General features: G+C 43.4%; 5 protein-coding genes across 10 annotated transcripts in view; 3 read left to right on the top strand and 2 right to left on the bottom strand.

Annotated features, from left to right (window-relative positions):
• c18h6orf136 (chromosome 18 C6orf136 homolog) overlaps nucleotides 1-22,579 on the bottom strand; it is a 51,333-nt gene extending 28,754 nt beyond the window's left edge. Inside the window, exons 1-2 of one of the 2 annotated variants that reach the window (XM_075450502.1) lie at nucleotides 22,475-22,579; nucleotides 20,156-20,375 (exon numbers count right to left, since the gene is read on the bottom strand). In XM_075450502.1, coding sequence (XP_075306617.1) covers nucleotides 20,156-20,248 — 93 coding nt within the window. In that variant the 5' untranslated portion in view covers nucleotides 20,249-20,375; nucleotides 22,475-22,579. Of the gene's footprint in view, nucleotides 1-20,155; nucleotides 20,376-22,097; nucleotides 22,454-22,474 lie in introns of those variants that run through there. The other variant, XM_075450503.1, reaches the window with a different exon arrangement.
• A 6,530-nt stretch (nucleotides 22,580-29,109) lies between these two features.
• On the top strand, nucleotides 29,110-85,554 carry abcf1 (ATP-binding cassette, sub-family F (GCN20), member 1). 2 transcript variants are annotated; one of them, XM_075450467.1, is made up of 25 exons: nucleotides 29,110-29,342; nucleotides 31,329-31,375; nucleotides 31,481-31,558; nucleotides 37,350-37,476; nucleotides 37,572-37,603; nucleotides 37,675-37,785; nucleotides 46,262-46,312; nucleotides 46,746-46,826; nucleotides 46,913-47,008; nucleotides 52,245-52,367; nucleotides 52,952-53,052; nucleotides 54,429-54,514; nucleotides 54,606-54,745; nucleotides 72,191-72,339; nucleotides 72,416-72,499; nucleotides 73,937-74,061; nucleotides 74,581-74,693; nucleotides 76,983-77,157; nucleotides 79,073-79,147; nucleotides 79,341-79,411; nucleotides 79,490-79,522; nucleotides 80,496-80,664; nucleotides 80,743-80,807; nucleotides 83,654-83,726; nucleotides 85,295-85,554. In XM_075450467.1, the coding sequence occupies exons 1-25, from the start codon at nucleotides 29,282-29,284 to the stop codon at nucleotides 85,459-85,461; spliced, it is 2,433 nt and encodes an 810-aa protein (XP_075306582.1). In that variant the 5' UTR covers nucleotides 29,110-29,281; the 3' UTR covers nucleotides 85,462-85,554. The 2 variants fall into 2 exon arrangements, with proteins under 2 accessions (XP_075306582.1, XP_075306583.1); XM_075450468.1 differs by lacking the exon at nucleotides 37,675-37,785.
• mrps18b (mitochondrial ribosomal protein S18B) lies at nucleotides 85,537-102,905 on the bottom strand. 2 transcript variants are annotated; one of them, XM_075450473.1, is made up of 8 exons: nucleotides 102,843-102,905; nucleotides 102,380-102,467; nucleotides 101,976-102,144; nucleotides 101,798-101,895; nucleotides 101,640-101,708; nucleotides 92,515-92,581; nucleotides 92,047-92,106; nucleotides 85,537-85,809 (listed from the first exon to the last, which is right to left on the bottom strand). In XM_075450473.1, exons 1-8 carry the CDS (start codon nucleotides 102,866-102,868, stop codon nucleotides 85,613-85,615), a joined length of 774 nt encoding a protein of 257 aa, XP_075306588.1. In that variant the 5' UTR covers nucleotides 102,869-102,905; the 3' UTR covers nucleotides 85,537-85,612. The 2 variants fall into 2 exon arrangements, with proteins under 2 accessions (XP_075306588.1, XP_075306587.1); XM_075450472.1 differs by lacking the exon at nucleotides 102,843-102,905 and having other exon boundaries at nucleotides 102,380-102,752.
• A 98-nt stretch (nucleotides 102,906-103,003) lies between these two features.
• Nucleotides 103,004-113,817, top strand: ppp1r10 (protein phosphatase 1, regulatory subunit 10). 3 transcript variants are annotated; one of them, XM_075449204.1, is made up of 18 exons: nucleotides 103,004-103,269; nucleotides 106,233-106,341; nucleotides 106,433-106,519; nucleotides 106,842-106,977; nucleotides 107,061-107,112; nucleotides 107,196-107,285; nucleotides 107,373-107,501; nucleotides 107,602-107,707; nucleotides 107,818-107,921; nucleotides 108,161-108,288; nucleotides 109,699-109,858; nucleotides 110,150-110,293; nucleotides 110,379-110,625; nucleotides 110,715-110,790; nucleotides 110,883-111,101; nucleotides 111,238-111,361; nucleotides 111,520-111,879; nucleotides 112,063-113,817. In XM_075449204.1, exons 1-18 carry the CDS (start codon nucleotides 103,170-103,172, stop codon nucleotides 112,218-112,220), a joined length of 2,529 nt encoding a protein of 842 aa, XP_075305319.1. In that variant the 5' UTR covers nucleotides 103,004-103,169; the 3' UTR covers nucleotides 112,221-113,817. The 3 variants fall into 3 exon arrangements, with proteins under 3 accessions (XP_075305319.1, XP_075305321.1, XP_075305320.1); XM_075449206.1 differs by having other exon boundaries at nucleotides 103,004-103,479; XM_075449205.1 differs by having other exon boundaries at nucleotides 103,004-103,479; nucleotides 106,221-106,341.
• Nucleotides 113,818-125,535: 11,718 nt separating this feature from the next.
• On the top strand, nucleotides 125,536-128,779 carry agr2 (anterior gradient 2). The gene is made up of 8 exons (XM_075449224.1): nucleotides 125,536-125,626; nucleotides 126,148-126,291; nucleotides 126,394-126,457; nucleotides 126,543-126,595; nucleotides 126,770-126,846; nucleotides 127,594-127,657; nucleotides 128,396-128,479; nucleotides 128,572-128,779. The coding sequence occupies exons 2-8, from the start codon at nucleotides 126,183-126,185 to the stop codon at nucleotides 128,619-128,621; spliced, it is 501 nt and encodes a 166-aa protein (XP_075305339.1). The 5' UTR covers nucleotides 125,536-125,626; nucleotides 126,148-126,182; the 3' UTR covers nucleotides 128,622-128,779.
• The last annotated feature ends 14,731 nt before the right edge of the window (nucleotides 128,780-143,510 follow it).

The following is a 143,510-nucleotide window of genomic DNA, read 5'->3' as shown; positions in this document are numbered from 1 at the left end:
AAACTGAAATTCTACACTGTCGTAAAAATGCCCACCTGTACACACCCACTAACTAAACATCGTGGCGAATGCTGCCGTTGTGTTATTTAGTCAGTGCAGTTAGGTCATCTGATTCAAAAGTGTAGACTGCCCACGTAAGATACTATAATCAGTGATTTTCTGAAGAGAGAACTCAAGATAATATGCTATAATCCTGTTGCTGGAGGAAGTGGCCGGGGACAGCTCGTCTGGGTTTCTCTGCTCAGGCTGCTGTCCCCGCGACCCGATCCCCGGACAAGCGGCAGATAATGGATGTATGGATGGATGGATGGACTGTTGCTGATCTTGAATGGGATTCTTCCCTCATCATGGTGTATTCGTGGAGTGATTCCTTTGTATTAGCAGACACTTACAAAAGTTACATCTTAGACAGATGCGCGCAGGCACTACCAACACACGCCGCAATAAACGCAGACTAGCTCTACACTATTCCGATTACAATCATAATCCGAACAAATGAATCCATTTTCATGTGTAGATAACAATTCTTGTTCGGATCAAAATGCTATTCTTATTCTAATCAGGTCAGTACGTGTATTTCTGAAGCTAGGCTACGTCTCGAACTCAGGAGGAATTAGAGCACCATCATCACCTGTCTCTTTGCGATCTAAAACGCAGATCACTATGGAAGATGAACAAGATCACGCTTGGAGAAATTTCACAAAGATGGGAAGTGCCAACATCGAACGTTTCATATTCAGTCTGTGAAAGGCAGAATATGAAACGCTTGGTGTTGGCTCTTCAACGCAAGCGAACATATAGCTACAACTACAGCTAGCATACAGTACCTAGCTAAGTGCCGTAAACACAAACGACTCTTCTCACGCATCACGACACTTCAGAAGCGGGTCGCTCCTGCCGAAGTTACATATGGGATTTTCAGCATACAGACCCCTGTTGGGAGCGAGACAGGCTTCATTCGCTTACCATTGACTTGTTTAACCTTTGTTAAACTCCTGAAGGCTATAATTTTAGGTGAAAATGCTACCTAGTGCCCCTTTAACAAATCACGGGAAACCTCCACCTTGACACCTTAAATCCGCTGGCATCTCAAACATCATTTTAACGGGCATCAAAACCCTGCATCTCAGTGCTGCCGATGTTTTGGACTATGCGCGAGCTGCCTGCGAACATGCGAAACGCCCGCTGGTGGAACAGTCCATTGAAGGGGTGTTCCAAAACGCATTTTATTTGGTTATTCATAGTACACATTGAAAAATACTAAGTAACAAGACATTTTCAACACCTGATTTTAATAATAGATCATTTTTTTCAGTACCCCCCAAAAGTGTAATTTAGTCCCATTTGGGAGGTATCAAGTCTCAATCGGGGGGGTCAGACCCCCACGGTACCCCCCGTAATTCGAACACTGGGTGTTGTCAGTCTGAGTAGATCTATCAAAAACTGGGTCGAGAGTACAGTTAAAGTCTCCTCCTATAATGTATAGGCCTTCCAGAGCAGACATCATTAGGAATAGTTTTTCAAAGAAGGATGGACTTTCATCATTGGGGCCATATATATTAATAAGGTTTATTTTTTGTGACAGGATACTTACTTGCACAATAATGTACCTCCCTTGCGGGTCTTTTATGACTTATTGTTTGAAAGGGTATCGATTTGTGTATAAGAATAGCAACACCTCTAGCTTGACTATTGAGGGAAGCATGAAATACCTGGCCAGGCCATCTTTTGGTTAGCCTCTGAATATCTGTTGTGGTCAGATGTGATTCCTGTATGAAAATAATCTTAGATCTTAGATCTTTTATCCTATTTAATACTTGTGTTAATTTAGTCGGTGTCCTCATTCCCCTGACATTCCAGCTCGAAATATTAGCAATCAGACTATTGTCCTGTTTGGTCCTCTCCATACACAATTATTGCACTATTTAAATGCATCTGGGATAGTAATAATGACAAGTTAAGGAAAGAATGTAAATAAAAAGGAGAAACATTATTATAGAGTTGCAAGTTGGCACATACTTTCAAGCACTCACACACACTCAACATAGAACCTGCTATGAACAATCCCTTACTAAACATTGGCATTTCCTTCATAAATGCCTACCCCTCCCTTTGAATCCAAGTGGATTTGGAGGACGCTGATCCACAATATTGGGGAGCAACTAGTCAGTGTGAACTCAACAGATAGCTCTCTGAACTAACAGTATCCATGAACCGTGTTATTAAGTTTGCATAACAATATTTTTAACCCTTATCAAAAGTATCATAACTTACTTTTAGGTCTTAAAGGACAATTTCAGTCGTTTACAACATCCAGCTGTATTGCCCAATCTACCCATGATTTAGCCATAGCAAAGACGCAAAAAAATGTCATCCGACCCTGACAGTGTTGCTTGCACGGAGATTTCAACTGACAACATAGTCATGGGGGCATCAATTTATATTGTGTTTTAAATGCTATTTTTATACTTCTTCTACAGCTCCAAACAACATAACACTTATGTGGTAGTGAGTAGAGGGTCCCTAAAGCCAAACCGAAGTGTCCCGAGGTCTTCATGTGGTCGGATATAGAGTCCAGAATGAATTTAATCAAGCCAGCACCTGCTCTCAATCAGAGCTCTTCCGTCAACAGGAGGCTACCTCACACGTGACATCACGTCACATGAGTCCGTAGTTGATTGCCGAGTGTGGAGTAACTCACTCTGGAAAGTCACAATTTCGTTGCCGTTCTTTTTACAAACACAGTCCAGTATTTCTTTCGAAAGTGAAATGAAGTTGTATGCAACATCAAAGCCTAGCTTACTAATGTGGGAGAAGAATGTCATGACATGGCCTAATTACATCGTGTGCTTTGTTGTTCGGCTCATATGAATATGGGTAAAGGGTAGAATGAGCGTGTTTATGATTACGGCGAAAGCTCGGCGCCGCCGAGGGAGATTGGGGCCGGATGACGCATGCATGTTATGATTTAAATCAGTATAAAGTCGGGTCGCAAAATGAACCCGGTGGACATTTTGTGAACATTCTGTATTTGCTGTGACGGTTTGTTCAATAAACTCCCCAATGGACGGCTGACCGACGCGTATTCGACTCCTTTTCTCCACAACATAATGGTGACCTCGCGTGATATTTTGCATCTGGATCCCGGCGGAGCGTGTCCTCTGTGCCCCGACAACCGACATCAGCTGTAAAAGCCGGCTGGTCGGATCTTTTTCCTACCAGCGGATTTCTGTTGGTGGAGCACAGCTGACAGGCTTTTTCCGGCTTCCCCAAATCAAAAGAACACAAGAGAAGGACGGATCTGCATCGGTAAGCATTTCATTGTTTACCTCTGCGCAGGGGGGCTGTTGAAATTGTTTTGGAAATTTTGGGCCAAGAGGTGCCGAATGTTTGAATTGAGATAAAATTGGGTAAACAGCAGCTTATGTGAGTTGTAAAGCAGACAGCTGTGAGCAGTTGGTCTGGCTATTGTGTTGTTGTATTTTTGTGGTAATATTGGAAGGGCTAGTCGCTGCGCTCCGGCAGGTAATGAATCGGGTGAATTCAAACTGGATTAATGAATAAGCTTTAAAGAAGCGGGCAGGTTGTTGAGCAATCGCCAATGGTGTCTCTTGCGTCTATCAGCCATCCTTCAATGCATTGGGGGGAGGAATACTGACGGGAGTACGGGGCACATTATACTCATTAAATATATGTGGAAATCATTTTCACTAGTCAAGGAGTAGACGAATACTGATAATTGATTGACTTGCGAACATAAAAGTTTGACGGTTGGATCAATAAGACTTTCAAGAAAACTCTGAAATGAAAAAATCCAGTTCTATACGGGCACATTTTAAATATATGTTTATATCATTTTATATCTGCTTAGAACTCTTTGGAGTTATCCGAGACCTCAGTATTAAGACATTTTTGAGAAGAAAATTCTAATTCATTCATGAATTGGCCACAGGAGATTATTATAAGAGGTCATAGGGAAGCTGATAAGTACACGTCAGCATCTGTTGCTTTGGTCAGAGACCATATCACTAGGCTTGTAGAGAAAACACATTTTGTATTTCATATATTGCCGACACCAACATCTCCTGAAAAATTAAAAGTCTAAATGAAAGAAATTGATCATTTAAAACTGTGAAGATTTGAACGGTGACTGACACAAAACTTTGATCGACTGACTTGGTGTGAGTGTGACCGGTCTTTGTCTGTCAATGTGTGTGAAATCCTGCTGTTTTATGTGAATCTAAGAAAAGAAGAAAAGAAAAAAGTTATTTTGTGTGATAAATCAAGGTTCTAACTCATCTCATCCCTTGACTTTTGAGTATTTTAGTCATTTTGAGTTAACACATAGAGTTAACACAACGTCTTACTTATAATCTTAGGCTAAATAAAAAATTAAGTGAGTGCAGAGACACTCAGATTTGCTTCATTGTTATGATTTGCTTCATTGTTATAGTTGCCGCATTGATAGTTTGTTGAAATAAGGGGTTGTTACAGTGATGAGTTGTGATTTTTAAACGCTGTGTGCTGATTTCTTTCATATCATGCATTGCAAGGTGTTTGGGTGTCAGGGAGGAGAGCATGGTACTGCTTGTGTGGAGGCGCGCCGCTCGTCCTTGACATTCTTATGCTGTCACAAATGTTCGTGCGTAATCACATTTTCTTTCCTTGTGTCTTCCAGGGGCACTTTATGGTTGAACTGTAATAATTATTAGTTTCTTTAGGTAATGTGCTAATAGCAGAGTTGTTATCAGTCGAGTAAATGAGGGTTTCGCAATCCTAGGAAAGAGGTTCTGTCCCTAGGCCATTGATTCATCACGTCATTTGACGTGAATGTTGACATTCCTGATAAAGAAAGTTTTTTGCTTATACATCGTTTCTGTATCTTTTGGTCTGTACTTCTCCCTGTCCACAGCGTGTTAAATTGTATTTCTCTCTCTTTCTTAACAAACGCCATTTTTGAGGTGAAGAATAGTGCAATTGTTATTTCTGTATTGTTTGGTTTGTATTTCTCCCTGTCCACAGCTGGACAGATTGTATTTCTTCCTCTTTCTTAACTTGTTACAATGTGTGACAAACGCCATTTTGAGTTGGGGTGTGGTTCAATTGTTATGTTTGGGAGGAGTTAATAACAGCCTGGGAAGCAGGCTTAGTGGTGTGTTCATATTTGATTGGTTAGAATTCACGTGGTTCATTGGGGGTAGATTAAGAGGTGTGTTCATATTTTATTGGTTAGAAGTTACGTGTCCCAGACGTGTTTCATTGGAGGTAGATTTAGAGGTGTGTTCGGATTTCATTGGTCAAAAAAAAAAAAAAAAAAAAAAAATATATATATATATATATATATATATATATATATATTTTCATGTCATTGGTCAGAATTGACGTAGCTGTGACATGCATTGTATCATCTGGGTTGGTGGAGAGACATTGTGTATGGATTGGATCGGAAGCATCCGGATGTGAGCAAAAGGGGGGGCAACGCCTTTAGTCTGAGTCACTTCAAACAGAGTAAGCATTAACTGAGCTTTCGATTAGCAATAAATTAACATTGGGTAGCATTAGTAATACAGCAAGTATTGATTAGCAATAATTAGTATTGATTAGCAACAACTAGCATTGATTAGCACTGGTTAGCAATCATTAGCATTGATTAGGATAATTAGCATTGAATAGCATAATTAGCATTCGATTAGCATTGTCAACAAGGAAGCTAGTATTGATTAGCAATAAGTAGCATTGATTAGCAATAGTTAGCATTGGTTAGCATTTGTTAGCATTTCGTTAGCCATAATTAGCATTGATCAGAAATACAATTAGCATTGATTAGCAAGAGCAATAAGGCAAGTATTGGTTTAAATCTTAATTAGCAATAGGTTAGCATTTATTAGCAACGGCTAGGAAGCTAACATCAATTGGATTGGTTAGCAAACCTTAACATTAGCAATAATAGTAACCTAACTCCAAACTAGAAATCAAAATAGCAACAAGCTAAATTAGCCTAACATTGAATTAACTTTGGTTTAATTTTAAAAACCAACCTAGAGCATAAGCTTTCAAAGCTAACATAGGCTAACCTTAACATTAGCATTGACAATATCCAATCCAATAATTAGCAGCATCTAAGCTAAATTCAGCCGAGCATTAAATTAGCATTGATTAGAGTTAGTTTGATTTAAATTGACTTTCAAGAGTTGTTTAAAAAAAAAAAAAAAAAAAAAAAAAGGGGAATAATAATAATAAATAAGGGAAAATTAGGGAAAATAAATAAGTAAATAAAAATCGAAAGTCAATAGAAGGGAACTAACTAGGTGAAACAATGGATGTAACACCAACAATAACCATCAGCGCCAAGTATCCTGAACATTCCAAAGATATTAAAAAGATATCTCAAAAATGGGAAAAACGAACAAAAAATAATTTCTCACCCTGGCCAAAAGGTGGCACTTTCAATGAAGCTACCTGCAAGATTATGGAACAAAGAATTAAAGCTTACAAACCAAAGGACAAAAGCAAAAAGAGACAGGAAAAAAGAGAGCTTGAATTAAAAGTTTTACATTTCTTTGAAAATGCAGAGCTATATCCAACACTGCCAGGAGCAGTAAACATACAAGGAGATTCTGAAATAAAAGATCACAAAATATCTCATGAACGTCCAGAACCACAAATAGCTACATCAAGCAGTCATGGAGCTCCTGAGCCAGACACCGTCTGTAATTCAGATCAGGCAAGGGGACAGCTCCCACAATACCAAAAATCACCAGAACTGGCACCTCCAGTTCAAAAGGCATCTTCTGAAGAACATAAGAGTCCAACAGCGTCAGCAGCGAGTTTGGTAGAAATGACGCAGGGACAGTATGTGTCGTGGCAGACGCTCGACCTAGCGGGGCTGGTTGCTCGATTGCCGGATGTTCACCTAGGTGCAAGCAAATGGATAAGAGCTTTTGAACAAGAGACTGTGCATAAACTGTTGTCTGTGGGACACATTAACCCTCTAACCGCCAAAGTCGCAGAATTGCGACATTACGTCAGCATAAACAAAACAGTCTGTGGATAAAATAAATGGGCTTTAAGGTGTTCAGTCCTCCTACCACTAGTTGGCAAACATGTTACCCTTTCAAACAAGACCAAGCTCACGTCATTTTGTAGTTCACAGTGTCTCTATAAGGCAGTGCAAAAAGCCACGCGAGCTCAGATACGGAAGTAGTTATTCAGAGCTTTTCTGTAGAGACGTGCGAGTAGAATTTTTATTGTCAGCGAACTATTAGTGAGTTTTTAACACCATGGCTTGTAAGAAGTTGAACCGTGCAGAAGTATTGAGCATGCTATTTGCTGATTCCGACTCCGAAGGAGAGTTTTTACCTCGTGAGGAGGAGGATCGGACGAGCACTCATGTTTCCCACGGTGAAACTTCCGAAGGCAATGGTGCCGGCATGCGAAGCGAGGCTGTTCTCCAAGCACACACACACACTCCAACTCATTCGGTGCCGTTATCCAACCTCAATGGAGTGGGTGGTAGTGGGGAACGCGGTCGCAGTGTCCGTAGAGGTGTTGGTCGAGGAATCAGGGGTGGGAGAAGTGGGTCTGGTATCTTTAGCATGCGCTCTCTCCACCCAGCCCCCGGTGGTGCGGTGGTCCGTTTTCACCACCGTTTTCAAGTTTCACAATGTGTTGTCACCTGTTTTAGTGTGTGTTTCTGCTATATGATGACATTTTACCACTTGTTTTATTATTGTATTCCTCATTCCTGATCATTATGAATAAGGCTGAACAGGTTAAAAAAAAATAATAAATAAATAAATCAATTCAATGTCTTCCACTTCTTCCATGTGTTTTCCTACCCTTTGGTAATGATGACAGTATTTTACCACTTTCTCCTGTTTTATTGTTGGTTTCCTCCTTATGAATGATGGTAAAAGACAGAAAAATGAAAATAAGTTCAAACATCAAGTCAATATCCACCATTTCCTGAAAAAATATAGGCAACTTTTCGCATGTGTTTTCCTACTATATGGTAATGATGATATAGTAATATTTTACTACATTATTCTGTTTTATTGTTGCTTTCCTGTTCCCTGATCATTATAGATGATGATAAAAAGACAAAAAGAAAAAAAAAAGTTTTAAAAAAACAAGTTCATAATCACTCAATTCCAATATTTCCTGAACATAATGAGATTCAAAATGGCTGCCACCTGATGACGTCATAATATGCAAATTAGATCAATAATTTCATGCCCCACATAAACTATGGATCATGGGCAACATTTTTCTAATGTACAGTAGGCATCTATCTTTAACCCCCTTTCAGCCACCAGCTTTTGAAACAATGTCAAAATCCAGTATTTTCAAAAAACAATCTTGGCGCCTAAAGGGTTAAGGCAGTGTGGGCACTGTGTTTTGGAACTTCTACCATGGAGGGCATTTTGAGACACAGTGAGAATGACTGGATGTTGAGCCACCGAGCTGATGGAACTGACTTTAATGCATATCGAGCTGCACTCTGGAGAGCGTTACGAGCTGAGTTTCCGGTGGGAGTGGACCTCGAAGCATTAAAGGGGGAGCCACTGTCAGGAACAGAGAGTCCGGTTGTGTACATTGCACAACAATTGAAGAAATGGAGACAAGAGTCTGAGGGAGAAATCGAGAAGAGCCCAGCTTGGGTGACATTGTTCAGAGTTTCCTTCAAAGAGGCTCTGCCTGCCCCAGCTCAGGGGAGGCTGGAGGATGTGGTGGGGTTGAATTCAATGTCACATGGACAATTCCGAGACCACGTGGTGCATGCAGTAAACAAATACAGAAAAGAACTGAAACGGAAGGAGCAGGAGAAGGATATGCAAAGGGAACTTGCACGGTTGCAGTTAGAAGAACTGCAAGTGAAGCAAGAAGTACGAAATGAGGCCATGACAGCGGGGGCCGCTGAACAGCCATCACAGGGGCAAGTCCATCGTCGACCCTGTCAAAGGTCAAGAAGAGGTGCACCTGGAGGACGAAGGTCCTCGGGGGCATGTTGGGCCTGTGGCGAGAGGGGACACTTTGTTTACAGCTGTCCGAGAGCACCGAGAAACCCGAGTGTTCGGCAGGACCGTGGCCAGTCCCTGCGGGGCGGAGCAAGTGGCCCGGCAGGTCCAAGGCGTTCCTCTGGCAGAGGAATCCCAGTATTGGTTTAGATTGACATATAGAGGTAAGAAGTACACTTACACCAGACGTACTCAAGGGTTTAAAGACCGCCCTCAGGTGTGTCATTATTACAAAACAAAACAAAGTTTTTTTTAAGTTAAATGTGTCACGGTTGCAAAATTTCTAAAACTTAAATATGTGTGTCATTATTACAAAACAAAACTAAGTTTCTAAATTTGAAATTAAATGTCACTATTACAATATTTCTAAAATTTAAACAAAACAAAGTTTCGAATTTAAATTGTAGCATTGTTAGCCTAAATTAGAGTATCTATTTATCCCATAGGGAACTACTGATATCTCTCCATCCCACGTGGAGGGAGTAAGAAAAGCGCCATGTCCAAAATAAATAAATGTATTAATAAATAAAATTAAAATAAAACAAGTATGATCTTCTTTTGGGAGGATTATGCAATAAAATTTGCTTCCTCTGGAAGGAATCATGGAAAATCCACAGTTCAAAGGTTGAAAGTACAACTGGAGAGGACAAACGAGGCTAAGTTAGCCTTTGAAAGTTTGAAACAAAATTAGCAAAAGTTATCTAAAACGGGCAACACTAAAATATGAGAAGCCAGTTTCCGTATACGTCTCCAATAAAAACCATAAGATTTCAGAACTAATAAATCAGAGTAGGTATGTTGTGACTCGGACAGGATGTTTGCAGGTTGTGCATCTTTTGACACGTCCAGATGTGAATACAGCAGGGTACTACATCGGATCCTGCAGATGTCATTCCACGTGAGTTTGAAGGAGAACCACATGAGCGTGTGGCAGAAGCTGTGAGATACATTAAACTGAGACCGGAATTAGAAGCAACTTCACTTGTGCAGGCTGACGTCACTTATGTTGTGTATGGATCATGTTGTGAGATCATTTGGGTAATCATGCAGGTTTTGCAGTTGTGAAACAGGACGGTGAAAGCTGAGAAGTGTGAACGGTCATGTTCGGCACAGTTGGCTGAACTGAAGGCATTAACGGAAGCATGTCTACTGGTGAAAGGTAAGGTTACAAATGTGTACACAGATTCTGCATATGCTCATGATATTTGCTATTTGTTTGAAGCAGTTTTGAAGCAGAGAGGGTTCAGGAGGGCAGACGGAAGTCCAGTGCGACAGGAGGTCCAAATGAGGGAGCGGATTGCAGTCATGATGCTCCTCGCGAAGCTGGCAGTGATAAAGTGTCAAATAATCGTAAAGGTAACAAAATGGTCAGTAAAGGTAATAACGCGGCTGATGGAGCAGCGAAAGTAGCATCAAAGTGCCAGCTTGCTGTGTTGGCACCAATGGTGTTACTGGAGCCAGAGGTCACGCCATCACAAGGATATTGGTCATACATATTGGATAAATAGTCGTGAAATTTTTTTGGTAAGGTAATTGATTCATCTGTTTATCATTCCATCAGAGATCAAATAATGGTTAAGTGTTTGTTTAGAAAAGTGCAAGAGGCATTCTGCAGCAGCTGCGAATCAAGCAGCGCTGTGGGGCCGTTTATCATCCACAGAGTCAAGGGATGGGTAAGAGGATCAATGGAACCTGGAAAGTGAAATTGAATTTAATCTGCGCGTAAACTAAACTAAACTAGATGCTTTGCTGCTTGCACTAATGAGATTTCCTATGCAGACTCATAGAGTCACGCACTAACACCGCATAAAATGCCAACGGGTCGACCCATGCCGGCACCTCAGTTCCCACTTGAGCAGGTGCAAACAGAGTGGACAGCTTACATGAAGCAATTAACTGCAATCCACAGAACAATCTATCTACAGGAGGAGTCCAGAGACTCAGGTCTCGAACAGCTGGTTGAGAGGCCAGTGGTGCCAGGCGACCAGGTGCACATCAAAGTGTTCCGAAGGAAGTGGCTTGAGCCAAGACGGAAAGGACCGTACACAATGGTGCGAGCAACATCAACAGCAGTTCAAGTGGAAGGTAGCAACACATGGTACCATTTGAATCACTGCACTAAGGTTCGGACTAAAGACACAGACGGAGTTGGGTCCGAGGGAGAGGATGAACAAAAGGAAGAGGTTAAGATTTCTGACACTTATGAGCATCCAGGTGTGGGTGTTGGCCGACAGCATGGGCTCAGGAGAACGAAGCCTGGAGATGTTGGACGGGATCCCGCAAACAGGAGAGGCTGGAAAGGTCCCGTGATGGAGCCACCCCGCAGGGGAAGTAGCCAGCCTGGGTCAGATGAGTATGATGCAACAATACACACCCACTCAGACCATGCCACGCCACGAACTTTGCCAGCAATACACACTAGAGCTAGTCGTGAAGAGGTATCTGTTAAGTGTGAAGAATATAAGTGTGAGGAAGTGTGAGGAAGTGTGGATCGTGGGTCCAGAGGAGGAGACGACCAAATCACCGCCTCTGGACGCCACGACAAAGGGGCAATCTGGTAAGATCATGTTGTCCTCGGGTCAAAAAGAAGTTGTTCACAATGGTTGTAAGAATAGAAAGATTTCTCGTGAAAGTCTAGGGGGACTTGATACCGTTAGCACTACAGGACAGAATGATCATGTTAATCCAAGAACAGACGGTGTTAGGGCTGTCGCGGTGAGGGAATTCCCACCGCGGTGACTCATAGCCGCTCAACAGCGCGGTATGCGGTGATATCGCATTTTTGTTCATTAGGCTACTTTCCACGACACGCAATGTTAGATGAAAATCGAGCGCATAATCCGTCTTTTTTTCCCAGCGATTCTGACATTTCACTTTGCTTTGCCTGTCATTTACTCGCTCACAGACCAACATAGCAGAGATCAAGCAGCGCATACCCCAGTTCTGCAACATTGTTGCCAGTGCCACATGGCAAATATCAACATTGTTGCAGACCTGCGCACGTTTTGTTTAGTAATGACGGAGAAAAACGAAGCAGATCAGTGCAGCAGTTGAGCTCACGTGTCCGTTATACAGTTTTTTTAAACAGACTGCCCGCCGACCAACCAACCCAAGCTGAACTTTAACTGTTTCCGCAAAGTTGTTAGAGCTTATTTCTGGCCCGGCACATTTTTTAAATGTTTTTTTTTTTTTTTTTTTTTTTTTTTTTTTTTAAATAGGCCTACAGACCAACAGCAAATGTGCACACCAAGCTGTGGTTCTGTGGAAGCTAGTTTATTGTTGATATTAGACGGTCACATTTACAACGTTAAACATAGATAATAAGGGAAGATTCAAAGCCATAAAGTGTCCGGACTAGGCAGAGGAGTAAAGCCGAGATAAAGGTAGGCCACTGCATTTTATTTTAACTTCTATTGCTACGACACTGAGTAGGCATATTCTTGTAATATCAGCTGCTGAGGGAGAATGAGACCACAACGAGTAGCATGCAGACGTGTGTGCGTGTGCGTGTGCGGTGCCTATATGCAAAGATGACGACAGAAACGCGGCACCAAGCTGTGTTAATGTGTTTCTCCTGCCTTGCGAGGAATATACAATGTATCATTATTACTGTGCTGGCTTAAAAAAAGGTATCAGTTCTTTCAGTCGCTTTGTATCTACTGTGCAGTCTTAAAAACTCTTTTAGTTTCTCGAGTTGTTCTGCGCGTGCAAGGGGGCGTGCGGTGGGCGGTGGTGGCGGTGGCCTGGACACGCACTGCGGAGGTCCTCTCAGCACCGCGGTGATTGCATTTTGCGGTTATCGCGACAGCCCTAGACGGTGTGTACATGCAGAGGTAGAGTCAGGAAAACGGTGTAACTGTGGAAGATGGTTAAGGCAGCACAGGATATGTGGTATAGATGGGCATGGTACACTACGAGAGAACTGACAGCGACGGAGTGTCTCATATGCGCAGACGCTCCAGGGGCATTGCCTGTTGTTGTTCCAGAGCCACACACCTTCAGGGACGGTGCGGTGGTCCAGCAACGGGAATGCAGAGAAGGTAGGTTCACATCGGAAGAGGATAAATGGTTATTGTTTCCTAGGTGTGGTATTAAGTGCAGATCGATGTTTGGGCCAAATAAATTACATAATTGTTTTCAAAATAAGGAAGGGCCACAAATTGGAGTCTTCTTGTGCTGAATTTAATCATAATACATCACAGGATGGGCCTCCGACTGATTAGAGTTGATTACGATGGTGAGTTTGAATGCTTTTGGAACTCACATAGGTAGTACTACTGTTGAATGCAATGTCGCATGGGTTTTATCTTGGTTTCCACACGCAAATATGAAACCAGTATTTATTAGGATTTATTTATTTGGACCAATAATGTGAAAATATAGAAATGATCATTTTAACGCTATATCTTTTTGGGGATCAGACACACCCTGTAGCTGAGAGTTACTGGATGTGTGGAGATGATGTTTTGTTAAATGTGTTACCCAACAGGTGGATAGGTCTTTGGGCACTGGTGAGGATGAAAACATCAGTTGTGTTAATGTATGACAAGGTAAACGAGATGCGAGGTTTGGATGTGGAAAAAGGGAGAGTTAAAAGATCTAGTGGTGACTACATCATGGATAAGCACGTTTACTTGGATGCAATAGGGCAGCCGAGAGGGATTCCTTTCGAGTTCAAAGCACGCAGGGAGATCGCAGCTGGATTTGAGGCTATTTTGCCGTGGATCATAATTAACAAAAATGTGGAGTGGATTAATTACATATACTACAATCAACAGAGAATTCTTAACTACGCGAGTGAAGGGTTTGCAGGCTTTGGAGAACAACTAAATGAGACGAGTATGATGGCTTGGTAGAACAGACAAGGTTATACCCGGGAACACTGCAGCTGGTGGAACGTTTACAACGGCCGTGAAGAAGATCAGAGAATGGAGAGAGGAGCTGACGTGTGATGCTGGTGGAGGTGAACGGTGGTGGACTGGTCTGTTTGGGATTTTGGAAAAAGGGGGAGCGATGACAGTTAAAGCGGGAATAGCAGTATTGTTGATAGTGATAATGGTCTCCCTATTGGTGTGTTGCATTATACCCATTCTGAGAAGGTGGTTGCTGCAAGTGATGTTCAAACAAACAGGGGAAGGAATCAGGAGGCGGATGACCATGCGAGACCAGGTCTGAGGACCAACGCATGGAAGAGCTGGTCAACGAATGAAGGTTATCAACGGACGGTTCACAAGATTCTTTCCTCGAGTGTGGAACCAAGTATAGTCGGACAGGGAGAAGAGATGCTGAAGATCTCTTTGATTGGGAGCGACGTACTGGTGACCTCTCCTCCCAGAGTTAGCTTAGCAGTTCCAGACCCAGCCGGACGGATGTTTGGCCAGAAGCAGACGACACCAGAGTACGGGAGATGGGACGGGACTGGAAGAGCTGCATTACATTGCATTTTATTATTATTGTTGTGTGATAATCCATAATTTTATGTATTGTACTTGGTACAAAACTGTGATTAATTGATTGGATGGTGGTGTATTCATTCTATGTGTATTATCAATCAGAACTGATCACTAATATGTCCATTGCCAGTGTGTTAGTCAACTGTTCGGAGTGCGACCTTGGTAAAGTGGTCGGTCGCCAAGTGGGGTGGGGCTGTAGGTGAGTTTTCCCAAGATAAGAACATGAGTTACGTAAGTAGCAGCCGGTGGGTTTTTCGCTCCTATGCACTGCGAACAGTGGACAAGTGTGATGGCGATGTTGAAGTTTGTGTTATTGTTGAATTAATTTAATCATGTAATGTGATTCGGGTACATATATATATATATATATTCCTTTTCATTTATTCAAAATGTTCCCTTTGTTTGAGATTGTAGAATTATTAGAATAATTTAGTGTTGATTATGTTAATTAATTCTTAATTAACTATGTGGGATGATTTTCTTTCATTTTAGATTATTTCTTTATTAAATCACTGATAAGTGATTTCAGGGGGGACTATGTGGGAGAAGAATGTCATGACATGGCCTAATTACATCGTGTGCTTTGTTGTTCGGCTCATATGAATATGGGTAAAGGGTAGAATGAGCGCGTTTATGATTACGGCGAAAGCTCGGCACCGCCGAGGGAGATTGGGGCCGGATGACGCATGCATGTTATGATTTAAATCAGTATAAAGTCGGGTCGCAAAATGAACCCGGTGGACATTTTGTGAACATTCTGTATGCATATTTGCTGTGACGGTTTGTTTAATAAACTCCCCAATGGACGGCTGACCGACGCGTATTCGACTCCTTTTCTCCACAACACTAACATGTTGGAATTTTGAAATGTCACGTGACGTAATGTCTCGCGTGAGATAGCCTCATGTTGACGGAAGAGCTCTGATTGAGAGCAGGTACTGGCTTGATTAAATTCATTCTGGACTATATATCCGACCACATGAAGACCTCGGGACACTTCGGTTTGGCTTTAGGGACCCTCTACTCACTACCACGTAAGTGTTATGTTGTTTGGAGCTGCAGAAGAGGTATAAAAATAGCGTTTAAAACACAATATAAATTGATGCCCCCATGGCTATGTTGTCAGTCCGACATCGCCGTGCAAGCAACACTGTCAGGGTCGGATGACATTTTTTTGCGTCTTTGCTATGGCTAAATCATGGGTAGATTGGGCAATACAGCTGGATGTTGTAAACGACCGAAATTGTCCTTTAACTTTCAACATGTAAACAACAACAGCAAAGAGAAAAACAAAAACAAAAAAATTTCAGATTCAGGACTGTAAAGCCTTTCAACAACACAATAGACCATAGAAAATCAAGCACATTGATAACAGTTTTATAAAACTGTATGTACTCTAGATATCACCCGCTTTGATTCGTTGTGTAGGTAGCCCACAGTCCCATAAAATGTCTGCTTCTTTCTGCTGCGTCAGGAACATATCCATCACAACTCACTCAGGCAAGTTCGCTGCTGCTGATTGTGGTGGAAGAGATTTATAAAACTCCTCGGCTTCCTGTGGTGTTGAGAAGATATGAGTCTTCCTATCATACAGGATCCTTAGCCTGCAGGGGTTGTGCAGGAATCCATGGAAGGCGTTGATGTCGACAAACGGCTTTATGACCGGGTGAAACCCCCGTCGGATGCGTATCGTCTCCGCGGAGAGGTCCTGAGCAAATGTTATCTTGGCCCCATCATGCACGATTTCTCGTTTTCTTGCCTCTCGATACACAAACTCCTTCTCTTGGAAATTTAGAAAGCGGACCAGCACCGCTCTGTTTTGGTTTGCTTTCTTAGAGGCCATTGTGCGATGCACTCGCTCGAGTGTGAATGACTTTTGGGGCGGCAGTTCCAGCAATCTTGGCAGCACGTCGTGATAAAGTTGAAGAGAGTTTGACCTTCTTCTGCTCCCTCTTGTAGGCCAAACATACGTAGGTTCTTTCTCCTTCCCCTGTTCTCCAGATCATCTGTTTTGGCCTCAAGGAAAGTTATTCACTTGGTTGCCGACTCTAATGCTGTCTCGACTTTCCCAACTGCCCTCTCTGTTTGGTCAATGCGAGTTTCGGCTTCTCCTAGACGTGTTGTATTAGTCAAAACATTACGTTTTATCTCCGTCACTTTACCTTCCAACGCAGCCATAGTATTCGCCATTCCGGTCAGTCTTATGTCGATATTATCCAACTTTGTTCCAAAGTCCGACCGTAATGATTTTAGCTCGCTCAGTACCTCGTGTATGCTAACGTTAGGCATGCTAGCACCTTTGTCGCTCTCCGGACTTTTAGTATTTGGCTTGCGTCCTCAAGTGAAGATGTCGCACTGTTTTGTTGCAGCAGACTTTGACATAACAGCACTGTAGCTTTTTTGAGAGTTGTTGAAAGTTTGTAAGGGTATTTTAAAAGAAAAGTAGTCCACGGTTTCGGAGCTTCTCTACCGAGCTGCCATCTTGGTCACGTGACCCCTCCTCTCTCTCCATTTAATACATTTTTGGTATTTCTGACGTATTTTCTCCGGTAAATTGATTAAATTACAACATTTTTGGCATAGTGAGGCATTAGCTGACTGGTCTTTAAGTAAGTTTTTTTCAGCATGACTTTGCAGCTGTGATAATAAATTTATTCATTTCTCTGTTGTTGTTGTCGTCAGGGAGGTCAGCAGATGTGGTGGTCGCTGCTGTCATGCTGCCATAGATGAACCCTTATTAGGGCTTCAGCCGATTTCTACAATGTCCAAAGCCTTGAATTTGATCAAATATATTTCATTGTTGCAGATTAATCTACCCAACAGTATAAATAGCAATAAAATAACTTCTTTATTAAGGCTTGTTTTACATTTTCCATGATGACATTTTATAATAAAATGTTTGGTTTAAATCTGTTTTGTTTATTTTTTTCACAACTGACACATTTATTTTGTCCTTAATATGGTTTTAACCAGAAAAAAGTTAAATTCATATTTTATTCCATTATACCCGCTGAATCCGTCGGTCGGGTCGCGGGGGGGCTCATTGTCCATCTGACACCAGAAAGAACAGACAGACTGAATGACATCTTCTACAGATGGGGTGTTTGGGACAACAGGAGTAGATCCTGGGAACAGACAGTAACATCAGGCTCTGTTGGAGGACGTAGATCTGAAGGTAAGCTGGACCACTGGCATGATTCAGTATAAAGGAGGACAAGGTACCTGCCCCCTGCTAGCATGCAGGGGTACCCTCTACGATTTAAAATGGTGATAAATGTGTCTCTGCCGCTCCAAAAAAGAAAAAACGTTGATAAGTCGGTGATCGGTGAAGTGATCAATGCACATTATGGGTCAATATTTACCGAAAATTGCGTCGTAAATGTTAAAGTTATCGTTTTTGTGCTCCGTTCCGCTAAGACCCGTTCAAACTGACTGACAGCACTGATGTTTGGAACTCCGGAGGCTTACATGAACCACGTGTCGCAACTCTGTATTACTCTATAGCTCTGGGTTAAACGTCGTTTCTCAGGGGTCTGCTTGGGTTAAACGTCGCTTCTCAGGGGTCTGCTTGGGTTAAACGTCGCTTCTCAGCGGTCTGCTTGGGTTAAACGTCGTTTCTCAGGGGTCTGCTTGGGTTAAACGTCGTTTCTCAGGGGTCTGCTTGGGTTAAACGTCACTTCTCAGCGGTCTGCTTGGGTTAAACGTCGTTTCTCAGCGGTCTGCTTGGGTTAAACGTCGCTTCTCAGGGGTCTGCTTGGGTTAAACGTCGCTTCTCAGCGGTCTGCTTGGGTTAAACGTCGTTTCTCAGGGGTCTGATTGGGTTAAACGTCGCTTCTCAGCGGTCTGCTTGGATTAAATGTCGCTTCTCAGGGGTCTGCTTGGGTTAAACGTCGCTTCTCAGGGGTCTGCTTGGGTTAAACGTCGCTTCTCAGGCGTCTGGTTGGGTTAAACGTCACTTCTCAGCGGTCTGCTTGGGTTAAACGTCGCTTCTCAGGGGTCTGCTTGGGTTAAACGTCGCTTCTCAGGGGTCTGCTTGGGTTAAACGTCGCCTCTCAGCGGTCTGCTTGGGTTAAACGTCGTTTCTCAGGGGTCTGCTTGGGTTAAACGTCGCTTCTCAGGGGTCTGCTTGGGTTAAACGTCGTTTCTCAGGGGTCTGTTTGGGTTAAACGTCACTTCTCAGCGGTCTGCTTGGGTTAAACGTCACTTCTCAGGGGTCTGCTTGGGTTAAACGTCGCTTCTCAGGGGTCTGCTTGGGTTAAACGTCACTTCTCAGCGGTCTGCTTGGGTTAAACGTCGTTTCTCAGCGGTCTGCTTGGGTTAAACGTCGCTTCTCAGGGGTCTGCTTGGGTTAAACGTCGTTTCTCAGCGGTCTGCTTGGGTTAAACGTCGTTTCTCAGGGGTCTGCTTGGGTTAAACGTCGTTTCTCAGCGGTCTGCTTGGGTTAAACGTCACTTCTCAGCGGTCTGCTTGGGTTAAACGTCGCTTCTCAGGGGTCTGCTTGGGTTAAACGTCGCTTCTCAGGGCTCTGCTTGGGTTAAACATCGCTTCTCAGGGGTCTGCTTGGGTTAAACGTCGTTTCTCAGGGGTCTGCTTGGGTTAAACGTCGCTTCTCAGCGGTCTGCTTGGGTTAAACGTCGCTTCTCAGGCGTCTGGTTGGGTTAAACGTCACTTCTCAGCGGTCTGCTTGGGTTAAACGTCGCTTCTCAGGGGTCTGCTTGGGTTAAACGTCGCTTCTCAGGGGTCTGCTTGGGTTAAACGTCGTTTCTCAGGGGTCTGCTTGGGTTAAACGTCACTTCTCAGGGGTCTGCTTGGGTTAAACGTCGTTTCTCAGGGGTCTGTTTGGGTTAAACGTCACTTCTCAGCGGTCTGCTTGGGTTAAACGTCACTTCTCAGGGGTCTGCTTGGGTTAAACGTCGTTTCTCAGGGGTCTGTTTGGGTTAAACGTCACTTCTCAGGGGTCTGCTTGGGTTAAACGTCACTTCTCAGGGGTCTGATTGGGTTAAACGTCGCTTCTCAGCGGTCTGATTGGGTTAAACGTCGTTTCTCAGCGGTCTGCTTGGGTTAAACGTCGTTTCTCAGGGGTCTGCTTGGGTTAAACGTCGCTTCTCAGGGGTCTGCTTGGGTTAAACGTCGTTTCTCAGCGGTCTGCTTGGGTTAAACGTCGTTTCTCAGCGGCCTGCTTGGGTTAAACGTCACTTCTCAGGGGTCTGCTTTGGGTTAAACGTCGCTTCTCAGGGGTCTGCTTGGGTTAAACGTCGCTTCTCAGGGGTCTGATTGGGTTAAACGTCGCTTCTCAGGGGTCTGCTTGGGTTAAACGTGCTCCGTTTTTCCCACAGGATGAGCTTATCTGAGGCCGGGAAATCCTAATCTGCAGCTGGTTTGCCCCCCGTGCTTCTGACAAATCTTCAACTTAATCCCATTTACTTGGTGACTGTTTTAACTATTCGTTTTTGGCTGAGTGGTAAACCACTTTTTTTTTGTGAGGTGACAAACTCACAACATAGAATTATTTCTGCTAAACTTTAAGGATGTTCTGTATAATACATTTAATATAAAAAAATTCTGAAATTTGTGAAGAAAGACACCTGGTCCACACACTTCCATAACCTGAGTTTTATCAGTTCATCACAGCATCTTTGAGCTTCCATATAACAATGAACGTGAAGGATGTGTCCAGCAGATTACCTGACTCGGACTCCGGCTTCGGATGGGATGTCTTCTGCTGCGGCTGCAGACACAAGCCGCCCAGAAGGCCACGCCTCCTCTGCTCACAGCCATTCACCACAGGGGGCCGGCACAAGCCCACTCAGCAGCAGATCATCACCCAAAGCACAGCGGACAGCAGAGAGCACTGTCTCTTAGGGATTTCCCAGACTAATGCAGGGGAGCCTGAACCTGGACAAACCTAAGAGTACAAAGAGGGCACCATGAGCTTTCCATTATGGCAGTTTTAATCCAAGCATGCTGCTAAACTTCAGCTGAATGCAGAAAATCAGATTCCCCTGTTGATCATGGAGTATCTGCTCAGACGGAATGGCCTGTATGTCTCAGCCTGCCACCACTCATGATGCTGTCACAGTCAGAGCTTTTGGCTAGAAAATGGATTCATTAACAAGTTAACAAAAAAGAAAACTTTTTATGAGTGAATGATATATGAGGTCGACTTGTTGCTCCATCTGACGGAATGAAATAACAACAGTAAGAATTGAAATAGATCAAATGAAGAAGTGTCCACAGATAATGCTGATAACGTGTTAAACAGGTGAGCTTCAGTTGCTGCTTCCATCATCATACTCGCAGTCAATGGGGCACAACATGTATGATCACTTTCATCCACTGGATCAAAGGGAAACTACAGTCTGATGCAGCTCTGTGTGCTTCATCCGCTGGATCAAAGGGAAACTACAGTCTGATGCAGCTCTGTGGGCTTCATCCGCTGGATCAAAGGGAAACTACAGTCTGATGCAGCTCTGTGTGCTTCATTAGCTGGATCAAAGGGAAACTACAGTCTGATGCAGCTCTGTGGGCTTCATCCGCTGGATCAAAGGGAAACTACAGTTGATGCAGCTCTGTGGGCTTCATCAGCTGGATCAAAGGGAAACTACAGTCTGATGCAGCTCTGTGTGCTTCATCCGCTGGATCAAAGGGAAACTACAGTCTGATGCAGCTCTGTGTGCTTCATCAGCTGGATCAAAGGGAAACTACAGTCTGATGCAGCTCTGTGGGCTTCATCCGCTGGATCAAAGGGAAACTACAGTCTGATGCAGCTCTGTGGGCTTCATCCGCTGGATCAAAGGGAAACTACAGTCTGATGCAGCTCTGTGTGCTTCATCAGCTGGATCAAAGGGAAACTACAGTCTGATGCAGCTCTGTGTGCTTCATCAGCTGGATCAAAGGGAAACTACAGTCTGATGCAGCTCTGTGTGCTTCATCCGCTGGATCAAAGGGAAACTACAGTCTGATGCAGCTCTGTGTGCTTCATCAGCTGGATCAAAGGGAAACTACAGTCTGATGCAGCTCTGTGGGCTTCATCCGCTGGATCAAAGGGAAACTACAGTCTGATGCAGCTCTGTGGGCTTCATCCGCTGGATCAAAGGGAAACTACAGTCTGATGCAGCTCTGTGTGCTTCATCCGCTGGATCAAAGGGAAACTACAGTCTGATGCAGCTCTGTGTGCTTCATCAGCTGGATCAAAGGGAAACTACAGTCTGATGCAGCTCTGTGGGCTTCATCAGCTGGATCAAAGGGAAACTACAGTCTGATGCAGCTCTGTGGGCTTCACCGGCCTGTTTCCCACCTCTCACCAGCCTGTTTCCCACCTGTCACCAGTCTGTTTCCCACCTGTCACCAGTCTGTTTCCCACCTGTCACCAGTCTGTTTCCCACCTGTCACCGGCTTTCAGGGGGCTAAACAGGATTATTTGGGATGTAGTGGTCTTTGACATTTACATAATCCTTAAATAAATCTAATAATAAATTATCAAACATTGACAACATGTCAAACCATTACGGCAGCCGTCTATATAGAAAGCAAAAAAGAAACACTATATATTAAATATCTCTTGCGTATTTTTTGTAAGAAAATGAGGAAATAGGAGCACTTTAAAAGCTATAAACAAACTACTCACAGCATAGGTTCCTGACACCATGTTGCTGCTCCTCTCGGTATGGGTAACACCATTCTCCATAACTAGGAAACAGCTACTTTTACATTTGTTTTCAATCACCTTTCAGATTCAGATTATTCGTATATAGACATATAACTAAGGCTGACAGCTGTTAGCTAGCGCTGCTGCCCACGGTGACACTCAATGATAGCTGCTAACATGCTAGGCTAACTTAGCTGCCCACCGGCTTTGCAAAGCTCCCCGTAATGTTACATTTTACCGACGAAAACCTTCTCACATCTATTTAGATGTCATGGTTCCTCTACTCAGAGAGAATCCAATAACCCCGTTAAACTGAGACAATTGGCAAGTAAGTAGAAGTATTTCAGGTAACTTACACAAATGTCATGCTAGCTGTGAGTGTCCTTGCCCAGCCGAACTCCAGCCTTACTGATGGTGCCTTCACGAACGTCAGAAATACAAGCACTGCAGCCAGTACCGCGAAGGAGAAGATATGGCAGCATGACGTCACAGGGAGCGCACGTGCTGAGTCATTTTCTTCAGACATCCAAAGGAAAAAAAACTCTCTGTTGTAATCTATATTGGGTTTTTGTTTCTTTTCAAATCAAAATCCCAAAAGAATCCCCCCCCCTCCTTTAGCCTTTATCTTCTCTTTATTATTATGGGTGCCAATGCCAAAGGCATTAGCAAACATATTACTTATTATTATTCTTCCGTTTCCGTCATGAATTTCAGCGGGCTAGTCTAGCACCGAGGGTCCGACCCAGAAATGCCCACAGGGGATGCTTTAAAGAGAGAATGGAATGATATAACTACATTATCATGTGTTTACCTGATTGAATTAACAGATGCTAATTTCAATAAATTCAAAATTGTCTTTAAAATAATCAAATTTCATAGTTTTAGGTTAATTTTTAGATTATTTCATAAAGATAGATATTCATAGAAAATGTCTCCATCTTTCGGGCTTACTATAAAAGTGTTAGTCACGGCGCTTACTTTGCAATATTTGTAAAATAATATAATAATAGGTGGAAAAAATGCTATAAAATGTGCAAATGTCGGATTATCATAAGTGTACATGTATTATTAATCCACATGAAAAAATGAGAAAAAAAGATGAATGAATGAAACACCATTGTCAGCTCAATATTATCACTGTAACTTTATTGGATAAATGTAATAATCCACACCTGGATGGGGATGCGTTTCTCAGCATAACACCGGCATAAAAAGCACACCGCTGCGCGCGCACCGATCGGGAATGGTGTGCAATGACGTTTGGCTCTCATTAGTCGAAAGGAATTCCGGCAATATAATATGGGAAAAAAGTGGGATAAATGTGGATGGGAAAATGCATTGAAAAGCACTTAACGAGGGCATTTTGGAGGCCTCATAACTCAGCCATACAGCATAGCACAGACCTCATTCAAAGTTTATATGTGACAGGAGACTCTTGGCTTTAACTGAACCAAAGGGTTTGTTGATACATTACACAGCTTTGACACAACGGCAGTTTACGTTTTAGGAAGACTAAAACTCGGCCAAGGTGTCTCTCCCACTCAAATCCTCACTCAAAATTTGATACTGCACCAATTCCTTGAACAAATGCCTCCATGTCCAAAATATCTGCCCGATCTGGACAAATTTTACTTCAAAACGTGGGTATTTTTGTCCTCTTTCACCCAAAGTCACACTCATTGAGCTCTGCCTCACAGATTTATCACAAATTGCCTCTGATCTCAGGGGTCACCTCTCCATTTCCATTATAAAGGCCTAAAGTCATCAAATTCAGGTGAAAAATGATTTTAAAACTGCCATAAAAAACAAGCCAAACATAGTAGCAGAATAGAAATGACACCGCTGGCTTCAGCCATCTCTTGCGGCGCTGACGGTTCAAGAATTATTCGGATACGACTTTTACTTTTCAAACAGTGACCGTTTGTTTGAGACAGAACAGTCAAAAAAAACCTCAAAGGTTAAAAGCCATAGTCTGTAGTGCAGAGGTGCTCACACTGTTTCAGCATGCGAGCTACTTATAAAATGACCAAGTCACAAAGATCTACCCTCTACAAAAATGCAAAACATATATTTATTTTTTATATATTTATTGAGGATTCTTTATTTACAAGGAATATTGATGTACCTTGCGTAACCGCATGAGCAAATATTGCACAACACAACTTAATTAACTATGAACATTTTTTGTGAAAGTGCCTAAACAAACTAAAACCTGTTCCCTCTGAAACACGTTAGGCCTTGATAATTAATAAATAAATCATTAATAATTTATTAACTGAACAATTAAGAACGTATAGTGTAAAGAAAATGGCATTTAAAGTGTTTGCTCTTCAAAGGGAACACCAAGAGTTGTGAGAAGTTCAGTTTAATATTTTCTCTGTTGAGCGGGAGGAAATTAATCACATTAATCTGTGCTTTTAGCAATTTAAAGCTGCTCTTACAATATACAATATTTTACAATAAAATATACAATATTTTCATATGAACAATAGGTCAAATGGCTATGTATAATGTGAAAGGGGTCACTATTGATCTGCAGTTCAGTTCCCTTCAGCTACATGGAGCATTTTTAGCATCTTTTAACTTATTGGTTGGTTAAACTGTTTTGGTCAGACAAAATGTTAAAGAAACACAAGACATATAAAAATACACATTTAAATAGAACCATCCAAAAACATACTTGGGGTTTTGAGACTATTTTACTTTGATGACTTGCACTGAATTGAATCAGCTAGGGACAGTAGCTGCTGACAGCCAGCCTCAAGCACACTTCCAAATGTTCATCAGTCATGGTGGAACGGTACTCTGACTTAATGATCTTCATGTGAGAAAAGGCTGACTCACATAAATAAGTGGAGCCGAATAATCCAGTCAATCACTTGGCCCTATTTTCTCTCCCTTCGCATCACTGCCTGCTGCCGCCCGCCGACAGCCTCACCTGTTACGGTGTTTACTGCTGCACTCAGTCATACGAAGGGAGAGAAAATAGGGCCAAGCGATTGTGAGGTCTGACTTTTTCCTGGAGAAGAAGCGATTTTGTGATGCAAATGTATTACTCTTTTGAACGCATATTGTTTTGAGAAGCAAGAAGCTTTATTTTTTAAGCCCCAGCCAACTAGCCGGACTACCTTCATCAACACCAAAACTCAGCTGGAACTCGGCTCACAGGATGCAGCAGGGGGTAAGAAGATGTTCAGAAATGATGTTGCTGATATGGGATGTTATACAGCTTCATGTCAAAAGAGGCGAACTATCCCTTTAAGCTACAAACAGAAGCAGCCGGATGGGTTTTTCACTCCTATATGCTGCAAACTTTTGATAAACAAGATGGTAACAGTTAATTAATTATTTGCAACTTTTTAGGTTTTAGTAACTTTTCTTTTGTTTTGTTTTTATCATTTTTTTTTCAAGTTGTTAGTGGTGTGGTGGTTAGCACAGTCACAGCAAGAGGGATCTAGGTTCGATTCCTGGCTGGGGCCTTTCCACACAGTCAGTGGGGTCACATGGCACTGAAAGGATGGGATTATTGGCTAAATTACAATCAGACTGTGTTATAAAGTGCATGTAGACACCTTAATCTGACAAGAAATTGGATCGGATTAAGTCACTTTCGGTTGAAAGTCACTCTAAACCTGCTCGTAGACGCTGAAGCTCGTGGTGAATCAGACTTTGCGTTCTGCGCATGCTCCAGATGTTTTCCCGGGGTCGTGACCCGGAAGTCAAAGGAGACGATATTCCTGTTGTTGTCGCCGTCAGAAAGAAACAAACAACGCGATGGAGAATGCTCCGTTGGGCATCGAGTTTGTGCAACAAGCAGCTCATCACAGAGCAAATGTAGAGGGACGTAGCTTCATCTGGCTCTGCGTTCTCCATCTTTCTCCAATGCCTGAGTTTGTTGTTGTTGGTGGTGGTCAACAGGAAGTGGCTCTATTAGCAACAGTTGGTATGACACGCTTTGTGCCTCTGATCCCATTCATTCACCGCCATATATCAAAGGAGAATTACCCTCGCTCAAATATGGAGCAACTCAGTCTTATTGTAATTTAGCCAATAATCCGATCCTTTCAGAGCCATGTGACCCCACTAAGTGTTCTCCCCGTGTATGCGTGGGTTCTCTCCAGGTACTCCGGCTCCTTCCCACCATCCAAAAACATGCATGTTAGGTTAATCGGTGCCTCTAAATTGTCCCTGGGAGTGTGAGTGTGGATGGTCGTTTGTCTCATGTGACCCTGTGATGGACTGGTGACCTGTCCAGGGTGTACCCTGCCTCTCGCCCAATGACGGCCGGAATAGGTTCCAGCCCCCCCGCGGCACTACAGTTGGATTAAGCAGGTATAGAAAATGGATGGATGGATGGATGTTAGTGGTGTTTCATTTATTTAGTATTTTCTTTTTTAATTTGCTTGACTTTTTTCAGTTAGCTTTCATTATTTTAGTTTTTTACTTTAGCTTATAAATCACTGATTAGTGATTTCAGGGGGGCTATGTGGGAGGAAGCAGTTCCTCACCACTAATCACGCCACATATTGTTTAGGGTCATGGTGTTCTTTGGTCAACAACAGAAGATATTTGTGGAAATCTAAGACACAGTATGATAGACATTGGGTTTTGGCCACATATGCACAGAACATTATTAGAATGTAAGAGAATACTTTGAATCTTTGGGAATTGTGTTGTTATGAAATATGTTTCTATGCTGTTCCTGTTAATAAATCCCCCATAAAAGGCTGCCAAGGTGAGTCAGACTACTCTGGTCTTTTCTCCACAACAAATGCTGCTCTGCTGATCTTGAGTTGGAGACTTTGCTCTCAAACCAAGCTTCCAACTTTCTGTCTTAGGTAGCGAGCTTTGATACTTATAAATCACTGGGGCTAATCTGTTTTTGTTGATAAAGCAACATTTTCATGGTATGTCTTCCTACCCTGATATTTTGTCTGATGACCTGAGCGGCCTTTCAACATCAAACCAGAGAGTGAGATGAGAGGAAATCAGACAGTAAGGGCTTCAGGGAAAGCTGCAGACTGGGCCCAAAGCTTTAATTGTGGGTGATTTAGCTATAAAAGATTGAAGCAGCAGTATTAAAATGTATCATATTGCATATAGGGAGCAATGACTGCAGGAAACAATACACTAAATACTGAAATAGACTTTTCTATTTATCTATAGACTTTTCTATTTATCTATAGTCAGCTGTGTAAAGGCTGAAGTATTAAGAACTAAACAAGAACTAAAAACCAAGGAGTGAGATAAACTTAAAACATGATAAAACTAAAAACTAAACAAGAACTAAAAACATGGTGAAAACCCCCAGACATGACAATTACCTTTGAAAAAGACTAGGCTATGATCTGACCTGGGCCTCTTCAGATCTATGCTAAAAACCTACTTATTTAGGATTGCTTTTAATACCCAGTAGTATGATGACACTTTTATCTTATTTGATCTTATTCGATTTTGTTGTATTTTATTGCTTTCACAGTTTTTTATTTGTTTTTACTTATTTCTCTCTTTATTTATTACCTACTGTAAAGCACTTTGGTACATCGTAAGGATTGTTTGTGAAGAGCTGTAGAAATAAAATACATTTACATTTATGATGGAGTAGCAGAGGTCAGAAGGATTCTCTCAGATGACATGGAGTCTGAACTTGCCAAACATATCAAGAATCTTGCAAACCAGTTTCATTGACTTATTACCCTCAAATGCAGCAAATTTGCCTACAAGTTTGCAAAGCGAAACAACATCCCTGTGACAGACAGCTGGTCAAGAGAAGAAGGAGCAGGTAGCTGGAGATATTGAACATAGAGATCTATCTAAATATGCAAGGTTCTCTCCCAGAATTACTCCCAACCAGCCACCTGGCTAAGAAAATTCAAGCAAACTAAAATTGATATGTTAGTAGAATCATTACCCCACTTCTATGCTCAACTTAACCCATACACGGGGTAAGTTGTGCCACAAGACACCTTTTTTTAGACATGCCATATTATCGAAACGGTTATGTTTACACTCATTCTGTTTGTTTGGAGGGATGCACAACATCCTAGAATATTTGCAAATATATTAGTTAGCGACAAAACTATGAATGCCTTGATGTAGTGATCCTAAAAATGAGAAATGACTTATCTTACCCCAGTATCCCTAAGGGTTAAAGCAATACAATGTAACATTTCTACCTTAAAATAACAGCTTGAAAAAAATTGTGCAGCTAGAATGAGTTTTAATATTACGATTGGCCTGTCTCCTATGCCCTTCGGGGGTCTAAGTTGGAAAAACTGCGCTATGTAACTTTGCTGGAGCGGCCCGGGAGCTGAGCGGAAGTACTTCGACTTGCTTTCTGGCACACCTACCGCAAAAACAAATAGACCCCTCTCACGCTCCCAGGTACATTTGATTACTCTTACCTTCTCGGTCGACATAGCTTGCACCTTCTGACTCCTCGCCGGTTCGTCAACAAACGTGAAACGTGAAAGCGAAAGGGTGTTGTATTTACGACAGTGTAACCGTACATTACCTCCAAGCCTGTAGGGGGAGCTCCATAGTGGGCTTTTTGAGAAGTTACATTGTATTGCTATTTATAAAAGCGCAGATGAGAGAGCTAAGGAATCTTCACAGCAAAACAACACTGATTTAACAGTGACCTGTAATAAATCAGAAGTACAGCATATTATTAAGACTAGAATGAAGGAAAGATGCCAAAAGCAATTGGATAAAGAGAGAGAAGGACGTTGTCAATAGAATCCAAAGGAAAGTGGGAGAAGTAGAGTGGACTGAAAGAAACAGAAGATATGAAAGGATATTATCAAGACTTAGATTGAGACACACTGGGCTTAATGGTACACTAAAATGGGTAAACATGACTCTGGTAAATAAGAATTTTTTAAAAGAATGATATCGTTTTGGGGTTTTTTTGCTACTTGATCCATATTCTTTACCAGTTGGTGGCGGTAATGTAGCATAACGTTGTTTGCCAACCGCCAGTGAACACCAGAAGAATAAGAAGAAGCAGAAGAAGAAGAAACTGAGCATTTCGGCGACCCGGCATCTGCATCATTGCGTCATTGGGCCGCATGAATGTGTGGCGACCAGAACCATTTGGGAAGAAAACAGCCTACTTTATAACGAAGTTATTTATTTCAGAAAGTCGCAGTTAAAGCAAGAACATGCCCAAGAAAGTGAAAGAGGAGGCGGAGTGGGTGGGCGACGTGGTCACCCCGGCAGCAGGTGGGATACTGTTAGTATTAGAAGCTGAGCAGCTAAGCTAAAGCTAACTAACAGATAACTTAGCTCCACGTTCTGTTAGCCGTGTTTCTCTCATTACTTACCCTAACTTTTTCACGAAGACTGAGAAATCTTTGTCCTAAAGGGATCTATGAGGAGTTAATATCAAAAGAGTTTATTGCAATTTAGTAAAAGCCAGTATTGATAGGAAAAATCCACGGCTTTTGAGTTTGGGCTTCGGGTTTATCGGTGGCAGATAAACGCACTGGTGTAGTCCGTGGTGTCTGAAGAGGTAACACGCAGTTTTAAAGATGCATATCAACACTTAAAAACGCTGTTTATACATAAACATGCCATAACTAGCTGATGCACAAATGGGCACATGGTCCCATTTCTGCTTCTGCTTACCTGTGCAGCACAGCTGGTTTACACAGCTGTAAATAGCCCTATTCGGATAGGACTAGTTTAATGGGGGGACCTGGGGTAAAGTAATAATAACCGGGAAATCTAGTCCCGTCCGAACGCGCCATGTCAGTAAAGATAGCGGAGTATGTCGGTAAACTTTGCCGAGAATTCTACCTCCTGTGAAACGGTCCGGAGTATCTACCATAGGTAATACTAATCCCGTGCGAATGCGACCTTCGGTAATAAGAACGGAATATGTCGTCACATCCTTTTAAAGAGAGAAACAATTAGGTGTAAAATAGAAAATGACACTTAAGTTTCGTTGTGCAATCCTTTTTTTTAAACTATACTTTACATTCAGGTAAAATAAGTATCCTGAGAAAAACTTTTGGTGAACAGTACTTTACATTAAGGTCAAAAATGAATAAATCTTCTGTTCTGTTATACTGTACAATACGTTTTAGTAATACTTATCATTCAGGTAAACAAACAAAAAAGTCTTCTGCGTTTGTATACAATAATTTTGGAGCAGAATGCTTTATATTCAAGAAAACTCCTCCCATGTTAGATGAATAGTACGGGGATTTCTTGTCCCGTCCGAATTGGTCATTTCTTCTCCCTGATGCGTCTGGTTAACCAACATTACCATACGTCCCCCCATTGAACTAGTCCCGTCCGAATAGGGCTTAAGACTGAATGTCACATACTGTATACTTAATGCCTGACTAAAAGTGAATGGCGGTGTAACGTTTATGCGTAATTACCTAACACACACTGGGCACATTTCCTCAGCAAATTCCACTGTCAGCACCTAACTTCAGCCAAATTATGACAAAAAAAAAAGAGAATTTGGACTTGCTGCAGATGTTAAAGGTGTGTGCACGACTAAAGCTACAATTCATGTCTTTTTTTCTGTCACCCCATCAGCTGTAATTTCACACCAAATTGTCAAACTGTTTCATTACTCAGTCTCTTCCACTCTTCAGTCTGAGCTGTCCACTCCTTTAAAAAAAAAAAAAACAGTTCACAGTTTTACATAACCAGAAATACTGGCATTGAGCATGTGTAGGTATTTCATGCTTTTTAAAGTTATGCACATAGGGCAATGGGGCAGGTATATAAACTAAGTAATTTATTTTTCCATAAGCCTCACAAGATTTCATTTCCTAACCCTAAGCAGGTGGCTATGATGCATATGTGGAATCAGAGAAAATATTGAGGAAGATGGCAGCGACAGGACTTAGCTGAGTTTAAGGAAATGATATTGAAGGTAAAACAAGAGAAGAAGAACAGCTCCCCCCTGGAGTCGAACAAGAATCTGTCCGCTAAAAGTGCATGTGAGAGAAAAATATTAAATGCCAACATACAGAATGTAGATCTGCATATTTCTGCAACACGAACCCACTATTTTCCTGGCGACTGCATTGGATTTGCACACTGTCCTGTTCATTAAGTTGGACATACCCTCCACTTGTGACCCAGTGTCAGACAGATGCACCTGAACCCACCTGGCAGCACAGCACTTGCCTATTTATGAGACTATCTGTGATTTTAGGAAATTAAAAATTAGTTGTCTTTCAACAGAAAAAACAGTGAAAAAGGGGAAGAAAGATAAAAATGGGAAAAAGAGCGTGAGTACACATTTGTTGTGATTGGTCAAATATTTCAGAACTGATGTTTAATCTCATCAGCGCAATATGTCTGATTCTGTGTATTATGTGAATGTTTTTCCCCAGTTCTTTGAGGAACTTGCAACCGATAACAAAGCTGAAGTTGTCGCTGAGGTTGCTGTTAAAGAAACTCAAGGAAAACAGGTAACCATCACTGTCAGCAGCTTTGTAACCAACTATGGTGGCTCTTAGCATGTTGATATGACTAAAGAGCTGAATGATGGAAATCAAAATTTTTCCCTGGAATACATGGATGTGATATAGGGCCGGCACGGTCAATGTATTTGTGCCGAACCGTCACGGTACGGGGGTCACGGTTCGGTACGCACATTGCCACGCAGAATACACACGGTACGGAAGTTTAATATTGATCTGAACGCGGAACTGTTATTTTGCAAGAGTTTCCTTCAGGACCCATTTAAACACTGCCACATGCAAGCTCTGATTGGTCCGTAGAAATATATATGCATGCCTGGATTGGTCTAGATAGCAAACTCCACATATAACACATATCAAGCGACACCACCCAGAAATCCCTATCACCGGGACGAGACGGAAGAAAAGTGTCCAATTACGTCTCCCAAATGTATTACAACAACCCCTGGATACGAATACATGCAGAGCAAAAAAAATTACCGAAGCAATTGGAATTTACATCGCATCTGCTATGCGCTAGGGGTGCAACGGATCAAAAAACTCACGGTTCTGCTCGTTCCTCGGATCAGTCACGGATCGGATAATTTTTCGGATCAGCAAAAAAAAAAAAAAATAGACAAGACAAATAAACATGTTTTGTCTTTGTTTATTAACAATTTTAAATTATTAAATTGAAATATATCAAATCAACTTAAAGTGCACAATTAACATCTTCTTTTCAACTTAATCAAAGAAAAACAACTTAAAGTGCAACATAAACACACCGATAGCGTTTGTGATCGCTTTAACCCGGTCGGATTGTGAACCTCGCTACACGCCTCCTTCGGCACTGTACCGAAAATGTACGGAACCGTAGGGTCCAAACCGAGGTACGTACCGAACCGTGAGTTTTTTGTACCGTTCCACCCCTAATGTGTTATGAAAACTTATAATAATTTTGTATGTGTGGCAAGAATGAATCCCTTCAGAGTGATGGGAGTGAAACTCCAGAGACTTGATGCTGCACAGTTGGTTTCACTGCACCAGCCACTGGTGAGGAAGCCATTTCCTAGGACACACATAGGACTGCACGGTGGTGTGGTACTCAGCTCTGTCTCCTCACAGCAGAGGGTTCCTGGTTCAGAATCCCAGCTGGGACCGTTCTGTGTGTAGATGGAATGTTCTCTCCAGGTGCTCTGCCTTCCTAGCCTGGGTGCCAGCCGAACTTGGCCCCGCCCATAAAAGTTTTGGTCGGGAAGTTGGGTCTGGCTCTGCTCAGTTGGGAAATCATTATGCCCGACCAAGAATCGGTCGACCCAATCAGATTGCCAGGGCGGGCTTTTAACGATGATGGACAGATGATCAACAGGGACATTATCGACTACGTCACTAAAGAGCGCTTGGTTTGAATTCGTTTGAAACAAACATGGCTGCCGCTGGAGAGCTAGGGTGTGTAGATTCTGCCATCGAGTCTGTTCTACAGGATCTCCACATTGCATTCAACTTGAAAGACGAACAGAGGAACACGATAAAGGCTTTTATCGATAGAAAAGATGTTTTTCCCGTCCTTCCTACAACAAGTGTGTGTTGCTTAATCTACGTCACATACTACGTTGCTCTGATTGGTTGTAGGTCTATCCAATTGAGCGAAGAGGCATTTTTTCTCCTGGTTCGGTTGAAACACGCCCCATACTCAAATCTCTATTGAGCGGTATCAGACTCACATTCTGACTAGAATCGTGAGTATGACATAGTCAGGCTACTGCCTTCCTTCCACCATCCAAAAATGTTTTTAAAAAACTGGTGGCTCTAAATTGTCCCTAGGAGAGAGTGTGCATGGCTGTTTGTCTCTGTGTGGCCCTGTGATGGACTGGCGACCTGTCCAGGGTGTACCCTGCCTCTCGCCCAATGACTGCTGGGATAGACTCCAGCCCCTGAGTTGGATTATGGGTATACAAAAATAGATTTTTATGATTGTTGAGATTTTCTTTACAGAACTTTTTTCCCATTATTATAGAAGCTGAGCTGATTGAGTGTTTTCTTTTTGTACTTCTGACACTTTACTAATAGAATAGAAATAGAATAGAAAAATACTTTATTCATCCCCTAGTGGGGGAAATTCAAAATTAGTCAAGTAGCTCAAAATTATTTTTTTTAAAAGACATATTTGCAGCCTCTCACTGCAGCTGCAGTCTTAGAATTAGAAAAATAAAAATTGTAATCCTCTCAAGCAATTTGGACTATTTTATGTGGGTCTGTTAAATGAAATACCTCCCTCCCTAAAATCAACAAAATAAACAGGCTGTAACGCAAAAAAAAAGAAAACCGTCAAGGGTATGAATTCTGCTTATCGGGAAACAAAATATTGATATATATTCAATTTTCAATTAATTTCAATTAATTTTTATTTATATAGCGCCAAATACAACAAATGTCATCTCAAGGCACTTAGATAATAAAGTCCAATTCAAGCCAATTGGAATTAAATTCATTGTAATCATAATTATTCATAAATTAATCCAATTCGTTCATATAGAGCCAATTCAAAAACAATTTCCTTGCTAAGGAAACCAACAGATTGCACTGAAACTTTTTTTTTTTTCGGTCCAATCTCCCATCCTGAGCGTGCCTGAGGCGACTGTGGAGAGAAACGACTCCCTTTGAACAGGAAGAAACCTCTGGCAGAACCAGAACCAGGAAGGGTGGCCATCCGCCTCGACGAGCTGGGGTTTGAGAAGACAGAAAAGAGGGGGAGGGGGGCCGCGGCGGCACTGTAACACCATTCAAAGGATATCTGTTGGAACAGGGAAACACGAGTTAATGACCACAATAATATCACACATACATAAAGAGAGTAAAGTGAGGAAAGGTGTGACAGATGAGGCCCCCCAGCAGGCTGGGCCTATAGCAGCTTAACTATGGGATGTTTCAGGATCACCTGAGCCATCCCTAACTATAAGCTTTATCAGAAAGGAAAGTTTTAAGCCTGGTCGTAAAGGGGAAAGGGTGTCTGCTTCCCGGACATTTACTGGCAGCTTATTCCACAAGAGAGGGGCCTGATAACTGAAGGCTCGGCCTCCCAAACTGGCAGCTGGTTCCACAGAGAGGGGCCTGATAACTGAAGGCTCTGCCTCCCAAACTGGCAGCTGGTTCCACAGAGAGGGGCCTGATAACTGAAGGCTCTGCCTCCCAAACTGGCAGCTGGTTCCACAGAGAGGGGCCTGATAACTGAAGGCTCTGCCTCCCATTCTACTTTTAGAAACTCTGGGAACCTCAAGTAAACCTGCAGTTTGGGAACGAAGTGCTCTGTTAGGAAAATATCTTACAATGAGATCTTTAAGATATGATGGAGCTCGGTCATTAAGAGCTTTATATGTAAGGAGAAGAATCTTAAATTCTATTCTGAATTTAACAGGGAGCCAATGAAGAGAAGCTAAAACTGGAGAAATATGATCTCTCCTGTTAGTTCTCATCAAAACTCTGGCTGCAGCATTTTGGATCAACTGAAGGCTTTTCAGAGAATATGTGGGACAGCCCAATAATAAAGAATTACAGTAGTCCAATCTTGAAGTAACAAATGCATGGAGCAGTTTTTCTGCATCACTCTGAGACAAGATGTTCCTGATTTTAACAATATTACGAAGGTGAAAGAAGGCAGTCCTAGAAACCTGTTTTATATGCGAGTCAAATGATAAGTTCTGGTCAAAAATAACTCCAAGGTTCCTCACTGTAGAACTAGAAGCCAAGGAAATACCATCTAGAGTAACTATATAGCTAGACAATTTCTCCCTGAAGCGCTCAGGTCCATAGATAACGACTTCAGTTTTGTCTGAATTTAGAAGCAGACAGTTCTGAGTCATCCAGGTCTTTATGTCTTTAAGACATGCTTGTAGTCTGACCAACCTATTGGGTTCATCTGGTTTCATAGATAAGTACAGCTGAGTATCATCAGCATAGCAATGGAAATTTATGCCATGCTGTCTAATAATGTTACCTAATGGAAGCATGTATAAAGTGAAAAGAATCGGTCCAAGCACAGAACCCTGGGGAACTCCATGACTTACTCTGGTGTGTGAGGAAGATTCTTCATTTACAAGAACAAACTGAAATCTATCAGATAAATATGACTTAAACCAGCCTAATGCAGTTCCTTTAATCCCAATAACATGTTCAAGTTTGTGTAATAAGATACTGTGATCGACTGTATCAAATGCAGCACTGAGATCCAACAGGACAAGCACAGACACAAGTCCGCTATCAGAGGCTAAGAGGAGATCATTGGTAACTTTCAGCAGTGCAGTTTCTGTGCTATGATGCACTCTGAATCCTGACTGAAACTCTTCAAACAGATTATTTCTGTGTAAGTGATCACAAAGCTGAGCTGCAACTATTTTTTCAAGAACTTTAGACATAAAAGGGAGATTGGATATAGAGTAGATTTTTTAAGTAAAGGTTTAATTACAGCAACCTTAAAAGTCTGAGGTACATATCCTGTCAACAAAGACAGATTGATCAAATCCAATATGGAAGTGTCAATTACTGGGAAAACCTCCTTGAACAGTTTGGTTGGGATTGGGTCTAAAACACAAGTTGATGGTTTAGAAGAGACTATTGCTGTTGTTAGCTCAGAGAGATCAACTGGACAGAAGCCGTCTAAATATAAATCAGGTTCTAAAGATACTTCTAAAGCTGCTGTACTTGATGATACATCACTGATAATAGTGGGAAGGACTCCATCAATCTTCTCTCTAATAGAAAACAATTTTATTAATAAAGAAGCTCATGAAATCATCACTGCTGAGAGTTAAAGGAATAACTGGCTCAACAGAGCTCGGACTCTTTGTCAGACTGGCTACAGTGCTGAAGAGAAACCTGGGATTGTTCTTATTCTCTTCTATCAATGATGAATAATAAGCAGTTCTAGCTTTACGAAGGGCTTTCTTATACGTTATTAAACTATCTTTCCAGACTAACTGAGACTCTTCTAAATTAGAGGAATGCCACTGTCTCTCCAGCTTTCTTGCAGCCTGCTTTAAAGCACAAGACAGGGTTATGAGGGAACACTGTTAACTGTTCACTCTCAATGCCATAAGTCAGAACAAGATCAAGGGTGTGATTAAGGCAGTGAGTCGGTCTGTGAACACTCTGAGAAAATCCAATAGAGTCCAATATAGAATTAAAGTTCATATTCAGGCTGTCATTTTCAACATCTACATGAATATTAAAGTCACCCACTACAATGACTTTATCTGTACTCAGCACTAACTGGGATAAAAACTCTGAGAATTCAGACAGAAACTCAGAAGAAGGGCCAGGTGGACGATACACAACAACAAACACAAGAGGTTTCTGGGATTTCCACTTTGCGTGGGAAAAACTGAGAATCAGATTCAAAAGAGCATGTATGAATCCTGCTGCATGAATCCTGCTGCATGAATCCTGCTGTATGAATCCTGCTGCATGAATCCTGCTGTATGAATCCTGCTGCATGAATCCTGCTGCATGAATCCTGCTGCATGAATCCTGCTGCATGAATCCTGCTGCATGAATCCTGCTGCATGAATCCTGCTGCATGAATCCTGCTGTATGAATCCTGCTGTATGAATCCTGCTGTATGAATCCTGCTGCATGAATCCTGCTGCATGAATCCTGCTGTATGAATCCTGCTGTATGAATCCTGCTGCATGAATCCTGCTTTATGCCAGCACACACTGCTGTAGTTGCTGCTCAGCCTGTAGTGCCACAGCTACCCTGCTGAATGTTGTCTCTGCTTGTAACTCTTGAATCTGCTTTTTTTCAGCCTCAGAAGAAGAAGAAAGAGCGGCGGAAAGGAAAAGGTGCACAAGCAGATGACAATGATGAGGAGAATGTCATGCTGACACTGAAAAAGCTGTCAGTCCAAGCAAGTGATGAGGAAGATGGGCCAGGTATGTTGATTCATTCCTGATGCAAGCCAAGAGATTCTGCTTATTGTAACCTGTGCACAGTTGGTGATCAGTGTACATGTCGTTTGTTTCCACAGTCATCACACTCAGTAAAGGAAACACCAAGAAGGTTTGTCATTAATCTGCAGGCACACAGGACTTCACATGTTGACATTTTAAAGCATCTCTGGTGTCCTTCAGGGTGGGAACATCTTTGCTGCTCTCAGCCAAGGCCAGAGTGATGAGGAGGAGGAGGAGGAGGAGGAGGAAGAGGAGGAGGATTTGAATGAAAAAGACAAACCTGCAAAAAAGGTGCAATGCTGGAAAAGCTTGAAAAAGTCTTGCAGCTCTAACAGACATGGGAGTAATGCATTGATCATTGGAAATCAGTGAGCATCCCGTATGAGGAGGCCCTCTCAGGGGAAATCTAACAATGGGCTCAAACTAGGGGTGGGCGATATGGAAAAAATGTTGTATCACGATTTTTTTGCATAAAATCACGATTTAGATTTTTTATCACGATCTTCCATCCCAAAAAAAAAAAGACCAATTACAGTAGAGTTAAAGGGATAGTTCGGGATATTTGACATGAATCTGTATGGCATCACCATAACCAGTGTCGTGCATTCAAACTGACTTACCCCCGACAGTGTCCTGTGAGCCGAGTTTTTGTCCAGTGTTGGTCAAGGCGAAAGTAGTCCGGCTTGTTTGCTGGGGTCAAGAAATTAGCGCGTTTTTCTTCCCAAAACAGTACGTGTGCTAAAGAGTGATTTATTTCATCACAAAAACCGAAGCCGGCAAAAGTCACTCCTCGTTATCACTTGGGCCCTATACTGTCTCTCATTGTGTATCAGTGCGCACGTCATTCTGACCGCAAGCTGTGCGCACGAGTCTTTCTGTTCTTTGGCAGTGCTCAACACTTACTCTGCAGACAACTGGCCATCGGGTCCGGCTGGTCTGGGACGCCTCTTCCAGTTGATCTTGGGAACATGGAAAAAAGTTCTCAGACGCGTGCATTCAGGAGTGCAGGGAAGTCACCGTTATTTGTGATGCAGGCAGCAGCTGTCCCGCGGCCGCCGACATCCTCATCTATGGAAAGGTTTTGTATCTGGGGCATAACTAAATCCCACTCGTGGCAGCAGTAACATTCCACCTCTGTCTGCATTACTTCGCACTTCAAACAAGTGCACCAGGATTTGTCGGCCACCCTGGGTATCGCAGCTCCAGCAGTGGCTCCAGCTTCTGTTTCCATCACTTCTCTGTCCACCCTCTCTCTTTCTGCACGATCTAAGTCCATTTGGCGAACTTCCTCCTCAGTATAAACGGGTTCATAAAGATACCCCCTTGGCTCTGAACGGAAGTCAATATGTTCCTCGTCGCTCTCGTTGTCAGACATCTTCCCGAGCAGTAAACAAAGTGAACTCGTGCGCACAGCTCGCGGTCAGAATGACGTGCGCAGTGATACAAAATGAGAGACAGTAGGGCCCAAGTGATAACGAGGAGTGACTTTTGCCGGCTTCGGTTTTTGTGATGAAATAAATCACTCTTTAGCACACGTACTGTTTTGGGAAGAAAAACGCGCTAATTTCTTGACCCCAGCAAACAAGCCGGACTACTTTCGCCTTGACCAACACTGGACAAGAACTCGGTTCACAGGACACTGTCGGGGGTAAGTCAGTTTGAATGCACGACACTGGTTATGGTGATGCCATACAGATTCATGTCAAATATCCCGAACTATCCCTTTAAGTCGACATGCTGAACCACAGAAGAGCTAAGGAGTAAAATAAAGAATTTGGCAATCAACACATTGTAATTCAACTGTAACCTAATTCATCAATTCTAATTAATGACATCTGACACAGTGAGAGTGAAGCAACCGGAAATAGAAAAACGAACCACTGATGACGACTTGACTCCACCTCATGATGCCATTTAGCAACAGATGAGCAACGCTGCATGTTCATTTACTGCAGCCACAGTCACGCACTGCCATCACCAGAGCGCCCTAAAGGAATACTTTTCAACTGTGTAATGTTTGTCACGGTCGCGGTGCATCCCTTTTCTCTTGCACCGTAGTTAGCTTACGAGCTAGCGGTTTCCTCATCCGACCCGAGAGTGCTGCTGCTGGCCGTGAGTTTCTCCCGTGCGCCGCTATGGATGTGCTGTGGATGGTGCCGCTGCTGCTGTTCCCATTCCTGATGTGGACCAGCAGCAGTGGGTTAGGGTAGAAGAAAACCCGAACCAATTCCAAATTACAGAGGTGGATTTCCTCTTCTTCACCAGCTCGTCGGCTTGGCTTTCAGCCATGGCTGTCCATGCGTTTTCTAAGTTTTTACAAACACAACATGGACGCGTGTAAGAAAGTGTCACGACGCACAGTTCGCTATGATTGGTCGGTTAGGTTAAGGACGCCCTACGTCTGCCGCATCGGCGGGAACCAGCATTAAAAAAAAAATAATAATAATCATTGCGCTGATTGGCAAAGGCGATCTATACGGTTTCTCTAATTTGGTAGATCGCCTGCGATTCTCCACTCTTCCTCGCCAGTCACGATTGTATATCGTCAGATCGCGCACCCCTAGCTCAAACCCTTACTCATGGCAGAGTCGAGCCCAACAGGTGACACATGGTGAAGGAATCTGGGTTAAACTGATCGGCTAAACTTTCCATTTTTTTATTACCACTGCAATGTAAGCACAGTTGGTTGGATGGCACTTCCACAAAAATCTCACCACATGTTGTTTTCAGATAGAAATGGGTTTCTCTTATGTCCCTGCACTGTTTCATATTTAAACTACTGCTATGACCAACACTAATAATAATACATTTTAATTTTAGAAGACGCCTTTCTGGACACTCAAGGTCACCGTACATAAAATAGATAAAAACACATTAATATCACAAATAGTAAAAAAACAAAAACATAACAATATCACAAATAGACAGAATATGGATTGTTAAGTTGATATTAAACAGAATAAGCAATTTTGAACAGATGTGTTTTTAGTTGTGATTTGAAATGGGGGAGTGAGTCAGTGTTTCTAAGTAGGGGTGGTAGAGAGTTCCAGAGGCGAGGGGCAGAGCGGCTGAATGCTCTGCTCCCCATGGTGGTGAGACGGGCGGAGGGGACAGACAGGTGTATGGCAGAGGAGGATCTGAGAGAGCGTGAGGGCGTGGGAACATGGAGGAGGTCTGACAGATATGAGGGGGCGAGATTGTGAAGAGCCTTGAATGTTACCAGGAGAACTTTGTACTGAATGCGAAACTGAACCGGGAGCCAGTGGAGCTGTTGAAGAATAGGGGTGATGTGGTGGATAGAGGGGGTTTTTGTTATAATGCGGGCAGCTGAATTCTGGACCAGTTGAAGTTTGCGGAGTGATTTTTGAGGGATGCCAAAGAGGAGAGAGTTGCAATAGTCCAGGCGGGAGGTGACGAGGCTGTAGACAAGGATGGCGGCAGTGTGGGGGGTAAGGGAGGGACGGAGGCGGTTGATGCTTCTTAAGTGGAAGTAGACGGACCGGGTAATGTTATTGATATGGGATTGAAAGGATAGTGTGCTGTCGAGGATGACACCCAGACTCTTAACCTGGGGGGAGGGCAAGACGGAGGAGCTGTCAATAAGGATTGGGAAGCTGTTGGTTTTTGATAAGTGGATTTTGTGCCAATGAGGAGAACCTCTGTTTTACTACTGTTTAATTGAAGGAAGTTTTGAGTGAACCAGGCTTTTGTTTCAGAGATGCAATCTGTGAGGGAGGTGGGCGGGAGAGAGGATGAAGGTTTAGTGGTGAGGTAGAGCTGGGTGTCGTCGGCATAGCAGTGGAAGTGGATGTTGAATTTGCGTAAGATATAGCCATGGGGAAGGAGGTAGATGATGAAGAGGAGGGGCCCCAGGACAGAGCCCTGGGGCACACCTGAGGTGACGGGGGAGGGGGTGGATTTGAGGGACTTGAGTTGTATGAACTGAGTGCGGCCAGAAAAGTACGATGTAAACCAGTCCAGGGGAGTGTGGGTGATGCCAATGGAAGAAAGCCTGCTGAGGAGGGTGGTGTGACAGATGGTATCAAAAGCTGCACTCAGGTCAAGGAGGATGAGGATGGTGAGTAGTCAGTGTTTCCCGCAGGAAATTGCTTAGTCAAGGTAGTGAGTCGTCGGCCGGGACCAGGGGTTTTGTGCGGATAGCGTTCCGTCGGGCGGCGGGGGGTGGTACTTGGAATGGGACGGGGGCTGTTAGAGCAATAACGAAGCTGTTTAAGAGCTGTAACACTTTTTTATTTACATTATTAACTATTTACATTAACAACCAGTTGGTGTCGCAATTCAATGTTATCAATGCTGTCTTTTAATGTCTGAGCCTGGCAAAGCATTATTACTTCGTTTTTTTTTTTGTAACGTTGGCAAGGCGGCAGTGCGAGTTTGCTAAGGCGGCCGCCTTAACTATAATGCGCTGCGGGAAACACTGGTAGTCCAGAGTCAGATGCCATTAGGAGATCATTGGTAATTTTGATGAGTGCTGTTTCAGTGCTATGGAGTGGGCGGAAACAGGACTGGAGCTGTTCATACAGATTGTTGTGGGATAGGTGAGAATGGAGCTGGGAGGCAACTGTTTTTTCAAGGATTTTGGAAATGAAGGGTAGATTGGAGATAGGACGGAGGTTGTTAAAGTTGGAGGGGTCAGCACCAGGTTTTTTTGTAATTGGAGTAATGGCAGCAGTTTTGAAAGGTGTAGGAACAGTTCCAGTAGTAAGGGAGGTGTGGATGATAGCGGAAATGAGGGGGACCAGAGAGGGGAGGCAAGTTTTGACAAGTTGGGTCGGTAGGGGGTCCAATTGACAGGTGTATGGTTTGGATTTCCGGATGAGCTCTGTGATTTCTGAGAGTGGGGAGATGGAAGGAGGAGAATGAGTGTGTAGGTGGGGGAAGGTCAGCTGAGGTGAGGCATTGATCCAAGGTTCTGATGGATGTTCTTGATCTTTCCTGAGAAAAATTACATGATGGCATTGCAGAAGGAGCTGGTGTAGAGGTGAGGGGGGAGAGAGTCCTGGGTTTTGATGGTATTGTTGAGTAGAGAGACACTAGTCCATTTTAGCTGATTTTCAAACACGCCACACAAACCAATTGTTAGAGTTAAATGATTACTGTTGTGGAGAAAAGAGCAGTCGGACTCACCTTTGCAGCCTCTTATGGGGAATTTATTAACAGGAACAACATAGAAACATTTTACATGGCAGCAAACACAGAATTCCCAATGACCACTGTCTGTGAGATTCTCTTATACTTCCTGATATCATTACGCACAGTACGGGCCCAGACCCAATCAGCATCCCTTAGAGAACATTCTGACCCTAAATGATATGTGGTGTGAGCAGTGGCAAGGCCCTGGGGGGTGGAGTACTGCCAAAGAGATATGATTTAAACCAATCCGGTGGTGTGTCAGATAATCCAATAGCCACTAATCTGTCAATGAAGATGGTGTAGGGAGATGGTGTTGAAGGCTGCACTCAAGTCAAGCAGGATGAGGACGATAAGGAGTCCAGCGTCGGCAGCCATCAGGAGGTTATTGGTGATGTTTCAGAGCTGTTTCAGAGCTGTTTCAGAGCTGTTTCAGAGCTGTTTCAGAGCTGTTTCCGAGCTGTTTCCGAGCTGTTTCCGAGCTGTTTCCAGGATTTCGGAAAGGAAAGGGAGACTGGAAATTGGACAAGGTTATTGAACTTGGGGTCGGAACCAGGTTTCTTAAAAATTTGGGTTAGTTACTACGGCTGACTTTAGAGTTGTCACCAAAGCTGTAGGAGAATCAGTCGGTTGTCAGCCTCAGTATGATGGTTGCCAGCTGAGAAATACCAATGCCCAGTTGAGGCACAGTCTGATGCAGTGGGTCACCAACTTAGTTGTTAGCTTCTCAAAGCCAGAGACAGTGGATGATCCAATGAGCAGCTGTGTAAGATGTATGAGTGACCTGCCAGGTCCAATGAGCAGTCACCCTCTCATTAGGCACAACCCACTGCTCAGTTACCAGTGTGGACTGATGGTTATATTAGGGCTGGGCGATATGGACCAAAAGTCATATCTCGATATATTTAGGTTGAATATCGATATACGATATATATCCCGATATTTTTTTCCGCAAAGTGAGAGCTGTGATATGAAATGCTCAGTCAAAGTCAAAGCCAAATACGAGTACTTTTATTGAAAACTCACTATAAAATGTAAACACTGTATAACAAAGCTCCGTAAGGTGCACATTTAAATAAAAAAATATCTGAAATAAAATTAGCCTATAAAATAAAATAGGTCAATCTTTTTCTGATGGCAGCATTTATATATTAAGAGATAACAAAATAAAGTGCTCAGTTTAAGAAAAACGTTTTTAAACATCAGCTTGAGATTACCTGTTTATTTTTGTTAATTTAATAGCTTATCTGAACAGTCTCAACCAGTTGCCAAGCTGTTTTCATCTCCCAGTCTTGCATGAAGTGAACTGTCACGCTCATAGGTTCGCACAGGTTCTGCTTGACCACATGTCGCTGGTCAACGCAAAATGGGTGACGTTAGCGAGCCGGCCCGCAACGTTCTGTCTGACTTCACTATACATTTGCGGCAATGCTTCTCGTGCAAAATAGTTGCGACTGGGAAGCTCGTATCTCGGGTCCAGCTTTTTAATTAGCTCTTTGAACCCAACCTGTTCCACTGTTGCAACAGGGACCATGTCTTTGGCAATGTGAAAGGACAGTTGTCGCTTTTCTTCTCATACGGCACACAGCGGGAAAATGAAGCTTGCAGTGAGCTTTGTTTGGGGGCTGGAGCTTTGTCAGGTTGGGGACGGCTTGTGCCTGTGGCTGCTGCAGCACGCAGTTTCACACACTCTTCATATTGCACTTTGTGCCACGTTTTTAAGTGATAAAAAAAGATTTGTAGTGCTTCCACCACTGGCTGCAATGTGCTTATGGCACTCCCTAAATATAGCTTGGTTTTGTTGCTCGTCTGACAATTTGTATCCGAACCATCTCCAAATGATTGAGCCACTGCTTTTTCTTTTACCAACCAAGGGGCTCTCCTACGTACGCTCCGCAGGTGTTGTTGCCTTCTCCATGTTTGTTTAAGAGTGCCGGAGTGTTCCTCCCCCTCCCCCCTCTGTGCATGAGAGAGGAGGGGCGGAGCCGGAGCGAGGGAAGCAGTGCAGAGAGCTCTGATCAACGGCTTGCCTGAAGCAAGTATTACAGCGCAAATTTGAACTATATCGATATATGCGATATGGTCTAATTCCATATCTTATTTAAAAATCTATCGATATATCTTAAATATCGATATATCGCCCAGCCCTAGGTTATATCACTCGCTGCCTTGGGCAGGGATATATCTTCATGCTACATGTATATAGCATCTCCTGAGCATTCAGTAGTCTTAAATCTGGCCCTTCTACTGCACCATGAAATTCCAGCTGGAGCATTTGCTCCCAGCTACTTATAGGGTGCTGCCTTTCCTCAAGGCCTTTCAGAAAGCCCACCTGGCTTGTGAGTGCAGTCCATTATCAAGTAACTCTGAAGTAGATACGAGTATTTATAGGCTATGATGAAAATCAAAGGGAACATATCACCCGAGCACACCCGTTATTATTCACTGAGGATGATGCAGTGAGAGGGAACACAGCCCAACAACACTTTTAGCTTCCCTGACCTCTCCGGTGGAGGCTGGGAAACTGACTCTCAGACAAATAGAGACCAGACTGATGGATCGAACTGTTTGTAAGACAGCAGCTGTGTGTGGGCTGATGTTAGCAGTCCAGTCCAAAATAATAACCCTGTCTGATTGGCTCAGGGGAAGGAAGAGGTCATTTATAGATGGAACTCACAGAGCACTGCGACTAGTAACTGGGAAGGATTTAATTGGCTTCTGTACCCACATTTAAAAAGAATATGCAATATGACAAGTGCATCATATAAGGTGACACATATTCGTTAATATTCTAGGTGTGTGACCTTACCACATGCTGTATTGTCCAGCACTTGGTACTGGCCAGGACAGCCAGACTCTCCTCTCATGAGAAAACATGTGACTTAGCCGCAGTCACTCTCTGACCGGGGGGGGGGGGGCAGTATCCAGCCACGCCTTCCACCTGGCTCTGGTGAATGAAGAGGCGGAACAATAGCATGCTGACTAGACAGCTGTCGGTCAGCCTTCGGTGTGTTATCATGGTTGTATACAATGACGGGGAGAGAATGAGACCAAAACTGAAAAGCAGTCAGAAAATGCTGGAAATGTTTTCACAGAAACTAAGTAGCTCCCTTACAGAAAATGTGTGTGTGTATGCCTAACTGATCAATTATAGGCCTGACTCACAGAATTACCAATAATTAAACAGTTTTATTTTAAAGATTTTGTTTCTTTCTTTAAACTTTGTTGCCATCTTTGAACCATAACAGGCGATCACTATGAGCGTGGAGCTCATTTCACATATATCCGAGCATTAGACCATGATACAGTCATCCTTTATGTGGGGGTCTTAATTATGGTAGATGTGAATATATATATATATATATATATATATATATATATATATATATATTATTGGTAAATCTGTGAGTCAGTTCTATAATTGATCAGTTAGGACATTTAAAATTTAAATATATTTAAATTTAACATTTAAATATAAAGTTATATTGCACGTATAATATGCAGGGACAAGAACGTGCAGCTTAATGATATTTGTGAAGAATGTTTGTCGCTGCACCTCATGTGCCATAATACTACTTTGTCTTAAAGTTCTGGGATATGTGTGTCATTAAAACAGGAAACTCAGATGGGCAAAAAGAAAGACAAGTCGAAGTCTGGGAACGTGAAGGTGGGTGCTGGAAAACTGCTCTCTTCTCTCTTATGCCAGCTGTGTTTTTCATCTTCTTTCTGTTTCATCCATCCATTAATCCCTGGACAAAATGAGACCCCAGGACACTAATACAGTTCATTTCAAATGTCTTCTCGTGTCAGATACTAGTCTTCTTCTGTCTGAGGCCTGATATTTTACAAAGCTTCTCAAACTCTTGACCTTACACAGACTTTACTGACAGTGATCACAGTGACAGTCAGTGGTGGGCGACAGTAGCCTCCTCGGACCATAATTTCAAAGCTTAACTAAAAACACTTATTTTCAACACACCTTGGTCCATTCCATGCATTTACTCCCAAACTTTTTTATGATCAGTGGTAAGCCATAAAGGCAAGCTTTGATGTTGGCTCAACTTGTTCCAGATAACCATGCTGTCTTTGCATTCTGACAGATAGGACAACCAGTGGAGCAGGCGCATAGCCTGGATGATGATGAAAAGGAGGAAGATGGTGATGAAGATGACATGATGATGGTATGTTTGCCCTCCGCAGTGCTGTCTGTTCCTCTCGGCTTGTGCTGGTGTTTGAACATGTCTTTTTCTCTGTCTGTAACCATCAGAGTGCAGAAGATGCCATTGCAGAGCAGGCCAAGCAGGAGGAGGATGACCCGTACGCTAACCTGAGCAAAAAGGAGAAGAAGAAGAAAAAAAAACTGGTAATCACCACACATCCATGTTGTTTCCAGCCGAAAACCTCCTGCTTTCATGTGCTTGTGGGAATAATAACAAAAATCAAACCTCACCATGTTGTTTGGACTATTATTCAGTCTGTGAGAGGCTTTGTGGGTCTTACACTGTCTTCAGTGACAGCAGTCCACAGACCTGCTTGGTGCTCCACTAAAACAGGTCTGATTCCATAACAACCTCCTACTGGGTTAGGGTCCTGATTCAAATCAGTCTGGGTTGGAGAACGTTCACTTCACTGAAACAGCTTGGCTGTGACAGTGTTCCACCCTGGGCATCATTTCAATGTGTCCACATCTGGTCACCTTTTCACAGTGGTGTTCCAAGACATGGCACTGATGTGATGGGCTGGTGAAACGTGTCCGTCTGCCTCGCTCAGTACCACCTACCTTAAGTATCTCATGTGGACGGCACCGCGTCATTCAAACACCTCTTCTCACTCGGAGCATATCTCGTGTCCTGGACAAGTTAACTGAACTGTCCACAGACGAATCTTATTCAGCACTGTCCTCGATGCCTCACCACAACTGTTTGAGTATCGAGTGTTAGCACACCAGCTAGCCCGCTAGGCTAGCTTGTCTGGACATGACCACTATCTCCCTCCCAGGCGTCGCTGTTTAAAATGCCAAAATAGTCGAAACCCCAGCTTGCCCCACCCCCTCCCTCGGCCCCGGCTGCAGCTCCGCCGTAGCAGCCCGTACAGGCTGTCTACAACCAGGCCAGGAAAAAGAAGAGAGTAGCCTGACTGCCCCTCTCTCCACTGGTGTTGCAGCTGGAAGTTCCCCGTTGACGGGCGCTGCGCCACTGGCGTGTCCCGTCCTGTCCAGGAAGGTGGTCCCTACGGATGCCAGCCTGACAGGTTGGGTCAGAATTTAAGAGGGGTGGTCTGTAAATAAACTTTCTGGAACTTTCAGCTGTGTTTCTCTCCCTGAAACATTTCCTTCCGTCTCTCATGGGTCATCATGTGCTGGTGATGACTGACAATACGACGACGGTGACATACATCGACCGTCGGGGGGGTTATGCTCCCATCAGTTACACATGCTGGCACGCAAACTAATCCTGTGGAGCTGCGGTCGTCTTCTCTCTCTGAGAGCGACGCACGTCCCGGGGGCCCTGAACACGGGGGCGGACCTGTTGTCCAGGGGGCCCTGAACACGAGGGCGGACCTGTTGTCCAGGGGGCCCTGAACACGGGGGCGGACCGGTTGTCCAGGGGGCCCTGAACACGGCGGCAGACCTGTTGTCCGGGGGCGCGCCAGTATACAGGGAGTGAACTCTGCATCCAGAGATTGTGGAACAGATGTGGGCCCGTTTCGGTCGGGTCATGATGGATCTGTTCGTATCTAGCGACAACGTGCAGTGCGCGCTGTTTTACGCTGCGCAGCATGGATGCTCCCCTCAGCGTAGATGAAGTAGCGCACGTATTCCCTCCCCTGGCCTTGATACACCCCACTCTGTCCTGAGTGAGGCAGCTCCACATTGGCCTGCGATGCATTGGCTGGCGGAGATATATCAGTTGCTGTGCGCTCAGGCCTGGCAGCTCCCGCTGTGCAGGGACCTGCTGTCGCAGGGGGGAGGGATGGTCTTCCACCTGCACCCAGAGCGCCTGGCGCTGTGGGCTTGGCTCCTGAGTGGCTAAATCTGTCAGCTGTGGGCCTTTCACAGCCCGTGATTTCCACTATACATAGTGCTCGAGCCTCCTCCACTAGGTCCCTGTAAGTGGAGAGTGTTTGAGGGATGGTGTCACAGAAATGGCCACATTCCTTTTCAGTGTCCTGTAGGAGTGGTATTGTCATTCTTGCAGGACCTGATTGACAAACGAAAAGCCTTCTCCACGGTTAAGGTGTACTTGGCAGCTATCGCCGCTTGTCATGCGGGGTTTGGGAAGCAAACAGCGAGCCAGCACCCGCTAGTTTTCCATTTTATGAAGGGAGCGCGCAGGCATCTCCCCAAGTCCAGACAACTGGTACCACCATGGGATCTGGCTGTGGTTCTGGAGGGGCTTAAGGGCCCTCCTTTTGAGCCACTGGAGGGGGCAGACTTACAAACGTGTGTCTCTCAAGACACTGTTGTTTTTGGCTCTGGCTTCGGCTAAACGGGTTCACAGACATCCACGCGCTTTCGGTGCACACGTCATGCCCTCAACGCTTCCCGCGAGATGTGAGGATGATTTTGAAGCCCAACCCGGCTTTTGGGCCTAAGGTGGTGGGTTCATGTTCTCCTATTGACCTTGTGGCTTTTGCTGCCCCACCAGGTGAGCAGCGGTCGCATGTGTTAGGTCCAGTCCGAGCGGTGCGCACTTACATGGATAGGACGAGGGGTTTCAGGAGGAGCGATCAGCTGTTTGTCTCCTGGGCTAATCCTCACACGGGGAAACCTGTCAAAGCAGCGCCTAGCCCACTGGCTGGTGGAGGCGATTGCTTTGACTTATACGAGTCGGGGTTTGCAGCCACCTGTTGGCTTGCGAGCGCACTCGACTCTGGGCTTGGCCGCATCCGGGGCTTTATTTTGGGGAGTTTCTGTTCAGGACATCTGTGCTGCGGCGAGTTGGTCCTCGCCTCTCACCTTTGTCCGTTTCTATATGCTGAACGTCTCCCGCTGGCACGCACGGTGTTGCTGTGCTGATTAGAACAGAGTACTTTTCCCTGTGGGTTATGAAAGAGTGAGATGTCTCACCAGACAGCCCTTCTTTCTTGTGCGAGTGAGAGGAGGTGCTTATCTTGAATGACATGGTGCCATCACCAGCCAATCAGGATTGGCGTAATGAGATTAATGCTTCTGAGGTCTGCAGCGAGGCGTGCATCCCCATAGTGAGACATCATATTACTCATATTACTCAGAGAACCGGTGTTATGTAAATAACCTAAAGTTTTCAAGAGATTCACAGACTCTTGAAAAAAAAAAAAAATGAAAGTCAGAAGTTGTACTGATAGAAAATCTGCAACTCTAATATTGATAATTTATTCCTGATTTATTTTTATTTTTTCATGAGCAAGGCTTTTTTCATGATATTTTAATGCCTTATAAAGAAATTAAAATAAATAACAAGGGTTTGGCAACGATTCAAATGTTTAATATAATTAATCACATGATTTCCCTGATTAATCTCGGTTAATCGCATTTGTACGCAAAATCCAAAAATTTATTCAAAAGTAGTGTATAGCTTTTAGCATTTAGCTTTATTTTAAATGTGCTGCCATATGAATGAAAGTGCCATAACATTTGTTGTGCAAACACACTTTTAACATCAGCATCTTTCTGTAGTTTTTATGTAGAAGCCTCGCTCCACTGTCTGTTTCCTTGAATGACTTGCTGCTATCAGTTGTGTGTTTTGCCTTTAAGTGATATTTTAGACTGGAACTACTACGCTGAGAAGACAATTCAACTTGGCAGTGTTTACAGATGACTTTGGTTCTGTCGACTCCGCCGTCTAGAAGAACTTTAACATGAAAATGGCCGAGTAAACAACCTGATAAGGAAGGCTGGTTCTGTTCTGGGGACGACTGTGGAACCTCTGGAGACAATAATGCAAAGAAGGATTTTGCATAAAATCAAGAGAATTATGGACAACCCTGAACATCCTCTCCATGAGACTGTTATCAGAAAACAGAGTCTCTTCAGTCAAAGGCTTCTTCAGTTTGGATGCAAAACGGACCGCTACAGGAAATCTTTCCTGCCCACAGCCATCAGCATCTATAATAACTCTTTGATTTAATTGAGCTACATCAACATTTAATTTCCCTCTGGGATAAATAAAGTATTTTTGAATTTGAATTGAATTGAATTAAAAGTTCCGTACCCTTCTCCATGTTTGGTGGATCCGCCGATTACTTTCTTTTCCTGTTCCACAGCAGACAGCAGCAGACTTTTACAAAATAAAAGCCTGTGAGCAACAGACTTTTACAATGATAAAATGAATAGTAACACCTGCGCTAATGCGCGATAAAATATTTATCGGCGTTAAATAATTAACGAGTTAACTCGCCCAGCCCTATAAATAACATTTGACACGTGTAAAAAATATCCTGGTCAGGGCCAGTTTTAACATTGGACTTCTATACGAACATTTATCAAAGTGCCTCATTACAGCAATACTGCTAGCAAAAACAGAATTCGGAAAAACAGCCATAGATCCAATGCAGTGCAGTTTATTCAGGAAAAAGGAATAATCCTGAGTGCTAAATTTATAGTCGCATTGTACTGCTTTTATACACTCAATTTTTGGTTAAGCCCTGCCTTTTATTGAACCCCCCCCCCCTCTTTTCTGCCTGGCAAAAAGAACACACCCAACATTTCTCCCCTATTGGTTTGACTTTTGGCCAACATCTCAAATTCCTTCCATCTGGGGTAATGGTGACGCTGTCCGAAGGACCAATCCGGTTTCAACCTGTACCAGGCAGTTCTAAGCTGTTCTCAAACTTACTGTACTTTTTTAAATTTTATTTCTTGTGTTAGTATATATTTTCACAATTCACTCAGTACAGTACATTGATGTGTGTAGGAGCTAAATGTGTTGTTGGTGTCCTGAGTCAAGGGTGTAATTTACTCTGTATGTGTGTGGGGTCGCTGTGCTGTCACCAGGGGGTCTCAGGTGCATATAGGAGTCTCGTGCACTCTTGTTTGTCAGGTGTTTTCACCCGGAACGGCAAACGGTTTTTGATCGCTGTGGCGCGAGGCGCTCGTCATGCCGCTGTTTGTTTGTTTGTTTGTTAATGTTGTGGAGAAATTAGAGTCGAATCCCGCGTTGGTCAGCCGTCCATTGGGGAGTTTATTGAACAAACCGTCACAGCAAATGTGCATACAGAATGTACAAAATGTCCGACGAGCTCATCTTGTGACACCCCTTTTATACAGTTTTATCATAACAAGTGTACGTGGCCCTCTCTGGAGGCGCCTAGCTTTCGCAGTTTATCATAAACACGCTCATTCTAACTATCAACAATATTCATATGAACCAGTCAACAAGGCCCAGGATGTAACTAGGCCAGAAGTCATGAACATGTCATGACATCCTTCTCCCACATTAACATTTACGAAAGAATAAATCCACTGGTGGCAACTTCAAGGAACGGCGTGGACATTCATTTAGACACGGTAGGAGAGCAGCAAGCCAGGACAAGCAGCGTGTCAACCAGCCATCCGACGTCAAATGCCTCAGTAGCTCTTGTAATAGACTGAGCTCCTTTAATAATGTGTGTTCTTCCAGATGGAGTATGAGCGTCAGGTGGCGAGTGTCCGTGCTCAGAATGCTTTGGAAGGAGATTTCTCCATATCTCAGGCTGAGATGTCCTCCAGACAGGCTATGCTGGAGAATGCCTCTGATATTAAGGTAACAAATTTACTACAATCAAATGTTAGAATTATTTTCTCTTGTGCTGTTAAACAAACTGAACAGAAACCTAATTATTTGTAATAACTTTACGTAGAAGCATTTTTTTCTTCTATTCCTAGGTTGATTTTTTTTTTTTTCCCTCTTCCCAAGTCAGTTTATTTATGTAGCGCCAAATCAGAACAAATATCATCTCAAGGCACTTCAAAGATAGTCCAATTCAAGCCAAATACAATCCAATTAATTGTAATACAATCACAATCCAGTTCATTAAATCCCAGATTGGTCCAATTCACATGGAGCCAATTTAAAAAAAAAAAAGCAGCCTTGCTAAGGAAACCAACAAATTGCACCGAAACTTCTCTTCTATGCAATTTCCCGCCCTGACCGTGCACAAGGTGACTGTGGAGAGAAAAAAACTCCCTTTTAACAGGAAGAAACCTCCATCAGAACCAAGAACCATCTGCCTGGACCAGCTGGGGTTTGAGAAGACAGAAGAAAGCAATGAAAACCCAGTCATGAAAACATTGCATGTGCAGCATTCTTCAGTGTTTGCTGATAATGGTCTGTTTTGTATCTTTTAGCTGGAGAGGTTCAGCATATCTGCTCACGGCAAGGAGCTTTTTGTTAATGCTGACCTTCTGATCGTGGCAGGAAGAAGATATGGCTTGGTTGGACCAAATGGGTAAAAATCTTTTTTTTTTTTTTAATTTTTGTTAGAAATAGAGGCACTTGTGTTCCTAATAATTAAGTTGAAAATTTAAAAACAGTTTCCTGGGGCGGTCGGTGGCGTAGTGGGTTAAGCAGGCGCCCCATGTACAGAGGCTACAGTACTGTAACACCATTCAAAGAATACCTGTTGGAACAGGGAAACACGAGTTAATGACCACAATAATGTCACATATACATAAAGAGAGTAAAGTGAGGAAAGGTGTGACAGATGAGGCCCCCCAGCAGTCTGGGCCTATAGCAGCTTAACTATGGGATGTTTCAGGACCACCTGAGCCATCCCTAACTATAAGCTTTATCAGAAAGGAAAGTTTTAAGCCTGGTCTTAAAGGTGGAAAGGGTGTCTGCTTCCCGGACATTTACTGGCTGCTTATTCCACAATAGAGGGGCCTGATAACTGAAGGCTCTGCCTCCCAAACTGGCAGCTGGTTCCACAGAGAGGGGCCTGATAACTGAAGGCTCTGCCTCCCAAACTGGCAGCTGGTTCCACAGAGAGGGGCCTGATAACTGAAGGCTCTGCCTCCCATTCTACTTTTAGAAACTCTGGGAACCTCAAGTAAACCTGCAGTTTGGGAACGAAGTGCTCTGTTAGGAAAATATCTTACAATGAGATCTTTAAGATATGATGGAGCTCGGTCATTAAGAGCTTTATATGTGAGGAGAAGAATCTTAAATTCTATTCTGAATTTAACAGGGAGCCAATGAAGAGAAGCTAAAACTGGAGAAATATGATCTCTCCTGTTAGTTCTCATCAAAACTCTGGCTGCAGCATTTTGGATCAACTGAAGGCTTTTCAGAGAATATGTGGGACAGCCCAATAATAAAGAATTACAGTAGTCCAATCTTGAAGTAACAAATGCATGAATTAGTTTTTCTGCATCACTCTGAGACAAGATGTTCCTGATTTTAACAATATTACGAAGGTGAAAGAAGGCAGTCCTAGAAACCTGTTTTATATGCGAGTCAAATGATAAGTTCTGGTCAAAAATAACTCCAAGGTTCCTCACTGTAGAACTAGAAGCCAAGGAAATACCATCTAGAGTAACTATATAGCTGTTGTTGGTGGTGAAGAGGTCAACAGGAAGTGGCTCTATTAGCAACAGTTGGAATGGGTACAGCGCCACCTATCATGTATGACACGCTTTGTGCCTCTGATCCCATTCATTCACTGCCATATATCCAAGGAGAATTACCCTCGCTCAAATAAGGAGCAGAACCCAACTGTAGCTGCAATGGAATTAATCTCACCATGGTAGACCCACTGTGTGTTGCTCGATGTCCACATTGACAGATTCTTTTTCAACATCCTCTCGTGTTCATGTTGTCTTTCAGCAAAGGAAAGACCACATTACTGAAACACATAGCCAACAGAGCTCTCAGTATTCCTCCCAACATTGATGTACTGCTGTGTGAACAGGGTGAGTGACTTGTTACACTGTGCTCTCCATCTTTCTATCTGTGTCTTTGTGTTACACCGTACTGACTTTGTCATGTGTCTGTTTCTGTTAGAGGTGGTAGCTGATGACACACCGGCGGTGCAGGCAGTGCTGAAGGCTGACACCCGCCGTCTGAAACTGCTGGAGGAGGAGAAACAACTTCAGGTTCGCTTGGATAAGGGAGAGGACAGTGTGGCTGAGAGGCTCGACAAGGTGAATATTTTCCTGCCAGATGCAGGTCTGCTTCACCGGGAGACTAACCTTTGTTAGATCAGGTACTCGCAGTCCTGCTGCAGGTGGGATTTCCCACCCAGTGCCATTTGGTCTAACAGTAGTTGTGTGATTTTATTATTATTTGGAGCTAGACAGTTGTATGCAGGATCTTAACTGTTCTTTGGGCTGCACTCTTCTGGAGATCTCTGATGTGGTTTATGGGATATTTTGAAACCTTTCTCCCAGTTTGGTGTCATAGCCCAGAGTATTCCCTTTACCACTGGTATTAGGTTCAAGGTAATCCGTCTTGTAAATTAGTGTGCAGCAACAGTAACAGACAGCCATTCCACACGTATAAATCCATATATCAGATAAAACATACATTAAAGCAATACAATGTAACTTCTCAAAAAGCCCATTATGGAGCTCCCCCTACAGGCTTGGAGGTAATGTACGGTTACACTGTCGTAAATACAACACCCTTTCGCTTTCACGTTTCACGTTTGTTGACGAACCGGCGAGGAGTCAGAAGGTGCAAGCTATGTCGACCGAGAAGGTAAGAGTAATCAAATGTACCTGGGAGCGTGAGAGGGGTCTATTTGTTTTTGCGGTAGGTGTGCCAGTAAGTCGAAGTACTTCCGCTCAGCTCCCGGGCCGGTCCAGCAAAGTTACATAGCGCAGTTTTTCCAACTCAGACCCCCGAAGGGCATAGGAGACAGGCCAATCGTAATATTAAAACTCATTCTAGCCGCACAATTTTTGGGGGTCCTAGCAGCGAAGCTGCAGGAACCCATTGAAATAGTAGCTTTTCCTATTATTCCTCTACTTTCTTCTGCAATTGAAGTCTATGGCAGCCCCATGAACGCTATGGTAAAAAGTTGTGAAATTTGGCACACGTAATCAGCCAAGTGCCAAATTAAAACTCAAGAATTTTCATGCCCCAAGAGCTTACGCTCTAGCGCCACCAACACGTCAAAGTTCAAAGTGCATTCAACCTAATAACTTTGGACTACTTTGTCCAAATTTCACAAATGAGGCATCGTTGGAATCCTTGGATCATGACGAGTCCAACGCACCCTATGACGTCAATTTGCGTATGCCTAGATTTTCCGCCATTTTGAATTTAATCAAAAAGCTTAAAAAAGCATTTCGGGTCACACAGATTGTCAAATTTTCACGAGACTTGGCACATAGACTCTTAAGACCAATCTGCACAAAAGTTAGTGTGGAATTAAGTAGGCTTCCGATTTTCCATAAAAGCCAATCAAACTCGAGGTTGACGCCCCCAAACCGGAAGTGAGGCCATATCTTGGCAACCATTTGATGTTATGACGTCAAACTTCTAACACAGACTCAAGACCAAGATGGTAAGAGGCCAACGAAGTTTGGTGACGTTTGGCCTATAGGTGGCGCTATATGTAGCAAGAATGCATTTTTGCTCATATCTTTGGACCCCTTGGTCCAAAATGTCACAAATGAGGTACCAATGGAATCCCTGGATGCAGCCGAGGTCAATGCACATCATGACGTCATCAGCGCCATCTTGGATTGTCCGCCATTTTGAATTTAATCGAAAACTTTCAAAAAGCATTTCAGGCCACTGAGATTGTCCAATCTCGACGGAACTTGGCACATAGAATCTTCAGACCAAGCCGCACATAAGTTATCATGTGGATTTTTTTATTTCACTTCCGTTTAACCGCGACAGCCAATCAAACTCTACGCCGATGCGCAAACGGGACATTTGGCCGTATCTCTGCGATGCATTGATGTATCGATGCCAAACTTGTTGCATGGACTCACAACGCATTCCTGAGCAGCCTAAGCCTTGCCCATTGTGCCATACTGCTAGGACCCCCACATTGCTGCTTGCAGCTATATTTTTCAAGCTGTTATTTTAAGGTAGAAATGTTACATTGTATTGCTTTAAAGAAATAACAGCAAATACAGGTTTGTGATAAAAGTATTAAAAGGTCCAGGTAAATTGCCAGGGTAAAAACAAGATGAGAAAAATGAAATATCAATAAAATGACAGAAATAAATAATCATTGATTGTTAAAGAAAGTCAATTTCTGCAGGGACAGAGGAGTGCTTCTGTCTTAAGGCTGAGTTATACTTCTTTTAACTGCCCTTGCGCTTGCGTCTTGTGCTTGTGTTAATGGCTCGAGACGTTTATGCTTCATTTAGCTTTGCCGGTGCTTGCGTGTGCTGCGTGGCGATTCACCGCCAGGACAGTAGGTGGAGTAGCGGGTTTTTTCAATGACAAGCCTACTACGATGAAAGGAAATTCACCGCCAGGACCTCTTCGGCAAGTCTCTCTTCGAGTGGATTCATCATGTCTATGGGATTCATGCTTCTTCTTCTTCTTCTTCTTCTTCTTCTTCGCTTTCTACCTTGGCGTTTGAAAACAGCGGTCTTTTATTAGGGGATGAAACCGGAAGATGAACACGCCGCCGGATGTGATGTAGATAGTGGCTTGTGCTCGCATCCAGAGTGGCTACTCTATAGCTCTGCTCGCGTCTTGCATCTTGCGTGAAGTTTAGAAAATTGAGGTGACACACACAAGCACGCAAGGGGGGGCTTGCAACCGTGCAAGGGCTTGCGTTGCGTCTTGCGTTACCGACTATAAACGAGGCTTTAGTCCTGCTCTTCGGGGCCCTTTATCTGTGACCTGACAAGTAAACCTCAAACTCATTAAAAGAGGGCGACTGGGCTCAGGTATGGACTACTGTTGCCATCACTTCCCACATCTTTTCAACTTTGTCTTTTAGCCCTTGGTGATCTTCAGACTTCCTGTGTTCCTTCTCTTTGATATTGCTGTATATTATGTTTTGATGTTTTTGGCACCTTTTGTAAAGGTATTTTCTCAGAATGAGTTTGACTTAAACATGGCTGTGAGTTTCTTTGCCTTCTGTAGTGCCGAAATAGCTTTGTAACCAGGAACTGAGATTCAGCCGGCAATCTGGAGAGATTTTAGTCACAATTCTTGAATGCTTAAATTGGCCTGAACTGAATTGTATTGACTCCCAAGACATTCAGGACTGTTTGGTTAAGAAAGTGAGGATGGAGGGAAGGAGTATGCCAACAATTACAGAGACAGCAGCTGCGTCACATTCTTACCAATGTTTAGTTGCTAAGGAACAAACTCAACCACTCACTGAAACATGGCTTAAAGAGCACTACTCTGATGCAGAGCTTACAGATAAATCCCAGGGTGGAAGTGAGTGCTTGTGAGTACCTGAAGCTGTGAGAGCTTATCTGTTGCTTCAGCTGACAAATTATGGAAAAAATAGTTTTTTCTGTGCTTTAGAGCTAAGATTTGAAAAAAAGAAAATATCTCAAATTACACGCTGTTAGATTTTCAAATTAACGTCACTCCTTAAGTTGACTTCGCATCCTCTGCTAAGCCCCGCCCACTCACATCCACCCTGCTGGACGGATGAAGCCAGCTTCTGGTGGAAATGTTCTGCTGTCAGCTGCACTGAGGAGCATGCATCTTCCATCCAGCAGCAGTCTCAGAGGATATCAGAGCCCAGTGGATAAACTCTATCTGAGGCTAATGTTCCAGCAGAGTTGGCTAAAGACTGGGGATGTGCAGCAGCCACTTTTCATCCCACTGTTTTAACAACTTGGTCCAGTTCAACGCTGGACTGAAGAAACTGAGCCACAAAGAGGATCAGTTCCAACTCTCAGAGCCTGAACTTCAGATCAGGGAAATGGAAGCATCTGAGAAAGAACTCGTCCTGGTTTATTTATTAAGTTATTTTCTCCTTTAGCAGCAGCTAACGCTAACAGCTTAGCTAATGAAGGTGACGTACACCAGCTTCTAAAATAAAAAAAAATCAAGTTTATTTGTATAGCACATTTCATGTACAAAACAGTTCAAAGTGCTTCACATAAAATAAAAGCATTGCAGCAGGGAGTGGAAGAAGCATTAAAAATACATAAAAGAATATAAAGAGAAACAAATAAAATCATTTCAATTAATTTAAAAACAAGCAACAGTCCAGATAAGTTCAAAGATATCGTGCAGATTTCATGCATAGACACATGAGAAAATAAATGTTTTTAACCTGGATTTAAAAATGTCTCCATTTGGTGAAAGTTTAATCTCCACTGGCAGTTTGTTCCACTTGTTTGCAGCATAACAGCTAAATGCTGCTTCTCCATGTTTAGTCTGGACTCTGGACTGGACCAGCTGACCTGAGTCCTTGGATCTAAGAGCTCTGCTGGCTTTATATTCTCTGAACATATCACAGATGTATTTTGGCCCTAAACCGTTCTGGGATTTGTAAACCATCAGCAGGCTTTTAAAATCTATTCTGTGACTGACTGGAAGCCAGAGTAAAGATTTTAAAACTGCTGTGATGTGTTCAGATCTCTTAGTCTGGGTTAAAACTCCAGCAGCAGCGTTCTGGATGAGCTGCAGATGTTTAATGCTCTTTTTGGGAAGTCCAGTTAAAAGAGCGTTACTGTAATGGAGTCTACTGGAGATGAATGCATGGATGAGTTTCTCCTGGTCTTTTTGGGAGAGGAAATCTTTAATATTTGTTGATGTTTCTGAGGTGGTAAAAAGCTGCCTTGGTGACAGCTTTGATGTGGCTGCTGAAAGTCAGATCTGAGTCTATCAACACTCCGAGGTTACCAACTCGGTCAGTGATTGTAAGGTTCCGAGTCTCAAGATATTTACCAACGCTGACCCTCTTCTCTTTGATACCAAACAGAATGATCTCAGTTTTGTCTTCATTTAATTGTAGAAAATTCTCTCTCATCCAGGTGTTTACTTCCTCCAGACACTGACACAGTACATCTGCTGGGCTGCAGTCGTCCGGTGACAGAGACACATAAAGTTGTGTATCGTCTGCATAACTGTGATAATTGATGTTAAAGTTCTGTAATATATGACCCAAAGGGAGCATATACAAGTTAAACAGAAGAGGTCCAAGAATTGACCCCTGGGGGACTCCACAAGTCATGGCCACTCGCTCAGATTCATAGCTGCCAATTGTAACAAAATAACTCCGGCCTTCTAAGTAGGACCTGAACCAGTTAAGGACCGCTCCAGAAAGTCCAACCCAGTTTTCCAGCCTGTGCAACAGGATTCTGTGATCTACAGTATCAAACGCAGCGCTGAGGTCCAACAGAACCAGGACTGAAACATTACCAGCATCAGTATTCAACCTGATGTCGTTTAACACTTTGACCAGAGCTGTTTCAGTGCTGTGATGACGTCTGAAGCCTGATTGAAAGTTATCAAGACTTCCACTTTCATTCAGAAAGTCGTTGAGCTGGTTAAATACAATTTTCTCAATAATCTTAGATATAAAAAATGCCTGATGCCAGTGAGCTGTTAGCTATTTGTAGGAGATCACTTTCTATTGAGGTAAAAACAGTTTTTAAAAAGTCGGATGGTATTATGTCCAGAGTGCAAGTGGTTGATTTCAGATACCGAACTGTTTCCTCTAGGATTTTTAAATCAACAATATTAAATTGTTATTTATAGGTTCCAGACAGATTAGTTTTCTTGTTTGTCTGTGTTGCGTGAATGTTTTGTCAATCGTTTTGATTTTTTTTGGCTAAAAAAGTTGGCAAATTCGTTGCATTTCTCTGTGGAGAGGAGGTCTGGGTTTGACTATTTAGGAGGATTTGTGAGTTTTTCAACCATAGCAAACAGAGTTGGAGAATTGTTGACATTCTTATTAATCATTTCAGAGAAATGCAGCTGTCTGGCCTTGCACAGCTCATTGTTAGAACTACGCAGGCTTTCTTTGTACAGCTCATAGTGAATCTGAAGCTTTGTTTTCCTCCACTTACGTTCAGCTTTCCTGCATTCTCTTTTCAGGTCTTTGACCGTAGTGGTGTTTCTCCATGGGGTTTTCTGTTTGTTTAAAGGATAAGACCGGTTTTTTGACATTGGGCCCTTGATTTCACATTATAACATGATGTTCTACTCACCCCTGCTTGTTGTTGAACATTTGGAGCTGTTCCGAAGATATTCGCGAGGCGTCTGGCTGCTCTCTTGAGATATTCGGCCATGAAACGGTTTCCTATGGGCAAGCTTATACAGGCACAAACTATGCTGTTTATAATTTATTAATTACTGTACATTAGCACTGATAACGTGGAGGTGCGTCGCTTACTTAAAAAAATCCGGGTTACTAATTTTGAATTTTAGCCGAATGAATAAATAGGCAGCAGGTCTGTGGGCTGTCTGTGGCAGTAGCACGACGATGACGTCAGTAACACCCACTTTACGACAAAAAAAATCAAAATTACAATAAACCGGATTTTTTTTAAGTAAGCGACGCACCTCCACGTTATCAGTGCTAGTGTACAGTAATTAATAAATTATAAACAGCATAGTTTGTGCCTGTATAAGCTTGCCCATAGGAAACCGTTTCATGGCCGAATATCTCAAGAGAGCAGCCAGACGCCTCGCGAATATCTTCGGAACAGCTCCAAATGTTCAACAACAAGCAGGGGTGAGTAGAACATGTTATAATGTGAAATCAAGGGCCCAATGTCAAAAAACCGGTCTTATCCTTTAAAGTGCTAATTCAGTGCAACAGCTTCCATTACATTCAAAATTTTTAAGTTGAAATCATCCAGCAGTCCTTCAACTGACTCTGCGCTCATTGTTGGTAACATAGCTATGGCCTCCCCAAACTGAGCACTTGTTTTCTCATTAATGTACCTCTTCTTAACTGAGAAGCTGGTTGTTTGAACATTCTGAGTGATAAATAAATCAAATAAAATACAAAAATGGTCAGACAAGGCCAAATCAATAACCACAACAGAAGAAATATCAATTCAATTAAATTCATTTTTATTTATATAGCGCCAAATACAACAAATGTCATCTCGAGGCACTTAGATAGTAAGTCCAAGTCAATTCATTCTGAATTTAACAGGGAGCCAATGAAGAGAAGCTAAAACTGGAGAAATATGATCTCTGCTGTTAGTTCTCATCAGAACTCTGGCTGCAGCATTTTGGATCAGCTGAAGGCTTTTCAGAGAATATGTGGGACAGCCCAATAATAAAGAATTACAGTAGTCCAATCTTGAAGTAACAAATGCATGGACTAGTTTTTCTGCATCACTCTGAGACAAGATGTTCCTGATTTTAACAATATTACGAAGGTGAAAGAAGGCAGTCCTAGAAACCTGTTTTATATGCGTGTCAAATGATAAGTTCTGGTCAAAAATAACTCCAAGGTTCCTCACTGTAGAACTAGAAGCCAAGGAAATAGCATCTAGAGGAACTATATAGCTAGACAATTTCTCCCTGAAGCGCTCAGGTCCAAAGATAACGACTTCAGTTTTGTCTGAATTTAGAAGCAGACAGTTCTGAGTCATCCAGGTCTTTATGTCTTTAAGACATGCTTGTAGTCTGACCAACCTAATGGGTTCATCTGGTTTTATAGATAAGTACAGCTGAGTATCATCAGCATAGCAATGGAAATTTATGCCATGCTGTCTAATAATGTTACCTAATGGAAGCATGTATAAAGTAAAAAGAATAGGTCCAAGCACAGAACCCTGGGGAACTCCATGACTTACTCTGGTGTGTGAGGAAGATTCTTCATTTACAAGAACAAACTGAAATCTATCAGATAAATATGACTTAAACCAGCCTAATGCAGTTCCTTTAATCCCAATAACATGTTCAAGTCTGTGTAATAAGATACTGTGATCGACCGTATCAAATGCAGCACTGAGATCCAACAGGACAAGCACAGACACAAGTCCGCTATCAGAGGCTAAGAGGAGATCATTGGTAACTTTCAGCAGTGCAGTTTCTGTGCTATGATGCACTCTGAATCCTGACTGAAACTCTTCAAACAGATTATTTCTGTGTAAGTGATCACAAAGCTGAGCTGCAACTATTTTTTCAAGAACTTTAGACATAAAAGGGAGATTGGATATAGGTCTATAATAAGCCAACACTTCTGAATCAAGAGTAGGTTTTTTAAGTAAAGGTTTAATTACAGCAACCTTAAAAGTCTGAGGTACATATCCTGTCAACGAAGACAGATTGATCAAATCCAATATGGAAGTGTCAATTAATGGGAAAACCTCCTTGAACAGTCTGGTTGGGATTGGGTCTAAAACACAAGTTGATGGTTTAGAAGAGACTATTGCTGTTGTTAGTTCAGAGAGATCAACTGGACAGAAGCCGTCTAAATACAAATCAGGTTCTAAAGATACTTCTAAAGCTGCTGGACTTGATGATACATCAGTGATAATAGTGGGAAGGACTCATCAATCTTCTCTCTGATAGAAACAATTTTATTGATAAAGAAGCTCATGAAATCATCACTGCTGAGAGTTAAAGGAATAACTGGCTCAGCAGAGCTCGGACTCTTAGTCAGACTGGCTACAGTGCTGAAAAGAAACCTGGGATTATTCTTATTCTCTTCTATCAATGATGAATAATAAGCAGTTCTAGCTTTACGAAGGGCTTTCTTATACATTGTTAAACTATCTTTCCAGACTAACTGAGACTCTTCTAAATTAGAGGAACGCCACTGTCTCTCCAGCTTTCTTGCAGTCTGCTTTAAAGCACGCAGCTGTGAATTATACCAAGGAGCCAACCTCTTCTGACTGATTACCTTCCTTTTCAGAGGGGCAACATTGTCCAGTGCTGTACGCATTGAAACTATAGTGCTGTCAACAAGAGAGTCAAGTGCTGCTGGAGTAAAGTTTAGGTAGTCGTCCTCTGTCATATCTGCACATGGCAGTGAAGAAAAGGATGATGGAATTAATTCTTTAAATCTGGTTACAGCATCCTCTGATAGACACCTTCTATATGTAAATTTCTTCTCAGAAACTGTATAGTCAAGTAATGTAAACTCAAAGGTTATCAGAAAATGGTCAGATAAGACAGAGTTATGAGGGAACACTGTTAACTGTTCACTCTCAATGCCATAAGTCAGCACAAGATCAAGGGTGTGATTAAGGCAGTGAGTCGGTCTGTGAACACTCTGAGAAAATCCAATAGAGTCCAATATAGAATTAAAGTTCATATTCAGGCTGTCATTTTCAACATCTACATGAATATTAAAGTCACCCACTACAATGACTTTATCTGTACTCAGCACTAACTGGGATAAAAACTCTGAGAATTCAGACAGAAACTCAGAATAAGGGCCAGGTGGACGATACACAACAACAAACACAAGAGGTTTCTGGGATTTCCACTTTGCGTGGGAAAAACTGAGAATCAGAGATTCAAAAGAGCTCAAACTAATCTTGGGTCTGGGACTGATTAGTAACCCTGATCTGAAGATAGCTGCCACTCCTCCTCCTCTGCCTGTGGTTCCAGGAACGTGAACATTTAAACAGTCAGAGGGAGTTGCTTCATTAATGCTAACATGATGCTAACATGATGCTAACATGATCCTCCTGCTGCAGCCAGGTTTCTGTAAGACAAAATATATCAATATGATGATCACAAATCAACTCATTCACTAAAAGAGACTTCGAAAGGAGAGATCTGATATTCAGCAGACCACATTTAATAGTTTGATGTTTTTGTTCAGTTAAAGTTTTTGTGACACCTTTAGAAATGAGCAGGTCCAGAATGTGACTTCGAATGTGGGTAGGTTCTGTTACATGTTGCCACAAACCAAACATGTCCAGCACAGAAGAAAATTCTTTGGCATTACCATCCGTCATGTTATCTATGTGAATGGATCAGCTTTGGATCAGCTTTGAATCAGCTTTGAATCAGCTTTGGATCAGTTTTGGATCAGCTGCTCCCACATGTGATATTAAGCACAGCATCCAAAGCCGTGGAGATAAAATGGGTTGGAGGTTCGGGTTTTAATGGGAAAGAATGAATGTGTTGAAAACAACAATCACTTTCTGTATTTGGGAGTTGAAAGAAAGATGTTACAGGTTAATGTGGAGATATTTTTCAGCCTCCTCAAAGACTTGATAGAACACGTTGGATGGTAAAATATGAAAGTGAACAGGATGCTGTATAGTTTAACTGGATGCTTGTGGGACATCGTAAAGATTGATCACATTTCTGTAGAATGATAAATGAAGCTGACTGCTAACGTGCATGCACAGCAACTTCATGTTTGCTGTAAAGATAGTTACTTTTAGCACAGAAACTCTGACATTTCTTCAGTATGATTTAGGAATTACAATATGAGTTACTCCACAGATATTACCCAGAAGCTTTTGGGTGAGGCTGAGGAAGAATCTCTGAGGCTGCGCACATTTGGTGCTAACATGAGTCCTGGGTAAACCTTAAAGGCCTCTCGGTACGTGTGTTCTCACCAGGCATGACGACGGTGACTGGATCTCAGGTTCTGTGTGCTCATAAGCATGAAACAGCTGTGAGCTGAGCAGCAAACGGCATGTTTCTGTGAAAACGATCATTATTCACACAGGAACATGGAACTATCAAACAAGCTTTCAACAGCCCCAGTGAATGAGAAGAGCTCATCGTTGCACCTCTGACGCACACTGAAAGGTTGAACTGATTTCTACACAGCGTGCACATGTACTGATGGAAAGCACTTTACTGCACACTGATCACAGCGGATGCAAGCGTCAAGCCTCCTGCTAATCCACAAGTTGATATTTTCCAAATAAAAAGGGTTGCTTTTCATTGACGAGGGTCCAGGTGGTTCAGTTCAGTTTTTTTTTTTAACCCTAACCCCAAATATCAAACAATTGATTCAATTAGACTTAACCTCATAATTCAGTCAAATTTGTCCTCGGAAGAAAACGCAGCCTCAAAGAACTCAAAAATAAGAGAAATATTCATCAAACTGGCCGACAAAGGCAGCGTGGTGGTGGTGATGGACAGTATCTGTGGGAAGGATACAAACAATTAAGAAATGACACATACTTTTCCAAATTGATAATACTTGATAATAATACACACTAACAATAATACAATAATACACATTAACCCAAATTTTCCCTACTTTCCAAAAATGATATGAGAAAAAATGGAGACTCAGAACCCAGACCCAGACAGTTCTATTTTTATTTTCTTCACTGCCATGTGCAGATATGACAGAGGACGACTACCTAAACTTTACTCCAGCAGCACTTGACTCTCTTGTTGACAGCACTATAGTTTCAATGCGTACAGCACTGGACAATGTTGCCCCTCTGAAAAGGAAGGTAATCAGTCAGAAGAGGTTGGCTCCTTGGTATAATTCACAGCTGCGTGCTTTAAAGCAGACTGCAAGAAAGCTGGAGAGACAGTGGCGTTCCTCTAATTTAGAAGAGTCTCAATTAGCCTGGAAAGATAGTTTAATAACGTATAAGAAAGCCCTTCGTAAAGCTAGAACTGCTTATTATTCATCATTGATAGAAGAGAATAAGAATAATCCCAGGTTTCTTTTCAGCACTGTAGCCAGTCTGACTAAGAGTCCGAGCTCTGCTGAGCCAGTTATTCCTTTAACTCTCAGCAGTGATGATTTCATGAGCTTCTTCATCAATAAAACTGTTTCTATCAGAGAGAAGATTGATGGAGTCCTTCCCACTATTATCAGTGACGTATCATCAAGTACAGCAGCTTTAGAAGTATCTTTAGAACCTGATTTGTATTTAGACGGCTTCTGCCCAGTTGATCTCTCTGAACTAACGACACCAATAGTCTCTTCTAAACCATCAACTTGTGTTTTAGACCCAATCCCAACCAGACTGTTCAAGGAGGTTTTCCCATTAATTGACACTTCCATATTGGATTTGATCAATCTGTCTTTGTTGACAGGATATGTACCTCAGACTTTTAAGGTTGCTGTAATTAAACCTTTACTTAAAAAACCTACTCTTGATTCAGAAGTGTTGGCTCATTATAGACCTATATCCAATCTCCCTTTTATGTCTAAAGTTCTTGAAAAAATAGTTGCAGCTCAGCTTTGTGATCACTTACACAGAAATAATCTGTTTGAAGAGTTTCAGTCAGGATTCAGAGTGCATCATAGCACAGAAACTGCACTGCTGAAAGTTACCAATGATCTCCTCTTAGCCTCTGATAGCGGACTTGTGTCTGTGCTTGTCCTGTTGGATCTCAGTGCTGCATTTGATACGGTCGATCACAGTATCTTATTACACAGACTTGAACATGTTATTGGGATTAAAGGAACTGCATTAGGCTGGTTTAAATCATATTTATCTGATAGATTTCAGTTTGTTCTTGTAAATGAAGAATCTTCCTCACACACCAGAGTAAGTCATGGAGTTCCCCAGGGTTCTGTGCTTGGACCGATTCTTTTTACTTTATACATGCTTCCATTAGGTAACATTATTAGACAGCATGGCATAAATTTCCATTGCTATGCTGATGATACTCAGCTGTACTTATCTATGAAACCAGATGAACCCAATAGGTTGGTCAGACTACAAGCATGTCTTAAAGACATAAAGACCTGGATGACTCAGAACTGTCTGCTTCTAAATTCAGACAAAACTGAAGTCGTTATCTTTGGACCTGAGCGCTTCAGGGAGAAATTGTCTAGCTATATAGTTACTCTAGATGGTATTTCCTTGGCTTCTAGTTCTACAGTGAGGAACCTTGGAGTTATTTTTGACCAGAACTTATCATTTGACTCGCATATAAAACAGGTTTCTAGGACTGCCTTCTTTCACCTTCGTAATATTGTTAAAATCAGGAACATCTTGTCTCAGAGTGATGCAGAAAAACTGCTCCATGCATTTGTTACTTCAAGATTGGACTACTGTAATTCTTTATTATTGGGCTGTCCCACATATTCTCTGAAAAGCCTTCAGCTGATCCAAAATGCTGCAGCCAGAGTTTTGACGAGAACTAACAGGAGAGATCATATTTCTCCAGTTTTAGCTTCTCTTCATTGGCTCCCTGTTAAATTCAGAATAGAATTTAAGATTCTTCTCCTTACATATAAAGCTCTTAATGACCGAGCTCCATCATATCTTAAAGATCTCATTATAAGATATTTTCCTAACAGAGCACTTCGTTCCCAAACTGCAGGTTTACTTGAGGTTCCCAGAGTTTCTAAAAGTAGAATGGGAGGCAGAGCCTTCAGTTATCAGGCCCCTCTCTGTGGAACCAGCTGCCAGTTTGAGAGGCAGAGCCTTCAGTTATCAGGCCCCTCTATTGTGGAATAAGCTGCCAGTAAATGTCCGGGAAGCAGACACCATTTCCACTTTTAAGACCAGGCTTAAAACTTTCCTTTTTGATAAAGCTTATAGTTAGGGATGGCTCAGGTGACCCTGAAACATCCCATAGTTAAGCTGCTATAGGCCCAGCCTGCTGGGGGGCCTCATCTGTCACACCTTTCCTCACTTTACTCTCTTTATGTATATGAGACATTATTGTGGTCATTAACTCGTGTTTCCCTGTTCCAACAGATATCCTTTGAATGGTGTTACAGTGCCGCCGCCGCGGCCCCCTCCCCCCCCTTTCTGTCTTCTCAAACCCCAGCTGGTCGAGGCGGATGGCCACCCTTCCTGAGTCTGGTTCTGCCAGAGGTTTCTTCCTGTTAAAAGGGAGTCGTTTCTCTCCACAGTCGCCTCAGGCACGCTCAGGCCGGGAGATTGGACCGAAAAACAAAAAGTTTTCAGTGCAATCTGTTGGTTTTCTTAGCTAGGAAATTGTTTTTGAATTGGCTCTATATGAACGAATTGGATTATTTTATGAATTATGATTATTATTAATTAATTGAATTCCAATTGGCTTGAATTGGACTTACTATCTAAGTGCCTTGAGATGACATTTGTTGTATTTGGCGCTATATAAATAAAAAAAATGAACTGAATTCTATTTACTTCCCAAAATTCACATGGAGCTAGCTAATTGGAGCAAACCTCTCCAAATTCCCCCCAGGTGGCCTATAGGTCAGCTGAGTTCATAGACTACTATCTGAACCCATTGGCCACTAAACACCAAAGTTATCTGAAAGATACCTATGATTTCATCGATGAAATAAATATCCCCACTAATTCCATACTATTTACAAATGATGTTGACAGTTTATATGACATAAAAGAAGGCATTCAATCAATTAGAAACATATTTTTCAAATTTCATGACAAAAAAAGACCAGACAAAGAACTATTACAGTTATTAGAGATCAATTTGACCAAAAATGACTTAGAATTTGATGGACAATACTTTCTACGACTAAAAGGCACAGCCATGGGTAAGAAAAAAAAAAAGTTTCCCCTGCATATGCAGATATTTTTCTGGGTGAATGGGAAACTGCTGCACTGGAGAAATGTGACAAAAAGCCCATTAACTACTACAGGTACCTGGATGACATCTGGGGCATCTGGACCGACTCGCAGGACGAGTTTAATGTATTTTTAGACACATTAAACAATCATAATCCCTCAACAAAATAAAAATCCACAACGGACAATAATTCCATTAACTTTTTAGACACAACCACATTTAAAGCAGGGCTCAGTAATACGGGGTTTGTTTACCATGCAATACACACCCCAAAGCTGTAGGGGGAGCTCCGTAGAAAATAAGCGACAGTCTAGCCAGACTGTCGTAAACCCACCAGAGGCAATTTACGGTTTATTTGTCCTGGGTCCGCATGAGAAAGTGAACACAGTCACACACACACACCCAAATAGTAATAATAACAGTCCTAAAAAGATCATTCTGGAAGCGATCGTAGCATGGCCTAATTTCATTACACCAAGACCTACTACTTGGCGCAGGAAGACTGTGTGTTTGTACAAATGTAGTTCTACAAAAGTCCTTATAGCAACATCCACTGAAAGAAACACGAACGGACATGTCTAGTCCTAGTGCTATAGCCAGCCGCTTCAGAAACAGAGAATTCACTGCTAACTAGTGATGCTCCGATCGATCGGCTGACAATCATGATCGCCCGATAATGCCCAAAAATAGCCTGATCGGCGATCGGAAAAATATGCCGATCAAAAACCGATCACGTGACGTAAATTACTAGCTTTTTTTTTTTTTACTAGCGACCACTTTCTAATGTGGTACGTGACGTGTGTACAGAACCAAACAGGCAAAACCTCTACAGTGCATCTCGACAGCATGACCTCTCCTGTCTCCTGTCTGGAATTTCTTCAAAGTGTGTCAGAAAGATGTGAAACTTACTGCGGTCACGCCATCTGCGCTTTGGAGAGGCACGGTCGCGCTAGCTACACTTGAAAATCGAGTGCCCGTTTACATCGCGTCATACAGTAAAGTGTGTGAGCGTATTTATGGTGCATTCAAGTGCACCCCGTAAACTCAGAAATCTATATCGAAGTTGATTTTTCATTTGTTGGAATACATACACCTGTCATTACTTGGTTGTTTTTTTTTTTACTACATTCTTTTTAATGATTAAAACAAAATAGAACAAAATTATTGAAGCATATTCAGAATCAAACTCATTTCTGCATAGTCAGATTTGAAAAATTAATTTAGAACCAAATCAAAATGTTCTCTGCCGACTCCACCAGATTCTTGTTCTACATGTCCCCAGCTACCTCTGGGGTGATTTTCAAGTCATTTCACTGCATCATTGTTTAATAATCTGTTGCTGAAATCATACCCAATGGATGATGTATATGGGCAGATTAAAATATTAATAGAAAATTAAAAAAACAATTGTTTTCTGCAAACTCCACCAGATTCTTGTTCTACATGTCCCCAGCTACCTCTGGCGGTTTAATTTCTATAAATGGTGCACTCTCTGCTAGATGAAAGGCATGGAAATGTCCGATTCCTTCCGTGATCGCCAGTGATCGGCAATCGGGCAGATCATGATTTTGGTGATCGGTGATCGGTCCAAAAAATGCTGATCGGAGCATCACTACTGCTAACCTGCACACGGCAACTGCTCAACATTTGTCTATATACTAGCAGCTACATCCACTGATGAAAACGGTGGTTAGCTCAATGGCTGCTAACCAAACATCGTTTTCACAAGTTTTGACTTGGAAAATGTAACGATTTTAGCCGTAACCGCATTCAATTTAGCCGTCGACAGCTAATGGAGAGGGGGTGTGTCTATCAGGCTACCTGGCTCGGCTCAGAGCCCTTTACGACCTGCCGTGAAGCAGTAGTTCTCGGCTCTCGTGTGTCGCGAGACTTCCAGAGCTAAACAAAGCACGCGGCGCCACAGGCAAAGTTGCAAGCGCTGTTTCGGGCTAGGGCCACCAGATGGAGATGGAAATGTCACCGTTTTCATCGGAACGGGTCAGCCAAGCAAACTGATGGTTGCCAAGCAATTTTATGACCATGAAAAAGTTGCATAGCATATCTTTAAAGGACACAATTTCACTCAAAACAATCAATTGGACATAAAAGTTTATTTCAAAGACACAGACACACATGCACTATTACGCAAAACTAGTTATCATCCAAAACACACATTTCCAGGACTCATTAAATCCCAATTATTAAGATCACTGAATTTGTACACAAAAGAGGATTTCAAACCCGCCGCTACGGTGTTGTTCTTTCCTTTGTCCACAAGAGGGTGCTCTTTCTTAGATCCTGCTTCAAAACCTTTCTCCAGTCCAATCCCACCCAGGTGCTCTCCTCTTCGTCACCACCTACTCACCGTCCACTGTAACCCTGCTGGGAAAAATTAAACATGATTTTATTACTATTGTAATGGATAACCACCCTGAAAATGACTTCAGAATCATTGGTGCGTTTAGAAAGAACAGGTTTTTAAGACTTTTTCACGGGGCAGTGTCACTTAAAGCAACTGTGTATGTGATTGTATGTAAACAGTGTGGCATTAAATATGTGGGGGAAACAGGAATACAGACAAAATATAACTTAATACTCACCGCCATGTGGTCCAGCATTTTGTCAGCCGTGGGAGATATCCACGTCTTTCACTTATTTCTTGGTCGGCACGTTAACATTCTCGATACAGTGATCTTAAAATGAAGCTAACTTTCTTAGCTTGTGATTCACCGAGCTAGCTGTAAATGAGCTGGTTCAGGTCCGGACTCATTAAAAGGCGACTTGCAGGGCAGAGCCAGAGCTGTGCAGCTGTGCTCTGTATACTCTCTCTCAGAAATGAACATCAAAGAAGAGCAGTAGGTTCACTGTGAATCATTCATGCGTTGCACATTTTAATTCTCCCAGAAAACATCCTGGTGGTAGCTCAGCTGCTTGTTTGGAGTCAAATCTTTTAAATGATGTGTCCTGCACCACCTCTGAACGTTGCTTGGGTTCACCCTGAGTGTGATTACACCTGTAACCCTAACCTTAACCCCTGTACTTGGAGCTGTCCACTTGTGCTCAACCACCTAGGACACATGTTAGCACCAGGTCTGAACAGCCACCCAGATCTCTTTAACAAACCAGGCTTTTTTCAAAGTTCTGGGCGGTGAAAATGTGTTTGTACAATCTCACTGTGAACTAATCTTGGCACTCCCTTAAACGATTGGCTTGGAGCTGATCTATTTCCTGGTGTATCTTTGTGTTTCTTTTTGTGTCAGGTCTACGAAGAGCTAAGGGCAATTGGAGCTGCAGCAGCTGAGCCAAAGGCCCGAAGAATCCTGGCTGGTCTGTCGTTTACCCCCGAGATGCAGAACAGACCAACCAAAAGGTTCTCTGGAGGGTGGAGAATGAGAGTTTCCCTTGCCAGGTAGATCATGACAAACTTGTCCAGCAGAAACCAGTCGGAGGATATTTTCACTCACTCTTACCCTCTGTGCCCACAGAGCCCTGTTCATGGAGCCCACCCTACTGATGCTGGATGAACCCACTAACCACCTGGACCTGAACGCCGTCATCTGGCTTAACAAGTATGAAACAACTTTCTAATGACCCTAAATTCCGGACTATAAGCCGCTGCTTTTTTGCCAGGCTTTGAGCACCGCGGCTTATAATACGGTGCGGCTAATATGTTCTTTTCTCTTTTTTTTTCATGCCACCAAAAACATTTTGCCTCGTAACATTAGACCAATAAAATTAATGAATAGTTCACAGTGGTCCAATGAAATTGTATGATAAATCAAACACACTTCTTGTAAATTGGTCATTTGTACTCAGCCTCAACATGGAAAACAATGATGCACATGAGGCAGCTTTTAAAGCTATGGTAGGTAATCCTAGAGAGCTAGCAAGAGAGCTAGCAAGATTCGAAAGTGTCCCCTCCTCTAAGCTCCACCCCCCCCCCCCCCCCCCCCCCTCCCCATTCCGTCAGTGCTTCATCCAAAGCCGGTAGAACCGCGTGCGCACACGGAGCAGGGAGCCGACAGAGGGGGCGTAGGCAGAAAGCAGAGGCATCTGATTGGTTTTTTGTAGGTGCTCCAATCCGAGATCAGCGGGTCAGCTTTTTCTCAGTCCTGCAGCTGCCACAGAGGTCTGATTATTTTCGTCCCTTTTTCTAAATACATCTTGTATAGATTTCTCTCAGGATACACGGACCATTTCACCCAGTATTACAAAATGTGTTTCTGAACAGGATTACCAACCATGTCTTTAAATTAAAGGCGATCTTTTCCTGGTAGGAAAGGACTGTGTTACAGGCACAGTTTGAAAAAAAAAAAAAAAAAGCATTTGCAGTATGTATTTGTTTATGTTACCATACGCATTGAATTAAGTTTTAAAATCCTCATTTTTCTGTGTAAGTATCTCATATTACAATGTGGACAATCCAGAGCGCCTATTCAAGTACAAAATGGATTTTCTTTTTAAGATTAGAGGGTGCAGCTTATATTCAGGTGCGCTCTATAGTCCGGAATTTCTGGTAAATGTCTATTCAGTGTTTCCCGCAGGAAATTGCTTAGTCAAGGTGGTGAGTCGTCGGCCGGGACCAGGGGTTTTGCGCGGATAGCGTTCCGGGGGGGGGGGGGGGGGGGGGGTATTTGGAATGGGACGGGGGCTGTTAGAGCAATAACGAAGCTGTTTAAGAGCTGTAACACTTTTTTATTTACATTATTAACTATTTACATTAACAACCAGTAGGTGTCGCAATTCAATGTTATCAATGCTGTCTTTTAATGTCTGAGCCTGGCAAAGCATTATTACTTTGGTTTTAAAAAAAAATAATAATAATAATTTTTTTTTTTTTTTTTTTTTTTTTTTTTTTTTTTTTTTTTGGCAAGGCGGCAGTGCGAGTTTGCTAAGGCGGCCGCCTTAACTATAATGCGCTGCGGGAAACACTGCTATTCATATATGCAACACTGTTCCTGTCCATGCTGGTCTGTCAGTTTCTACATTTTCTTTTCTACTTCCAGTTACCTTCAAGGCTGGAAGAAGACGCTCCTCATAGTGTCCCATGACCAGAGCTTTCTTGATGAAGTATGCACAGACATCATCCACCTGGACAACCAGAAGCTCTATTATTACAGAGGAAACTACTGTGAGTACGGGACTGGATAGTGTAGTGGTAAAATTGCCCCCTTTCATGTAGGTGACATGTGTTTGAATCCCCTGCATTAAAGGTACTACCTCCAGTAGGGGGCCTTAGGCAAAACCCCCCTTACCCTACCTGTAAGTTTCTTTGGATAAAAGCCAAATGCATAAACAACTATCTTTGTGCATCACTCTTAGAATAGACTGTTTCCTGTTGATTCCTTGATGAAGAAGGAGAATGTCTGCTGAGCAGCTTGTCTGTGTACATCTGAAGTTACTGCCCATATTTGTCTCGCAGTTTTCTGGCATATTTGAATTTTGTTCACTTGGAATAAATCAGCTTTGAGTAACTTGTTCTGAAAAACAGGGGTTTAATGAGGGGTTTCAGCAGCCCGATGATGGTGGATGAAATCTGTGAGATCTGTATAAAACTATCTTTCCTGGGCTTGTGTTGTGGCAGCTGAGTAAAACACAAACGGCTCACATCTAACAGTGGAAGACTTTTTATTCTTCTTTCTCTTCAAAGTGACCTTCAAGAAGATGTACGTGCAGAAGCAAAAAGAAATGCAGAAACAGTACGACAAACAGGAGAAGAAGCTCAAAGAGCTGAAGGCTGGTGGCAAGTCCACCAAACAGGCTGTGAGTATATGCAGCCCCTCAGCTGAGACTTCATCATACAAATGCTCTCCAAACATTCCACACAACATTAAACCCTAAAATAAAATGCACAAATACTGACTGTGGCATGTCTGTGATAACATATACCGATCAGCCATAACATTATGACCACGTTCCTAATATCGAGTAGGTCCTCATCATGCAGCAAAACACTGAGCAGCCAGGATGTGGACAACGAACATCTGAGGGGTCCTGGAGTGTTGGGGCTCTGTGGGTTGTGTGGTCTTTGCGGATTGGGTTGCTTCCCACAGATCCCATCAGATTGGTATGTGAGGGGTTTGGAAGTCAGGGGAACACCTCGAACTCTTGGTCGTTGTCTTCCTTAGCAGTTTTTGTGGGGCCTACTGATGGAGGCAGCTGATGTAAGGGAAGGCTGTTGCCACAATGGGACAGGTGATAACCGGTTGGCCTAAAATATTTAGGTCGGGTAACATCCATGTAAAATTCAGGATTTAGGTTTCCAGCAGAACATTGCATTTTAACATGATCTGTGTTTCTGACTTCCCCTGTCAGCGGTGTTAATGTTATGGCTCATTACCATGCTTGATACAACATCCACTAGTTGGTTGGAAGTGATGTGATGATGCAAAAGTTTTCAGTGGGTTTGGAAGTGGCTGTACAAAGGATAATTGCTAATAATACTATAACTTAAGCGTTCCTGTACTGTATGCGGAGCAGTGCTCGAACACCGGGGGCAGAATCTGGGTACCAGCTGCTTACATGGGGATGGTTGGTGTAGATTACCTATACTTGCTGCATTTAACATGCCAACTGAGGGCTGTAGAGTCTGAGATGTAGCTCTTGGGTATTTGACCTTGGGGTGGGCTGGTGTTCCTGGGCTGGTGTTGCTGGGATGGTGTTCCTGGGCTGGTGTTGCTGGGCTGGTGTTGCTGGGCTGGTGTTGCTGGGATGGTGTTGCTGGGCTGGTGTTGCTGGGCTGGTGTTGCTGGGATGGTGTTGCTGGGATGGTGTTGCTGGGATGGTGTTGCTGGGCTGGTGTTGCTGGGCTGGTGTTCCTGGGCTGGTGTTGCTGGGATGGTGTTCCTGGGCTGGTGTTGCTGGGATGGTGTTGCTGGGATGGTGTTGCTGGGCTGGTGTTCCTGGGCTGGTGTTGCTGGGATGGTGTTCCTGGGCTGGTGTTGCTGGGATGGTGTTGCTGGGATGGTGTTGCTGGGATGGTGTTCCTGGGCTGGTGTTGCTGGGATGGTGTTGCTGGGATGGTGTTGCTGGGCTGGTGTTGCTGGGCTGGTGTTGCTGGGATGGTGTTGCTGGGATGGTGTTGCTGGGCTGGTGTTGCTGGGCTGGTGTTGCTGGGATGGTGTTGCTGGGCTGGTGTTGCTGGGATGGTGTTGCTGGGATGGTGTTGCTGGGCTGGTGTTGCTGGGCTGGTGTTGCTGGGCTGGTGTTGCTGGGCTGGTGTTGCTGGGATGGTGTTGCTGGGATGGTGTTGCTGGGATGGTGTTGCTGGGCTGGTGTTGCTGGGCTGGTGTTCCTGGGCTGGTGTTGCTGGGATGGTGTTCCTGGGCTGGTGTTGCTGGGATGGTGTTGCTGGGATGGTGTTGCTGGGCTGGTGTTCCTGGGCTGGTGTTGCTGGGATGGTGTTCCTGGGCTGGTGTTGCTGGGATGGTGTTGCTGGGATGGTGTTGCTGGGCTGGTGTTCCTGGGCTGGTGTTGCTGGGATGGTGTTGCTGGGATGGTGTTGCTGGAGTGCACAGCTTATAGTGGTCCTATGGACAGATGCACCTGTCTCCTCTGTGGAGCTTTCCAGCTCCTTCATAGGAGACAGGTGTTACCTTTTGTCTCTTTGTTTAATGCCCTCCTTACCTGGACGGCCCTCGGGAGAGCTCTTTGGTCTTCATGGTGCCTCTTGATTAGTGGTGTTGCAGACTCTAGGGCCTTTAGGACAGGTGAATGTATACTGAGATCATGTGACACATGGCGTGCACACAGGTGGACCTGATTTAACTACTTATGGGACTTATGGAGGTAATTAGAATCTTATTTAGTGGCTTCATAGCAAAGGGGGTGAATACATATAGATTCACCTCTTTTTGTTTTTGATTTGTTTTTTAGAATCAGAAAAAATCTATATTTTTATTTATCTTAACCAATTTGAACTATTTTATGTAGATGTTTTTTACACAAAGTCCTCTACAGGTTGTAATGTAAAACAAAGATTAGAAAAGTGAATGCTTCTATTCGCCCATTGTCTCAAGCTGATACCAGTTTGGTTCAATTGTTCCCTCTCAGGAGAAGCAGACTAAGGATGTCCTGACCAGAAAGCAGCAGAAAGGCAAGAAGAAGGGAAACCAGGAGGAAGAGAGCCAGGATAGCACAGAGCTGCTGAAGAGGCCCAAAGAGTACACTGTCAAGTTCACCTTTCCCAACCCACCTCCACTCTCCCCACCCATACTGGGACTGCACAGTAAGAAGATGCACTCATGCTGCAGAGCTTTCACCTCCCTCTAATCCAGAACACTCACTGAGTATTCTAGCTGCTCAGATTACACGCTTACTGTCCCACCTCTGACACTCAGCTGTATCATTGACTAGGAGTGCTTTTTAAAAATCAGCGGGTCCTCACACTGAGGGTCCTCACACTGAGGCAGGGGGTTCTCTCACTGAGGGTCCTCTCACTGAGGGTCCTCACACTGAGGCAGGGGGTTCTCTCACTGAGGGTCCTCACACTGAGGGTCCTCACACTGAGGCAGGGGGTCCTCTCACTGAGGGTCCTCTCACTGAGGCAGGGGGTCCTCACACTGATGCAGGGGTTCCTCACACTGAGGGTCCTCACGCTGAGGCAGGGGGTCCTCTCACTGAGGGTCCTCACACTGAGGCAGGGGGTCCTCACACTGAGGGTCCTCACGCTGAGGCAGGGGGTCCTCACACTGAGGCAGCGGGTCCTCTCACTGAGGGTCCTCACGCTGCGGCAGCGGGTCCTCTCACTGAGGCAGGGGGTCCTCACACTGAGGGTCCTCACACTGAGGGTCAAAAACAATAGCCTTCTCCGGGCTCAACAGGTGGCGCTGCTTCAGCTGATGACACTGATTGGTGGTGTTCCCCTTCTTTGTCGGAACACGCGCTCACATCATTTGCAGAGCTCACTCCTCTGTTTCGTGTGGAACCTTCAGTTATCAGGCCCCTCTCTGTGGAACCAGCTGCCAGTTTGGGAGGCAGAGCCTTCAGTTATCAGGCCCCTCTCTGTGGAACCAGCTGCCAGTTTGGGAGGCCGAGCCTTCAGTTATCAGGCCCCTCTCTGTGGAACCAGCTGCCAGTTTGGGAGGCAGAGCCTTCAGTTATCAGGCCCCTCTCTGTGGAACCAGCTGCCAGTTTGGGAGGCAGAGCCTTCAGTTATCAGGCCCCTCTCTGTGGAACCAGCTGCCAGTTTGGGAGGCAGAGCCTTCAGTTATCAGGCCCCTCTCTGTGGAACCAGCTGCCAGTTTGGGAGGCAGAGCCTTCAGTTATCAGGCCCCTCTCTGTGGAACCAGCTGTCAGTTTGGGAGGCAGAGCCTTCAGTTATCAGACCCCTCTCTTGTGGAATAAGCTGCCAGTAAATGTCCAGGAAGCAGACACCCTTTCCACTTTTAAGACCAGGCTTAAAACTTTCCTTTCTGATAAAGCTTATAGTTAGGGATGGCTCAGGTGATCCTGAAACATCCCATAGTTAAGCTGCTATAGGCCTAGACTGCTGGGGGGCCTCATCTGTCACACCTTTCCTCACTTTACTCTCTTTATGTATATGTGACATTATTGTGGTCATTAACTCGTGTTTCCCTGTTCCAACAGGTATCCTTTGAATGGTGTTACAGTGTTTGTTGTCCCCCGTTAGCTAGGAAATTGTTTTTGAATTGGCTCTATATGAACGAATTGGATTATTTTATGAATGAATTATGATTACAATGAATTGAATTCCAATTGGCTTGAATTGGACTTTATTATCTAAGTGCCTTGAGATGACATTTGTTGTTTTTGGCACTATATAAATAAAAATGAATTGAATTGAACTTCAAAAAAACCAAAATACCTCCACCCCACCGAACTTTTCTTCTCTTTTCAAACGGCTGCAGCTGCTCAAACAAACACGACCAGCTGCTGGCTCGACTCTATTCCAGCCACGTGATTGGTTCAGCGTGGCGCAGCTCTCGTTGTCATTGGCCATTGGTATGGTCTGTCAGAAGATGGACGAATGTAATTATATCGACCATGTTTCATATCTCTATGGAGGAAAAGTTGTCCTGGATAGCTCTGGTTTTATGGCCCAGCCCCATCACTGTCATGTCCTCCTGCGATGAAAAGATGTTGTCCTGATATTTGTGACTCGTGGTTTGTGTCGTATGCAGGTGTTGACTTTGGCTACACGGCTCAGAAGCCCCTCTTCAGAAACGTGGACTTTGGCATCGACATGGACTCCAGGAGTGAGTATACATCCTGTCTGCTGATTTCAGACGTACACCTCTAAAAGAAGCAGGTGTGTTGGTAGAGTTAGAAATGGCAGCCATTGGAGACCAGCTAAGAAGCACTGACCTGGCCTTTAGGTGCAGCAGTCAAGATCAGTTTCTCTTTAAACTTTAAACTATTCTCACATGACTCTTTCCTTCCCAACTTCAGTTTGTACAGTTGGACCCAACGGTGTTGGGAAGAGTACCCTGCTGCTGCTGCTGACTGGGAAATTAAACCCTGTAAGAGTGGAGCTATGAAAATTGGATCTAAAACATAAACGCTGCTGAGTTAACTGGAGGATTGTCTATTTTTTTTAGACCAAAGGTGAGATGAGGAAGAATCATCGCCTGGTGAGTAACTCAAACATTTGACTGTGAAAAAACAGATTCTGAACCAGAAACCTCTAGACTAGTATTCTGTGGTTCTGACTTGAATGTTCAGGTGTAGTTCTCCAGCATTGGCTTTCATGATGTTTCTCTTACTACAGGAGAAACTTACCACATGAGCCCAATAATCCTGGGACAAACTCAATTATCTGATTACTTCCAGGAAATAATGTGTTTGAAGAGTTTCAGTCAGGATTCAGAGTGCATCATAGTTCCCAATGATCTTCTCTTAGCCTCTGATAGCGGACTGTGTCTGTGCTCATCCTGTTGGATCTCAGTTATATTTTATTTACAAAATAAGTACAGTCTATTTCACACCAACTACAGTCCCAATTCATTGTAATACAATCATCATCCAGTTTATCAAATCCCAGATTGGTCCAATTCATACAGAGCCAATTAAAAACAGTTTCCTAGCTAAGGAAACCAACAGATTGCACCAAAACTTGTCTTCAGTCCAATCTCCCGTCCTGAGTGTGCCTGAGGCGACTGTGGAGAGAAACGACTCCCTTTGAACAGGAAGAACCTCTGGCAGAACCAGAACCAGGAAGGGTGGCCATCGGAACCAGAACCAGGAAGGTTGGCCATCGGAACCAGAACCAGGAAGGGTGGCCATCGGAACCAGAACCTCGAGCAGCTATAGAACAGGAAAGAGGGGACATCAGGCCAGGGATACCTGCTGAGAGGCTTGAACATGTTACTGGGATTAGAGGAAGTGCATCAGGCTGGTTTGGGTCATATTGGTTGTTTTTAAGCTAATATGGTGCTGAATGTCTGTAGTTTCTGTATGCTGTGATGGAACCGCTGGGACAGCACATGGCTGCATGATGCAATGCTGCAGAGCTTCCACTGCTGCAGAGCTTCCACTGCTGCAGAGCTTCCACTGCTCACTTCACATGAACACAAGTTTGATCTTGGGTGTTTGGTCTTTTTCTAGAAAGTGGGTTTCTTCAATCAGCAGTATGCTGATCAGCTGAACATGGAAGAGACGGCCACAGAGTACCTGATGAGAAATTTCAACCTTCCCTACCAGGACAGCAGGAAGTGTCTGGGACGTTTCGGCCTCGAGAGCCATGCCCACACCATCCAGATTTCCAAACTCTCTGGTACGAAGCTCAGGGGCCGCTTGCTGTGTGTTGTCCTGAGGGGAAGTGCTCTAACATTCTCTGGCTTTTGTCTCCCAGGTGGTCAGAAGGCCAGAGTGGTGTTTGCTGAGCTGGCCTGTCGGCAGCCCGATGTTCTGATCTTGGTAAGAGCCTCTCCTCCTACACCTCTTAGGGCGGTTAGAGTCAGTCGTCCAATAACCGCAAGGTTGGCAGGTTCCATTCCCACTCTCGCCACATGGGTGGAACTGACAGCTGGAGGGGTGTCAGTTCACCTCCTTGTCACGGTCGAGGTGCCCTTGAGCAAGGCACCGTACCCCCATGCTCCCCGGGCGCTGTGAATGGCTGCCCACCGCTCCAGAGGTCCGTTTCACGTAGCAGGTTTAGTGAAAACTCTGAGTTTATTAACCCTGAAATGAGGGAAACTGAGTTTTCCGTTTCACAAAGGGAGGTAACTCAACCCAGAGAAAGAGGGGTAACTGTAGCCTGTTTCACAGAGAGAGGTAACTTAAGCTCTCGGTCAGTTACCGTAGTAACAGACTCTCTGAACCTAACCTGGTTTTACTCAGTGAACCTGGAGTTTCTCTCTGTCTCCGCCCTCTTTCAGCCATTTGATTTCCTCATTCATTCAGTCAGCAGAGCGAGTTCTTCTACTTCTAGAAGTCCATCAGGCACAGCAGGAGGCGACTGTTTCCACCAACATGTCCTTTTGATCCCGTGGATGAAGGAGCAGCATTACTGCTCAGAGAATTAAATATTCATCAGGAGATGGTTATCATAGATGTTTTAGCATTTCCAGATAATTATCTTTTTGAGCGGCACTATCAGAATGTGTTGGGACAAAAGAAAAAAAGACATAAAAGACAAATAAATATTTGTATGAATAGGCTTAAAAAAGATACCTGTAGGCCTATTATATTTTATAAAGACACTCGTGTCTTGGGGGTGGACTCCCTCAGCCACTGCCCTCCCCAGCGGTGCTGGGCACCACCCGTTTTACGGGCATCTGCCTTCTTTCTGTTGGCTCAGTAGAAGTCTGTGTTAGTGTAAATAGGCATAAGTATTTAACAGAACATGATATAGATGAGAAGACATTTATGTTGGGGATAAAATAACTGCACAATGAACTATCCCTTTAATATTTACTTTACAGTGTAAAACATGATCAGAATGAGGTACCTCCATGCCGAGTTCTCACCTGTTTGAACAATGTTTTTATATTTGGGGGTCCTAGCAGCGAAGCTGCAGGAACCCATTGGAATAGTAGCTTTTCTTATTATTATTATTGATCCGTTTCCGCTGCAATTGAAGTCTGTGGCAGCCCCATGAACGCTATGGTAAAAAGTTGTGAAATTTGGCACATGTAATCAGCCAAGTGCCAAACACAAACTCAAGAATTTTCATGCCCCAAGGGTCTACTCTCTAGCGCCACCAACACGTCAAAGTTCAAAGTGCATTCAGCCTAATAACTTTTGACTACTTGGTCCAAATTTCACAAATGAGGCATCGTTGGAATCTTTGGATCATGACAAGTCCAACGCACCCTATGACGTCAATTTGCGTATGCCTAGATTTTCCGCCATTTTGAATTTTATCAAAAAGCTTAAAAAAGCATTTCAGGTCACACAAATTGTCAAATTTTCACGAAACTTGGCACATAGACTCTTAAGACCAATCTGCACAAAAGTTATCCAAGGGAATTTTTAATTAGGCTTCCGTTTTCCAATAAAAGCCAATCAAACTCGAGGATGACGCTTCCAAACCGGAAGTGAGGCCATATCTTGAAAACCATTTGATGTTATGACGTCAAACTTATAACACAGACTTAGGAACGCTAAGGTAAGTGGTCCATGAAATTTGGTGATGTTTGGCCTATAGGTGGCGCTATATATAGCAAAAATGTATTTTTGATCATATCTTTGGACCCCTTGGTCCAAATGTCACAAATGAGGTACCGTTGGAATCCCTGGATATAGACGAGGTCAACGCAACTAATGACGTTATGTGCGCCATCTTGGATTTTCCGCCATTTTGAATTTAATCGAAAACCTTCAAAAAGCATTTAAGGCCACGCATATTGTCCAATCTCCACGGGACTTGGCACATAGAATCTTCAGACCAAACCGCATATAAGTTATCATGTGGATTTTTTTATTTCACTTCCGTTTAACCGTGGCAGCCAATCAAACTCTACGCCGACGCGCGAACGGGACATTTGGCCGTATCTCTGCGATGCATTGATGTATCGATGCCAAACTTGGTGCATGGACTCACGACGCCTTCCTGAGCAGCCCAAGCCTTGCCTATTGTGCCATTCTGCTAGGACCCCCACATTGCTGCTTGCAGCTATATTTAATCTTAAGCTGCTGCCAAGTGCGCTTCTCCCCTGCGGGATTGCACCTAAATGAAATAAATGAATGGGCTACCATTCATGCAGTTTCCCTGTGATATTATTGTGATTGCAAAGGACTACATTTAAACTTACACTTTTGCTGCTGCAGCGGTGTTGCACTTCTTTCTAAAAACGTGTTGAAACTTCCCGTATGAGCGCATTAAGATTTCCAATTCGAGGTTGGTGAAAAACGTAGCCCCTCCTCTTCCCCGTTGCCATGGTGACTCGTCAAATCGGGGCTCCATTGATGCTGGCTTTTTAAAGTTGTGGTGCACGCGCTAAACTCAAGATGAACCTACTCAGAGTTGATTAAACTCACTCAAATCAGCGTTTCTGGAACCGAAAACTCAGAGTTTTCTATCTCAGAGTAGATCAACTCAGAGTTCAGGATTAGACTCAGAGTTTGTTGAACCTGCTTTGTGAAATGGACCCCTGGTTGGCATCTGGCTCTGAGTGTGTGACCCTGTGCATGTGTGTGTCAACAGCTGCCAACCTGGATGGTTAAAAGCCGAGGACACATTTTGTGTGTGTGCATGACCAATAAATCTGATCTGAATCTTTTCTGTCTGTATTCGCTCACGTGCTTCTCTTCTTCCTTAGGATGAACCCACCAACAATCTGGACATCGAGTCAATAGATGCCTTATCAGAGGCCATCAATGAATACAAAGGAGGTGAGGGATTTTGTCCAAATGCAGATTATATGAAGTGTGTGTAAGGAAGTGACTGATGTGTTTCTAACAAAAGAAAATGAGAGCAGCTGGATGGATGTACACTTTCCTGTTTTTTCTTAAAGATGGAACTTTGGAGCAGCTTCTCCATCATTATGAGACTTTAAAGCTTTAACCCCCCTGTAGAAGACCACAGCGATACTTTAGAAGTAAAAAAAATACCTTATTTATCCCAAAGGGAAGTTCTGTTTCCATTATATAATGGTAATATTTAAGTTTTCATTCTAAAGCCTTATTGCTGCTGGCAGGAAGGACTGTCTGTTCCCTCCTGTGTGTCAGCATGCTTCTTTGAACAGAAGCAGCTCTAAGAACGCTGTTCTAAGAACGGTCCTCCTCGAATTCCGTTCTGATAGCTGCCCTTCCCCAGCGGAACTGTTTCAGTCTGCATTCCCACATGAGTTGGGACTGATGCGACAGCGACGTGTTACTTTAGCGCCACATTCAACAACAAAACATAAACCCGGTAAAAATAAGCAGAGAAGAAAAAAAACACCACCAAGAAGCTAACATGGAGAGCGGGGAGGCCACCGTGTTCATGGTCTGCGTGATGGTGATATTAATCATGGAGGATCACATCAGGCATCTAACATGGAGGCTGGAAGAGCTCACAGAGAGTCAGGAGACGCAGGATGGAGCGCAGGCCATACTTCTTGGTTTCATGAAGGAAGGAGAGCAGAGCGCCGCAGACAAAGGAGACCACGTGGAGGTTTAACTTATTAAACACGCCAAGGTTGTGTCCGTGTCGTATGAGGAAACATTTCAGCCTGACAACATGACAAGGGGCGGAGCTACCGACCACCAAGGGGCGGAGCTACCGGCCACCAAACACCTCCGTCAGATGTGTTCCTATAGAACCCAGAACAGACCCAGCTGAGGAGAAGGAGCTGAAATGGTTCCAGGAACTGAGGGCCATGGTCCCGAGTTCCTGTATGTGCGAATGCGGGAGAAAACAGCCCCGTTCCTGAAAAGGTTTGAGGAACTGCTAAAGGTTCCTACAGTCCGAAAGCGGCTATTCAAACTGTAGGAACCTTTTCTTCTCTCCTTACTTTTACCGGGTTTTGTTCTGTTTTGTTGTTGAATGTGACGCTAAAGTAACACGTCACTGTCGCAGACGGCTGCACACGGCACATCAGTCCCGACCTGGTCCGACTCATGTGCGAATGCAGACTGAAACAGTTCTGCTGGGGAAGGATAGTTATCAGAACGGAATTCCAGGAGGACCGTTCTTAGAACGGCTCTGTCCGAAAGCGGCTTATTGGCTCTGACCCCCGGTGTTAACTTAGGACCATTTCTTTGGTGGTCAAAAAGAAAGCCTGGAAGAGCATCAATAGAGTATGAAGTGTGTGCCCCTCACTTGCTTAAAAAGCCTAAACTCTTGGCTCTAATTGAACTGATTCAGCACTTTAGTGTCATATCTGTTCTATAAAAGCAGGAAAGCAGAGCAGTGATATAGGCCTTCATATAACGTGTGAATTGTATAATGATTGGTTTTGATGGCCCTGTCCCATCAGCTGTGATCATTGTGAGCCACGACGCCCGGCTCATCACAGAGACTCAGTGCCAGCTCTGGGTGGTGGAGGACTGCGGCATCAACCAGATTGACGGAGACTTCGATGACTACAAGCGGGAAGTGCTGGAGGCTTTGGGAGAGACCGTGGTCAACAAGGTTAACCCCTGATCAGCCGACCCTCGGCCTGGACTTCACTCCTGATCAGACTTCACATCTGCGAAATAATGAGCTGCCCAAGCCAAATAAATGTTTTCACCATAATCTTTATTGTACAAGTCATTGTGTGTAACCATGTGGTCAGAATGTCTGGATCCCAGCGTCACTTTAAGTAAGCTTTGTAGGTCTTCTTCACTTTAGCCACCTCACTGTGGTCTGGTGCCATCTCCCCATACCACTTATACCAGCTGTGGCCTGGGGTCAAAGATGGAGGAGGAGGGGTGGACCCAACAGCATCATGGGAATTTGAGTAGTCCTCTGCTGAAAATTCCACATGTGGGATCTGAAAGGGCAGTAAGCCTGAAAGGAGACGGGGATAATTCATCAGAGGCTGTGCTGATAGTCTCTGCATTGTACATTTATTTTAGCATCTTCATCACTCCTACAGCAGCTAAGTGGTCTGCAGCACCTTATATACTTCAGGCAGGGCTCTATGGTGCGACTAAAAAAAAATCTCAGGTTGCACCGGTGCAACCACCCGTTCAAGGGGAGGGAAAAAAAGTCTACGCGACTCTGAAAGTCTCCCTGTGGTTCAACAACAGACACACATTAGACCTATCGTGGTCTAAACCAATCAGAGATAGTGAAGGGCGGGACCCCCTTCTGATTGGCTCATGTACGTGTGTGTACGTTTGAACACGTGCTTGCTAGTCAGACAGAGAGGTGATGAACCTCGGCCCGTCAGATAAACAGTGGATGTAGCCGCGGGTGATGAGATGAAAAGAACGATTGACAACTTTTTTGTTAAGTTAAGGCCTGATTCGTCCGAAAATAACCACAACCAATGCTCTGACACGGAGCCATCAACCTCCCACGTTATGTCATGCCCTGGTCCGGAGCTAGCATCAGATAATGAGCCACATACGATCGACTCCGAGCCAGAACCAACTGAAATTAAAAGGGCTAAAGTGTATACATTTGTCCAGTTTACCAGGCTAAGATGCAGTAAAGCCGATAATATAATGCACTGCATTTACTGTAAAGTGTGGCAATAGTGCATTTGTGACTGGTTCTAATACATTTCGAATTGAAAAGCTGAAAAAGCACAACGCATCTACAGTGCTGCCAAAAGTATTGGCACCCCAGACATTTTGTCAGATAATGCTCCATTTCTCCCAGAAAATGATTGCAATTACAAATGCTTTGATATTAAAATGTTCATTTAATTTGTCTTCAATGGAAAACCACAAAAAGAATTGTCAAAAAGCCAAATTGGATATAATTCCACACCAAACATAAAAAAGGGGGTGGACAAAAGTATTGGCATCCTCTGAAAAATCATGTGATGCTTCTCTAATTTGTGTAATTAACAGTACCTGTTACTTATCTGTGGTACATAACGGGTGGTGGCAATAACTAAATCACACTTGCAGCCAGTTAAAATGGATTAAAGTTGACTCAACCTCTGTCTTGTGTCCTTGTGTGTACCACATTGGTCTTCTTTCTTTTCTCCATGCTCAAAGAACTGTGAGGACTTGAGAAGCAAAATTGTGAGGAAGCATGGGCAATCTCAAGGCTACAAGTCCATCTCCAAAGACCTGAATGTTCCTGTGTCTACCGTGCGCAGTGTCATCAAGAAGTTTAAAGCCCATGACACTGTGGCTAACCTCCCTAGATGTGGACGGAAAAGAAAAATTGACGAGAGATTTCAACGAAAGATTGTGTGGATGGTGGATAAAGAACCTCGACTAACATCCAAACAAGTTCAAGCTGCCCTGCAGTCCGAGGGTACAACAGTGTCAACCCGTACTATCTGTCGGCGTCTGAATGAAAAGGGACTCTATGGTAGGATACCCAGGAAGACCCCACTTCTGACCCAGAGACATAAAAAAGCCAGGCTGGAGGTTGCCAAAACATGGAAGAATGTTCTCTGGTCAGATGAGACAAAAGTGGAGCTTTTTGGGAAAATGCATCAACAGAGTTTACAGGGAAAAAAAACGAGGCCTTCAAAGAAAAGAACACAGTCCCTACAGTCAAACATGGCAGAGGTTCCCTGATGTTTTGGGGTTGCTTTGCTGCCTCTGGCACTGGACTGCTTGACCGTGTGCATTACATTATGAAGTCTGAAGACTTCATAATGGGGGTACTTTTTTTTTTAGAACTTTACGTTCAACAGACATTACATTTATCAGACGCTTTTACAAATTAGGATGTGATGACAGACAGACAGTCATCATTGAAAAAAATAAACGTGCACAATCGGCCTCCTATAATGCAATCTATGCAGTTTCCAAGTATAGAATCTAGCGAGTGAAATGAAAGAATTCCCGATTTCCATGTGCTTTTTTTAAATTAAAAAAAATAATAATTAAAAAAAAATAAAAAATTTCCCCCTAATCTCATGGCCCGGTGGTTGGGGACCCCTGCCATAGAACACCTGCGGAGAGATCTCAAAATGGCAGTTTGGACAAGGCACCCTTCAAATCTCAGGGACCTGGAGCAGTTTGCCAAAGAAGAATGGTCTAAAATTCCAGCAGAGCATTGTAAGACACTCATTGATGGTTACCGGAAGCGGTTGTTCGCAGTTATTTTGTCTAAAGGTTGTGCTACCGAGTATTAGGCTGAGGGTGCCAATACTTTTGTCTGGCCCATTTTTGGAGTTTTATGTAAAATAGTAATTGATTTGACTTTTTTTTCCCCATTCTCTTTTGTGTTTTTTCATTGCAAGCAAAATAAATGAAGATATTAATACCAAAGCATTTGTGATTGCAATCATTTTCTGGAAGAAATTGAGTATTATGTGACAGAATTGCAGGGGTGCCAATACTTTTGGCCAGCACTGTATGAAACACATTACCTGCTCAGTGTCCCCGCTGCCTTTCAGCGGCAGGCAGCAGCAAACATCATCGGACGAGGCCCAGATGATAATCAAGTTTAACGTTGCCGACCATATTGCAAAAGTTCAAGTCCAAAATAATTCTTAAGAAAAATAGCTTGAACATAAACCCGACATACAGCAATGATGTCGCGTGCGCACAATCTATAGGAGTCATCGCAGATACATTGAAAAAAAAAAGAAGTCTGTGCTAACTGCGAACAGTGAGTACATGACATTCCTGATCGTTCAGGAATGCGTCAGTGTGTACGGCCGTATCTGAGGAGAGGAAGACCGGTGAATATACTGATGTCCATAAGACATTGAGCCATGAGATGTTCAGTTTGAAGCCCTTAAAGGTGGGGTAGGGGTTCTTTTTCTGGAACATTTTTTTACATATTGCTTGAAATACTCTTCACACCCCCATTGCAACCAATTAATTAAAAGTTTTGACACAAAAATGAAAAGTTTTAGTGGCCTCTAGAACGTACAATCTAGGAAAAACAGTATCCAATCATTGTGAACGGACCGTTCACAATGATTGGATTCTGATGCGTCTATCAAACTGCAATCTGCTCCTCCCTCCCCCTCCTTCCCCCTGTGCGCGTACCCTGCTCTGTGAACGAATTACGCGTCCAGAAGCTTGGCAGGAAGCTAAACTAGAGCCAGCTTGGCTAGCACCTAGCATTATTAAACGTATAGTTAGCATATACTAAATACGGCAACGATCGATGCTTGCAGTCAGAACAGCGCTCGTGCACCTTAGTGCTCGTGAACAAGCATTGCGCGTTCATGTACTCTAGAGGCGTGGCTTCGGGGGGAAGTCTGAAGAAAAGGGTTGGGACTTTTTACCTGTGTATTTTCAAAATGCAGCTTCGCTGGACTCAAAATCCAGGATCTCCTACCCTACCTTTAAAACACTTGCAATTGTAAGTTAGATTTTCTTTTTATTTAATTTATCTTGAGATGTTTTAAGTTTAAATTTCAGGCCAGTGAAGCACTTTAAGCACCAACACTTTTTCAGTACGTTAAGTTCAGTAAGTTTGTAGAATTGTGCTTCAAATAAAGAACTTTATTTTGACCAGATTGCTAGTTAATAGACATATATGGACAGCGATTTTAAAATAAATAAATAAATAAAGTGAACCTGTAAAACTGCGGTGTTAAATGCAATGCGTTTAAAAATTTGGGTGCACCTAACTTTTGTGCTGGTGCACCTAAGAAAAAAAGTTAGGCGCACCAGTGCAACCAGTGTAAAAAGTTAGTCTAAAGCCCTGACTTCAGGGTATATTATAGAAATGTAGGTTGGTGATTAAAAGAAAAGGTGAGATATCACATGTTGCTCACACTCACTTTCCTGTCTGCAGAACTAAATGAAACACTAAAGCTTATGTTAGAATTAAAAGAAATCCATTAACTCTTATTTCATTATTACTTCATACAACATCTGTGACCAAATTAATGATTTTCCACAAGACAAAAGCCTTGGAAGCATCCAGCCATGCGGCCTCCTTGGGTTCAGATCTTTGTGGTTTGGGCTCATGAACCATTGGAAGGTGTTCTACGGTAAAGATCAGCTTCTCCTCGTCCATTATTCCCTGAGTGATGCTGACCTGTTGCTAACTAGCTTGTCAACAGGAAGCAGCGTGTTCATTTCAACCAATAAGAAGTTTTTAGAAAAATGTGGTCCACACAGAGACAGCGCGGGCGGTTTTATAAGGGGTCGGCGTGACGGCTGGACAGAGCGACATCACACGTCAGCATGGCGTGTTGGATTCACTGACTGGAATGAAGACTGAACTGAACCATCCGAGTCTGCGGTGTGTTTGTGTATTTAGCGGCAGCCGGCTGGAGGACTCCTAGGATCCGGGTTAATGGAGACCTTATAATGGTGATTCCTGATTCAGGAACCCACCAGCTCTACCCACGGAAGCCTGGGACCCCAGAATTGTGAAAGAATTCATCCAACAACTAAATTATGGAAGACTTTTATTCTTTCTTAAAGAAGCCGACCACTACGCAAATATCGCAGCTGAGGATATTTATCAACAACTACAGCTACAAGCTCTCACATCAAATCTTCAAGCTTGTTCATTTTGGCACAGATCTAAATCTGACCTTTTTTACACCACACCATCATGTGTTTTTCACTGGGACAGAAAAGGGGGGGAAAATGGGGTTAGTCAGGGCTCATTACCAGCACCCCCCTGAAACCACTCAGGAGTACGATGCTGCTCCCTTAGCATCCCCAGCTGGATGTCACCACTCCAGAACAACATGACCCACCTGTCAGATGCACAGATCTGTGGATGCTGAATGGCTCTGCAGTGACTTATTGACCGAGCTGTACACTTTCAAAACTGGACATATATTGCCCCCCCCCTTTCTTAAATGGGGTTAAAAAGAAAAAGATAAAAATTAAGTTAAGGTGGATAGGCCCCTAATGGCGCTTCTCCACCAGCTCGCTTCGGCTCGGCGCGCTATTGCGTGTTTCCACTAGCACGCAGTACCTGCAACCGGGTAGACTTTCCGTATCACCTCAGCCCTGGTTCCACGCGGGCCGAAGCGTTACCACAGGGCGAGCAGCAGCCACAGGGTGAGCAGCAGCCACAGGGCGAGCAGCAGCCACAGGGTGAGCAGCCACAGGGCGAGGAGCAACCACAGGGCGAGCAGCAGCCACAGGGCGAGCAGCAGCCACAGGGCGAGGAGCAACCACAGGGCGAGCAGCAGCCACAGGGTGAGCAGCAGCCACAGGGCGAGCAGCAGCCACAGGGCGAGCAGCAGCCACAGGGCGAGCAGCAACCACAGGGCGAGCAGCAGCCACAGGGCGAGCAGCAGCCACAGGGCGAGCAGCCACAGGGTGAGCAGCAGCCACAGGGTGAGCAGCCACAGGGTGAGCAGCCACAGGGCGAGCAGCAGCCACAGGGCGAGGAGCAACCACAGGGCGAGCAGCAGCCACAGGGTGAGCAGCCACAGGGTGAGCAGCCACAGGGTGAGCAGCAGCCACAGGGTGAGCAGCCACAGGGTGAGCAGCCACAGGGCGAGCAGCAGCCACAGGGCGAGGAGCAACCACAGGGCGAGGAGCAACCACAGGACGAGGAGCAGCCACAGGGTGAGCAGCCGCCACAGGGCGAGGAGCAACCACAGGACGAGGAGCAACCACAGGACGAGGAGCAGCCACAGGGTGAGCAGCCGCCACAGGGCGAGGAGCCACAGGGCGAGCAGCAGCCACAGGGCGAGGAGCCACAGGGCGAGCAGCAGCCACAGGGCGAGCAGCAACCACAGGGCGAGGAGCAGCCACAGGGCGAGGAGCAGCCACAGGGCGAGCAGCAGCCACAGGGCGAGCAGCAACCACAGGGCGAGCAGCAGCCACAGGGCGAGCAGCAGCCACAGGGTGAGCAGCCACAGGGCGAGCAGCAGCCACAGGGCGAGCAGCAGCCACAGGGCGAGCAGCAGCCACAGGGTGAGCAGCCACAGGGCGAGCAGCAGCCACAGGGCGAGCAGCAGCCACAGGGCGAGCAGCAACACGAGCACCTCCATGTCCTCCATGCTATCCTCCTCCTATGTTGTTGCGCAGCCGTGTTACGACGACCCCGCCCACATCGAGGAGGCACGGAATGATACTCGGTTGTAATGGAAACACAACCAAACTGAGCCGTGCCGAGCTAATGGAAATGCGCCATGAGATACTTGATATTTCTGAGCAACTTTGTAGTCCGTACCGTGATCTCGTGCTGTGTTGATGGCCTCGTGCAGCCTCTTCTGCTGCTTCATACACACACCTGAAGGCAGGAGAAGCATAAAAATAAATAAATCAGTGGCTTGCTAATCACAAGGAAGATGTTGATGGAATAACAGTTTCTTTCACACATGTGTGAAAGCACAGAGGGGGTGTGGACGTGTGAGGCGGAACAGTTCCGGGTTCATTAAGAAGGCTTTCTGCACCGATAATGCTCATGTGATATGTGAAAGCAGCTCGTGTTTCCTAACCCTGGTCCCTGTACCCCCTCCCCTGCACCTTCAATGTTTCCCTGCTAAAACACACTTAAGATAAATGGGACGGCTCACTAGCTCTTCACTGAGCTATGCAGGAAAATGGTAAAAAAAAAAATTTAAAATCTGATAGTTGTTTAAATCTGCTGTGATAGTGGAAAGAAAACACCGCATTAACAGATGAAATGGTGACTTACCAGTTCGGGTGGGATCATACACCATCCCAGTGTGCGGGCTGATAAACTGCTGCAGCAGCTTCACATTCTGCAAGAGAAGAAGCAGCAGCATGTGATCAGCGGCAGCCAGCGGATACTTCCATTTAACAGGTTCCCCAGGAGAAAACATTTCAGCTACCACAACACATCGTCATCAGGTCAGAAATCACCTGGAACACATTAATCGCACAAGATTCCTGTTGAAATATCGAGACGCTTACAGAAGATGCAAGGGATTTTGTTTTTATTTTAATTTTCTACATTCAAGAGGAGTCAAACTGAGGAAGAATATATCATCTTGTTGTACAAGTAGGGCTGTCGCGGTGACTCATAGCCGCTCAACAGCGCGGTATGCGGTGATATCGCATTTTTGTTCATTAGGCTACTTTCCACGACACGCAATGTTAGATGAAAATCGAGCGCATAATCCGTCTTTTTTTCCCAGCGATTCTGACATTTCACTTTGCTTTGCCTGTCATTTACTCGCTCACAGACCAACATAGCAGAGATCAAGCAGCGCATACCCCAGTTCTGCAACATTGTTGCCAGTGCCACATGGCAAATATCAACATTGTTGCAGACCTGCGCACGTTTTGTTTAGTAATGACGGAGAAAAACGAAGCAGATCAGTGCAGCAGTTGAGCTCACGTGTCCGTTATACAGTTTTTTTAAACAGACTGCCCGCCGACCAACCAACCCAAGCTGAACTTTAACTGTTTCCGCAAAGTTGTTAGAGCTTATTTCTGGCCCGGCACATTTTTTAAATGTTTTTTTTTTTTTTTAAAATAGGCCTACAGACCAACAGCAAATGTGCACACCAAGCTGTGGTTCTGTGGAAGCTAGTTTATTGTTGATATTAGACGGTCACATTTACAACGTTAAACATAGATAATAAGGGAAGATTCAAAGCCATAAAGTGTCCGGACTAGGCAGAGGAGTAAAGCCGAGATAAAGGTAGGCCACTGCATTTTATTTTAACTTCTATTGCTACGACACTGAGTAGGCATATTCTTGTAATATCAGCTGCTGAGGGAGAATGAGACCACAACGAGTAGCATGCAGACGTGTGTGCGTGTGCGTGTGCGGTGCCTATATGCAAAGATGACGACAGAAACGCGGCACCAAGCTGTGTTAATGTGTTTCTCCTGCCTTGCGAGGAATATACAATGTATCATTATTACTGTGCTGGCTTAAAAAAAGGTATCAGTTCTTTCAGTCGCTTTGTATCTACTGTGCAGTCTTAAAAACTCTTTTAGTTTCTCGAGTTGTTCTGCGCGTGCAAGGGGGCGTGCGGTGGGCGGTGGTGGCGGTGGCCTGGACACGCACTGCGGAGGTCCTCTCAGCACCGCGGTGATTGCATTTTGCGGTTATCGCGACAGCCCTATGTACAAGATGCATGATTCGGCTGGCAAAGTACCACCACCACCAGGCTAGCAGGCCTCCAAGGAGCTCCCACCACCAGCAGCCTAGTAGGCCTAAAGGGAGTTACCACCAAGCATCTTTCCACCATGCCACCCAAAGAAAGCCACCTGGAGGATGAAGTCGTATCACTCTCAGTTCTTCATGAACTGCTAGACCAACAAAAAACTTTCTAGAAAGACCTGTTGGGACAGCAGGAAAAGACATTCAATCATTTGTTCAGATGATCCTGGACTCCACCAACAAACGGCTGGACAGTCTGAGCAGTGATGTTGGCAGGATTACTCAGAGTCTGGAATGTTCTGAAGCTGAACTTTAGGATTAAAAGATTGGATATAAAACCTCTCTGGACTGCCATAAATCAGTGAGTAAAGATTTGGATAATATGCTATCTTCTCTAAGGAATCTGGCAGCTAAATGTGTACCCGTTTTCAAAAAAACGCTCATTTCGTTTTCGTGTAGCCGTAGCCTAAGCCGTAGCCCTTCTTCTTCTGCATTTTGCCCCATCACTGAGATTGAGCTCATTGGCGTTGTAAACAAAATTAAATCCTCTGCACCAGGTCATGATGAAATGAAATACTCAAAACAAGCCTTCCATACATCATCAAACCTCTCCTTCATGTTTTTAATCTCCAGAATGTTTCCTGCTCAGTTTAAATGGGCTAAAGTCATCCCTTTCTTCAAATCTGATGATCCCTCATTATTCTCTCATTATAGACCCATCCTACCATGTTTCTCCAAAGTATTAGAAAAACCTTAATGCCAATAACACTTTATATGACCATCAGTACGGGTTCAGAGAGAATCCCTCCACCTCTGTGGCCCCCACCCGACCTGTAGATAACATTACTGAGGCTTCCGATAATAAAGAATTAACACTTGGAGTATTTCTAGAGCTATCAAAGCATTCAATACCGTCAATCATGACATTTATTACAAAAACTTTCTCTTTATGGTTTATGTAACTTAAATCTGTCATAGTTAAAAAGCTATTTGTCTGAAAGAAGGCAATTTGTTTCCTGGAACAACTCCTCATCCTACTTAAAGTTGCTTTCGTGTGGTTTGCCCCAAAGATCAATTCTGGGCCCTTTACTGTTTCTTATTTATGTAAATGACCTACATGTCACCAACTGAAGCACATTTTATTGTGTTTGCAGATGACTCCAGTATTTTTTTATCTGCTAAGAATGGACCTAAATTAATATCAGAAATTAACACAGAAGTGTGTAAAGTTGACTTATGGTTTAAGGTTTAAAGAAAAGCTGGTATATGTTATTTACTCCGAGAAGTCAACAATCTCTCTTAGGGCTGGGTAAAAAAAAAATCGATTCAATCGATTTTGGATCGATTTCATTTTAAATTTTTCAAAAAATTTTTATTTATTTATTTTTTTCATGAAGTTAACCCCAGTAGTCTCGTGCGTGATGCAACAGTGGCGCATTTACGTCCGCTTGCCATTCAAGCGCACAAGCTTCCACGATGGCCGACGCAGGTAAAACTCCGCTCAGCAAGCCGCCCCAACTTAAGTCTGAGGGCTGGAACCATTTCAGATTTAAAACAACAAAGAGCTGGATAAAACCAAAGTGGTTTGTAAGATCTACCAAGCAGAGGTCAGTTATTGTCGAAATACTCCAAACCTCAGAAACCACTTGACAAGGTATCACACTACACTGACATTAGCTTCCGCCAACAAGCCGTCCAGGGCAAAACAAAAGAAACTGAGGGAATCACTAACATTACCAGACCATTCTCCGCGTCTGCAAAGGTTTACGCCCGTACTCGGTAGTGGAAAACTAAGGCTTCAAGCGGCTCATTCATGTGCTCGATCCACACTACGTTATGGTGCAACGTAAACATCTGACTGATGAGTGCGTATCCACTGTTGGCTCGCCTGGCGCAGCAATACCTTTGTGTCCCAGGGACCATTATTGAGTCGCAGAGGGTGTTTTCAACTGCGGGTGATATTGTCACTGCAAAAAGGAGCAGCCTAACCCCAGATCAGGTCAATGAGCTCCTTTTCCTGCACAAGAATCTCACAATTACCAAGTGAGAAAAAAGTTACAATAACAGGACTTGACTTTAGATCATTTAAGTTTACTTTTAGTTTGTTACCATTATTATTATTATCATCATCATTTTTGCACATTAAGAAACAATGCCTTAATGCAATTTGCAGTGATGGAATGTTGTAGTTCAAGTACACTTTCACTTGCAATTCCTTTATAGTTTTAAAATGGCACTTTTGAGACAGTTGTGTTCACAGCTGAAGTATAAACTGTCCAATTCACAAGTTTGCACTTAAAACCTGTTGTTTATGGTAAAAATAATAGATAAAATAAAATACATTAGTATTTTGTAAAACAGTTGAGCCATTTTCATTATTTAAGAGCAGATTGAATTGAATCGAATTGAATCGTGATTAAGCGATTCAGGACCTTATGAATCGAAATCGAATCGATTTAGGAAATTGGCCACAATACCCACCCCTAATCTCTCTTCCTAATGTTTATACTGACAATAACATCTTGGAAAGGGTAGATTTTTAGGTATTTTAATTGATGAAAATCTCACTTGGAAAAATCATATTCTGTCTATTTCAAATGAGATTGCAAAGAATATTGGAGTTATCAGAAGAATACGTCATCTATTGCCTGGTAAAATCTTGATCAATTTATATTATACTATGATCTATCCTTTCATTTCTTACTGTAATATTATTTGGGCAAGTTCTTTCAAGAGTTCCCTAAACTGTATTCTGAACTTACAAAAACCATTCATCAAAATGATGACGTTTTCTAACAGATTCACTGGTTCCATTCCCCTGTTTCAATTCCTGAGGATTCTTCCTATTTTTGCTGTAAATACTCTTCAAATATGTATTTTTGTTTATCAATCCAAGTTACTTCCTATTTGTTTCCAATCTATTTCAGTTCCAAGATTCAACACCAGGTCAGTAAATAATCTCCATCCCACTTTTTCCAAGTCGACTTTCTCTCAGTTCTCAGTCAGATTCAGAGCGCTGTACTTTTGGAATTCATTACCAATTCACCTTAGAAATTGTACAAGCACAAAATCATTTAAGAAAGAAATAATTCACTTTCTATTGGTCCAGTTGAGAAATGCATAACCCACACATTTTCTTCATATCACCACATTGCTTTTCTTTCTCTCTCTCTCTCTAAATTGCTTTGTTGTTTTTCACATTCCTGGAAATTAAATTCATGCAGAATGTTCATCTTTGGAGGACCAGCCCTGAGGTTTATCTACCGTCTACTTTGTATGTTTTTGTTGTTCTACTTTTTTAATATGTTTTTATATTTTTTTTTCATGTTCTAATAAAATGAATAAACTAGGGATGCTCCGATCAATCAGCCGATATGGACCCTAAACAGGTTGATCGGTGGGCTCTCGAAGTGCCGATCAGAAAAGCCGATCGCATATTTGAAAAAAAAAAAAAAAAAAAAAAACGTTTTTTTTTTTGTTTGTTTTTTTAACCTGAGACTGTTTTTCTCCGCGTGACTTTATATGAAATTATCAATGAGATTTATGTTAAAATTATATGAATTAAACGGTTTTCTTTCCCGCGCGTGACGTAACTTACCGGCGACTGTTTTCTGCTCTCATGAAAGAAGCTGATATGAGTTCTCCGGTGTGGAATTTTTTCGCCATTTCGCAAAAAGACATAAAACTCGCTGTTTGTAAAATATGGGAGGTGGCATTACACAACGACAATTTAATACCACTAAACTAATCAGACATTTAAGAACACAGCACACTACGGAATACGGAGAGTATTAAAAAACAAGCGCGAGGAAAAGAAACCCCAACCGTCACTCAGCTCACTGTCAGTGAAACATTTAAACGCCTGGAGCCGTACAGCAGGGACAGTAAAAGGTGGAGGGATATAACAAAAACACTTATGAAATTCATTGGACTTGACGAGCAGCCTCTTTCTGTGGTGGAGGACACGGGGTTCCGACGGTTGTTATCGTGCCTGGAGCCACGCTATGTCCCCCCCGGACGTAAATACCTAACGGATGTATGTCTCCCTCAGCTGTACGAGACAGTATACACACACGTCAACACACTTTTGAAAGACAATGTCACATCAATCAGTTTTACAACTGATATTTGGAGTTCCAGTGCATGTCCCATGTCGATGTTAAGTTTAACAGCGCATTTCATCAACCTGAACTTCCTGCGACACAACCTCGTACTGCACTGCCAAGAATTCAAAGGGTCACAAGCAGCCGATGCTTTAGCAGGAGCCTTCGGACGTATGTTTGAGTTCTGGAGCATCCCAAGAGAGAACGTCCGTGCTGTTTTAAGGGACAACGCACGGAACATGGAAAAGGCCATGAGAGACGCAGCTTTGCCCAGTTTAGTGTGTATGGCACATACGCTACAGCTTGTTGTCTCCGAGGGAGTACTGTCACAGCGCGCCATTTCGGATATCATCTGTTCACGGAGACGCATCATCGGACATTTTAAACATTCCCCGTTAGCTTACTCCCGTTTTTATGATATTCAGAAGCGACTTGGCCAGAAAACCAAAAGACTTCAACAAGATGTTCCAACGAGATGGAACATCAGTTTGTACATGCTCCAGAGTCTCTTGCTGCCTATGCCGCTGATTATGAATTGCCATGTTCATTAACAAGTAACCAGTGGAAATTAATCGAGAATATGACCTCCCTCCTCGCTCCGTTCGAGGAGCTCACGCAACAGATCAGCTCAACATCTGCAACAGCTGCTGACGTTATTCCGTCCATTAAAGCCCTCACACGTCTCCTGGAAAAAACAGCCGATACTGACAACGGAGTGAAAACTTCAAAAACAACATTGCTGGAAGCCATCCAGAGACGATTTGCTGACATTGGATCTGAAAACCTCTATGTCGTTGCAACCATTCTGGATCCAAGAAGAGACAAACTTATTTTACTTGGCCTAAATCATCTAAATTCATTAAAGTCTTGCAGAGGTAACATGAAATCAGATGGTAAAAGTTTAGCATCTGTGGGGCGGTCGGTGGTGTAGTGGGTTAAGCAGCCGCCCCATGTACAGAGGCTACAGTCCTCGCGACTCCCGCACCGAGCGGCCCTTTGCTGCATGTCTCCCCTCTCTGCCCCTTGCATTCCTGTCTCTCTCCAACTGTCCTATAATTAAAGGCATAAAAAGCCCCCCCCCTCCAAAAAAAAAGAAGTTTAGCATCTGTAAGGTTCCCAGGCAAATATGTGTGATTGATCTGAAGGTTAAAGATTAATAAATTAAAGTACACCACCACTCTTCTACATTTTGTCTGTTGTTACTTGCCATGTGGCAGTTCAGATGTGCAGTTCTACGTGTTTAGCAGTGCAGATCTGTGTAGCCTACAGAACATGCAACTAATTTCAGATTTTTTTTAATCAATTTTTTAAAGATACAAAGACCGATACTTCCCTGACCATCTCAAGCCACACCTGCGTGATGTGCTTCGGGATGTTGTGGCTGCCCTTCCAGGCCACAGCACTCAACAACCCATCAGCTTGGAGGCGTGTGGGTCTAAAGGCTGAGTTATACTTCTTTTAACTGCCCTTGCGCTTGCGTCTTGCGCGTATGTTAATGGCTCGAGACGTTTATACTTCATTTTGCTTTGTCGGCGGTTGCGTGTGCTGCGTGGCGATTCACCGCCAGGACAGTAGGTGGAGTAGCGGGTTTTTTCAATGACAAGCCTACTACGATGAAAGGAAATTCACCGCCAGGAGCTCTTTGGCAAGTCTCTCTTCCATAGATTCATGCTTCTTCTTCTTCTTGTAAATAGCCGGTATTTTGTCAGATTTTCAACACCTTGGGGGTCTAAACGACTACTTTCTCGCCTGAAAATGTTTCAAATGTTGCTAAAGTTATATATTTACAGAGTTTAGCCTATAGCTTAAGGGAAATCAGCTTTTCAGGCCGGCTGATTTCGGCTCGGGCAGGAGTGAAGTGCACTGTGTGTAAACGCTCTGCATACTGTCAGATCGATCAAGTAGTAGGCGGTTTCGACCACAGCCAGTGGCTCGCGCTTGCGTCTTGCGTGAAGTTTAGAAAATTGAGGTGACACACGCAAGCACGCAAGGGGGGGCTTGCAACCGCGCAAGGGCTTGCGTTGCGGCTTGCGTCTTGCGTTACAGACTATAAACGAGGCTTAAGTCACTACAAAAAAAAAAAAAGAAATCGGCTGCCAGCTCTCTACAAGCTATGTTTGCAGAGCTAGTAGATGAATATGAGGAAACGAGAGCTGAGGAGTCTCCACTCACCTCACAGATTAACCTCTACCTCTGTGAGCCCCTGACACCACAAAGTGGACAGCCACTTGCTTACTGGTAGGCTAATAAGGAGCGGTTCCCCGCACTTGCAGAAGGAGCACGAGCCTACTTGTGCACACCGTGCACCAGTGTGGAAAGTGAAAAACTGTTCAGCACCGCAGCACATGTTTTGGATGAGAAAAGGAATAGGTTAACCTCCAAAAATGCAGAGATGCTAATATTTATAAAGAAAAATTTGCCATTTAGGCCTGAGAATTAATTAAGATAGGCCCACCTTAGAAAGAAACTATGGTAGCCTAAGCAGTACCCTAGAGTCTGTTTTTGTCAGTTTTGGTGTTAGTTGGCATAACTTTGGGAAGGCTGTTTCCTCTATGAGGGAATAAGCAAGTAAGAATAAGCAACCAAAATGTATTTGGTTGCTCATTCTTACTTGCTTATTCCCTCAGTTAAGGTTTAGTTGTTGTTTTTTTATTTATCTATTGGTCTTGAAAGGGCATGTAATGTTTACATAAATAAAAAGCTGATGGTGGTCATTCATTTTAGTACAAATATGTTTTTTTTTAAACACTTTAAGTGTTAAGGCTAGATTGTAAATACACAACATTGAGGATTTTTATTATTCGCCCATCGATTTTGGGATCGGTATCGGCAGATTTAGGATTCCTGTGATCGGATCGGCCCCCAAAAATGCTGATCGTAGTATCCATAAAATAAACTAATAATAATAATTAAGAAAAAAAAAAAAAAGGTCTTTCAACAGTTCAATGCAGCCTGGCTGAGAATGGGAAAAGGAAATCCAAGCTAGCAGCATGTTGCTCTGTTAATGAAATGAATGCAACAGAGAGCAGAGCCTACAACGTGCTGCTGTGGTGAGAAACCTCACTTCCTCTCTTTGGTTAGCTGGATATTTAATTTGCATTCCCCATTGCAAACTGCACCACTACTTGCAAGCTAACCGAGATCCACGTTTTCACCACCCAACCCATAAAACCTCAGAAAATGAAGACACAAAACAAAGCAGAATGGTCAGTGAGGCTAAAGTAAAAGCCACAGGCTGACAGGAGTTGCTACAGATAAGTTCTAAATGGAAATGATGGTGCATAGTTGTACAGAGGACATAAAGTGCTCTCTCATAGGTCACAGAAATCAAAGTTGAATGTTGCGCTTAGCTGAGTATGTCACACAGTTGTATCAGGGTGTAGCTTTGCCAAAACAAAGTCAGACTCCATAGCTTTCTCTGGCTGTTAGGTGGTGTCCAGCATACAATGTGGGTTACATAAATAACTGGCAATATTTCCATCCATTCCATTTTCAGCAGAGACTGATGGATATTGCCTACCTGATGGTGGATGATGACGTTTGGTCATGTTAAGCATGCAGAGACTGATAGATATTGCCTACCTGGTGGTGGATGATGACGTTTGGATCTCGACAAATCGGACAGGGGTTGCCACATGTCTGGTTTCCTCTCTACAGAAACAGCATAATGGTTATTTTAGAAGAAACCCAATGCACTGTACTAATAAAAGTAATTTTTAGTGCAATAAAAGAAACCATACAATGCAAGTCTTGCGTGTCTTCTGCGGTGGGATGGCCCCTTTGTGGTTCCTCCTGTAGTTTGCCCACACATCACCACTTCCATACCTCTCGATATACTCTGTCACAGAAAAAGAGAATATTGTTGATTTTGTTTTTTTAAGCGCGCCCTTGAAAAAAGACACGATTGTCCTCTCGTACCTTCGCTTTCCATGTAATCCCAGGGTCTGTCCTTGTACCGGGACAGAGCCTCTGAGGCCTGAGAAGCAGCCTCATCCTGCAGCGACGCGGCTTGGCAGAACCGCTGCCCGGGATGTCCCAGCAGGGAGGGAGCTGGACAGGTGCTCACAGGCAGCCTCCGCAAGCAACACTGCGTGAAACAAAAAAAAAAAAATCACATTACAACATCCCACATGAACCCACAACTGTCCCGGGCTGGTCTTTTAAGTCGTACATGACATCGTAGTAGAACGGCTACTCTTAGCTTACGCAGCTAGCTCACAGGTTACACAGTGTTTCCTCAGATTTTTGTTTGCGAAATGCTTGTTGCAAACAAGGCACAACTGACTCAAAGAGCATGTTATCAGATTACTAAAATATGATACCTGATACTGACGCGATGGATGTGAAATTGAAGGCGACAGACGGCACAGCACCTTCGTGATAATCCGTATGGACGCAGCCATTTTCTGCCTTAGTGGGGTTGTAGGTGAAAGTTGAAAGATCATGCGAAGCGCAACTATTCTCAGCGATTTTTACAAAAAAAAATCTCAATCAAATAACTTAGCAGTTATTACTATTGTCCGTTAAACGACATACACTGACATTTTTATTACCGTCTATGGAATGCAACCGATTGTCAAAATTGTAGTTTTCTCTCTCTGGCTGCCGCATGTGACAGATAAAACAATCGCCATTTTGAAGAAATATTATTGACTAAATATATATATTTAAAAGTAAATTGAACCCAGCTAAACCATCAAAACGTACTGGTGTTTTTTATTATCTCTATAATAACACGAAAATCAAACATTTTAAATGGAAACGTTTGAAGCAATTTAGAAAAACCTTTTCCACGAAGTAAGATGCGCCATTACGTCCTTCACTGAGGGCGGTAAGGTCAGCTGTCCACCATTTTGTTTCAGCGAAATACAGGAAAAACATTTCTCGTGACGTCAAAAACGTCACGCAGTATAAAAGCGAAGTCCCTCCTTTCGGAGCTCATTCCTGGATTTGGTTAAAGGTAAGTGAAGTTAGGAAAAGATGGACAAATTGTGAACGTGTCATCAGTCTTTTTAATGGGAAAATGCTGCTTTATGAATAATAAAAAATAACAATAATAACTTTAATACAGCACAAGGAAGGGGTATTTAACAGACGATTAAAAGTAAATGAATGTATTTTGTGTGTTTCCGCAGGTATGAACTTGCTTTGCCGAAGACTGATCCGTCGAGGACTTTGAACAACTCTTCTCAATTTCATATTTTTTCTTCAAGTAATGGACATTTGATTACTACTTTTGCCTCAAGTTTGCTCCTGAAGGAAAGGCTAGCATTTAGCTATCACAGCCCCACCCATAAGAAGTATTTCAGTTAATATTCAAACCATGAAGGTTGACGACATAATATTAATGAAATGAGAGCTATAAGTGCCTGAAAAGCACACCATAATATAACCGAGACGCTGAGGATCTATAGTATCAATAGTAAGTTGATTTTGAAGTTAAATTGAAACGAGATTCATCAAATGAAAATTGTCGTAGATAATAGGCTAGCTAGCGGTAGCTGGCGAGCAGGCACCGTGAGTTAGCTTGTTTCTTGGCAATCAGTATTCTAGTATGAGCTCACACAGAAAAGAGGACGGACAGCTCTCCGTTCCTTTGTGTGTGAGACGGGATGGTTCAAATAAACCTATTAACAGGAAATTCGTATCATTACCATAAGCAATCTGTTCATAAAGATTGCCTTAGGCATAGCAGGAAAACACAGACTTTTTGCCTGTCAATGATGCGTTTTAGGAGCTGCTCCACGGAACGAACACCCACCGCAATCTACACATAAAGATTGCCTTAGTTTGAAGATGTATTGTGTTTGAAATGTCGATCATTTTAGCACAGGGACACTTGAGCACCATGTTCTCGGCAATCTGCGGATAAAGATTGCGGGATGAAAGGCGCAGTGCTCTTTCGGAGCACAAACAGTTGGGATTGCTCAATATGGCGGACTGTGGTGTTTGCTTCCCGTTCCCGGACAGCTCTGGGGCTGACTGTTTTCCTCGGAGCGACATTTGGACCTTTTTTGATAAACTGTTGTGCGGGACACGCTTAGACTTTTTCCACGGCACTGTGTGACTTGTACACGCGTTTGGTGCGCCTCGCGCTGTTTGCCATTGTTTGTGGGGGGATCGGTGTGTTGTGGAAGTGTTAACGGAGGGAGGGCTCTGAGCAGCCCCAGCTCCCTCCCCTTTGTTCAGCAGCTCAGTGCTGGAGCTGCTCTGTGGCAGAGTTCCAGCCTTCCATAGGCTGCCTGAACCGTCCTTATGTAACCAGGGCATTTCTACTCTTTATTTCTCCTGATAAACATGCCCTCTGTCATGGTGCAACCATTCTACCAACCAAGTGAAGTATATTACCTGCAGATGGACTGGTGGCTGAGTGCAGTCATAGATTGAGAAACATGATGATCTGTAGTAACACCACACTGTGACTGCTCCCAATACTGATGATCTTAGACCCAGGGCCGTGTTTAACAGTGACTTTGTGTATATGTGTAACACTTGTGACATTTCCAGGATTTGGGTTATTTGCAGAGTTGTGGAGGTCTGAGACATTATAGTACTTCTACACGGGTAAGACCTAACTGATTCCTCACATCTGACATGTCCAGCAGAGCTGCAGCTTCTTTGGAACTGTGGAAAACTATTTAATTTTCAGAAATCTGGAGAAATAAATGCATGCTTACAAAGCTCAATGCAGGCTCTGGCTTAAGTTTGTCATTTGGAGAGGATTTACCCTCCATGGTAGTGAGTGTTTTATCTTAGTGGCCATTTTAACAGCCACACGTGGTCATAGTGAAAGGATGAAATATCCCACATCATTCCAGATTCTTTTCATGTGACCATTGCCATTTTATCTAGAGTTAACGAGTGCATCCATTTGAAGTGAGTTCCAGTAATGTGGAGGTCCACAGACAGTAGGGTACCTGCAGGTGGCAGTAGAGTACCTGCAGGTGGCAGTGCCTGGCCTGATGTGCACTCTGAACCGGGACAGCTGAGAACATTGTCAGGAGAACACTGCAGCTCCATGTCCACATCCATTTCCTCTGACCACACAGTCAAGGCCTCAAAGGAAGATAACTAATTCTACAGTTTCCAAGCATTTCATACTTCATACAGTTAGCTCTAGTCCTATAGAACTGGTCTAATTGTTTCCTCATCCTGTTGCCATGTTAATAAGTGGGTGTAGGACTGTGCACGGTTCTGTTGATAACTGTCTCCTTCCTCCTCATCTGACAGACAAATGGTGCCAGATGTGTTTTATTAAAAAGGAAGAACTCAGTATTCTTATTTGTCTGAATCACACTCTGGATGGTTTTTTATTATGAGAACACTCACTGTATTTTGGATCTGTTCCATTTATACAGCAGCAGTCAGAGGTTTGGACACACCCACTTATTCAGAATACATCGGTAGGTGTGTCCACATCTTTGGTTGGGTGCACACTGACATTTAGTTTGAGGTGTTTTCAGGATCCCTCTGACTCACAGAAAGGTTTGAATAAAAGTAAGATAAATCAGTTGGAGTGGGTTTATGGTGGCTGGGAGGACTTGTGCATCGGTTCTATGCACACGCAGTGCTGAGAGTTGGTCTGAATTGAAACTTATATTGTTGTCTGACACACTAAACGAACACTTTCAGACCATGTTCCAGGCAGTCGGCCACTGACGACTGATTCAAGTCCTCCTCCGCTGGTTGGAGTCGGCTCCATGAAACCTTTCAAACAGCTGAGCTGTGTGTACATGTGCATCTCAGCCAGGCCATGGGTCCACATGTTGCTGTGTTTCTTCTCTCTACCTCCTGGTTCACTGAAATGACTTCTTGGAGCCAGAGACCGGCTTCAGGCTCAGATCCAGAAGCCGGTCTCTGTACCTTGGTGTAGGTGTGACAGGTTGGTGTCCGAAAGGAGACCGTTGAAGGTGTTGAGGGATCACTCTCCTCTGAGCTTGTCGGACTGATCTCCTTTAGATTTTTGCATCCAGGTGAACATGTTTAAATCTTCATGTAACTGAGTGAGGAAGAAGTTGGGATAGATTTGTTGCAGCCACAATCCTAAAAGCCTGGTTAGTTTTTCTGTTTGGCAGTCTGATGTTTAAAATACTCTTTAGCGTAAACATAAGCTTCTCTGTGATCCACCTGTGTCCTGCTGGCATGTATATTCATTGCGTGAAGTGTGTGTTTCAGACATGGCAGGGGGACCAGTGGACCCTCGGGAGATTTTGAAAGGTGTAGAGGCTCTGCTGGGAAAGGATGGAGAGCTCCGCAGCCTGGAGGGAGTCCCCAAGGTGTTCAGGTAAATGACTGACATGGTACACGATGCATTGTTGGGCCTCCACTGTTAACCCCGGGGTAATAATCTGAAAACCTCTGCCTTTTCAATCCAGTCTGATGAAAGCTTCCACTAAGATGGTCAGTAGATGCATGTACCTGAACATCCTGCTGCAGACAAAATCCCACGATATTCTGAACAGGTAGGACTCCCGTCTGCTAAAGACACTGCTTCCTTTATCACACATGAATTATCTGTCAAAGCTGTGGATGGAAAGTCCTTTAGTTACAGAACTCTGAGTGATCAGATAACTTAAACAGAATGTGATCAGTCCGAATGGATGGGTGATGCCCTGAAACCCAGCTTAGCTGTTCGATATCTGGACTTATTCAGAGTTTATCATCTCAGACCAACAACTGAAGTCTTGTTGTTGTCAGTGAGAGTGCATGTGCATGTGCATGTGCACAGTGTGTCAGGGCACACACACACACAGGCCTCATCATAAATCTGTCTCCTTCATGCAGGTTCATCAGAGTTGGTGGTTACAGGCTGCTCAATTCCTGGCTCACCTATTCCAAAACCACCAACAACACCCCTCTGCTTCAGCTCATCCTGCTCACTCTGCAAAAGCTGCCTCTGAAGGTCGACCACCTCAAACAGGTACTGCCTCACTTCATCAGTCACCCCTTCAGAGCTTTATACTGCCAGCTCCACCAATCTAACGTCTTCTTATCGTGTTCCAGAACAACACAGCCAAGTTAGTGAAGCAGCTGAGCAAGAGTGCAGACACTGAAGGTGAGCTCGCTTTTCCTCAGGAGAGATGCTTTGCATCAGCAGCAGTCTGTCTTACGCCAACCATGCTGTCCCTTTGCTTTCAGAGCTGAGGAAGTTGGCGGCTGTCCTCGTGGACGGCTGGATGGCCACCATCCGCTCCCAGAGCGTTGCAAGCAGCAGCAGCTCTCCTGCTGGTACGGACCTGACTGTCATTATCCCACCTCAGCCCGGAGGCCTGCTCCTTCCAACCAGCTGTAACATGTTCTGTGTTCATGTTTTAGATAAGAAGAAGAAGAAAGAAGACAGCAAGGTGCCAGTGAGGGATGTAAAAGAAAAGAGTGCAGATGAGGAAAAAAAGAAGGAGAAACCCAAAGCCCACGCCCCCAGCCACGCAAAGATCCGCTCCATAGGTACCTGAACCTGAGCAGCACCGGTAACAGCAGCTCTGAATGGCTTTTATGAACCGCTCTGTGTGTGTGTGTGTGTGTGTGTGTGTGTGTGTGTGTGTAGGACTGGAGATGGAAGCTCCCAACCCAACCCCTGCAAAGAAGGTTCCCCATGCCCCACAGCTGGGTGACAAGTACAAGATAAAGCCCCCAGATCTGAAAAGGCCCAGGTAACACACACTCCCTGTCCTGTTCAGCAAAGTGCCCCCCGGTGCTGGGGTGCAGCAGGTGACCAATGGGAGGGCTGACATGTCTTTCTCCGCTTCTTTTCATCCAACAGCTCAGGTCCATCAGATGCACCACCTCTTGAGAAAAAGTACAAACCTCTTAATATGCCGTCAAACTCTGCCAAAGAGATCAAAGTCAAGCTCATTCCAGCACCGCGTAAGTTCAGGCACCATCATGAAGACACAAGGGCTTCTGGAGCCTGTTTGACATTCAATTCAATTCAATTCATTTTTATTTATATAGCGCCAAATACAACAAATGTCATCTCAAGGCACTTAGATAGTAAGTCCAATTCAAGCCAATTGGAATTCAATTAATTAATAATAATCATAATTCATAAAATAATCCAATTCGTACATAGAAGAAGGTGATCATATCTTTTGTGTTCACTGCAGCAATGGAGGGCACAGGGTTCCTGGATGCCCTGAACTCGGCCCCGGTTCCTGGAATAAAGATAAAGAAGAAGAAACAGAGTGCTGTATCTCCTGCTCATAACAAGGCTGTGTCACCAACATCTAACAAGGTACTGACTGCAGATTTGCAGATCTGCTCATTTCTTCAGTTGTTGTTCTCAGAATAAATTGGATGTTGAACATGATCAGCTTTACTGGACACTTTATAGTTGGAGTTGGTGCAGAGTATTAAGTATAGCAATATAGAGCTATATACAGAATCTAGATATATATATATATAGAGTTTAAAAAAAAAAGCTGAATGCTATAAATACTATAAATGTGCAGATACACAACAGGATGAAGTGGTCCCAAATAGATAGAGCATTAATGTAAGCCAGAATGTCTGGAATGCTACGTTAATGTAGCTTGTAGGTCTGGAAGGTGAGAGTCGGTGTCAGGGGGGGCTCCGGGCCTGGTTGATGAGGCTGGTAGTGAATGGGAAGAAAGCGTTGTTGTGGCGTGAGGTTTTGGTCCTGATGGACCTGATGGACCGCAGCCTCCTGCCAGAGGGGAGTGTCTGAAAGAGTTTGTGACTGGGGTGGGAGGGATCAGCCACAGTCTTCCCTGCACGCCTCCTGATAATAGTTCCCTGGAAGTGGATAGACTCCACAGTGTCCACTCAGCTGGGAGAGCTTCTCCTGGAGCAGAGCCGGGATGATGGTGTTAAAAGCACAAACAGGATCCTGGCGTAGGTACCTGCGGAATCCAGGTGCTGGAGGATGTAGTGGAGGGCCAAACAGGATCCTGGCGTAGTTATCTGCGGAGTCCAGGTGCTGGAGGATGAAGTGGAGGGCCAAACACGATCCTGGCGTAGGTACCTGCGAAATCCAGGTGCTGGAGGATGTATTGGAGGGCCAAACAGGATCCTGGCATAGGTACCTGCGGAGTCCAGGTGCTGGAGGATGTAGTGGAGGGCCACGTTGACTGCATCGTCTACAGACTTGTTGGCTCTGTAGGCAAACTGCAGGGGGTCCAGGAGGGGTCCGTGATCTCTCTGAGGTGTGAAATCACAAGGCGCTCAGAGGACTTTATCACCGAAGAGGTCAGGGCGACGGGTCTGAAGTCATTAAGTCCTGTGGTTCTGAAGTCATTAAGTCCTGTGGTTCTGAAGTCATTAAGTCCTGTGGTTCTGAAGTCTTTAAGTCCTGTGGTTCTGGGCTCCTTGGGAGCAGGGATGATGGTGGAGGTCTTGAAGCAGGCTGGCACATGACCTGTCTCCAGTGAGGAGTTGAAAATGTCTGTGAACACTGGAGACAGCTGATCAGCGCAGTGCTTCCACTGTTGGTGTAAAAACAGATTCCTCCACCTTTAGCTTTGCCCCATAGTTCTGTGTCTCTGTCCGCTCTGTGGAGCTGGAAGAGTCCGGTTCTAATCCACACAGCCACGTCTCCGGCTCTCATGTACCGACCCAGAACATGGGTTACTGTTATCACCCTTCTCTTTCTGATCCCGCTCATTCAGCTTCTTTTTGTCCGCAGACGAGCCCGTTTGACAGCAAACCTGCTGCATACCCTTCATCCTCTGCTAAACCATCGTCTCCAGAATCTGCTGCTTCCAGCACTCCTGCTGATGAAAGCCAGGAACTGGAGCAGCCTGGCACCCCTGTTCCCCCTGAGGACCCAGAGACTGCAGACAATGGTAAGGCCCACCCAAGCTCCATGATGGTAGTATGTATCTCAACCTTTTCCAGGCGAATACATTCACACCTTCATTCCCAATACTTTTAATTTCTCAGCCTCTCAAACTAAGATGCCAAATGTTTCACTTTTATTTTCAGCTACTTTCTTAAGAAGCCAATAAGTTTATCAGTATTTGAAAAAATAAAAGTCTTCATAGTTGTATCTTAAAGGAAATGTTTGTGTGGCATCTGGCTTGAAAGGTAAAAGCACACATTCATGTTCTCTCCTGCCCCTGGCCTCTTGCCCACAGGTGAGAAGCCTAATGCCCTGGCAGAACCTCGTGGAGAAGAAGAGAGCCTGACCAAGAAGGGCAAGAAGAAGAAAACGGTTCACTGGGCTGAGGAGGAGCAGCTTAAAAACTACTTCTACTTCGATTTGGATGAGACAGAGAGAGGTAAGGACATGGTTGGGCGTGCTCAGTGTGTCTGAGCTGGGTATAACCTTACTTACTTACTGACATCATCCCATGTTATTCACAGTCAATGTCAACAAGATCAAGGACTTTGGTGAAGCTGCAAAAAGAGAACTGATGATGGACAGGCACACGTTTGAGATGGCTCGTCGGATTTCACACGATGCCATGGAAGAAAGGGTGCCTTGGACACCCCCAAGACCTCTGACACTGACCGGCAGTCTGGTGTCCCCCGGAGCCAACAGCACAGAGAAACTCACCCAAAGAGACCGTGAGATGGGCATCCTGCAGGAGATCTTCCTCAGCAAGGAAAGGTATGATGCTGCACCGTGTCTCCAGATCAAACTCAAACAGCATCCAGAGTAGTTTGTGCTAAAGATCTCCCATCCTTCGTGTTCTCCAGTGTTCCCGACAGTCCACATGAACCAGATCCAGAGCCATATGAGCCCATGCCTCCCCGTCTCATTCCTCTGGACGAGGTTTGCACACATTCCTGTTTCTAATCGTTTTTTCCTCCACATGTGGATCTATTATCTGGGCCACTAAGCTGTCATTCTGGTCTTCACTACAGGACTCCTCCATGCTGGATGATGGCTACGCTGAGCCAATGGACACCTCATCCCAGCAGGACTCTGCTATGGGTCAGACAGAAAGCTCTAAGCTGCCGCCTGTCCTGGCCAACCTCATGGTCAACCTTAATAACACCACACGCAGCCCACAGGCCAGCAGCACGGCCAGCAGCCCCATCCCACCAACGGTTAACGTACAGGAACTGCTGTCCTCCATCATGGTAAATGCTTCTGCTTGTTCTCAGCCTTTGGGTTCTTGTACACTTCCTTCACACGTGTGGATCATAGGTGTGGAAAACACTTGGGTGGGAAGGGCCTGTTGGTGGTTTAAGACTAAACCTAGCTGTGTGTCCTCAGGGTGCTTCTGGGAACCAGTCGACCGAGGAGCTGATAAAGCAGCCCGACTTCTCAGACAAGATCAAACAGTTACTGGGCTCCCTGCAGCAGTCCCAGAACCAGAACCAGAGTGGACCTCCACCAGGTACACTCAGATTGTTTGTTTCCTGCTGTCACAGCAGCATGTGTCCACCTGTCCTTGTGTCCATGTATCCATTTGTCCACCTGTCCATGTGTCCATGTATCCATGTGTCCACCTGTCCCGGTCTCTGCTCACTGTCTCTGTCCCCTCTCTCTGTGCAGCCACCCAGGGCCTCCTGGGACACACCCCCGGCATCAACCCCATGAACAACATGCACATGCAGATGCCCATGAATGGTGGCTACCCACCCAACAGCTCACCTGGTGGTCCCCGCTTTAACCACCCCCCACCCCCCCACAACCACGGACCACCTTTCAATGCTGGTGGAGGACCCCGCATGATGGGGCCACCACCAGTTCAAGGCCGGGGAGACAACGGCAACTACTGGGGAGATGACTCAATGAGAGGGGGGCCCCACAGAGGGGGGCATTTCCACCGAGGAGGTCGGGGTCGAGGAGGAGAGCCTGGTTTCAGGGGCAGAGGACGAGGAGGGCCCAGAGGAGGACACAACAACATGAATGGTAGGTGGAGCGAGCTGAGAGCATGGCTGCTGTCCCACCTGAGCCCACAGGTGTGCCCACAGGTGAGCCCACAGGTGTGCCCACAGGTGAGCCCACCGGTGAGCCCACAGGTGAGCCCACCGGTGAGCCCCCAGGTGAGGAGAAGTGTCTCATTGTTTCTTACCCTCTGTCTCCTCCCGTCAGATATGTCCAAGAGGCCTGTGTGTCGCCACTTCATGATGAAGGGAAGCTGCAGGTATGAGAGCAACTGTGCTTTCTACCACCCGGGGGTAAATGGACCACCGCTCCCCCCCAACTACCCTGCTAACCAACACAGTCAGCACCCACAGCACGGCCACTAGGTGGCGTGCTGCCAGCCTGGGACTCATTGTGAACAGTCACTCTGCAGAGGACGCTCTGAAGGGACTCGTGCTGCAGCTGAGCACCAATCAGCTGGCTCAGAGAAGCACTGAGAGACCACAGGAAACCAAAAGGCTGTGAGATGATCACTGAGGACATTTTATTGTGATCACTTTTAATGGTGAGACTGAACCTGACCACTATGTCTGAGTGACTGCAGCCCCCTGTAGATATGCTCTGTCCCGCTCCACTGTTCTCCTCAACAGACATGAACTCCTCTCTCATTGTGGCTGCCGCAGTGTGTGCCAAATGTGATGCTGCTGTCTGCTCTTCAGTAGCTTCATCACTGAGGTTAGGACAGAGCTTCTTCCTTCATCATCACTGAGGTTAGGACAGAGCTTCTTCCTTCATCATCACTGAGGTTAGGACAGAGCTTCTTCCTCCATCACTGTTAGGACAGAGCTTCTTCCTCCATCACTGAGGTTAGGACAGAGCTTCTTCCTTCATCATCACTGAGGTTAGGACAGAGCTTCTTCCTTCATCACTGAGGTTAGGACAGAGCTTCTTCCTTCATCACTGAGGTTAGGACAGTGCTTCTTCCTTCATCATCACTGAGGTTAGGACAGAGCTTCTTCCTCCATCACTGAGGTTAGGACAGAGCTTCTTCCTCCATCACTGAGGTTAGGACAGAGCTTCTTCCTTCATCACTGAGGTTAGGACAGAGCTTCTTCCTTCATCATCACTGAGGTTAGGACAGAGCTTCTTCCTTCATCACTGAGGTTAGGACAGAGCTTCTTCCTTCATCATCACTGAGGTTAGGACAGAGCTTCTTCCTTCATCATCACTCTGAGGTTAGGACAGAGCTTCTTCCTTCATCACTTCTTCATCATTCATGTGACACACACACTTCAGAAAGAGGAGGCTTCAGTTGTTATGTCCTGGGCCTGAAAAGCAGCAGCATCATTTTTGAGCTGCTTAATTTAGCTCGGTCCTCAGAAAAATGCAGCAATGAACTGAGCTGACCTGATGAGGACGGCTTTGTCTGCAGCCAGTGTTGAATGTGAGAGATGCAGCTAAAGCACAGCGCTGCGTTCTATGGAGGCTTTCTGCATGCAGGGTGGACTCAGAACATCAGCTGTGTGTGTGTGTGTGCGAGCATGTATGTGCGTGTGTGTCCGTGCGTGTGTGTGTATAATGTGACAATCATGCCATCCTGTGGTCAGCCTGATCCCGGAGCTGCTGCCTGTGACCTGTGTCTCACGTGAACGTCTCACGTGAACGTCTCACGGACCCTCACAGGGTTTCTGTCGTCAGTGTTGGAGGATGAATCCCTCAGCGGGTCGCCTACAAGTGTTTTCTGTGAAAACAATCATTTCCCGTCTCTTGTGGGACTGTAAGAATGTAATGTTTCTTGTTGCTCCCTCCACCTTCTGAGGTTTTTTTCCTGTTTTTTTTATAGTCTTGAACTTTGAACCTCTTTAAAATGGGTTAATTTTGTGTCAGTATAAAATGTTTGTATGAATATAGAACACACATTCATACATACTGTTTCTGTTGAATTCTTTTGTACACAGTGTATTGAATAAATCTCCAAATATACATAGCAGTGTATTCTCTCAATGCAAAATCACTTGTGCCTACAGAATGATTATTGACGATTATGTCTGGAAATGTTTGGTCTTTAGTAACTTCTTGCTTTTACCAAAATGTTCAGTAACAGTCAGAATCTGCTTAACTGCTGCAGTGGCACCAGCTCTGTACATATTGTGTCTTTCATTATGTCTTTTGGGATTTTCTTCTCAGCTTTATTATGTGAAAATAGTCTTTTAAAACATTTTCCATCTTTGCTTGGATGCTGTGTTGCTGGAATAATTTCTGCTCTCTTTTTATTTACACTCGTTATGATTCATCACAATGGCAACTGGAAAGTTGTTTGTAAGAGGGAGCAGCTAACTGAGCTTCCCAAGGACAAAAATAATCAAGACATCATAAGAATATCAGGAAGGCAGTTTTCAAGACCTGGCTGCAGGAACAGCTCTAACAGCTCTCTGCTCAGCTTTAAGACTATCCGGGCAGACAGAGACTGCAGACAGAGCGCTAACAGGAAAGGAGGAGGATCACAGAGCTGGTTAACAACAGATGCTGTAATCCTGGACCCGGCTGCAGGAACAGCTCTAACAGCTGCCCCACCTCATAGAAAGCTGTGTGCAATTCTTTCTCTTGTTTCCTCACGAGTTGAGCTGGTAAAAGGTGGGTCACTGATCCCAAGTCTGACATTTGGATTTGAAAGCTGCCATTTTGAACCCAGAGCTTTCAGTCAATGAGCTCTTCACTGACTGAACTCGGCGTATAAAGAAGCCCAAAAGTCCTCAGAGGACATCAGTCTTTCCAACATCCAGTCAAGTGTAGAACACTCTTCAGGAGGAAAGGTCCAAATCCACCAAAAAGAACAGGTTTAGCACAAGGTGCCGGTCATTTAAAAGCCATAAGAACAAAAAGACTGGACTTCAGATCAGTCAACATTTTTGGACAGAAAAAGTATGGAGAAAGATGGAGTCCAAAGTTAAAGACTTTGCTGATGAACTCTGAACTGTTCAGGGGTATACATCCGCTCAGATTCAGACAAATGCAGCACTCTGCAGACGGACAATTAGCAGTTTCTGAAGGTAAAGAAGTGAAATATTCCACAGCTGAAAATGTTCACATTAGAGGAAAAGAGTTTAGGAAAGGAAGTATCATTTCACTAGGCTGCTGCATTTCACTGTTGAAGACAAGAAAAAAAGAGCCAAAACCAACATCAGCTGAAGAGTCCTGAGAAAAGCATAAACCTAAAAGTCCTGAGAAAAGGGTTCTATGTAGCCTCCCTATACATCTGCCATGGCTGGAATCAACTCCATACCTTGTACCTGCTGAACTGATGGTGAAGTGATGAAGCTATCAATGAAGCTAAACTGTCCAGTTACATTTGGACCTAAAGAAGAAGGTTCTACATATTTAAGAACTCCACTCTTAAAGGGATAATCCGGAGTAAAATGCACTTTAGAGCAATTTACGGGATGTTGGGAGTACATACGTTGAGTTGACATCAAAATCATGTCATTCGGATGTGTTTTGAGAATTTTGATTTGACCGTTTTTAGCCAAAAGTCGTTAGCCTGGAAGTAAATGGGGCAAATCATGTCACCGCTACAAAACGCTATTTTTATACCTCTTCTACAGCTCCAAACAACATAACACTTACGTGGTAGTGAGTAGAGGGTCCCTAAAGCCAAACCGAAGTGTTCCGAGGTCTTCATGTGGTCGGATATAGAGTCCAGAATGAATTTAATCAAGCCAGTACCTTTCCGAAAATGTGTCTGCTGCAGCTGCCGCTACAGACCGTGGTGAAGTTGGTTTGCTTTAGGGACCTTCTACTCACTACCACGTAAGTGTTATGTTGTTTGGAGCTGTAGAAGAGGTATAAAAATAGCGTTTTGTAGCGGTGACATGATTTGCCCCAACGACTTTTGGCTAAAAACGGTCAAATCGAAATTCTCAAAACACATCCGAATGACATGATTTTGATGTCAACTCAACGTATGTACTCCCAACATCCCGTAAATTGATCTAAAGTGCATTTTACTCCGGATTATCCCTTTAAAATCCTACTTTGGGAGGCTCTGTAGTTTACCAGCAAACCAACTTGGATTTTTTTTTGGTAAGCAGCCAAAATAAGAAAGTAGTGTGAGTGTTCAAATATTTCCAAACCTAACTGAGTGTGTGACACACAGCCACACGTCATCAGATCCGTGTGATCAGGGCTGGGCTGAGTGCAGCTGGGGAATTGGAAGCGTTAAAGGAGTGGTCTTAACCGAGCCCAGAAGAGCAAATATTGGCTATAATGCCGTTCCAGAGCAAATACGATGACCTCAGCACTAAACTTATTCTATATCCTGGTTGCAAGCAGGGATGAAAGCATATATTTATTTAGTTCTTTGGTTCGTTAAAAGTTTTACGTGTGAACTCAAGTGGATGACAAGAGGCAGTTTTACAGGGGAAGGAAACAGGAATATAACTGCCCCAAGACAAGTATAATCTCTACAATCTCTACATCAATCTCACATAATGTAAGATAAGGAAACAACTACATTTCTCTAAACATCTCCAGTAGTTTTAACTGCTACCCTATGAGATGTACAATATATGTGGTTGATATACCCTAATCATCAACAACATAAAAAACACTAACAAGCGAAGTGATGAACCTGCCAAATCTGCAGGAGGTCAAGAACAGAAAAAAGTGTTTCCTGTTTGTATTGGTGCTGTACCATCCTTCTGTATCAGACTAAGCAACGAAACTACTTCAACTTCACAATGTGCAATATTATTTATACTAGGTCACTTTACTTTTTGGTCACTTTACTTTTTAGTATTTACTTTTTTTTCTTACTTTTTAGTACTTGCTTTTTCTCTTTTAAAAAATGTTTATCTTTTTTAATTTCTTGTTTCATGTCTATTGTTGCTGCTGTGACAAGTGAATTTCCCCGTTGTGGGATAAATAAAGTACAAACTAATCTAATCTAAAGTAAGAAAAGGTTTCAGGACGTCCACAGAGAGGCTGAGGCTGTGACTTGGGCTAGGGTTAGGGGTTAACCCTACTCACAAGCATCAGGGCTAGGGTTAGGGGTTAACCCTACTCACAAGCATCAAGGCTAGGGTTAGGGGTTAACCCTACTCACAAGCATCAGTGCTAGGGTTAGGGGTTAACCCTACTCACAAGCATCAGGGCTAGGGTTAGGGGTTAACCCTACTCACAAGCATCAAGGCTAGGGTTAGGGGTTAACCCTACTCACAAGCATCAGGTCTAGGGTTAGGGGTTAACCCTACTCACAAGCATCAAGGCTAGGATTAGGGGTTAACCCTACTCACAAGCATCAAGGCTAGGGTTAGGGGTTAACCCTACTCACAAGCATCAGGGCTAGGGTTAAGGGTTAATCCTATCAGTGTTTCCCACACATAGACTAATTCGTGGCGGTGCGCCACAGATTAAACACCGGCCGCCACATATTGCGTTTCGTTATTATTTTTTTTAACGCTATTTAAAAAATACTCGTATTCGTTAAGCAGCATTTCCTTTCCCTGCTCTACCTCCGTCTCTCTGTCCCTCGAGTCTCTCTCGCATAGCCTACTCACACACACAGCCCCTCCCCGCCGTGCTTCCCTGGAAGCGTGGAAGCTTGCTAGCTTCAGCGTCGCGTTAGCTCAACCGAAAGAATTCACGAAAGGTTGGTATCACGTGCGCCTTTATAAAATCACACATTAAAAAGTCATAAAAAAATATTTTATATTTTGAATACAATGTTGTCCCGTCCCGACCCGACCCATAGCAAGCGATTACGCCTTCTTTATAAAGTTAACTAGTTGCAAGTTTGCCGTAAAAAACTAATGTACCGGTAGTTGGGTTGTCGAGGTCTAAACACTAGCAGCTGTGAATCAAATAAAGTAGTTTTTTTAAACTCTTACACTGAATGTTTGCTGCTTCAATCCAGATGAGTATTGAAAAATATTTTCCGCGATTGAAAAAGAGACGTGTTGAGGATGAGGAGCAGCCTGAACCGGAGGTATCAGCTTGTTATTATTATTATAATTAGCTATGTTATTAATTTGTTTACAATGAAGATGTGAATATCTGCAGATAAGCCGGTGTCACACATCCTTACGTCCCCCATAATTTTCCTTGATGGAGAAATTATCCAGGTTCTTAAAGCGGAACTCCGGGGCATTTGAAGCGTGTTTCCATTGCTAGAGGTTGTCAAATACTGCTAGTAGGACACAGAGAGGTCCAGATCTGTGCTCCCTGTGTGAAGATCGCTCTGTCCGCACAGCGTGTCATGCGAGGCTAATACGTGGTGGCTAAGGGGCAAGCGCTAACCCTTCCACGTAAAACAACAACTTGCACACTGCAGAAACGTCACACCACTTTATAAACCATCCGACAATAAAGTCACAAGCCTTACCATCAAAACCATATGCATGGTTCTCACATTACTGGCATGGGGACGTTACAAAACAACTTTATAAACAGCATGTCACTCACCGGCTGGTTGTAGGCTCGCGCATGTGAAAGCCCAGAAGAGTCGATGGACGATAATCCCATATACAAAACAATTATCTTCTCTAGAAAAACTGCGTTCAAGTATTTAAAACATTACAACAATACATGCCCAGTAATATTGTTGTAATGTTTTAAATACTTGAACGCAGTTTTTCTAGAGAATATAATTGTTTTGTATATGAGATTATCGTCCATCGACTCTTTTGGGCTTTCACATGCGCGAGCCTACAACCAGCCGGCGAGTTACATGCTGTTTATAAAGTTGTTTTGTAACGTCCCCATGCCAGTAATGTGAGAACCATGCATATGGTTTTGATGGTAAGGCTTGTGACTTTATTGTCGGATGGTTTATAAAGTGGTGTGACGTTTCTGCAGTGTGCAAGTTGTTGTTTTACGTGGAAGGGTTAGCGCTTGCCCCTTAGCCACCACGTATTAGCCTCGCATGACACGCTGTGCGGACAGAGCGGTCTTCACACAGGGAGCACAGATCTGGACCTCTCTGTGTCCTACTAGCAGTATTTGACAACCTCTAGCAATGGAAACACGCTTCAAATGCCCCGGAGTTCCCCTTTAACTCCCAATGTGACATATATGTCACATTACAGATGTCTGACAGTGGGGGGGTGGTATTTTGGAAAAAAATTCTGAAATGGGTTCTATGTGGTCTATTTAGTCCCCCCCCCACCACACATTGCCTTCACATCTGTGGGAAACACTGCCTACTCACAAGCATCAGGACCCAAAGGATCTGCTGCCAACATCCCAGTCCAGATATAATCAGAAAAATGCCTGAAATCTACAGATCAGCCGAAATATTCATCTAAAGGATTCAACCATCCATTACATTCACACCCAATCTGAGACACATTTATCAGTAAAAAAAAAAGGGACACAGTTACACACTTATTGCTGGCAATGTCATTCATTTCATTTAATCATTCTTGCACTAGTAAACTAGTGTTATGAATGAAATGAATGAAATTGAAAGGAATCTGTTCAACAGGCCTCTGTCTGCTTCCCTTCTGAGTAACATACAGAATGACAGCAGACCCATCAGTGTAACATGATTAAAGGTGTGGGTTGGAGCTCCGTTTGATAAGCACTTGTTGAGAATGTAATTCCAACAAGTTCTGAAGGTCTCTCATTGGGTTTAGAAATTGAATTCATTAGCCATCCAAAAACATGACAACGCAGGGTTGATAGCAGGATGCAGAGTAGCAGCACAAAAATGTCACAAAACTACAGACAAAAACTTTAACTGAACAAAAACATCAAACTATTAAATGTGGTTTGCTGAATATCAGATCTCTCCTTTCGAAGTCTCTGTTAGTGAATGAGTTGATTTGTGATCATCATATTGATATATTTATTCTTACAGAAACCTGGCTGCAGCAGGAGGATCATGTTAGCATCATGTTAGCATCATGTTAGCATCATGTTAGCATTAATGAAGCAACTCCCTCTGACTGTTTAAATGTTCACGTTCCTGGAACCACAGGCAGAGGAGGAGGAGTGGCAGCTATCTTCAGATCAGGGTTACTAATCAGTCCCAGACCCAAGATTAGTTTGAGCTCTTTTGAATCTCTGATTCTCAGTTTTTCCCACGCAAAGTGGAAATCCCAGAAACCTCTTGTGTTTGTTGTTGTGTATCGTCCACCTGGCCCTTATTCTGAGTTTCTGTCTGAATTCTCAGAGTTTTTATCCCAGTTAGTGCTGAGTACAGATAAAGTCATTGTTGTGGGTGACTTTAATATTCATGTAGATGTTGAAAATGACAGCCTGAATATGAACTTTAATTCTATATTAGACTCTATTGGATTTTCTCTGAGTGTTCACAGAGCGACTCACTGCCTTAATCACACCCTTGATCTTGTGCTGACTTATGGCATTGAGAGTGAACAGTTAACAGTGTTCCCTCATAACCCTGTCTTATCTGACCATTTTCTGATAACCTTTGAGTTTACATTACTTGACTATACAGTTTCTGAGAAGAAATTTACATATAGAAGGTGTCTATCAGAGGATGCTGTAACCAGATTTAAAGAATTAATTCCATCATCCTTTTCTTCACTGCCATGTGCAGATATGACAGAGGACGACTTCCTAAATTTTACTCCAGCAATACTTGACTCCTGTCTTATCTGACTATCTTGACTATACCGCATCTGAGAAGAAGTAGGTGTCCATCAGAGGATGCGGTAACCAAATTGAAAGAATCCCATTATCATGTTCTTCACTTCGCACCTAGCCCGGCTTTCGCTGTGATGACTCACAAATTGGACTCAAGGGCAGACGCTGACTCAGAGAGTTTACAGTTAAGACAAGTTTTATTAATTATTATTATTATTTTTTATTAGATAGGTGCAGCGATGAGGGGATCCAGGTGAACAGGTAACTGCGAGGAGAGGGAGATGGTTAGCGTCAGTGAGTAATTTGTCCAAGAGAAGATTAGTGTTTTTCCTTACTGAGTCCAAGAGGGTTTCCAGAGTGGAGGGTGCTGGCTGTGGTGAAGAAGGTCACCAAGAGTCAATGGTGGGGCAAGCAGGCAGGTGTCTCGGAAGTATTACCACTGTAGCAGTGAGACAATCTGGCGAAGACTGGTTGCTCCTGCAGATCCTTATCAAGGCGTCTTGACAAGCACTGATGGAAACCAGGTGTGAGTGCAGGAGCTGAACCAAACTCCCCCCCGGGCTTCCTGAAAATCTGAGGGGGCTGGAAGAAACAGATTTGATTATTGAAATGTGGAAAGTAGAATGGATCACCAGTCACCACCCCCAGAGTCTGGGTCCGAAATCAACCCTCAGTGGTTCTGGTCCTCAATCTGTCGAGTGATGCCACCCACCTGGCAGGTCGATGGGAGTATCCGTGCTGGTCCCTCTGGTTACTCCTCAGAAGCAAACTTCTCGGGATAGGGCATCTGGTTTGACGTTACGGGAGCCGAGACATGCACGGTGGTGTGGTGGTTAGCACCGTCTCCTCACAGCAAGAAGATTCCACGTTCAACTCCCGGCTGGGGCCTTTCTGTCTGGAGTCTGCATGTTCTCCCCGTGTATGCGTGGGTACTCCGGCTTCCTCTTACTGTCCAAAAACATGCCTGTTAGGTTAATTGGTGACTCTAAAATTGTCCTTAGGAGTGAGTGTGTGTGTGGTTGTTTGTCTCTGTGTGGCCCTGTGATGGACTGGCGGCCTGTCCAGGGTGTACCCCGCCTCTCGCCCGATGACCGCTGGGATAGGCTCCAGCCCCCCTCCGACCAGACCGACGGATTCAGCGGGTATAGATAATGGATGGATGGGAGCCGGGACGTTAGGTAATGGAGAATGAGAAACAATCAAAAACAGGGACCAACGGGGTTGGCGGGAGTTAGTATTAGCATTTTAGCATTTTGGAGATAAGATTTTTTTGGTCAGTCCGCACAATGAAAGACTGCTTGGCTCCCTCCAACCAATGCCTCCATTCTTCCAATGCTAGTTTGATAGCTAAGAGTTCCCAATTGCCCACATCATAATTTTGTTCCGCTTGAGATAAACGCCGGAAGAAAAATGCACAGTGGTGCAGCTTACACTCAGATTTGGACCTCTGGGACAGAACTGCTCCCACACCTGAGTCTGATGCGTCCACCTCCAGAATTAACTGCTGATCGGGGTTAGGCTGAATGAGAATGGGTTCCGAGGTGAATCTGGCCTTTAACTGTTGAGAGGCTCAGGTGGCTTCCAGGTTCCAATGGAAGGTGGTCTTAACAGAGGTCAGCTTGGTTAAAGGGCAAGTGACAATGCTATAGCTGTGGATGAAACGGCAATAGAAGTGAGTGAAACCAAGGCATCTTTGTAACTGCTTACGGTTCGTGGGAGTAGGCCACTCGGCCACAGCCTCTTGTCTGGGTCCGTCTTCACCTGCCTTCCTTGGAAGATGTTGTCAAGGGAGGTGACTGAGGATGCGTGAAATTCGCACGCATCTGTAGGGGACTGTAGGGGTATTTATGAGGTTGAAAGCCATGACCAGATATTCAAAGTGTCCTAATGTTGTGTTGAAGGCTGTCATCCATTCATCACCATCACAAATTCTGACCAGATGATATCCGTTGTGGAGATCAAGCCTGGTAAAGATGGTAGCTCCCTGGATGGGTTCGAGAGCAGATGAGATCAGTGGCAGAGGATCTTTATTTTTTTCTGTGATTTAGTTGAGACCCCGATAGTCAATACAGGGCCGAAAGCTTTTATCTTTCTCCTGCATGAAGAAAAACCCGGCTCAACCCGGAACAATCTGTGTATCAACCAGTTTAGAAATTTTCTTTTAGATTATATTAACATCGAAACAATGTCTGCCTCCTCAAAAGATCAACTGGCTGAATTTCATTCTCTCTGGTCCCCACTGATTAGCTTTATCACATAGTGGGGGTGGTGGGTTGCTGTCCCGCCGCTCTGGGCGGTTGCGTGTTTGCTGGGGGGGCTGTGTGGCTTTGGGTGTCTAGTGGTCTCTCGGGTCATGTTGGCCGGGTTGATCCTTGCTGGGGCGGACTGTGTGTCTGGCCTGAGTCTGCATTTTAGGTCCTTCTCATCCTCCATCACCCGTGACAGTTTCACTGAGACATGGCTGAAGGAGCATATACCTGACTGCATTGTCTTTCTACTCACCATTCAGATTTTACTGGCTGAAAATGACATCAGGAGCAGTTGTGGTGTTATCTCAGTTCTTGTTAACAGATGTAATCTTTCAGGTCTTTAAGACATACTTGTAGTCTAACCAACTGATTGGTTTCATAGATAAGTACAGCTGAGTATCATCAGCATAGCAATGGAATTTGTATTACTGTATAGTTGGCCAGTCATAGGCCCGTGGTACCAAACTAGGGGTCGGGACTCGGGACCAATAGTAGCCCCTTAATGCACGCCGTACCTCCAGTGGCGCGCTGTAATAGTCATTGAAAAGTTAAGTACCATAGTACTACAATACTATGACATAACACAGGGCTTTTAATAATGCACTACGACTTGGTCATTGCCATTCTGGTAACAGCACATTTATAATGCTGTCTTAACGTGTTAAGGGACAAACATGTTTGTGGGGTCGCAGCTTTGCACTTACCTGCCCCTTGCATGCATGAGGGACAGCATAAACTCACTTTGATTGTGTGGACTGTGTGCTGTGTATCTCAGTGGCAATGGGACTCCCTGTGGCACTTAATCTTTGTACTCATCCCTCATAGAGCGAGGCCTAACAGAGTGATTGTTTTAAAGCAGCAGAACACCATCACATCTTGAGACAGGTTGTTTTATATATATATATATATATATACACAAGGGCTTTCAGAATTAATTAATTGTAATATATATATGTGTATTACATTCGTTTATATATGTAATATACGGTACATAAAAAAAATATATATACACACACATCCATTTTAGTTTTCCACCTTCCACTCCTATAGGGGGCGCTGTTGTGCGTTAGAGAATCACCGCTTTCAACTAATACAAAGAAGAAGAGTTTCTAACGGACGTTATTGTCAAACAACTGATAGTGAATCCCTGGGAGATTGACTGACTGCCGCAATTTCCGAATGAATGCTATTCTGAAGTGTTGTCGTTGTATTGTTAAATTATAACAAGGCTTCCATGAGAAGTGGTAGTTGATAAAACGTGGCTGTGCTATTCTAAATATTGAAAAGCGAATTTTAAGTGGGTATACGGAGTATTTTAGGTAGGTATACGGAAATCCCCAAAAAAAAGAGGTGGGTATACGCCGTATACCTGCGTTCAACGTAGACTACACCACTGCATGCTGTCTAATAATGTTACCTAATGGAAGCATGTACAGAAAATTTACTCCTTGACTAACTCTGGTCTCATTGTTTACATGAACAAACTGGAATCTTTATACCAGGATAATGTGGTCCTTTAACCCAAATAATGTGTACTGTAATCGGTGTGTAGAGACAAAATGATTGGTTACAAGCTATAAACCCTTTATAACCCCTACCTTAGCGCAAGCATTGTAGTAAGTAAAGTTTATTTATATTGCACCTTTCACAGATAACAATCACAAAGTGCTTCACAATAAATATCAAAGAATGAAAATGAAAACAATAGACAAATCATAGTAATAGTAAAAGAAATAGTAAAATAGAAAAGGCTTTAGCATTACAATGTAAAAAGCAAGTGTGTTCCATAGTTGAGGTGCAACTGCCTGAAAGGAATGATCATGGCTCAATGCTTCATCAGGAAGTTCCCCTCAAAAATCTAAACACATCGCATAAGCCAAGGATGAGTTCTCAGTATTTACCAGTTTCATTTCTCATAAAGAGATAAGGAACTGTAAAGCAGAAAAGCCGGTTTCAGCTAACAGGGTGCCAGGAGCAAACTCTGTGCGCAGTGGCGTGGACACAAAGAGTCCTGAGAGGCAGATCGGTTGTCAAGAGACTTGAACAAAGCAGCCATTGATATTTACTCTCTACAGCAGGAAACACATACAGCTGCTCATGGTGGAATTCCTACATTGTTACAAACCTAAGATTTTTCTATGTGAATTATCCAGCAGACTTAAACAGTCCTGTAATTTAAAGGCTGAAATGGTCTTGATATGTTTCTGTATCTGTCTTTATTGCTGCATCAGTACTTTGCAGCAAATAGACACTGAATTGGAGCCCTGAGTGTTGAGTCAATCATAGAAAGACCAGCCACCCTCCAGCCCCTGAGAGGCTTACTTTTACTTGAATCCGAGCCAAATATATTGTCTCACTCATGTGCAAGACTATGATTATTATCATTACTGAATTGGTGGACAAATCTCATTTAATCATCATGTATGGATGTAGTAGATATTAGGGAACTGAATCCTCCTCACAAACATGGCTGCATCATATTTTTTCTACAGTGTTTCTGTATTTTAGCCCTCATTGAGTAAAAATATTCAAATACAAAATGATTAATAGTATACTTTAGATGACTGTACTATTATGGTAGTTGCTAAAAATATGTGCTGATTTTGAATGTTTCAGTTAATTTATAAAGTGCATTCAAAAACAACAAATATTCATTAACTCTCAACATGAAATATTTATAGTCATAATCTTACACCAGGATGTCTTTGATTACCCATTTTCTCAGTGGAGTTTGGTTTGCAAACAAACGTTGTGCGTCACTGAGGCATTCCAGCACTGACGAAGGGAAGGGAGGAGGGAGGAGGGAGGAGGGAGGAGGGAGGGAGGAGGGCGGCCTCTCAGGGAACAGGTGCTTAAAAACAGGACAGGTGAGGTTTGTGGTACAGCAGATCCTGGAGCTCCCATCCTACATATTTCACCAGACCAGTCAAGAACAGGTGAGTTACAGCGTCTGTCCTGGCAGGCTGCCGCACCTTAGCATTGTATCTTTTTCATGTTGACCTCAAACTGCTTAATCTCTGGGCTGGAAAAGGTGCTCTTCTTCAGGTAGCTTCAGTTACAGTACAAGAGAAACTTGATTTCCATTGTGACCTCCAAAGGGAAGCTTAAGATGAGTATTGGGGTGTTTTTGATTCACTTTGATTTGAATAAGTGGGGTCAGTGTTTAAAATAAAAGACCTTGGTCATGACGTCCGCTTTTCTGATCCTTCTCACAGAAATAATGTTTTAGTGCGCATCCATTGAGCACCATGGTGCTCTTCACTGGTTTTCTCTCTGAGAATTAGCCTCTCAAATAATCTTTAGGTGAGCAGAATTCTTGAGTTAGGAACAACATGAAGAACACTTCAAGTGGGTAATGGGGATGTTTAAATTTCTGTCCATCTTAACAGACATGTCATTTCCACAATATTCTTTGATCACATCAATTTTCAAACTGTTTTTTGTGATTTGTTTCCAGCTCTCTTTGTTGTTGCTCCAGTTGGCCCTTTAAACATGATCAAGGCAGTGTTTTCTGTGCTCCTGGTCCTGGTGGCCATGTCCTCCACCTTTGCCAAATATCTCCCGAAGACTGGCAGGAGGATTCCACAGACTCTGTCCAGAGGTGTGTGACAACCAGTGGGAGCTGTTAGGACGTGTGGTGGTGGTGCGTGCAGGTAAGATGAACTGGAGTCTCTGATTTGAAATGGTGTCCATGTCTGTGCAGGGTGGGGTGATCAGCTGATCTGGGCTCAGACTTATGAGGAAGCTCTCTTTTGGTCCAGGTCAAGGTGAGAAACATTGAAATGCTGTTTTAACAGACTTACTGAGGTTGAACATTAAGTCAGTGAAATGTGTTGTTTTTTTTTGTTTCAGGAACAAGCCTGTGATGGTCATATTTCATCTGGAGGACTGCCCACACAGCCAGTGTAAGAGAAGCTGCTGCTCGGCTTATTCATTTACCATGCAGAATGAAATAAAACATGCTTTGTTCAAATAAGAGCTGAACCTCTTTGAGGAGAGAGCAGTCTTTGTTTGCTCTGGTGTGAAGCCAGCTCACACATCCTGCTGTTTTTCTGAGTTGTACCCACGTTTTCCTGCAGCACTGAAGAAGGTGTTCTCCGAGGACGACCAGCTCCAGAAGATTCTTGATGAGGATTTCATTGTCCTCAATCTGATGGTAGGTTACAAGACTTTTCAAACAACATTACTACAAAGAAATGTGTGTTTAAAGTCAAAATTCAATTTAATTCAGTTTTATTCATATAGCGCCAATTCACAACAAATGCCATCTCAGGGCACTTCAAAGATGTAGTCAGATTTAAGCCAATTATAATTAATTATAATAAAATCAATTCAGATTGATCAAATTCCAAATGACTCCAATTCCTACAAAGCCAATTTAAAAAAAAAGAAAGTATCCTAGCTAAGGAAACCATTAGATTGAAACTTCTCTTCCAACCCATCCCCCGTCCTGAGCTGCACGAGGCGACTGTGGAGAGAAAAAACTCCCTTTGAACAGGAAGAAACCTCCATCAGAACCAGAACCAGGAACCATCTGCCTGGACCAGCTGGGGGCTGAGAGGACAGGGGACAACAAACACTGTAACATCAGGACAGGGATACCTGTTGGAACAGGGAAACACAAGTTAATGACCAAAATGATGTCACATGTACATGGAGAGGAAAGAGAGCAGAGGGAGGAGAGGTGCATCATGGGAGCTCCCCCAGCAGGCTGGGCCTAAAGCAGAAAGCTTTTGTTTGATGCATCCTCATGTAACTTTGTTACAGCTCCTCCACCGTCTTCATATTATCATTTGGACTGCTTTTAAACTGAGCCCACATCAGCTCACACGGTCTATCCAGATGTTCCTGCTCACAGTACAAAGTTAACTCTGATTATTCATTTCTTTTTTCTCACCTGCAGTATGAAACCACAGACAAGCATCTCTCTCCTGATGGACAATATGTTCCACGGATTCTTTTTGTGGGTAAGACCTGTCTCTTGTGACTCCTCTCAGTTGGCTTTAACAGAGCTCACTATCAGATGGGCTTTTTTTTTTTAAATTTCACTCAGTTTTCACAACATTAAAGGCAAGACTTCACAACAGATATTATCCTCTAACTTTCTAAAGTAAAGGTATTATGTTGGCTGTGTATATAGATGAAAATAGGCAGCTGAGGATGTTCACACCAATAAGAGTAGCAGGATAAAACACTATCACTACCTATAGCCCTGCTTTGAAAATGCTACTAAAGTACAAACACTGAGAATGTACTCACACACAAAAAAGTGAGTGTTTAAGAAAACTATGTTAAAGACACTGGTGTAAATCAGCTTGAAAACAGACATACCTCAGATCTGTTGCTCCCCATTCACTGCATGTCGCACACACATACCAACAGATAAATAGCTGAGTCTCTACTCAGGACAAAGCAAATATCGAGATATTTCCACATAAACAATGACTTGCCCTAACATATTTTTAACTAGCTTTAGAGAACAGTGACTGCCAAAGAATGACTGCAAATGTTAAAGGAGCAGAAAGCTCTCCGCCTGTCACCTACCACACAGGAACTTTGTATTATTTCTTCCTTTCAAAGTCACAGTTGTTCTTTGAAACATTTTCTTGACCTACAGCTGGTGGCTGAAGGGATTTTAAAGCAGCTTTCACATGATTTATGAGCATGTCTGCTTCCACTCACACTCTCAACCCATCTCTCCGTAGACCCCTCAATGACAGTGAGAGCTGACATCAATGGTCGCTATGCCAACCGCATGTATGCTTATGAACCAAGTGACATCAGCCTCTGTAAGTGCTGCAGACGGGAAGTTGGCATTCAGACTGTTTGCTAGCTTTGTGTGTTTGTCAGTAGGATTCAAAGTTTCCTATCTCTCCCTTAGTGATAAGCAACATGCAGAAGGCCAAGAAGCTCCTGAAGTCGGAGCTGTGAGCACCAGGACGGACCCTGCGGTCCCTGATGACACAGAAAACTGAGCACTTCCTCTCAGCTGTACTCTGAATGTTTCTTCCCTGAACTGCCATGCTGATCCATAACTGTTTTGCTGTCATCACCTCTGTTTTGAATAAATACACAACTGTTCATACGTATATTGTCAGTTGAGTGGTCTGTCTTTTTTTGTTTGCCTTAACATTACTTGGGAATATGAAACACAAGAGAAAATCTGTATGTTGTGTCTATAATCTCTTTAAAAGTGAAGTAAATTAGAAATGTTTGTTCTTGGGCACAGTCTGGCTATTTGAATGAGCTCCCAGCGGACATTAGCGCTCAGATGAGCTACCTCATGTACCTCATGTACCTCATGTACCTCATGTACCTCATGTACCTCATGTACCTCATGCCACCAACTAGTGAATTTTAGGAAATCCTACTAATGGGATAGCCTAGATATCTAGACGCCCCAAGCGACCGCAAATTGAATTTGCTCCGGGGCTGGTCTAGTCACTTGTGGTCGTTTTGCGAGGCTGAAAATCGAAACTTAATCAGGCCAATCAAATCGTGAGGAGCGGGGTCGGAGGCCGGGCTACCTAGTGACGACAGAGGTGTGACGTTTCAGTGTGTAGTTCCAGAGAGAGGTAAACAATGGCTGCGCCCAGCCAACAGGCTTTCGAGTTGGCTTTGGCAGCGACTCTAGAAGATTTAAACATACAGTTTTCTTTGCGAGACGAACAGATAACTGCACATAAGTTTTTCTTGAAAGGACGTTTTCGGAGTTTTGCTCACCGGCTACGGTAAAAATTTAATTTACCAGCTTGCTCCGTTGGTGGGTCGACGCTCTGATTGGTTGTTGCGCCATCCTATTGTGTGGCGTTGAGTGCAGAGGCAACTTAACAGACAACCGTTTATCCCGCCCACACTGCTATCCAGCGTCACTAGACCCCTGTACAGCTTTTTGGGAAGCTTTCACCCAAGAACTTCCAGGGAATGTGATTGTGCGATTGGTGGAGTGCAAAGCTTCTTTTAAAGTGCTTTTTCCACCCTCTGTCACACTCACACAAGACATTTCTTTTAAATGTTAAAAAATCATTACCATTGTCACCATAGTTTCAGAATGGCATAAAAAACATCCAGTGACATATTCTGTTCAAACCTACTGTCTTAGTGTGCTCTGAGGAAAGTTTATTATCTTCCAGACATGAGTCAGCCTTCACCACTGAGCAGAGAAGCATGTCGGTGCTACAGAACCGCAGAGGAACCCTCCTGTGTGGCTGCAGTTGCACAGCATGGCCGTTGTTAGCCTTGGGCAACACCGAATCTAGAAAGGGAACCATTTGGATAAGGCTTGTTATTTTAAGGCACATACTTGATTGGATTAAATATTTGTCACCTGCTGAAAAATAACTACTGTAGATTATTGCTAAATTGGCTAATTTTTTCTATCTGACCAATATACTCAATTTGCTAAGAACCAATGATAGGGGATCCTTTCTCCCACGACAGGCATCAAGCAGGCCTTCTGTTATCAGTCAGTGCCGATTGGTCTCATAAACTGTGATTTCAACATGTAGGAGTCTAGCCGAGTTCCAAAATAATCTGGTAGATAACTAGCTTAGACAATTTTTGCACTTTAATAAAACATTACAACAAGAGTATATCACAAGAAATATATACAATAGATAATAAATGATAAGCTGCAATGAATCAGTGCTGGAGAGGTTAGAAACCCCGGTAGGGCTTATCAAGAACCTCACCATTAAAATAAATAAACAAAATTAAATGTATCTCATCAGAATAAAACAACAAATGGAAATTGTTTTTGAATTGGCTCTATATGAACAAATTGGATTATTTTATGAATTATGATTACTATTAATTAATTGAATTCCAATTGGCTTGAATTGGACTTTATTATCTAAGTGCCTTGAGATGACATTTGTTGTATTTGGCACTATATAAATAAAAATGAATTGAATTGAATTAATGAGAGAAAAAAAAACAATAAAGAATAAAAACAACATCACTAAAATCAGTAATTAAGCAATGAATCAAGAAATAAATTATAATAAATCAAGGGAGTAAATTGCAATGGCAATGATAAACAAAAAAGAGAAGAGAAAGTATTAAGACAATCCCATTAAGTACAGATAATCTTTTAATTTCCTTTTATAAACGGGTAGGGAGGGAGAGCTGTTTGTCAGGTGAATATACTTGTTCCATAAAGTTACACCTTTATACTTGATGGAAAACTGTGCTCTAGTGGTACAACAGAGTGGGATATGAAGCAGCTTGGATTGTCGAGTTGTTCTGGAGTGAATGTTTGAGTTATTCTGAAAATATTGTTGGAAATGAGATGGAAGTGTGTGTCCCTGATACCGGACTTTGAAGACAAAAATACATGTTTCCATAGTGTTAATGTTGTAAATGGACAATATCTTTGATTTGGAAAATAAAGGGGCAGATGCGGCTGTGGACTCTGAACTAGTGACTATTCTGATAAAAGGTTTCTGAATTAAGTGGAGTTTATGTAAGTATGTAGGAAAAGTACATGCCCAGGCAATATTGCAATAACATAGATATGGATATACAAGACTATAATATAACGTAACCTATTAAGGTATTTATGAACCTTCCTGATAATTCCCACAGATTTAGAATTTTTTTTGACACATAATCAATATGTTCTTTCCACAAGCATTTTTCATCAACTATTACCCCCAAGAAGCGAGTGGAATAAACTCTGGATTTCATTTCCTTCAATATAGACTTTAGCATGATCAAATATCTTCTTGCCAGCAAAAATTATATAATTAGATTTCTTTATGTTTAGTGACAATTTATTTAATTGAAACCATTTTGAATAAGCTAGGAGACCAGTTAGCTTCAGAAATGAGGGCTTTAAAGTGCTTATGGGAAAAAAAAGGATTTGTGTCGTCTGCAAATAAAATAGGTGTTATAGAACCTAATACAGCATCAAAATCATTTACATAAATCAAAAAATAGTAAAGGACCAAAAATTGAACCTTGTGCCCCACCACAGGTCATAACTTTTTTGTTGGACATACAGTTACTAAAATAAACAAATTGACTTCTATTGACAACATAACTCTTGTTAAAGGATAAGACCGGTTTTTTGACATTGGGCCCTTGATTTCACATTATAACATGATGTTCTACTCACCCCTGCTTGTTGTTGGTCATTTGGAGCTGTTCCGAAGATATTCGCGAGGCGTCTGGCTGCTCTCTTGAGATATTCGGCCATGAAACGGTTTCCTATGGGCAAGCTTATACAGGCACAAACTATGCTGTTTATAATTTATTAATTACTCTACACTAGCACTGATAACGTGGAGGTGCGTCGCTTACTTAAAAAAATCCGGGTTACTAATTTTGAATTTTAGCCGAATGAATAAATAGGCAGCAGGTCTGTGGGCTGTCTGTGGCAGTAGCACGAGGAGGACGTCAGTAACACCCACTTTACGACGAAAAAAATCAAAATTACAATAACCCGAATTTTTTTAAGTAAGCGACGCACCTCCACGTTATCAGTGCTAGTGTACAGTAATTAATAAATTATAAACAGCATCGTTTGTGCCTGTATAAGCTTGCCCATAGGAAACCGTTTCATGGCCGAATATCTCAAGAGAGCAGCCAGACGCCTCGCGAATATCTTCGGAACAGCTCCAAATGTTCAACAACAAGCAGGGGTGAGTAGAACATCATGCTATAATGTGAAATCAAGGGCCCAATGTCAAAAAACCGGTCTTATCCTTTAAGGAAAATTAATTCTTATATGCATTATATTGAGTGTTACTGTGTGTGATACGGTGTGTAACCTGCAAATGACCTCACTGCAGGATACCACCCTGTCCTGTTTTCTTTATTCCTGTTTTACAATGGTGGGGTTGTTAGAATAGATAGAGATATAGATAGCTGCACTTTAAGGGGGAGAGGGATGAAGCTGAGTTTTATGAGTATGTCTGGGTAACCTCAACTATGGTTGGGAGAGGAAAGGTAGAACAAAGATACTATATCTGTAAGAAACCTCTGGCAGAACCAGACCCAGGAAGGGTGGCCATCCGCCTCCACCAGCTGGGGTTTGAGAAGACAGAAAAGAGGGGACAACAAACACTGTAACACCATTCAAAGGATACCTGTTGGAACAGGGAAACACGAGTTAATGACCACAATAATGTCACATGTACATAATATCATTTGAGAAATTAAATGGGGGAAAAAGAGAGTAAAGTGAGGAAAGGTGTGACAGATGAGGCCCCCCAGCAGTCTGGGCCTATAGCAACTTAACTATGGGATGTTTCAGGATCACCTGAGCCATCCCTAACTATAAGCTTTATCAGAAAGGAAAGTTTTAAGCCTGGTCTTAGAAGTGGAAAGGGTGTCTGCTTCCCGGACATTTACTGGCAGCTTATTCCCCAAGAGAGGGGCCTGATAACTGAAGGCTCTGCCTCCCAAAATGGCAGCTGGTTCCACAGAGAGGGGCCTGATAACAGAAGGCTCTGCCTCCCAAACTGGCAGCTGGTTCCACAGAGAGGGGCCTGATAACTGAAGGCTCTGCCTCCCATTCTACTTTTAGAAACTCTGGGAACCTCAAGTAAACCTACAGTCTGAGAGCAAAGTGCTCTGTTAGGAAAATATCTTACAATGAGATCTTTAAGATATGATGGAGCTCGGTCATTAAGAGCTTTATATGTGAGGAGAAGAATCTTAAATTCTATTCTGAATTTAACAGGGAGCCAATGAAGAGAAGCTAAAACTGGAGAAATATGATCTCTCCTGTTAGTTCTCATCAGAACTCTGGCTGCAGTATTTTGGATCAACTGAAGGCTTTTCAGAGAATATGTGGGACAGCCCAATAATAAAGAATTACAGTAGTCCAATCCTGAAGTAACAAATGCATGGACTAGTTTTTCTGCATCACTCTGAGACAAGATGTTCCTGATTTTAACAATATTATGAAGGTGAAAGAAGGCAGTCCTAGAAACCTGTTTTATATGCGAGTCAAATGATAAATTCTGGTCAAAAATAACTCCAAGGTTCCTCACTTTAGAACTAGAAGCCAAGGAAATACCATCTAGAGTAACTATATAGCTAGACAATTTCTCCCTGAAGCGCTCAGGTCCAAAGATAACGACTTCAGTTTGTCTGAATTTAGAAGCAGACAGTTCTGAGTCATCCAGGTCTTTATGTCTTTAAGACATGCTTGTAGTCTGACCAACCTATTGGGTTCATCTGGTTTCATAGATAAGTACAGCTGAGTATCATCAGCATAGCAATGGAAATTTATGCCATGCTGTCTAATAATGTTACCTAATGGAAGCATGTATAAAGTGAAAAGAATCGGTCCAAGCACAGAACCCTGAGGAACTCCATGACTTACTCTGGTGTGTGAGGAAGATTCTTCATTTACAAGAACAAACTGAAATCTATCAGATAAATATGATTTAAACCAGCCTAATGCAGTTCCTTTAATCCCAATAACATGTTCAAGTCTGTGTAATAAGATACTGTGATCGACCGTATCAAATGCAGCACTGAGATCCAACAGGACAAGCACAGACACAAGTCCGCTATCAGAGGCTAAGAGGAGATCATTGGTAACTTTCAGCGTTGCAGTTTTTGTGCTATGATGCACTCTGAATCCTGACTGAAACTCTTAAACAGATTATTTCTGTGGAAATGATCACAAAGCTGAGCTGCAACTATTTTTCAAGAACTTTAGACATAAAAGGGAGATATGATATAGGTCTATAATGAGCCAACACCTCTGAATCAAGAGTAGGTTTTTTAAGTAAAGGTTTAATTACAGCAACCTTAAAAGTCTGAGGTACATATCCTGTCAACAAAGACAGATTGATCAAATCCAATATGGAAGTGTCAATTAATGGGAAAACCTCCTTGAACAGTCTGGTTGGGATTGGGTCTAAAACACAAGTTGATGGTTTAGAAGAGACTATTGCTGTTGTTAGCTCAGAGAGATCAACTGGGCAGAAGCCGTCTAAATACAAATCAGGTTCTAAAGATACTTCTAAAGCTGCTGTACTTTATGATACATCACTGATAATAGTGGGAAGGACTCCATCAATCTTCTCTCTAATAGAAATAATTTTATTGATAAAGAAGCTCATGAAATCATCACTGCTGAGAGTTAAAGGAATACCTGGCTCAACAGAGCTCGGACTCTTTGTCAGACTGGCTACAGTGCTGAAGAGAAACCTGGGATTGTTCTTATTCTCTTCTATCAATGATGAATAATAAGCAGTTCTAGCTTTACGAAGGGCTTTCTTATACGTTATTAAACTATCTTTCCAGACTAATTGAGACTCTTCTAAATTAGAGGAACGCCACTGTCTCTCCAGCTTTCTTGCAGTCTGCTTTAAAGCACGCAGCTGTGAATTATACCAAGGAGCCATCCTCTTCAGGCTGATTACCTTCCTTTTCAGAGGGGCAACATTGTCCAGTGCTGTACGCATTGAAACTATAGTGCTGTCAACAAGAGAGTCAAGTGTTGCTGGAGTAAAGTTTAGGTAGTCGTCCTCTGTCATATCTGCACATGGCAGTGAAGAAAAGGATGATGGAATTAATTCTTTAAATCTGGTTACAGCATCCTCTGATAGACACCTTCTATATGTACATTTCTTCTCAGAAACTGTATAGTCAAGTAATGTAAACTCAAAGGTTATCAGAAAATGGTCAGATAAGACAGGGTTATGAGGGAACACTGTTAACTGTTCACTCTCAATGCCATAAGTCAGCACAAGATCAAGGGTGTGATTAAGGCAGTGAGTCGGTCTGTGTACACTCTGAGAAAATCCAATAGAGTCCAATATAGAATTAAAGTTCATATTCAGGCTGTCATTTTCAACATCTACATGAATATTAAAGTCACCCACTACAATGACTTTATCTGTACTCAGCACTAACTGGGATAAAAACTCTGAGAATTCAGACAGAAACTCAGAATAAGGGCCAGGTGGACGATACACAACAACAAACACAAGAGGTTTCTGTGATTTCCACTTTGGGAAAAACTGAGAATCAGAGATTCAAAAGAGCTCAAACTAATCTTGGGTCTGGGACTGATTAGTAACCCTGATCTGAAGATAGCTGCCACTCCTCCTCCTCTGCCTGTGGTTCCAGGAACGTGAACATTTAAACAGTCAGAGGGAGTTGCTTCATTAATGCTAACATGATCCTCCTGCTGCAGCCAGGTTTCTGTAAGACAAAATATATCAATATGATGATCACAAATCAACTCATTCACTAACAGAGACTTGGAAAGGAGAGATCTATTCAGCAAACCACATTTGGTTTGCATATCAACGTCACCCAAAACGCTTTGGCAGCCTAAAAAGTCCCAATGAAGTCCATGTTAGACTACCGGTAACTTCATAATCATTACTAAGTAAATGAGCATTTAACGACAAACTAATGCTATATAAACACAGCTAACAAACCTCTGAGGAAATGGACGCTGCAGACACGGGCATTAGCAGTCTCTGCTCCTCCCGACCGCAGACATAGTGTTCAAATCCACTTTTTACGGTGTTTTTCTGTGAGCTTTTTACATTTCTCATCTTTGTGAACGACTATCTTCGGTACCTTTTCCTTTTCTTGGTTAGAACGATTAGAGCAACCATAAAACTCACAAAACAGGCATTTTTTCAGACGTCAAATCCTCAGTTCACTTCCTGCCCTCCATCTTTCCCTGTAGCCCTTACTGTCACCACTCTGAGGTCACTGCCAACAGACCCACATTAGAGAAAAAGGAAAGATCAACCGAGTTGGAAGTTTGGTCAGAGCAAGATCTAACTGAAGATCAGCTGAGCAGCTTCCCAGGAAATAATGAATTACAAAGCTTAAAAGTTCCAAACACTTTTTCTTTCTGATGACAGATAACCTCCAAACCACCATGCTGTTCCATAATGTTCCCAGTCTAAGTTTTTATTTGTTCTCAGCATTTCACCTGGTATCCTTAGCTTTGTCATAAATGCTCTCAAGATTATTTGAACATGTCATGTCCAATTAATTAGAACTTTGATTCATTTAACAGGCCCCACCCTGAGGAAAATTACCATTAGAGGCTCCTTTTCTTTAAATCTACAACGTTTGATGAAATAACAAACAAAAGTCCCACTGATGGTGATTAAAGTTGAGTAAGTAAACTCTTTGTTATTGCTTTGACCAGATTAGTGAAAGGTTGTTGTGCATTGATCTTATTGAAGGGATCTGGGATCTGCTTGGGTCAGAGTGAGTTAGCATTCAGCTTCTTCTTCTCTCATTCAGCCCCGAGAGCGAGGACAGTCCAAACAACACGTTTATATACAGTTCTGAGTGATCAGTGGCCGGTACTTTTATAGCACCATTTCAGAAGCTTATTCTGAATGCATACAATTTGTGTTTGGCGGTATGGCTCTGTTCGGAGGAAGTTCCCGACTTTTCCATGAGCTCCATGGAAGCCAAGACAGGGAACAGTAGCATCCTCAGGTGGAGTGCCTTCCATTTGCTGTAAAGGCAACAAACCCCCCAACAGACCATACCGGAACGCAGACCAGCCAATTGATTAGTTGGAACTAGGGTATCCTACCCCCCAACGAATTATTAGCTACCAACGTGTGTCACCATTATGATTAGTAGTAGTAATATTACAAAAATAATTATTAAACCGCGACTAAGCTTGACGTTAAAAGGTGGAACTGCCGTAGGCCTACATTAATGCAGATTGAAATGTGATGCGAGTATTTATTTGGGGCAAGCATTGAACTCAACCACTTAGGTACACCATAAAAAATACAGTCGGTCTCCACAGCAGCGACAGCGCTTTGCGGCAAAGCAGAGCAAGATTCAAGCAAAGCAGAGCAAGATCCGAGCAAAGCAGAGCAAGATCCGATCCAAGACCAGCAAAACGAGATCCAAGCAAAGCAAGATCCAAGCAAGCAGAACAGGATCCAAGCCAGCAGAACAGGATCAAAGCAAAGCAGAGCAACATCCAAGCAAAGCAGAGCAAGATCCGCTCCAAGAACAGCAAAACGAGAGCCAAGCGAAGCAGAACAAGATCCAAGCAAAGCAGAGCAACATCCAAGCAAGCAGAGCAACATCCAAGCAAGCAGAGCAACATCCAAGCAAGCAGAGCAGCATCCAAGCAAAGCAGAGCAACATCCAAGCAAAGCAGAGCAAGATCCGATCCAAGAACAGCAAAACAAGATCCAAGCAAAGCAGAGCAACATCCAAGCCAAGCAGAGCAACATCCAAGCAAAGCAGAGCAACATCCAAGCAAGCAGAGCCTTTAACACACTTCATCTGACCCACCTAGGAAGTTAAAGTCACCGTGAGCTTGCATATTTTTGCTATCCACACGATTAAACAAGCCATAAAGCATAACACAAATGACCTCTGTCATTGCTGTTCATGCCATCAATTCCGGGAGCGGTTTTAATGATTTGACTTCATCCCAAATTTATTTTCGATCTTAATCAGCATCTTTCATGCAAAGTTAAGCCCTAACAGTGGCTCTTGTTTTATTTAAACAGAGGCATAAGCTGCACAATGTCTTTTTTTTTTTTTTTTTTTTTTTTTTTTAAACCCGAGCCACCTAAAAATGTATTCCACTGTTTAAAAATTTATAATTTCTAGAGCTCATTTACTAGTTAAATAAGTATTCAAAGGTAGTTCAGTCAGCCAAGTACACTTAGGCTCCATTGTTTTACGATAGCCTAGCTAATCAAGCCTCTTACTGTTGCTTTTGTTAAGCAAAAAAAAAAAATGCAGCTAAGTAAGTGAAAGTTTCACTGTAGGTCTCTGGAGGTTGTTATACAACGAAGTGCATTTCTATATCAAACAGGGTAGCATCCTGACGTTCTTCTCTTTCAGGATCAAAAATCTTTTCAGGGCCTATCAACGATGAGCCGAATTAATACAAGCAGAACATACATGAGCAATATAATCACAGTGGATCTACATGATGAGATCAACTCGACCACAGCCACAGTTGGGCCATGCTCCCCATTCGAGCAAGGCAATAACCATCCCCGGACGCACGGCGGCGAATGAACCGAACCACGGGCACAAGCACTCCACGCCCCGACACGACAGGTGGCGTCGCACCCATCAGACTGTAATGCAGACATACCAATCAGCAGCGCACCAGAGCGCATCAGAAGCACCTGTTGGGGAGGTGAGGCGCGCGTTCCACCTAGAAGCATCACCGCAACGATCCAAACGGACCAATTAGGAGGATGGCTTGTAATCCAAATGTGCCGGCATAAGACCTGCGCCACACAGCTACAGTCACGCAAAATCATGTGAAATCGGTGTAAAATAAGCCGCGTGTCTAACCGCGCAGTCCTGCCACGTACAGGAGCCCGCCGCGGCCTACCTCGACTCTGCCCGCGGCGCGCTGTGGACAGCCCGCCCGGTGTCGCGTCTTGGCTTGGCTGGACTTGGGAAGGTCGGTGTCCTCCACGGCGTCCATCTCAGCCGAATCTTCCGGGTCCTCCGGCAGACTCTCCGACTACGCCGGCAGGCGGGGATCCATACCGGACGACAGGGTAAGCTGCGGCAGCAATAATAATACTAGCATCGGCGCGTATGCTAATCGGAGCTACGTCTTGCAAGCAGGAAGCAAAAAGAGCAGTGACAGCAAACCAGTTTAAATGAAGCGCCCCAAATGCCAGCATCCAATTGCGAGCAGCAGCTGATTACCCATAAGCGCAGTTGGTTTGTGGACAGCCATAAGGGTTGGGTCGGCGTCAGCCAATTGGCAAAGGACGCGTTGACTACGTGGTCTGCCAGAACTACCGCAGTGCTCCATTTATTTAGTAGATGGGTTCACAAGGAAAATAGAAGTTAAGTTTTTTACTAGAGCAATTATTATTAATTGATTTATTTATCTTAAAATGTATTTGATTGGGAGAGATACCAAAGTACATAGATAATCTGAAACCAGCTTTTCGATGCAAGAATCCCAGTGAAGAGATAAGAAGCAATAAAATGTTCGAAATACGTCCAGTTAAGAACAGAATGTTCAAAAGTAGATTCTAGTACAAATTTGTTGTTGAATTAAGATTTAACTTCATTAATTTTTAATCACCAAGTTAAGCTGATACTTTTTCTAAATTTGAGATTAGCTCTTCTGTAACAACATCACAAGTCAGAAACATGAGCAGAAAATGTAGAATTGCACTTATTGTTTGCTTTCATTACAACTGATTGATTAACTTCCCTAATCTTAGAAGAACTGATATAATGTCCATCAGAGATTACAGCATTTATATCAGTTATATCATGAGGAAGTTTAATCGTCGGATCTTGAACAGCTTAAATAAAGAAGTCATTAAATCTGTTAACAACCTGTAAAGAAACAGAGTTAATATTTATCATCGAAATTTATATTTGATCTCATTAAACCATTAAACTATTTAACTGCAGCAGATCTATGAAACAATTGATTTGTTCTCTGAACACAGCAGCAAAGTGCTTTACACAAAGGTTTAAAGTGAGTTAGATTATCAGGATATGAACAGAAACAGTGATACGTGTGTCAGATATCACTGAAGGCTTTCTGAAAGGGGAAAACTCAGAGAAATTTACAGGCAGCTGCAGTGAGTCAGAACAAGTCAAGGTTTGTTTTTATGGCACGTCTAGAAACAGCCACAGTGACCGGAGAGCTGCACAAGTGGAACAATATATGGATATTATTAGCAGTTTCTGAGCCTGCAGATAAATATTAATTAAATTAAAATAAAATGAGTGAAATAGAAATAAAAACAGTGTTTACAGTTAAAGAGATGCCACTCAACCAGACAAACAAACTGAGAAAGGGAGTGGGTTTTAGTAAGTTTAGAATAATTCAAATAAAGAGGTCTGAGCTGCTCTGATTGGAAAAGGGAGATTCATCCATCTGTAACAGGTTGAACATTCAACTTAACTTGGTAAATCACATTTTACAAGTTTACTTCAACTACAACAACAAGTAGTAAAGTAAAATACTGATTTTATATTGAGATATATACACTCTGATATAACATTTAAGGCCGATATTTTAACCCAGGACTTTATGTGCCGAAGCAGACACTTGACCTTACAGAGCTGCTCAGGATCGATGAGGGAGCGGAACAAAGGCCTCAGACTGTGAATCCAGCCATAAACATCACACAAAGAATGAATGAAGGGAAAACAAGTGACTTCAGGGGGGTGACATCTATATAAGCCTTGAGGGGCCTAAAAGAGCCATACCAGGTGGGCAAAGACCCACAGGAGCATGCTGGTCCTGTTATGAGCATGATCATTATACAAACAGCCAAAGACCAGGAGGAAACAACAAAGGTTTCCTGTTGAAAGACATAATTTATACAAACTGCTTCAGTAGTAAAAATGTTTATCAGTGCTTTTTAATTACAAGATGCAACAATGATCAGAATCCTGTTGATGCATCAAAGGCAGCAAAACCACAGGCTGTTATAGCAAATCAAAGAGCACACCATAAATCAGATAAAATCAGGTAAAAAGCTATGTGTTGAAGGAGATTCTAACACATATGTACCAAATAATTCATAGTCCAAAATAAAACTCTGGTTATCAAGAGAGAATATAGTTAAAAAGAATTCCAAATTTTTCAAATTAGCCAGAAATCAGAAGACAAGGAGGGAGCGAGTAAAATTGTTGACGAATTAAGTGCCTTGAGGATGACGTTTGTTGTGATTTGGAGCTATATAAATAAAACTGAATTTAATTAGCTTTGATTAATACAAGCACTATTGGTTAAAACACACAGTGAGTGTGACACAGGTGTAAAATAGAGAAATCCATGTATCATAATAATAATAATGATAATAATACATTTTATTTTGCCTCACAGCAAGAAGGTTCCAGGTTCAACTCCCAGCTGGGGCCTTTCTGTGTGGAGTCTGCATGTTCTCCCCGTATATGCGTGGCTTCTCTCCGGGTACTCCGGCTTCCTCCCACTGTCCAAAAACATGCCTGTTGGGTTAACTGGTGTCTCCAAAATTGTCCTTAGGAGTGAGTGTGAGTGGTTGTTTGTCTCTGTGTGGCCCTGTGATGGACTGCCACCTGTCCAGGTGTACCCCGCTGGGATGGGCTCCAGCCTCCCCGCGACCCGACAGAATGATTCAGCGGGTATAAAAAATGGATGGACATTTTATTTATGGGTGCCTTTCACGACACTCAAGGTCACCATACAAACACAGTGCATTAGTTAAAAACAAGTAAAAAAATGAAAAAACCAAGCAAACAGCAGAAGTAAGGATGGTCAGACAGAGAAGGCTCGATGAAAGAAATGGGTTTTCAGCAGTGATTTAAAAGAGGAGAGAAAGGAAGTGTCACAGATGGACTGTGGGAGAGAGTTCTGGAGACGGGAGGCATAGGTTAGAGCTTAATTTGAGAATATTAAAGTGTGTGGGGACGCCAAACCCTCACGCTCTCCTGACCAAGGTGTCACCAGATGTTAAAGTTTTACACTGTGTTCCATCTGTCTTTTGAATGTTTTTCAGGATCATTAATGTTCTGCTTATTTAGTGTTTTTCAGAGTTTCTCTGGCTGAGGACTCTCAGTGTTTGTTAGCATTCATACAGATGTAAGCAGATGTTCATTTAGCACAAAGTTAAACATGGCTGAGAATGAAAGGAACCTGGAGAGCCAACGTTGATATGATCTATGAACTGTTCCAGGAGTTGTTTCTTACATTAAAGAGTTAAGGGTGACATTCTCATGCCAGCACCATGGTTGAGGGGAATCCTTTAAAGGACCCCTACTTAGGAGTTTGCTGATTATTTTGATTTTAGATGTTCACAGTATATACACACTGTGCCAGGGAGGAAGGAATGGAAAGAACAAAACAGCTGATTACTTCATGATGAGTGATTTTATATCAGTGTTCAAACCCAACACCAACTAAACTTACTGATCCAAACATATTCTTATAGACGGAAAGAAGAGTGAGTGTGAGGTGCAGAATGTGGGAGGATGTGGATGGGATGAATCAAATTTTCTGTGAGAAAAGTATTATTTGTGTGTTATGGTTCATTAGAAAAGTTCCATAAGAGATATCTCAAGTTGTTTCATCTGGTGCACCTAAGTAAAACAGAATATAGTGAAGGCACAGAGCATAAGGTAAAACACAGAGCTCTGAACTCCACGATTAAAGGACTCGATAACAGTGATTGATAACCAACCAAAGATCTGATGTCTGACAACACATGCACAAGAAAAAAGTTAGTAGCTTTATTTATTTTTTCTTTTTCTGATTTATGGGGTGACTGGGTCTGGGTCTGGGTCCTGCTGTCCTCTGGCCTGCTTGTGCTGTTCCTGATGGGGGGGGGGCATTGCTTCTCCCCGCTGCTCGCGGCCTCACCCACCTGTGGGCACGTCTTGACCCCCGGGTCGCTTGCCCAGGGGCACTGGGGCGTGCGCTGGCCCACTGCGGTTGGCTGTCTGAGGCGCCTGGCCCTGTCGGGTATCGGGTGGGGCCTCTGCCGGGGAGTTTGGGGGCGCTCGGGCTCACGGGGACCGGTTCCAGCGCACGGTCCATGTCTGGGTGGCGGGGGCCTGGCGGGGCTGGTGGGCTGTCATCTCTGGTCACCGGGGGGCCTCTGCCCTATGCTTGTGGGGGCTCTGTCCGGGGGCTTCCTCTGCTGTCTTCTGGGTGGATGTGTGGTTGTCCCTACGGTGGGCTTCCCGGGTTCTGTGCTCCTTGGGGGCTGCTGGTGGCCTGGGTCTGGGGGCTCTCTCGGCCTGCTTCTGATTGCTGGGGGGGGGGGCTGTGTATTGTGGTCCTATACACTTATACACTCATAATTAAGCATGGTTATCATGTGGGACCTATGTGTATTGCATGTTCATGCACACACA

This window comes from Odontesthes bonariensis, chromosome 18, assembly GCF_027942865.1.
Source record: "Odontesthes bonariensis isolate fOdoBon6 chromosome 18, fOdoBon6.hap1, whole genome shotgun sequence".
Lineage (NCBI taxonomy): Eukaryota > Metazoa > Chordata > Actinopteri > Atheriniformes > Atherinopsidae > Odontesthes > Odontesthes bonariensis.
The sequence above is the reverse complement of the archived record's forward strand: the minus strand, read 5'-3'. Positions and strand labels throughout refer to the sequence as shown.

Coding starts and splice junctions, on each gene's coding strand:
- abcf1 (XM_075450467.1), top strand. CDS start 29,282: ATGCCCAAGAAAGTGAAAGAGGAGGCGGAGTGGGTGGGCGACGTGGTC. Junction 37,786..46,261: donor AAGACAAACCTGCAAAAAAG/GTGCAATGCTGG, acceptor TCATTAAAACAG/GAAACTCAGATGGGCAAAAA. Junction 72,500..73,936: donor GCCGTCATCTGGCTTAACAA/GTATGAAACAAC, acceptor TTCTACTTCCAG/TTACCTTCAAGGCTGGAAGA.
- agr2 (XM_075449224.1), top strand. CDS start 126,183: ATGATCAAGGCAGTGTTTTCTGTGCTCCTGGTCCTGGTGGCCATGTCC. Junction 126,847..127,593: donor TCATTGTCCTCAATCTGATG/GTAGGTTACAAG, acceptor TCTCACCTGCAG/TATGAAACCACAGACAAGCA. Junction 128,480..128,571: donor ACCAAGTGACATCAGCCTCT/GTAAGTGCTGCA, acceptor TCTCTCCCTTAG/TGATAAGCAACATGCAGAAG.
- mrps18b (XM_075450472.1), bottom strand. CDS start 102,502: ATGATCTTTCAACTTTCACCTACAACCCCACTAAGGCAGAAAATGGCT. Junction 92,582..101,639: donor ACGTCATCATCCACCACCAG/GTAGGCAATATC, acceptor CTTCTCTTGCAG/AATGTGAAGCTGCTGCAGCA. Junction 92,107..92,514: donor GTATGATCCCACCCGAACTG/GTAAGTCACCAT, acceptor TCCTGCCTTCAG/GTGTGTGTATGAAGCAGCAG.
- ppp1r10 (XM_075449204.1), top strand. CDS start 103,170: ATGTATTTTGTGTGTTTCCGCAGGTATGAACTTGCTTTGCCGAAGACT. Junction 107,286..107,372: donor CAGCAGCAGCTCTCCTGCTG/GTACGGACCTGA, acceptor TTCATGTTTTAG/ATAAGAAGAAGAAGAAAGAA. Junction 111,102..111,237: donor AACTGCTGTCCTCCATCATG/GTAAATGCTTCT, acceptor GTGTGTCCTCAG/GGTGCTTCTGGGAACCAGTC.